Raw genomic sequence first — 121,896 nt, forward strand, 5'->3', positions numbered from 1 at the left:
TTCCCCCACTGGTCCAGATTAATCGAGTGTCCAATATTATTAGCCCATTTAATCATGTGTTCCTTTACCACTTCCTCTTCCAATTCCCATTTCAGTAGTACTTTATAAATCTTCCCAATTTGTTTCCCTTTATCATTCAATAGTATGGTCTGAATTTCCAAACCTCCTTGTATGATCCCAAAGCCTTGAGTTTTCAGGTCTTCTCGAAATCTTTCATATAGTTGTTTATAAGTGAACCAATTAATGTTCCAACCAATCTCATTTAACTCATCTCTAGGTTTTAATTTCGCTTCAAAATCTACTGTTGACAAAATATCTTTATATCTAATCCATTTCCCTTCTCTTACCATTTCTTTCCTGAAAAAGGCTTCCTGTGGGGAGATCCATCCTTCTAATTTCGGCATTATTCTGCCTCTGTACTTGTTCCAAACTTTGATTAGGGATCTTCTAATAGAATGATTTTTAAATGATTTGTTTTGTTTCTCTTTTCCGTATGCTAAGTAAGCATGCCAGCCAAATGTAATGCCGTCTGCTTCTAAATCAATTAATTTCTCATTTTCCAATGTTATCCACTCTTTAATCCATAAGAGGCAACACGCTTCATGATATAGTTTTAAATTTGGTAAGTTCAAACCTCCTCTTTCTTTCGTATCTTGCAGTAATTTAAATTTTATTCTTGCTTTCCTTCCTTTCCAAATAAACTGTGATAGGTCCTTCTCCCAATTTTTGAATATTTTATCAGAGACTATTATTGGCATTGTCTGAAACAAGTACAGAAGCTTAGGCAGCACCATCATTTTTATTGTTGCTATTCTGCCCAGTAAGGATATCTGCATTTTGTTCCATTTAATTAAATCATTTTTGATATTACTCCATATTTTTTTATAATTATTATCGAATAGTTCGCCTGTCTTTTTGGTTATTTGTAATCCAAGATATTTGACTTTTTTCTCGATTTTAATTCCAGTTGCTTTTTCTAATTCTTCTTCTTCTTTTGCGTTCATATTTTTTGTTACAATTCCTGATTTACCCTTATTCACCTTACATCTAGAGATCTCTCCAAACTTGTCTAATAATTCTACAATCTTACCAACACTATTTATTGGATTTTCCACAAAAAGTATAATGTCATCTGCAAAGGCTCTGATTTTCTGATTATGTTTTTTTATTTTGACCCCTTCAATTTCTTTTTCTTTTTTAATCTGTTTTAACAATAATTCCATTATCGTTATAAATAATAAGGGCAAAAGAGGGCAGCCTTGTCTAGTTCCTCTATTAATTTCAAAAAACTCTGTCCGTTCCCCATTTATCCTAATTTGTGTTCTTTGTTGATTGTAAATTTTCCTTATCCAATTAATAAAATTTTCTCCCAACTCAAATTTCCCCAACACTTTTATTAATAAATTCCAGTTAACAGAGTCGAAAGCTTTCTCTAGGTCCAAAAAAAACATGCCTAATTTCTTCTCATTATGGTTATCAAAATATTCCAAAACGTCAATTAATAATCTCGTGTTATCTCTTATATATCTTTGTGGAAGGAATCCTCTTTGCTCTGGTTCAATTATGTCCTCTAAGCATTCTTTAAGTCTATTTGCCAATATCGATGCAAAGATCTTATAATCACAATTTAAGAGGGAGATGGGTCTGTAATTTGACGGATCGTCTGAATCTTTCCCTTCTTTTGGTATTAGTATTAATTCAGCCTCTTTCCAAGAATCAGGGAACTTGCCTGTTAAAGCCTCGTTCATAACTGTTAGTAGTGGTTGAATTAGATCTTCCTTGAAGGTTTTATAAAAGAGGTTTGTTAAGCCATCATTCCCTGGTGACTTACCTGATTTACTGTGTTTAATTACCTCCTCGATCTCTAATTTGGTAATTGGCTGGTTTAACCGTTGTTGCTTTTCCTCTGTTATTGGTTCAATATTACATGAATCCAGATATTTTTCCAAATTTTCATTCTCCACCGGGATCTCTGCATACAAGTTATGGTAGAATTCTCTAAATACTTTTTTAATATCCTCTTGATTGGTTAACACTTCCTCTCCCCTCTTGATTTTACTAATTGACTTCTTTTCCTTTCCTTTCCTTAATTTGTACGCCAGCCATTTCCCAATTTTGTTGGCTTGTTCAAAAAAATTCTGTTTAGCCGCTTTCAATTTTTCCCAATTTCTTCCACTATATCCATATCGAGTTGTTTACGTAAAATTTTAATTTCATTTTGTACCTTCATGTTACAGGGATTCCTCATCAGGTCCTTTTCTTTATCTCTCAGTAAACTATTAATTAAGGTTACTTTTTGTTTCTTTTGTCTCTGTTTCCTAATGTTTTGTTGTGTAAAGAAGCCCCTAAATACTGCTTTGGCTGCGTCCCATACTACTGATATTTGGGTCCCTTTATCTATATTTTCTTCAAAGAAGAGCCCCATCATTTTTTTTGCTTCTTTAACTACTTCTTCGTCTTTTAGCAGTTCTTCATTTAAAAACCAATTGTAATTTCTATTTGTTTCTTTTAATTTTAGTATTATAGGGTTGTGATCAGATAACACTCTATTGAGAATTTCTATTTTTTCTACTACATTAATTAAGGTTTTAGAAGTAAAGAACATATCAATTCTTGATAGCGATTGATGTCTCTCTGAATAGAAAGTGTAATTTAGTTCATTATTATAAAGGTGTCTCCAAATTTCAGTCAAGTTCCAATTATCAGTAAGATTGAAGAAGGATTGGGGCAATTTGCCTTGTGTATCATTAATATTTTTCCCTGAAGTTCTATCAAGTTTTTGTTCTATCACACCGTTGAAGTCTCCCATCATTATAATATCCTCATATTCATACTCCTCTAGTTTCTTTTGAATTTTTTTATAGAATTTACTTTTACCTTCTTGTGGTCCATAAATCCCCAAAACCAAGATTTTTTTTCCCCATCCAATTCACCTCAACTCCTAAATAATGTCCTTCTGGGTCACATAAAATTTGTTTAGATTCTAAATGATCTTTAACATAAATAATAACCCCTCGTTTACTTTTGTCTATCGCACTTATATATTCCTTCCCTAATTTCTTGTTCTTTACCAGCCTTATGTCTTTCCTTCTAATACGTGTCTCTTGTAGACATGTAACATCCATTTGTTGTTTTTCTATAAATAAAAACATCTTTTTTCTCTTTTGAGGGGAGTTTAAGCCTTTCACATTGCATGATAATAACTTCATCTTTGTTCTGAGGCAGTTGGTGGTCGTTTAAAGTCTAAATTATACAATAAGTATCAGAGTAGGATATAAACACTTCCAGACACAAACAATAATTGGGACTGGGCAGACTATAAATGAAGTTTCTTTATTAGAAATTGGTTTCAGATAACCCTTGACATTATCATATGCATAGGATAGGTTAACTCTATTGACACTAAAAGTTTTATTATCTTTATCTAGCTTGAATTCAGTTACTGGACAAATGTAATCAGGTATAAACGATTAACAGACTTGTGAGTTCAAACTTATGAGTTCAAATGATTATAGGTTTCTAAGTCTAAGGTCCTTTTCCCCCTCCCCCATCATCCCCCTCTCTTTCCATTCTAGCAGAATCTTTCTGTATTTCATTAAAGAGTTTGTCTGCTTTCTCCAAAGTGTTCACCCTCATTCTCCTGTCCTTCCAAAAAACATGGATTCCTTCTACTTCATCCCATTTAAACATGATCCCCGGGCTTTTCAGTTTGTCCGTTAAAGCAAAATAATCCCTTCGTTTCTTCAGAATTTTCCCGGGTATGTCTTTCAAGATAATCACTTCCTTGTCATTCACTTTCAACTTCTTCTTATAACTTTGTTGCAGCACTATATCCCTTGTCTGTTTGCGGACAAAATAAATAACCACGTCCCTGGGCAAGCTTCTCATTTTGGCAACTCTAGTTTATTCTATAAATCCGGTCCAGTTCCCAAGGGAATTGGGTTTCAGACTCTTCTATAAAGTTTGCCAAAATCGGGGTCAGTTCTGCATATAGGTTCTCATTCATCTTTTCAGGGATACCGCGAATTTTTAAACAGTTTTCCCTCTGTTTCAATTGAACTCTCAGCAGTTGTTCTTGTGTCTCTTGTTGTTCTTTGTTTCTTTCTTCCACTTGTTTTCCCAGAATATCCGTTTTCTTTTCAAGATTCTTCACTTTGTCTTTAAACATGTTTAGGTCCACATCAAGTTTTTCCAGTCTTGTTGTCACCTCTGCAATCTCTTTCTTTAGATCTTCCCTAGAATTCCATATTTCTTGATTTGTTTCTGCTTGGAGTCTTTTCATTTCCTCCAGGAGGAAGCCATTGCTCTCTGTCATCTTGTTAGGTGTTTCGGTGGAGAATCTTCTCTGTCCTGCATTTGCAGCCTGCATTGTTGCTTTCCTCGTTCCGACTGGCATCTTTTCGTATTAATAGAGAGAAGAGATGTTTAAAATGTCTTAAGTAACCAAGTGTAAGCTATTATCAATTACAAGATTCCCTAATTTAAGTGACTGAATTAATACTACACAATATAAACTTTATGATTTCCCAACCTTGAATTGGTTCACTTATATCCAAATTATTGAGTCAAGCTGAAAATCAATTACTTGCTTAATTACAGCTATTTATTTTCTTTTTATTATTATTGTCTTCTTTAAAATTCAGAGTCTCTCAGAATTTAAGATGTTGTAATGTATACAAAGGAGAATTAATTATAGTTGATTATAAAATGGACTATTAGTAACTTATATGAATCTTGACTCTTTGAGTTTTAAACACAATTTGTAAGTATACTCACTTTGTGTCAATTTACATTAACCTACTGAGGGGTGAGGAAGTCAAAGAAAAGTCCTAAATCTAAAGAAGAAATTATTACTTATTTACTAAAGAGAAGAACACAGTTTGAAGGTAACAAGCACCAATTAACACTTTATACAAGTAGTATTTCTTGTATCTTCCCCAACTTAGAAATTTGCTACAATCCTTACTAGACCCAATAGTATAAGTATGTTGCTATAATCAGTTAGAATCCAAAAATAGAATGATACAACTTATCTTTATCTCAAACTGGTTACTAAACACTCTATGGCTCTGTCTCTTATATTCTTCTTGTGTTCTTTCCCCTTTAAATAATATATACTATACTATCCCCTCCTTCTCTTTTTGCAGTCCTCCAAACTTACTTCTACCTTGTATTTATGTCCTCCAAACTTAACCCAACATCAAATGTTCTCTCTTTAATTCTGAGTTCTCCTTAATTTTCCTCCCTTCTAAATAAAAGAAATTCCCCCAGAATCAATTCAGCACACTTGATTAATATATTAACCAATTAATATAAATAATTACAAATAGTTATAGTGTTTCAGCTAGAGTCCTCCCAGTCGTTTTCTAATACACTTCCCTGCGTCCTCTTCCAGGCTACACAGCTTCCCCATCTATACAAACAAATACTCCCGAAGTTATCTCTTTTTATTTTACCAGTCCGATTTGAAAGACCAATTCCTTCAACTTCTCCACACCTCCTTTGATTGTGAATCTAATCTTCCCCCTTGGAAAGTTACTCAGTCAAAAGTGTAGACTCAAAGCGCCATGTATGGGAATCTCGATGTTTGTCCGGGAAAGCAGCCAAAGGGCTGATAAGGCAGCTAGTTCTCAAACAAACAAACCCCCTCCCAGCACAGCAAAGTCAGTGTAAGCTACACAGTCCTGGAGATTCACAGTAGTTCTAGCAAAAGGGATTACCAAGAGAATTGTCAGACGGTCCGAGGTTCAGGGCAACAGATAGGCAGGTCCAAGGTCAAGGTTTCCGGGTAGTCAAGACAAGAAGCCAAAGGAGCCAGAGACAGAGTCTTTCCTCTAAAAGAGTCAGATATCCACTGGCAAAGAACCACACATGCTCCAGGTGCTTAAGAAGGCAAGGAGCCGGCCTTCAGCTGTGTCTGATTACGAAGACGCTTCTGATAAAGCCTCCGAGATCTTCGAAGGCCCTCTCTTTCTGCTCGACGCTCATTGAAGGTAGGCACACTGCCCAGATCCTCCTCCATGTCCACAGCCTCGGCACCAGGCAAACTTGGCAGCTGAACCTCTGGAGGGGCCATAGACTCTGCTCCAGCAGAACTAGGGCCAGCCTCTGGCTCCTCCATTACAAGTTCAGGTCCCAGGGGCTCTAGCTCATCCTCTGAGTCCTCCAAGCCATCCTCCAGGCTGGGCATGACAATGTTGAATCTATTTAGTTCTTAGGCTCTGCCGGGTCTACAAAGTCAAACGTGTCTGCAAATCAAAATCCAAGGCTCTGAATCCAGTTTATCCTCAGTCCTATTGAATAATCCAAAAAGGGTGCAGAAGTATATAAACAAGAAAGAAAGAAAGAAAAAGAAACAAGAAGCAAAGGGGGAACACTTCTTCAAGAGCTTATTAAAAGTCCAAGTTCATCAGTGCAGGATTTGAAGAACTGGGGTCCCGGGGATGGGGTCAGCGGGTGCTCACTCCTCTTCCATCTAGATCCCTTCTTCTTCACTCACAGCACTCCACAGTAAAAAGAAAAACCACAAGTTCTCTTTAATGTCCTCCAGGCTCAACTTGCACACTCTCCTCCTCCACGTTTCTTCCTCTCCTCTTTACTCCTTTTACTTCCCTTCGCTCGTTTCCCAAACAACCGTGTTGGAATGGATCCTCTTGCAGAAAGGGTTATAAACTGGTGCAATTTTAAGCTCTAGCTAAAGTAAAAATCTAAACAGTAAAAAAAAGTAAAAGTGGCGGGGGAGCCCTTGTTGCGGAGCCGCGGCTCGCAACTGCTGAGGCGGGCGTGGTAGCTCAAGTCCTCTCCCAGCTCGTCAGCGTCTTTCTTCCCTTTACCTTGCTTGGTGTTAATTATTAATTGACTGAGCCTGGGGGGAATCCACGATGAGCCCCTCTGCCTCCTTCTTAATAGAAGGATTCTTCCAGCTGCTGGTACCTTACCCCAGCAGCTCCCTTCCCGCAACTAGCAAGGCACCCTCTGGAGACCTTTCCTAGAGGGTGTCTGTTTGCTCCTCCATGCCACCGGAAGTCCAGCCTATTACTTTTTTTAAAGAAACCACTGTTTCATTTTTGCTTTTCCCCTTTGGAGGACACACTTTCCCACCCATTTTGCCCTTTGAGTCTTGGATTCATTACAGCATTACATCCCAAATGAAATTCAGAAAGGTTAAAGGGATTGATTAAAGAGATGATTATGCATTTAGGCTGGGGGAGAGGGGAGTCAGACTGCACAATCCTGAGGGTACATTAACCTTTGAGGTCTTCAAACTATTGTATGGCTGGCAATACAGAATCCTCTCATGAAAATGTCAGCAAAACACATGGCCTCACTTGGCTGTTCATTTGCTTGATAGAAATGTGGTAATGAACAAAGGCTGGCCATAAAATAGAAAGAGCCTGAAATCAATCTCTCTCAGTTTAGATTAAGGTCCTGTCAGTGAATCCTCCAGTGCAAGCAGATGGCCAAAAGGCACAATTGGCTGAAAAATGAAAGGAGACATGGATTAACCCTCAGCTATCTGACTGCCAAACATTAAGCCAATTAATGCTGAGAAAGCTGGATTGCTGGATGAATGCTGAGTGGGGTCATGGGCCGTGTAGGAGAAGGGTGGAAGAGCATCAAGGGCCAAGTGAGCAACCAAGTAGAGGTGTTCCAAAGTTCTCCATCTCTCTCTCTCTCTCTCTTTCTCTCCATTGATACTGAATTTGGAAATGTTGCTTTAAAAAAACCCCTGTAACTCCCAGATTTTTGTGAGTTGAAGTCCAATATTTCCAGGTTCTGCTGGAGCACCTCATCATCTTCAGTGTACATATCAACAGGCATATCTTATGATTCTACAAAAATATTTTTGAAAAACAGTCTATGGAGATTATTGCATGGGGTATGCACTTTGAAGGCCTCATATCACTATTCTTGTGCCAATTGCAGGGGATACCAGTTTGTTTCCAACCTCAGTTCAAGTTGCTGTAGCCACCAAAGTCCAAATGGAAGGAACTGCCATGTCTTCTGGGCAAGCACCCAAGAGACGCTTTCTTGCTTACCCAGCAGCCATGTTGGGTGTACCACTTCACTACTGATACCACTGGTCAACAGTGGGATCTGGCAGCTAAAAAGCCAATATGATCCTAGGCTACATCAATAGGAGTGTTGAGTTGATTGAGGGAATTGATAGTACCTCTTTATTCTGTTTTGGTAAGACCTCACCTGGAATACTGTGTCCAGTTCTGGGCACCACCATTCAAGGATATTGACAAGCTGGAACATGTCCAGATGAGGGTGACCAAAATGATGAAAGCTCTGGAAACCATACCCTGTAAGGTGTGACTTAGGGAGCACTGTATGTTTAGCCTGGGCAAGGGAAGGTTAAGAGGTGACATGATAGCCATGTTTAAATATTGGAACAGATGTCATAATGAAGATGGAGCAAGCTCATTTTCTGCTACTCCAGAGACCAGGGAGATTATCGTATTTACTTTAAAGCAACTTATCCATGATGGAATAAAGTCACAATTAATTTTAAAAGTGGGTGTTATCGCACTCAGCCACAGTAAGCTCCCATTTTTTAAAAGCCACTGGATGAGTACAGCTGGACAGTGGCATACGGATTGCACTCACCCGGCCATAGCAATAACACCCACTTTTAAAATTAAAGGCAACTTTATCCCTTAGGTGATAAGTCACTTTAAAGTGAATGTAATAATTTCCTAGGACACAGAACAGTGGATTCAAACTACAGAAAATGAGATTCCACCTAAACATGAAGAAGAACTTTCTGGCAGTCAGAGCTGTTTAACAGTGGAATATATTGTCTCAGAGAGTGATGGAATCTCCTTCTTTGGAGGTTTTTAAAGAGAGGCTGAATGGCCATCTGTTGGGAGTGCTTTGATTGTGTATTTCTGCATAGCAGGAGGTTGGATTGGATGGCCCTTATGATCCCTTCCAATTCTATGGTTCTATATTTCTTGACTGAATTTATGAGATTTGCATGTTGCCAGTATCTGGAACGTTTTCAGGGATCGGGAGAGTTTCATTGAAAGGAACTAAGCAACAGCTTTCTTCAAAAGCAGCCCATCACATACTAAAAATGAAATATGAAGAGTGAAAAGATCCCAGTCAAGCCATTCATTCCTTGCTTCATTTCTTCACAAGACTTTCCTTTTCTCAGTGGCAATTGGCCAAGCCTTTCATTTGTTTTGACCTACATTCTGCTGACATCTGAGCTCAAGAACTGCCCACAAAGGATTGCATGGTACTTTGAAAACTAGCTGTGGTAGATATGAGACAATCCAGTGTCAGCACTATATATAAAGTTGTGTAGAGCACGCCAAGGACTACACCAGACATCAGTCTTGGGTTTGTGTGTTGCCAATGGCAATTTGGCATTTGAATCACATTACTGTGAATGAAACCAGGCTTTCATTTACTGTTTCGTATATAAAATGCATGCTGTCCTTTTTCTTACAAAAAAGAAGTCACTGAAAGCACCTTACAAAATATAAAAGGCATAAAAGCAGTAGTAAATAAAATGCAGCCTAAAAGCAGTAGCAAAGATAGAAACACAAAAAAAACCCTAAACTATCAGTCAGAAAATTAAAGCAACAACAATAACAAGAGACAAATGATTGTTAAAAGGAATGTTTTCAGTTGCTAGCAGAGCAGAAATAAAGAGGAGAAAGAGAGACCAAACATCTTCCTGTTGTTTACACAAATCTGTGCATTCTAAGTTTTCAACTTACTTTCAAATGAGGTTTATGTACAGGAGAAACTTCAGCAAAAATATTCCCAATCTTTCTAGTATCACAAATAAGCTGATAGAAGTAATTGCTTATGCTTTATAGTAAAACTTCAAATAGAAAAATAAAACTTTCCACTTACAATTACTTCTTCACCTCCTTCTTCTTATTTTATTAATTTGTATCCCACCTTTCTCCCAATAAAGGGACTCAAGGTAGCTAACAACATATTTAAAAACAATACAGATTAAAAATTACACAAAAATGTCCTTAAAAGTATACATATAACAGTTTTTAAAGGAATGAATTTATAAAGCAAAAACATTATACATTAAAAACATTAAAATCCATTAAAAGACTATACAAACCATAAAACAGCACAACATATCATTAAAAGCCATTCAGTTTCTAAAATGACTATACAAACCGTAAAATAGTGGAACATATCATTAAAAGTCCATTCCATTCAATTTCTAAAAAGACTATACAAACCATAAAACAGCACAACATATCATTAAAAGCCCACCCCTTTCAGCTTTTAAAAGCCTGGTGGCACAAGAAAGTTTTCTGTTACCAACAGAAGGAAAGCAAGGAAGGAGCCATCCTGGTCTCCTTAGAGAGGGAGTTTGAAAGACTGGGAGCAGCCACCAAGAAGGCCCTTCCTATTCCCATTAAACCAGCCTGGAAAAGTGGTGGGACAGAGAGGAGGGCTTCTCCAGAGGATCTTAGCACTCTAATTGGTTCATAAAGGTTATCTGTTTGTTGGGCAGTATGTGTGCACATACATACATTTGTGTGTGTTTCGCTTTTTCCTTAGGAATCTTTTTATATATCTAAGTTATAACCACTTGGACAGATTCCAGCCTGGAAATCTTGACCTCTTGTAGATATTTGCAACACACACACACACACACACACACACACACAGAGTCAGCTCTCCAGATCCATGGATTCTGCATCCACAGATTCAACAGGCCACAGCTTGAAAATATTCTCTAGTTCATGGATCCAAAAAGCAAACCTTGATTTTGCCGTTTTATATAAGGAATTTTAGTACACCATTGTATAATAATGAGTCATGAGCATCCACAGATGTTGGTATACATGGCAGGTCTTGGATCCAAACGTCAACAGATACCAAGGACCCACTATATGTGTTATGTGTGTGGGACATTTGTGTGAATGTTTTGCTCCTGTTTTGTGGTTTAGTTGCTTGCTGTTAGCTCTGAGGAATTATTTTCCCTTCTATTCTCTGGAGTGGTGTCAGTTGACTGGATGACAGGGAGTCTAAATGAGGGCATAGTCAGCTAGCAAACACAGCTGCTGGAGGGGATGGTTAAATTACTGTGCCCAGATGCTGGATGCCTCAGCAAGCTATGCCAACAGAATGTTTTGATTATAATCATGATACTAACTCCAGCTAGAATGATTTTCCATTTGACAAATGGATAGTCTTCACCAACAAAATTCAGATGTTCCAAATGGTTGGAACAAATTCAAATACTACAATGCATCCTGTGATACTTGCTCCCTTGGCATATTCCTCAGCTGAGTCTGCATCTAAACTTCAGGTCAGGAGTATTTTTCATCAATTCTGTCAGGTGAGACAGTTGCAACATTTCTTTTTTTTACAACTGGTCTGCCATGAGGGTTGTCCTGAGATATTTTGCTGTCTGAAAGAAAGGACAAAATGGCACCTTAATCTGTTCCATGTACAAATGCCAACCTGATTGACAGCTGAATCTTACTTTGACACTGGCATCAGGATTGCCCATTATACCTGAGGGCAGCAAAAAAGCTTAGCAAGCAAAATGTAAGCTACATGGCACATACCAGTCTATCCTCTAATACTTTGACTACTGCTCGCCGCAACTCAGCATCTGATGACCAGTTCAGTCTTTCTAGCATTGAACCAGGGCAGTTAAACTAGTCATAAACTGGGTTATTTCTGCAGTGTGCTTTGGATCTTTGTGGTCTTTATGAATGTACTGTAACTTCAAGACATGGCTAATGAACCCTTGAAGACTACTCATAACCAGTCTACATGTTTGAGGAGAAAAGGTATGATAAAATCCTTTGAGAAAGAAGGTGAAGTAGCCCATATTTGAATGGAGGCATAAACATGTGAGTTTCCTTTCTCTTAATACACTTCAACAGAAGTCCATGGGAGATCATCAAAGTTGTTGTTGCTATTTATTTATTTATTTATTTATTTATTTATTTATTTTCCACAATTTCCCCAGTTGAAGACTCAAGGTGGTTTATAACAGTCAAAACAAACATAGCATAAATTCACAGCATACCAAAATTAAAAAAGAATTACATTATTAAAATGACCTCATCTATAAGTGGAGGGCAAGTTTTGGGGCCAAAGTTAGGAATTTTGATATGACCTGTGGATAAGTCAAGGGTAAAACTTTGAGGCTCCTCAGGTCTTCAACGTTTTCCCAGCAGAGGAAACAGAGGCTGTTTCTCTGCTGCAGGGAGGAAGCACCAAAGAGCCCCGATTACAACCATTATTTTCCTTGGAGTGGGGTTAAACAGTCATAGGCGCCCTCTGTCCCTTAAGTCCCTCCAAGAAACCTACTTTTACAGTAGTCTCTCCCCGAAATGGAAGCTCTTTACCACTGGCCTGCCCACAGTTGTCTATAATGGTCAGCTTCTCTTCTCACAGAGGTGGTGAAGACACAGGTATGAAGAGTCAGGGGCTATGCAGACTGGCCAGACTGGGGCCTCAGAAACCTCACACTGTGGCCCCGATCCAGCCTCTGGAGAGTGCAAAAAGGGGCTCCTTTTTGTGACTTCCAAGGGGTGCCATAGCCATGGTGGCACGGCTTTATGACGCCTCTCCAGTGCTGCATCATGTGAATGCCTTGTAGACTGGCGCATGCCAAAATGGAACCCTAGGAGCGGGGTTAGGGTGTCCAGCTAATTCCTCCCACAGGCCAGCGCTTTATGCTGGTCTGTAGAGGCTGTCAGTTGGGGGAGCGCCAAATGTGAAAAGAGCTAAGGTGTTGGGGGGGAGATAAAGCATGTGCATCTGTGTGTGTGAGACACTGCACAGTTGGAACAGAACCCCAACCCAAAAAGTGATTGCTGATGGCTGGACTCATGCAATTGTAACTCACTAACAGGTTGCCAGACTTAAACAAAAAGATTATTATTAATAATAATAATTTATTTATACCCCGCTCTTCAGCCAAGGCTATCCGAGCAGCTTACCTTAATTAAAGGTAAAGGCAGGACCATTTCCAGTGTATAAATTTTGGTTTGGCAGTCCTCTTGAGAAAAGTCTCTTTTAATAAGTGTATTATTTTAATATGTGTGATCTTGAAATACGTAGCTGTTATTAAGCTCTACCTTGAATAACTTAACCAACATACAGTGAACTACCAAAAGAATATGGGAGCTATTCTGTATGTTTGGGTATATTACTCATATGTGGACAAATGTGTCCCAAGGAATTTAACTTAGAACGTTCTTAGCTGAGTTAGTGTATGTCTGTTTCTTCCATAGATCCTGAAGATTAATGTAGCTGGAGAGCAAAGTTAAATCAAAACGCAGCAACACAGTATGAGCTGCACTGGTAGAAGGGGGGGGGGGGGGAGAGAAGGAACTACCCTGAGTGCAATTTCCAGGAATTGATTCCAATGTAACAGTAAACCTGTGACTTGTTAAAGCCAAAGTGTTCCCCAGAAAGCAAAAAGAGTTGTTCATACCTACTTTTTGCTCTCCATGTGCAATCTACAAGCAGGCGCAGAGGCAAAAATTTCAAATCAGAGCAGACTGGCAACAGTATGGCACACAGTTCTGAAAGCACAGCTAACAAAAGGTAATTTACTAAAAATTACATAGTATTAAAAATTCAGTAGGCATTTGTCAGGGCTTTGTTGTAACTGATGGTTATAACTCTCATCTACAGAATTGCTCCTGCTGTTGAAGAACTTTATTGCAATTGACAGATCCATCCCCACTATTCATCACTGCAAGGCAGTAGCTAGTGAACAATACAAGACACACACCAGGGATGATGCTGATATGTGCACATTGCACATGAATGGGGCACCAAATGTTGAGAGTTTAGTAGGAGCCAAGAGCAACAGAACATGTCAAAACACACACACCCTCCCTCTCCACGTTGGAATTTACCAGGAAGAGAGGGTCAAGTAAGCTTGGACCTGGAGGAAAGGAGAAAGAGGAAAAAGAAGAGAGAAGACAGAACACACAACTTTGCATATACACAGAGAGATGCCAACTTTCTCCAGTATTACTGTGGCTTCACATTTTATGAAGAAATATCATAGCAAGTACAGGCCAGTCAGATCAATAGCCAGTCTATCCTTCCTCTGGGAGGGGAAGTCATAAGGACATTTGTAGTGGTGAAGGATCTATGGTGGTCAGGGCCTCAGTTGGTACAGATTTTTGACCCACCCACCCATAATTAGTTATCCACAAAAATAACTTTCATAGATCTCCCAATTCATTAGTTAATCTGTGTGCAATGCAGCCTTGTAGCACCTTTGAGACTATGGGATTATGGGTTCTTCTCATTGTTCAATCTTGAAAAATTGTATCTGAAGGCTATCTAAAATTTCCTTGAAAAGCAATTTCTAAATGGTAGCTTAGATATTTCTCAAGTGGTGACATTTCATGGGTAGTTGAAAACAGCCAACAAATATTTTGTCATCTAAAATGTCTATCTGTTTTTGTTTGCTTGCTTGCTTGTATGTTTTTGAGACAAAAAAACAATTAGCCATAGAAAATGTTATTTATAGTCCTTGTCCTTCTTTGGCCAGGGAGGTAGGAAAAGTCCAAGTTGAAAAGTTGTAAGGGACAGGTGTTACTTTTAAGGAATGAGGGTCATGTTGAGAGTCCAAAATGAGAAGAAAACTCCATTATTTTCTTCAGTATCAATATCATCTTGGAGGGTTCCATCCAGGTAATAAACATCATTCTGTTAAAGAAATCCTATTGTGCGGATGTGTTTCTGTTAAATCCTATTGACTATTTTTTTGCAAATATACGTATATGGTTAAAAACTAGTTGGAGTGGGTGGGTGGGAATCAACTTTATTTATTTATTTATTTATTTATTTATTTATTTATTTATTTCCATACAAACACACATGTTTGATTATGTGCCATCTTCACAAATTCTTTCCTGTCATACAGATAGATTTTGAAAAATTGCATCAAGTGACTTGTAGCCCTGGGAAATTCCAATGCGTTTCATGGGATAAAAATGTCCTGTGTCCACAGGAGTGTTCGTGGATATAGAATGAAGTGTACTTCTCAAAAACCAGAGTCAGAAATTACATTCAAACAAGATAGAACATTTGTTCTGAGCAACTGGCAGACCTCTTTTTCTGCAAATAAATGAATAAATATGAAACCAATGTACTTTTTGTTGGCAAGAAAGTTGAAGCAGTTTCTGCGTTCTAAAATAGTACCAATGTTATTTCCCAGAGAGAAATTTTTGGATCCCCCCCAAAAACTGGAAACAGTCATAAACCTCTAAGGAACACAGCCATTTTCATTTCTTACATTCACTTTTCTAATCCTTGGAAGCATAATGGAATAGCAATGCACTCCTTTGCATCATTAGTATATTTGCATTTAATAGAATTAGTTCCCATTTTTATTTTATCATACTTGAAATACAAGAATACAGTGGGCTCTTGGCATCTGCTGGGGTTTGGTTACTGGAACTCATGTGGGTACCAAAATCCATGGATGCTGAAATCCCATTATATGCAGGTGTGTAGTAAAATGGTGTCCCTTATATAAAATGGTTAAATAAAGATTTGCTTTTTGGAATTTTTAAAAATAATATTTTCAAACTATGTATGAAAGGCCAACTGTAACATTTATGCTACTTGGTTTGCTCTGCTTCCTGCTCCATTTTTTTAAAGGAAGCCATAATTTTCAATTGTGCAATTGTATAATGTTGCTATTATGGAACTACCATCACTTCCCATCCACCATTTTCATATTACTTATTTATTTATTTATGGTATTTATACCCCGCCCTTCAGCCCTAAAGGCTATCAGAGTGGCTGTGATTTCCCCCATGAATCAACACTTGTTTGATTCAGCTATAGGATATTGTATCCACAGGGGTTCCAGTCCAGACTCCATCCCAACCAGAGATGGCAAATTCTGTGGGGCATCAAGTCCCATTCTCCTCAATGGTGATGTGATGTGCACATGACTGTGTTGGTGCGCCAAGTGCACGTACTGCCATAGAGGATAATGGGGTTCAGTCATCCACTGATGCTCCAATCTGCAGGTGGCAAGCCTGCGGAAAGGAAGCTGACTATAGTCTTTAAACTTTGGGGCATTTACTCTAAACTTTTCCTGAACTCCATGGTTTCTGTGGACATTAATCCGTAATAGGAAATGCACTATTGTACTACTGGCCATATTTTTTTTAAAAAAAATAAATTTTAAAAATTCCAGACAATGTAGAACAAACATACATTCTCTTGGGAATCCCAGTGTCCTCCCCGCCCAGCCACCAAAAGTAGCTTGTAGGAAATTCTCCATGAAAATACCAAAAAATCAATTTTTCAGTGATGAGCAATGAAATCATACCCAAACAACAGTCACTATGCTACCAATATCACATATCACAATACAATGTCACAATATCACCACAAAGCAGATTGAAACGATTAGGCTCAAAGTGGTTACTAAACCATAGCAGGATAGAAGGTCATTAACAGATTGTTTCAGATGGGAAAGAATCACTTTACAAATCGTACAGCAGCAGTACAACATGGCACAGCATGAGGAGAGCCACAGTATTAGGAAATAAGTTCCAAAGACAGAACTAATGTGGTTCACTTGCAGCATAACAGTATCATGTGATAAGCCCCTTTGATTTTGCTAGAGTTCCTATCATTCAATGCTCTGAATATAGGTCTGTTATTCCATTTATTTCATAAATTATGAAATAAAGAATGTTTTTTGTGAGAAGCAGTTCAAAGGTTTCCAACACTGTTGCTTTGTTTGCATCATTCTTTGGCCTTGAATTCTTCCAATAAATGATGTCTCTGACTGCTTTGGACAGAACTGTCTGTAGATGTTTACACTGAGTCCTTTCATCCTTGTTTCTCATGATGCTGGAAACTCCGCACTTGCTGCTCTTCCACCTTTGAGCAGCAGAAGAGGTTGTTTCATATCCAAGCACTCACATCCACTCTTCTCTCAGCCACAAAACTGCAGGGGATCTTTTGTTGTTGTTGTTGTTCAATACATTACATTGTAGAAAAAAAGGACCCTAATGGCAAAATGCAATAGATTTCCTATGAGAGATTATGCTCCAATTTTTTTCCTCTCCAAAATTCTACATGGCAGGTGGCTGAAACTCAAGGACATTGTTGAGCATTCCTGAGGTGATAATGTCATCAAATGCCTAGTTTCTAAGTCTAGTTCAGTGAGAATTCTGCAACGAACTGTGATTTTAGACAAGTAAAATGACTCATCCATCAGAAGGAGGGTGAAAAAATATTTTAGATTTATAACAATCTTACCGTTGCTTTTGATTCCACGGTAATCGAAGAGACCTGACAAATATAGAACTGTATCTCTTATGTCATTAGCTGTAAAAATTATCATTGCACATTCCAGATTACACAGACTTAAGCCAAACCCACTGCCTAATGAAAATATTAGTTTTAATTCTCATGTATAGCTGTGAAAATTGAAGATGAGGGGTCTTAAAGAATCCCTTGGCAGCAGTGAGAAAACTCACATCTTTCCACTTTGTAATTCTGTGATTTAATGGAAATCCCCCATTTTGTAATTTCAAAATAGCTACTATATTGCAGAAATGCTGGTTACTCTGACTGCAAAGAACCTTAGCATTTCAAGCAAAATTTCACAGTGGCATTTTCTCCTGCTACAGGAGACACTGATGTTAACAATGCATGAGGGGAAAGTAAATATTAAGTCTGAAATTTTTTATAGTGAATGTGACAAGCAGAGTCCAATATTTCTGTCAACAAACTCAAACTTCTTAGAATGATAATTCTCTCCAATTTTTTAGTATTTGTTTGTTTGTTTGTTTGTTTTTTATTTTGGTCCTACTTCTTAAGAAGTAAACTCATTAGTGTTTATCACTAATCTACTTCACTATAACAGTGAAATAATGAGTTAAAGTGTTTTCAGTGAAGAATGGAGATATTTGAAATGTTTAAAAAAATCCAAACATGCAAGTCACAGTGGGAGAATGATGTCACAAATGACATCTCTTTTCACGTCAGTGTGACTTCTGTATCTAATTTTTTCTCATGAGATATTCCGTAGGATGCAGCTGAAAATAAGAAGCTGTCAAACAGTACGTAGAGTATACATTATTTTCTGCTAATACTGAAAAACTTTGGCAGGATAGATTAAGTCATCAGCATTATTTCTCTGATTAAAAATAAACTTTGGAAGCAAGGAAAGGCTTGAATACTGGATTCCATCTCATTGGTTACATTGTAGGTTAGTCATAGCTAGAATGTGTATTGTCTCGTCTTTTAGAAATACATGCTTGTTTATTCTACCAGTGGCACTCTGGACATTGTTCTGTAGTAGAGTGGTTGGAATACTGGTGTTTATTTTAAATTAGATTTCTTTAACACAGTGAATAAACACCAACCATTATCACTAACACATCCTCACTGCCCAAACATTACTCTTCCCCATTGTTATCAGTAAACCTCAGAGTGTAAAACCAAGTGGAATTAACAGTATACTGTATAATCCAGTTATAATAATAATAATAATAATAATAATAATAATAAATTTTATTTATACCCCGCCCTTCCAAGAAATGATCAGGGCGGCTATACATGCAGATGTACAAAAACAAAGAAATCGGCTGCACAAGAGATGAAGGACAGGGTAGAAGGGAGTGAAAAAAGAAAGGAAAGAATGGTAACCTGGATAATGACTTTTATTTTAAGTTTGTTTTTTTTAAAAAAAGCAACAGTTTATATCATCACATCTATATATAAATTATACAAAGAACAAACCCTATAACTCCTTTCGTCAATCTGATTTCATAAGACTCCATATGCTCTATATACTTGCCTTTGGATTAATCAAAGATGATCTGTTTCTCAAATAGTCTCTTAATAGTTATACACATGGCTGATCTTCCCGTGTGTGTGTGTGTGTGTGTGTGTGTGTGTGTGTGTGTGTGTGTTTTATATCCCACATTTTCATTGTTATTTTTTCCATCTATTTTTGCAAAATTCCAGAACCAGAGACAGCTTTCATTTAAGTTTTATCCAAGTGATTAAAAAAAACTACATTCAGTGAATTCTGGTTTATCTTCTGTTGCCATGAAAATACCAGTGTGATTGGAGCTGGGGTTAGATTAATGGACAGGTTAACATTTTAATCTTCTTTTTGTTAAATCCACTGAGAATGAACCCCAGTACCCACTTCAAGGGTGCCAATTTGGTGACAACCAGAATATGTCACTTCTGTTTCTTGGTGTCATGGCTCACCAAACAACAACAACAACAGTATGGATATTTCTTTTCATACAACATAGTTCTGGCCGAGACAAGACAAACAAACAAAAATAGCCTAGAGGCAAAAATTGTTTGAGAGATTTGTTGGGACATTAAAAACAACAACAAATGACTGAAACTCAGCAGATATTGTTCTAGAATACCTACATTATAAGTCTCATAACTTCATATTCTGTCTTCTTATATTTAGGATTCTCTTATTCCAGCTCCTCCAATCCAGGCATATAATTTGCATATCATTTATTTTTTTCTACCACTATGTTTCAGTTTTACTACTATTTTTATAGGATCTACTCTTCTGAGAGAATTAATATAAGTTGTATATTAATGTTGCATGTTGCAAAAGCTGACTAGGACTCTGCAAGGCCAGTGTTGAATCCTCACTCAGCCATCAAAACCCACTTTCTGAGGAGTTTGTCACACCCGAGGGCTCCTGTCATGCTCCTGTCACATAAACATCACCAAACTGCGATGGGAGCCTCCTGGTGGGATTGCGGATGGCGCTATTAAGGTGGAATGCTTCCATTTTCGTCATGGAAGCATTCTCGTAATTGTTTTAAAAAGGGCCCTTTTTAATAACGATTTAATCCATTTTTAAAAAAGGACCCTTTTAAAAACAATTAAGAGAACGTTTCCATATCAAAAACGGAAGCATTCCCCTTTAAAAGCGCCATCTGCAATCCCACCAGGATGCTCCTGTCACAGATAGGTGACACTGGGGCGATGGGAGCAGAGCAGAAGGTAAGTAATGTGATAAACTCCTTATGCTGAAAGAAAAGCAATGGCAAATTCTATTTGAATAAATATTGCCAAGAAAATGCCATGATAGCTTCTCCCCAGGATTACCATAAATCAGACCTGAAGGCACACATCTTGGAGAAATTCCAGTTCAAATCCCTGTTTGATCATGGAATTTACCATGAGATCCTGGGATATTACTACCTGTCAGTAAATCTATCTTATAAAGTTGTGTAAATTAATAGCAAGACATATACTATGCATGTGAAATGACTGCATATATTTCTGGTGTGGTATGTCATCATCGCAACCACCACCACTACTGATCACTGTTGTATTTTTAATGAGGGTTTTTTTTTTTTTAAATAACAAACAAACATACAAACTGATGGCAAAATGGTGCAAATCCATGAAAATGTCACTGGAAGTCACAGAGTGATTGCCATCTGATTCACAAGGGAAAATCTGAGGGAAGTAAAGAAAAATGTACAAATTGTACCTCCATCTCTTGCATATTGCCACATCTTGTACTTACTTATCTTCCTGCTTGCATTCATTCATTATACCTTCTCATACTTTCTTTCCTCATGTCTTCTCTCTTGTCTCAACCACATGTCTTCACAAGGCTTCCTTCCATTACTGCACAGTCTCACTCCTTTCCTTTCCTGTTCCTGCACTTTTGCCATGTTCTCCCTCTTCTTGAACTCCACCTCTTGCATCTCTAACCTTCTTTTTCCTCTTTGTGATACAGGGACGTAGCTAGGATTTTAGGAAGGGGGGGGGGGTCCAGACTAAGTGCCACCATTGTAATGGGGCTTGGGTGCAGCGGCGCAGCAGCACACACCATTCATTTTTCTAATGGAAGGGGGGGGGGGTCCAGACCCCAAGAACCCCCCCCCCCCTTGGCTACTTCCCTGTGTGATACCAGATGAAGATTTTGTTTTGGGTTTGTTGTTTGTTTGTTTTTTGTTTTTGTTTTGTTTTGAAAGGAACTGATTACTTGCACTGAAATGGCATTTAATAATGAGCTGTATTGTTTCTATGTGTTGCTGTTTCATGGGTATGCTTTTAAATAGCTTTCAAGTCTTTTGACAGTTTAATTATATTTTAACTTTGAAGGGTTTTGTTGACATGAAATGCTGTCTATATCTGTTTTAATTTTTGTATATGGTCTTGAATCCCAGGGGTGGGAGAGGGGGAGTGGGAGTGGGGATATAAATAAATAAAACAAGTCCAGTTTTGCTTGAATTTTGCAATAAAGCATGCAATTGAAGGACTAATATGTTTTGTCCAACTGGATAAGATTTTTTTAAAAAACAAAAGTATGGTGATTAAGCAAGCAAGCAAAATGATGTTTTATGTTCCATGGACCTGTCAGAAGACGCTCATTGGCCTTCCTTGGCTTGATCATGGGTTGACCTGACAATGCCTCAAGCACCACAGGCAGATGGTGAGATCTACATTCCCTGAACTCAGCCCATCATCTTTGGCTATGACCCCCTGTTAAGCTTCAAACAAACAAGGTACCTTGATCATTTGCAAATGCTACTGCACTGTGAAAATTTTTCAAATGTTTTGCCATCTCCTTCACATTTATTTTCAAAGAGCACACTCCTCAGTTTACAGATGAAAAACAAAATGGCTTGCCAAAATCCCCACTAAAAGAGACCATGGCTGAAATTAGAGTCCATGTTTAGTATTCCAGGACCTCTTATTGTCTGGATAGCGCTGGCTGTCCAGATCCTTGATAAAATGTCCCTGGCACCCTTTCTGATCTCATTTTCTCAAAATACAGTTGCACATACCTTAAGGCAAATATGTATCTTAAGAAAGTAAGCAGCGCGGTGGAGAGATAAAATACAAACACATGCTCAGTAACAATATTGTGAATCAAGAGTCAATTTATAACCTTCAGTCTGGGCCAGAGCTTGGAAGTAACTAATTAGAAAATAAAGTAGAATTCTGTTGGAGACATATGCTGGCATAAAACCCAGTAATGCCAGGATTTTTTTTATTTGGGACATTGCACAAAAAAGTTTCTTTTATCTCCAGGCACATCACCCCAGGTGCACAGGAGTAGCCAGAGGGCTAGGTGCACCATGTCATTCCTTCTCCACTGACTGCACATTTTGGCTTCCCCTCTGTATCTGATGGGAAAAAAACCACAGCCTTAAAATGGAGACAGAGGCTTCTCTTTCTCCCCCACATTAGGGCATCCATATTGCCTAAGTGCATTCTGGGTACACTCTAATGGGAGGCAGAGCTGTACCTGTGATCCTCTACTCCAGCTACTGTTGTGTACCTAGGGAAGAAGTGTGGAAGAGGGAACATCTCTTCTGTTTGAACAAGAGCGTGAGCATATAGAATACAATACAATGTACAATAGCACACCTCATGCTCTGTGGTTTGTTATTGCTGTCAACTGCCCTTGAGGTGACCTCAATTCATGGAGACTCTGTGGATAAGTCAGCTGCAAGAACCCCACTGCTCTGCTTAGTTCCTGCAAATTCAGGCTCATGACTTCTCTGATTGTGCCTATTCATCTGGCATGCAGTCATCCTCTCTTTGTACTACTCTCTATATTACCTAGCATTATTATCTGTTTCTAATGAGTCATGCCTTCTCATGATGGGGACAAAATATAACAGCCCCAATTTGGTCATCTTGGCTTTCAGGGAGATTTCAAGTTTGATCTGTTCAGGGACCCATTTCCTCAGCACTCCTCTCCAGCACGATATCTAAAATGAGTTGATTTTCTTCTTATCCACTTTCTTCACTATCCAGTTTCACATCAATACATGATGAGGAGGAATATAATGGCTTGGACAATTCTAACTTTACTGCTCGTTGTATATCTTTACACTTCAGTATCTTGTCTAGTTCACAATGTGGACAGGAAGAGAGTGTGTTTTGTACCATAGGGCCATTGTAGCATTCTGATGTATTTTTTGAGAGTAACTAGTGGCTTCTGAAAAATTAGAAAGTAAAGAGTTTGGGGGTTTTTGAGGTAGTTATGATAGTAACAAACTACTGGTGGGTGCAATACTACAACAGAAACTAATTAGTTTAAAAAGTAACTTTCCAGCATCTAGTCTTGCTCCAATATCATTTTGCGATGTAAGAACCATAGAATTTCATATAAAACTCTCCAGACTTGTCATTTTGTTAATTCCAACGCACATGATTAATCTGAGCAGTTTTTGACTTTTTATTCTTAGTAACTTTGGTTTCTGTCTGGTGCCTATTTTTGCACGTAAAACCATTTCTTCAAATAGCATTTCAAATGTATTTTCCTATATGCTTTTACATTAATATTTTTATTCCTACTGACAGTTGAGTTTGTGCTTGAACTGATGGTAATGTACTATGTATTATTTGGGTTAGAAGTCTAGGGGTCAAGACAGAAACATTGCCTATACTTCCAACAAAGAGGAAGCAGAGTAAGGGGTGAAACAGACCGCACCTTTGTGCCACCATCCGAGTGGCTTCAGAGCACGGCATTTTGATGCTGCATGCTGTGAAGCTGCCTGGAAGCCGACTTCCAGCTGTCCAGCTGCCCACACATGGGCAGGCTTCTGGACATCTTGGGGGCATGGTGGTTACACACCACAAGCCCACAGCATGCCAGGAAGCCACCACAGGCCTACAATGGTAGCTTTTCCATGGCTGAAAAAGGAGCGGTTGAAAACCGCTCCTTTTTTGGCTGGTACCACAGCAGGTTGGGAGCATCGTGTGCAGTTGCCATGGCCCCAATCCAGCTTTGTGAGAGGCAGCTTGTTTTGCTTTATTTATTATAATGGCGACAAAGAAAAGACATTCCACAAATCACAACAATGTTATAGATACAGATTTTTGTTTAACAAGTAACCACACAAATTCTTTGCATGCTTTGGGACTGACTGACTTCTTTATAAAATTTACAGCCCCTTATATTTTCCTAGGAAACAATTTTCTGCCTTGGCAATTTCAATGAAAATTTACATTTCCGGAAAAAAAGAGGTACTTCTAACACTTGTGCTTGGTACTTTTCTCTTCAACAGTGTCACATGCTGAATTCTGAATTATGGAAACCTCTCTTCCATTAATAGATTTGTGACACCTGAGCAATATGACTCACCTACATGAACTATGTAAGCTTCTTTTTGGTTTATTAGAATTTGCAAAAATGTAGTTAGAGAGAAATGTTCTCCAGTTTGCAATATCATTTACTGTATGTAGTGCAACAGCAAAGTAATCAAGCATTTTTAAAAACAAAAACAAAACATTACATGCAAAATCACACATATCTTGATTTAAAAATACTACACACACACACAAGCATCTAACCAATATATTTCTTTATGTGCATAAAGTAACATCAAGGGGATAGGGCAGCTTATTACAACATTATTTTAAAGCTACATAAAAAATTTCCATGCAAGACTTATCAGTAATGCTTTGTAATCTCATGTTGATGCTATGGCGTCATACAGAGTGATGCTGTTTGCTGATTGATGACAGCTGTCACACCTTTAATTTAATCTGGAAGCTTAATGATGATTCACTACTGAAACCAGACTGAACTTGCAAAACCTGCATACTTGTACACAATTACTAATGTTTGTGTAAGTAACAGGCAGGACAGCAACCAAGCATTCCATGGACAATATTTCAGGATGTCAGGGATAGGGAAAGACTTCCTTCCAAATCAAATGGTAAGACATGCACTGCGTCCTGCTTCCATTTACATGGTCCCTACCACTTTCACTGCTTTTCTTCTACCCTATCCAAATATCTAGCTTTGGGAAGGAGGGAAATCCTTCCTCATGCAAAAGGATAACCTTGAAGACTTTTTGGATTCTACAAATCTGGTAATCCCCACAGCCATTCTGAATAAAATGGCCCCACCAGGCTCTGCAGAACCAGTTACAGGACATTTTGATGCTGGTTCATGCAGCTTTACAGGACTTGCCAATGCGTGTTCTAGAGAGTCAGATCAGCTGCTTCTCACTGCAGCATTTGACACTGCTAGAGAGCTCAAGACTCTTATCAGCAGTAGCAGAGCTGTATGTTAACCTACAGATAGAGAAAACAAGTAAAACAATCCTCTAGACTCCTTTTTAAAAAGGAACTATTTGTTTCTGGACAAATTTTCAAATTTGGCTCAAATTTAGGCAAAATCAAAACAGGAATGGAGTTATGTCACTTCCAATTTTGATTAATCTATGGCTGATTTAGGGAGTTATGGCATGTTTCTAGGAGGGTATGTGGAGTGAGTTGGGGGAGCAGAGCCATTGCCTTTTGCAGCAGTTTTGAGTTCTTGGAGTGGGGAAAGTTATGTAAGAAATTGTCCAACATGGTTTTAATTTTTAAGGGGATCTAGGGAGCTTTGTAGGTTCAAGGGGCCACATTTTGCCCACCCCTAGTCTGGACTGATTTGCAGCAGCCCTCCTGGGTCTTAGACTTCCAGATTTCCTTAGACATGCCAGATTTTGAGCCTGGGGCCTTCTTCATAAAATGTGTTGTTGTTAATTTAATAATAATTTTTTTATTTATATACCGCTATTCCAAAGATCATAGCAGTGGACAGCAAGTAAGCTAATTAGCAAGTAAGCTAATTTGCCCCCAACAGTCTGGGTACTCATTTTAGCGACCTCGGAAGGATGCAAGCCTGAGTCGAGCTTGGGCCCTTTTGCTGGTCTTGAACTCGCAACCTTGTGGTTTTGAGTGAATGGCTGCAGTACAGGCATTTAACCACAGCTCCATGCTGAATCTGAAACAAACACAGAGTAATCCTATTTATACTTGGTTACTTAGAAGTAAGTACTTCTGTGTTCTATGGTATGTACTCTCAGATATGTATAAACAGGATTGTAACTTAGAATTGCTTAAATATATCTTTCATTGATCACTGGATTTCATTTTTAACATGGCAGAGAAGAATGTAAGGATTTAGTCACAATGTAATAATAATAATAATAATAATAATAATAATAATAAATTTTATTTATGTTTCCCCACCTCTCCCATAGAATCGAAGCGGGGTTACAGACTAATTAAAAAACCATTACAAACAATCTCATAGATAAAATTCAATAGTACAAAAACTCTAAAAACAATCATACAGCATACATATCCAGGGTAGGCAGAGAATCGGTGGCATCAGAAATACAAGCTTCATTCTTCAGGGGGGAAGGCTTGACAAAAGAGAAAGGTTTTAAGGCTCTTTTTAAATGATTCCAGGGGGGTCATAAGACGGAGCTCATCGGGAAGACTATTCCAGATCCTCGGGGCTGCTGATGAAAAGGCCATCTGGGATGTGGCAACATACTTGGAAGATGGAATTTCCAACAGATTCTTCCCGGATGGTCTAAGTGTACAATTGGCCCTCCATATCCACAGATTCTGCATTCAAGGATTCAAACATCAATGGCTTGAAAATATATATTTTAAAAATAATTCCAAAAAGCAAATCATAGTATTGTCATTTTATATAAGGGGCACCATTTTCCTATGCTATTGAATATAATTGGTCTTTAACATCTACAGATTTTGATGTCCATGAGGGTCCTGGAACCAAATCCCAATGAATACCGAGGGCCCACTGTACCAGCAATACTCACTGACCTGCTACAACCAATGTATGGCTGAAGAGTCTATTCCTTATTTTGTATCATAGAACAGCAGAGTTAGGTCTCTAGAAAGATGAATTAAAAGGAGAAATCTCTACCTCTCTCTCTCTCTTGTAAAGATGACAACTTTGCTCTCTCCTTTGGTAAATAAGAATAATACAAAGAAAAAGGCTTGATTTTTGTTTCTTTAAATGAACCAGAATGAAAGAGAGTGAAATCAAATTAAGCTAAAATAACTCAGGGAAACATCTTTCAATACGTATATACTCTTTCCGTGTTGTTGTTGTTTTAAAAAAATTAATTCACTTCCCTGTTGTTTCATTCCCATTTGGTGATAAATCAAGGTGACGCCAGGGGTTTTATTGATACAATTCTTAGCTTTAAGAAAAACAACAATTCAGATCAAACAAACCCGAACACAGCATGGATCACCCTTATTCTGTCTGAAAAACTTATCAAAATTGTGTGAGTTTGTTTGTTCCCGATGTTTAATGGCAATTAAAGTGTGCCTTCTTACCTCTCATGATGGAAGAGAAATTCAAAAGCACAGGATGAAGAATGCCTTAAAGCTCACACTCTCTGCTGAAGTTCTTTTCTTTCAGGCACTGCAATGTAATGGAGTTGAGTTGCTTTAATTAACTGTATATTCCCGGGGCCTGAAGTGCCTGTGGAGAATTCACAAACTCTTTGTGCCAATATTAAGTACAGATCAACTCAGTCCAAACAGATGGAACTGATGTGGTTTTTTCCCCTGACCTATCCTGAAGGCTTGGAACAAACAAAAGAAAGGAATTCCTCCAAGGCCATTCTTTTCAAAAGCCTACCATACTTCTCCCTAGTGTCAGTTTTGTTCACATTCCCCCTTCCATCCTTTCAGCTGATACAACTGTAGTACCATTGCTGCCCAAGGCCTAAGAACTGCCAGAAATGTGCTGGCCTTCCCTGATATGGATTAATACAATTTAACACAAGTTGTCCTGCTTTTCAGGATGGCCATTTGCCAAAAGGAACTTGTCAAGGGTGAGTAAAACAGGTGCCTTCTAGAGTACCACACAATGATGAAACAAACAAAATGTCTTTGTTTCCATAGTGATGCCTGCTGGATGTGTACTGTGTACTGTGTACAAAACACAATTGGATTTTGTCTTATGTGTGATATTTTTTTAGACTGAGATAAATGGACTTTGCATTTGGCATGCACCTCTGAAAGATTATTTAACAATGCAGTCGTGGGTACATCTACTCAGATGTATATGTCTTCTTGACTTTAATAGGATTCATTTCCAGTAGATGTTTGTGTAGGGTTCAGGCCTTTAAATTATTTCCAAATTGTTCTTCCTGTGACAAATACTGATAGAAAAAGTGGAAAATGGTTGAAGAACAGGTTTCTTGAGTGTCAGGAATCCCCAACAAAATTTTAGATGGGTGAGAATCTTGGCAGTTAGGGTTTAAGAAGCAAGCTTATTTTCTGTTGTTCAAGAGACAAGGGAGTTGTTGAAGACTTTCATGGCTAGCATCCATAGTTTTTTGTGGGTTTTTTGGGCTATGTGGCCATGTTCTAGAAGAGTTTATTCCTGACGTTTCATCTGCATCTGTGGCTGGCATCTTCAGATTCTCTTCAGATTCTTCTCCCATCATTCAGATTCTCTGAAGATGCCAGCCACAGATGCAGGCAAAACATCAGAAATAAACTCTTCTAGAACATGGCCACGTAGCCCGAAAAACCCACAAAAGACTAGGGAGTTTATTGCATTTCCTTTGCTCCCGCGATAGATGTGGAATATACCTTTAAGAAGGCGGATCTTATCATATTTCCTTGTCGCTGGGCATACTTCTGCCAAGGATGAAGCCAAGGGGGGGGTCTGTGGGGTCTGGACCCCCCCCCCTTACGTTAGATACAATGAATGGGGTACGCTGCTGCACAACTGCGCCCACGCCCCATTATAATGGTGGCACTTAGTCTGGGAACCCCCCACCCTTTCCCAAAATCCTGGCTATGTCCCTGCTTCTGCAACCTGTGCTTCTGCTGCAGCTTTTCAAGAATGGGAAAATACAGTTCTTGAAAAGATGTGGGAGAAGCCTGGAGAAGCCCAGGTTGCATACGGACTGCTTACTCCCCAGTGACGGAGAAATGCAATAAGATCCACCTTCTTAAAGTTGCATCACTCATCTGTCACTGTAGCAAAGGCAATGCGATAAACTCCAAAGACATGAAGCAATAGATTCAAGCTACAGGAAATGAGATTCCTCCTGAACATTAGGAAATATGTCCTGATGATAAGAGCTGTTCAACAGTGGAACACACTCCCTCAGAGTGTGGTGGAGTCTTCTTCTTGGAAGTCTTTAAACAGAGGTTGGATGGCCATCTGTTGGGGATGCTTTAGAGCAGTGGTTCCCAACCTGTGGGTCGGGACCTCTTTGGAGGTCGAATGACCCTTTCATGGGGGTCGCCTAAGACCATTGGAAAACACCTATTTAATTACAGTTATGAAGTAGCAACAAAAATAATTTCATGGGTTTGGGTCACCACAACATGAGGAACTGTATTAAAGGGTTGTGGCATTAGGAAGGTTGGGAACCAGTGCTTTAGAGATTATCACATGGAGGAGGCAAGCATCCTTCTCCTGTCATAAAATCATATTAATCATGCAACCGGGGGAAGATTATCACACACCCTTGCACTTATCCTGTTCTTGTCCCATCTATAAACGGTAATGGATGTGTCATTTTGTTTTAATGGGAATTATACAGAGGGGACAAGAATGGGATAAGCGTGGGGGGGGGGTGTTAATCTTCCCTCCGATCATACGATTAACATGATTTAATGACGATTTAATGATGGGAGGAGGATGTTTGCCTCCTGTGTGATAAAGTCCTTTGATTGTGTGTTCCTGCATGGCATGGATTGGACTGAATGGTCCTTGTGGTCTCTTCCAGCTCTATGATTCTCTAAGTTTTACAATTTCATTCTTCATTTCCTTTTAGTGGCTCTCAAAAAAGAGAAGCCACTCTCGCTATTGACCATGGTTCAAAACACACCGTAGAAATAATCCAGTTTGCAACTGCTTTATTTGCCCTGGCTCAATGCTAGGGAATTCTGAGAACTGTAGTTTTGTGAGACATTTGGCCTTCTCTGACAGAGAGCTCTAGTGTCATAATAAACTACAATTCTTAGGATTCCTTAGCACTGAGCCAGGGCAGTTAAAGCAGTCTCAACCTAGATTATTTCTGCAGTGTGTTTTGGACCCATGTCTGTCTGTTTGTCTTTCCATTGCATAACTCTTGAACCATTTGTCATAGCTTTACAAAAATTGATATGGAGAATACCAATGATCTCTAGAGGAAACCTATTTTTATGGTCATTATGAGACTGTCTGTCTTTTGTCTTCATAACTGCCATTCAAATAACTTTTGAATTACATGAAAAACGTATATATTCCAATAAATGTTGAACAATTTGAGATATTGCAATGAAACTTTGTACAAATGAAAGGAGTGCTAGTGTACTGGATTGCAGCCTTAAACTGATTTAACATTTAACAGTGTATTTTGGAGATGAAAGGCTATGAATTTCTAACAGAAAATATTAGTACCTCACTTAGTTGAGAGATAACCAAGGATTAATGAGAAGACATGACAGCTATTGTTGTTATTGTTTTGTCTCTCTGCACCTAGTGACTTTTGAGGTTTTTTTAAAAAACAACTTTAGAACATTTTCATACTTTTTAAACATTCTAAAAAGGAGAACAAGACTGAATATGAAAAATAACAGCTGATACATTACATTAAAAAATGCAGCACTAATAGTGACAGGTTTTCTGCTCCCTATTTGTCTTGTAATGAATATGAATTATTTTTAAAAGCTCAATGTCAAAACTCTGGTTGAAAACCAATCTAAATTCATAATGAACAGAGAAAAATGCTCATGAGTTTGGAGAAACATTCAGAAAAGTAGGAATACTTAAGGGAATTTGTTCTTCATGAATTCCAATGCAAATGGACTTGATTTGCACACCTCAGATTACTGAATGAATTGGAAATTAACCATGCACGGGATTTCTCAGCTCCCCATAAATTGAAATGCAGTTCTTAGCAGTTTAGTTGTATCAAAATATAGTTTTAAACTTGTATTTTTTAAAGGAAAAAGGCCAAGTTTTAAAAAATGCTAAAGAACACATATTCATGTAGAGTTAGCATTGGGGAATGGCAGTTAACATAGTTAACCCTGGTAACTATAAAATGGAAGTGTTCCAAAAGGTAGTTGTTGCACTGGGATTTTAGCCAGGGTTGTACTCATCCTGCAAACTTACCTAGGGTGTACTCTTGTATCTACTTCTAAACTCAGATGTACAAGTTTTTGGGCCTGCCTTTGATGATGTGTGCATTACCTTCTTGTTGTTGTTGTGGGCCTTCAAGTCATTTCCTACTTATGGCAACCCTAAGGCAAACCTATCACGGGATTTTCTTGGCAAGTTTCTTCAGAAGGGGAGGGGTTTGCCATTGCCATCCTCTGAGGCTGAGAGAGTGTGACTTGTCCAAGGTCACCCAGTGGGTTTTCACGGGCGAGCCCTGGTCTCCAGAGCCATAGTCCAGTGCTCAAACCACTATACCATGCTGACTTTCATGTATTACCTACATTCTGTTTATATTATTGCAGTGTATTCTACATCATGCTGTTCAAAGTAGTTTCTTTCTTCTGCTTACAGGATCAACAAGTAATCAAACTGTCCATTGTGAAGCCATGTTAAATCTCTTTGGCGACACTGGGATAAACTATGATGGAGTAGCTCATCTTCTTTAAAGCTTATCCAAAGAGAAAACCTCTCAGCCTTTGGAAGTTCACCCATCACTGATAGCACTCAATTATTTGCAGGCTAGTAGTTCATTATTCACATCACAGTGACTCCAGTTGAATTTGCACTGAGTTAAAGTGAAAATGTGCTGTCACATTTGTCACAGTATAAATATCTGACCTTTCCATATGGAAAGAAAAAACACCAGCTGCATGCGACAGTCTGATACTGTTTGGCACAAGCTCACCAGGAGTGATCTGGCCCAATTGCAACACTTTTCTTCTATGTTAAATTCTGAAAGGGAACAGAGAGTTAATGGACATATGCTGTCAGATTTCAGTGCCATTATTACAAGAAAAAGTCAGTCTCTGCACTCTCATGTGCTACTAAAATGTTTGTAGTAGGACACACAAAATGTTCCAAAATTTTTCCTAAAGTGTAGCAAAACATAACACAATGGGCAGTCTATCCACTGAAGTCCTTCCCCCACTAGCTGCTAATGCTCAAATGATAGTGCACTTACAGATATCAAGTTCTGGACTTAATGGAAGGGGCAAGCTATAGTTTAATATTAGCGCATAGTGAGCCCTGTGGCCACTTCTCATAAAGATTTGAAGGACATGGAAATTCACAATCTAACAGAATCTGAAGCATTTGTTATAAGGAAAAGAACTGTTTTTAGGATTCCTAAAAGCATGTTCTAATCAAATATGAAGCTAGACCTTTAATATCCACACATATTCACCCTGCCCCTGGAACCAGGGAAGTATTTTTCACCTTTTCAAATAGCCCTCCCATGACCCCTAGGTAGCCAGATGTAAGTCAGCATTCAAGTTCCATTTTAATTCCTTTTTTAAAAAAGAAAGTGGGGAAGGGGCTCTAAAATGATCAAATAATCCATATAGCTTCCTCCATATACCCTTGTTTTTGTAAAAAAAGGTTTGGGAGGAAAATTTTTTAAAAATTGCCCATATATCACATTTTCTCCACCCTTGGTTTAGGTTGAGCAGATAATGGTGCCCTCTTCCTGATGGAGACAAGTCAAATCACATACAACAAGTGCAATATATTGCACAATATATTGGCTCTATAAATTTCAAGCTATTGTATTCAGAAAAAGCCTTAATAAGCATAGCAATATATATCATAATATTACAGGTTTCTTTCGATCTCCTCTGCCATTATATACTAGGAGGGGAAAATTGGTTTTGCCCACATTTTAAAGCAAACCAACCTAGTTCACACTTCCTGAACAGATATGTCAGAACACAGCTATTCATTAGATGCTGCATTTCTCTGGATTTACTAATGTAGTACTTGGCTCATAAATTGTTTACAAAAAGGAGAAAAAGGTGCATATAAAACAGCATATATTAGAGATGGTTGTGTATAAAATGCATATATTTTTAGAAATTGTATAAAAATAAAATATTTTTCTGATATTTCATTTATTTTTTTCAGTTTCCAGACTGAACATATGTGAGTAATGCGTACAAAAATGACACTGTCTGGAAATAAATTTATTTATTCCAAATCATCACATCATTTAAGATATCCTATGCCTGGTGTTACTCATAACAGCAGGTGAAAGAAATTAATCTTTGTGACTGTTCTACAACTGTGAAATTCCTTTACTCTAGTAATTCATCAAAGCAAGATCACAGCCTGATTATTGTCCAGCACTGTAGGAACTCATATAGACTTGCTTTTCACAATCTGTAGTGTGAAGAATTGGATTATTAGATAAATGTATCATCATGCTGATTTTACCATGTTGTATACAGTGGTACCCCGGGTTACGAAATTAATTCGTTCCGCCGCCGCTTTCGTAACCCGGAAAACTTTCGCTAGCCGAAAAGCCCATAGGCTTTAATAGCGAAAGCCGCGATTTCGTGTGAAATCGCGCCGAAAAGCACCAAAAATTTTTTCGTAACCCGGAATAACCTTCGTAACCCGGAAACAATTAATTAACTGGATTTTTTTCGTAACCCGGAAATTTCGTAAGGCGGCGCATTCGTATCCCGGGGTACCACTGTATTACTCAGAACCCACAAATATGATGAGTTATAGATTAAGTAAGGAAACTTTAGCTTCATGTCACCTTCACAAATATCTAACAGGTTTTTTGTTGTTGTTGTTGAGCGTCACCACACTCTACATGATGGCTGCTCAAGGGGATGTAACTATCACTGCCAAACTTTATGTGTGCATGAAAAATAGCCATTGTATTCATTAATATTTTCTAATGCTTCTTAAAGAGCCTCATTTCTGAACATGATACTGTTCTAGTGCAATTTGATGGTGATTAATAGTTAAGGAATAGTTAAGGAATTAATAGTAAAGGATTTTTTGTCCTCGCAAAGAACAAGCATAAGAACATGGCTTTGGGCTATCATGGTACTAAATACACAACATGTCTAACAGCAAGCCAACTACAGTGAAGTCTTGCCTTACATGGGGATCCGTTCCAGACCCCCACACGTAAGGCAAATATCGCGTAAACCTGAGCCCCATTCAACAGAATGTGGCTCGTGCTCATGGCGGCACAGCGCGTGTGCACCATTCAGTCTATTGCAGCACAGCTTCCACATGTGCCCATGTATGGAGCAGGCGCACTGTATTTATGAATAAACTTTGGTTCAAGTACCTATCTTTATCTATCAGTAAAAAGTATCAGAATTCGGGGCCCCAAATTCTACAGTCTTGTTTTCAAGACATAGGAGTTTATCGCACAGGACCCTGGAACAGGCCTGGTGCATTATGAAAGGGGGCGGGAATGGGAACGGAAGGCGGCATAGAATGCATTTTACCGCACAGGAGAACACCGCCGCCACCTCCACCGGAAGTTCCCATTCCGTTCTGAATGCCTCCCCCGGAGGCAATTTTCCGGAACTGTTTAGAAACATTCTTGAAAATCACCTCTTGGGGGACGCATTCGGAATGGAATGGGAATGTCCAGCGGCAGTGGCGGCATTCTGTGCAGTAAAATGTGTTCGATGCCGCCTTCTATGCCCATCCCTCCTCCTTTCATAATGTGCCAGGCCCGTTCCAGGAGCCTGTGCGATAAACTAACTAGACAGTTATGAAATCCATATACTTTGACCATACAATGTTCAGTATTTGTCAGATTTTTAGTTAAATTGGCAATAGCTAAAGCTAGGTTTCTTGTCTAACATGACCTGAAATTATTTATAATCTGACCCTAAGCAATTTTCTAGCAAAGGTAATTCTTATATTGTTCCAGAATTTAAAAAGCTATTTCCGTTTTCTGAAAGAAAGCCAAGCAACATGCTGTATTTTTTTTCTAGAAGGGAAAAGTAATTCATGTCCTCCTCCTCCTTGTTCATAATAATAAAAGCATTCTACCACATTCTGTAGTGCTGTCAAAAAGGCCAATTTAGACATCATTTGCAGGATAGTAATATTTTATCTTCCTTGTCAACAGACATGTCCTTACTATGGTATAGACAAATATGGAAGGTCACATACAACGACCACCCCCAGTTATTTTATTGACCTCCTATTGGAATAGATATGAGGTATAAACATCCCAAACACATAACTGAAAGGGCTTACCCTCCCTTAACCGCCCCCCCCCTCAAAAAAAAAACCAGCACAGCTTAATAGTTTGAACATTGAACAAGCAGTCCGTGGAACTATTGTTCAAATCCTCTCTCAGCCATGGAGACCCACTGGGTGACATTAGCCAAGTCACAGTCTCTTGGGCTTCAATCACACTTTTTTAAAGTGTTCCTTTGACACCACTTTTGACACCACTTTAACTGTCATGGCTTAATGCTATGCAATTCTGGGGATTTTAGGTGTTTTTTTGCACCCAAGCTCTCTGATAGAGAAGGCTAAATATCTCATAAAATTACAATAACCAGAATTCCATAGCACTGAACCATAGCAGTTAAAGTGGTGTCAGACTGGATTAATTCTGCAGCGTGGATGCAGTCATAGTCTTGTATGGAGACAAAGGCAATCCCCTTCTGAATAATTCTTGTCAAGAAAACCCCACAGTAGGCTTTCTTTAGGGTTGCTATAAGTCAGAAATGACAACTGTATACTGGTGAATGGGTTATGTAATGAGGAGTAAGGAAAGGTTGTTTACCTTAAAAAAGGTTGTACATGGCCAACTGATGCCTAGGCTACAGTCAAAACTTCTCTCAAATTCATTAGCCTGATGCAATCCCCCCAGAACATATGCTTTGCAATAGTGACTTGGCCACCTTGATAAACTAAATCAGTGTGAACAAGCTCAGGACTCCCATTTTGTTCAGATTCTGGTCTGGTTGAGTGTGGGTGTCGGCGGGGGGGGCGGGGGGAGGTTGGGGTGGAGGAGAGCAATGTATTTATTTCCCTAAATAAGGTTGTATCCTTGATTCACCAGGCCTAGTCTTCTATTTTCTCCTAGAGTTATGAAAGAAGAAAAGCCCATTTCACTTGGTGGCCCATAAGGGGAAGGGCAACAGTCCAACTCAAGGGAGGACATATCAAGTGAATGAATATATCACTTCAGCCAGGCACCATCCTAGAAGCAAGATGTCCTATTTTTAAAAACTTCACTATTGGGTGCTTTTTCCTCCCCCATGTTTTCTCTGATGGCTGGTGGAATGCCTTTCCAACCCACTGTTACTGAGCTTACATTTTTCTAAAACCTCAAACTGACCTGCCAGGTGAATCCACCATTATTCTTTAAGTGAGAGACCATGTAGGCAACTCAGTTTGATGAAATCATCTTCACAGGACCCCTTGAGAGAACAATATCCTTAGGTGATTTGAGAGTAGCTAATGGGACAACCATCACCTCCATAATTAGGAAAATGTGTGATATTTGTTTAGAGGTCTCACATTCGATTGTTGACAGACAAGATTGTTTCATTCAAACAGTTCAACACCTTTATTGAGACATCACCCAAGCAATCAAGAATCTTTGTCCAAGCATTAAGTACCTTTTGCTAGGGGCTAGATTACACCTTTTAAAAAACCCAGATTTTCCCTCTCAGTGTGCTAGTCCAGATGCAGGGGGACTTTATGTCACTCTGATCTCTGGTCTAGCTCCAGCCCAGTCATTCACTCCATGATTGAGTCTCATGCCATTCCCATCATACTTCAATTGGACTCTGGAAGCAAGCCTACTCTAGAGTAAGTATTTCTGTTAGTGCTGCCTCGAATCTATCCCAAGCTAACCCCTGATTTTCCTGAACCTCAAATGAATGTGTGTGTACTAGTGTGTGTGTGATTGTGTGTGATTTTTCCCTTTTTAATAAATATAATACTATATTTATATTTATATTTAATAAATATAATAAATATAATAAATATAAGACTTTATTTGGAGAAGCCTGTCTCTGCTTCATTTCTTAGAATTCCCCAGTCTGTCGATATACAAATGGCAAGCGGTTTCGTAGGGGCCTTATAGCCAGTCCCCTCTCGACTTTGAGCTAATTAAAATGTCCTCTAATGACACTGTGTCAGCACCCACACATCTTTAAAAGGAAGCGACATTGTAAGGGCTGCAACACAGCTCTTATGACGTCACAAAAAGGAGCCACTCTAGGCGGCTCCTTTTCTGCTGCGCAGTGGTTGGTGCTGCGGCAACACTGTGCAACCAAAAGGACCGGCCGGTCTATATTGCACCCTAAATAGTTTTATAGTATTTTATTTTATCTGTTGATTTTATGTGTTTTCTTTTTAATTGTGGTTTGTATTTCAACGCGCTGTATCTCACCTCAAGCATTGAGGAAAGATGGGAGAGAAATAAAATTTGTTTTTGTGGTGGTGGTGGTTGCTTCCTGTATGTTGCAGGCTCCATGAAACAGTAAGGGTGAGGATTTTAGCTGCAGCCTTTCTTTTCCTGCCTAAGTGGCAGGTTCTGTGACACAGGTCTAGGCTAATAATTGGAGTCTTTCCTGTCATGCCTGTCTGTCAGTCTCGGTGAAGCAAGTATAGGCTAATAAAAGTTTGGTCATTGTTGGGTTCCTTTTGCTCTTTGGAAAGATCTATGTTTTAGTTCTAGGGATATCTGGTTTGGTTACTTTTTGTTTGTCAGTCTGTCTATCCCTTCAGATCATCACTTTAGATCTGAAAGTGTCACCTGTATCTGGGATCATAGCTTTCAGTGTTGTGCAGACAATGTGATATCGCTGTCCTGTGGTTGCTAGTCAAAGCGGCAGTTTCTGAGAAGTGGAGGAAAAAGGGAAGAACTGGTTAAAGCTGTCTTTCCTGTCCTATCATGGTGACAGGCTCTATGGAAGCAAGAAACTTTTAGAAGACAAAAGAGAGTGATAAAAGTTACCTTTTTGCAGTGTGTATGTGTGTGTGTGCATGTGTGGTCGTGTACACAAGTAGGTCTGTGGTTTGTGTGATTACACAAACACAAAAATATATGCCTTTCTGTGTCTATCTGTTTAATGGATTTTAATATTTTTAATGTTTAATATTTTAATTTTATAAATTGTCTAATCATTTTTTAAAATCTTATATTTATTTTTTATTAATGCTTTTGTATTGTTTTTAATTTGTATTGTTTAAAATATGTTGTCAGATGACTTGAGTCTCATTATGGGTAAAAAGACAGGACATAAATGAATGAAATACCATATATACTTAACTATAAGTCATAAGTCAAGGGCAAGTTTTGGTGCAAAAATTATGGATTTTGACATGACCCATGGATAGGTTGAGTGTAAAACTTGGAGGCTCTTTCAGCATGTGTATGTGAACGGCAAGAGGGAAGCAGCAATAAATACAAGGCTTCAGTGTTTCAACCTTCACTCCTGAGACAGCGAAGCACCCCAGCGGGAAAGGACCTGTTAAACACACAGCAATCAATCAGTTACCAAGGACGTTATCTGCTTGGCTCAGGACAGAAAGAAACTGCATGGGGAAATCTGAAAGAGCTGCTATCACATTGCCATACTGACCCGTAAATAAGTCAGCCTGGGATTTTGGGCTCAGTTTTTGGGCATAAATTTTTAGATGTATAGACGACTATATACAGTAATAATGATTATTGCAAACATATAAACTTTAAAATAAATAGACTTTAGGACTCCTAAAAAAGCCATCTACTTATTTCCTAGCAAACACAAGCCTGCACTATAATACTAAAAAGAGCTCACTGCAGTTGCTGAAATGATCGCCTTATACTTTCAAGGAACCTGGCTGTGTCCTTGCCCTGGATGTGCCAGCTAACTGCATAAGATCTGATGACAAAGAAGCTAGTAAAAGCAACAGAAAAGAACCACCTTTCCGGGATTTGTAATTTTGTGAGGCACCAGTATTCTTTGGCAAAGAAGGCTAAAGACCTTGTAAAACTGCAGATCCCAGGATTCCCTAGGATGGAGCTACAGCACTTAAAATGCACCATGAGATTCAGTGTACATTTTTGACCATGTTATCAGATATTTTAAAGCTCAGATCCCAGGCCTTTAGAATTGGCCACACAAGTTAAATTCCAAGATATCCGGAGAACCGAAGACCAAGAATTACTGGTGTTAGAAAATATAGGAAGAGAATACTGAGGGAGAGTCTGCCAGTTTTTTCAATTAAACTCCAACCCTGAATCAATAGAGGGGAATCAAGAGAGACACACTTTATACACAGTTATCTATGTTTATTACATCTTAATAGTGGATGGCGTCACTAGCTGAATACTCAGATTATGATCTAAGGATAATATAATAGGTAATATACCTGAAGAAAGTGATTACTCTCATAGTTTATTACAATTTTAATTGTCAATTTTGTAAGTTTTTAATTGTACTACGTAAGCCGCTTTGGGTCCCTACCTTGGGAGATAGGGACCCAAATAAATAAATATTAATAAATAAATAAATATTATAACAACAAAAACAACAACAATATGGAGCTTCGCAGCCTTAAGGATCAGGTTCAAGGCACTGCCAATCACACATGGAATCGGAGGAAGCTACAAAAGACTAGCACCAAGACTAGTACCTGGTGAACATTTGCTAGATGCCTTTTCCTTTGTATGACTGCCAAAGACCTTTTTATTACAGCTGTCTTTTCATCCAACTTGCCTGTACTGCTATTTTTAATTTTACAGTTTTAAAATAGATAACTGCTGGAGCTTTGTATACTGCTATCTTTTTTATCTTTTAATTATTGTATGTTTTACTGTTTTAAATAATAGCTTTTTTTTAAAAAAACTGTTTTTATGTTTGCTGTACTTTCACTTTCAAAGCAGTTATCTGCATTAGAATAGAAAACTTGGACACAAGCAGTACAATAAACTAAACTGGTGGGTATATCTCCTATAGCATGGGGCTTTTAAACTACATTGCTGCAAACTTGTCTCTGCTACACCTTCCTTTTCCTGCTTTCAGTTTATACTAAATGTCCCTTACTCTGTAAGGCTAAGTGTGCACATAGAGACCTTCTAATGTTGCCACTGTTTTGCATTTTACTGAGGTATGAAGTCATGTTGAACATAAGAGGTCATACCTCTAAGGCTGAGATCCTACATTGTTCAGCATAGTGTAAGTATAAGATGGTGGAGCTATGCTACACTGGCAATTTGCAATCCCTGTACCAAATACTACCACACCATAATGTATGAGAAAAGGTGATTGTGTATCACTGTCATCTCATTTCACAATGCACAATACACAGAGATAACATACAATGCATGTTGATACACTATTCTAGGTGTATTATTGCACACCTACAATGGCTCTACATGTGAAACTCTATTCCTGCTACCATCAACTGGATGCATCAATTACATGTAGAAGTTTATCGCACTTACCTTAGAACAGCCCCTGAGCGTTCTTAAAGGGGCCGTTCTGGGAATGGGAGGCGGCGGGGAACGCTGTATATTGCACAGCGAGAACGCTGCCGCCACCGAGCATTCCCCTTCCATTCTGGGAGCATTTCCCAGGGCCAATTTTCGAGAACGCTTTCTCAAGCATTCTCGAAAATCAGTCCTCTAGAATGGAACGGAATACTCCCCATTTCTAGTGCAACTTCTAGCTGTGTGTGTCACTAACAGGGTTCTGACCATTATCTTATTAGAATGTGGCATTTGGTACAGAATGGAATATTTCCTCCCATACTTTAATATTTAAAGTAATCTACACAGGAGCTACTCTGAATAGAACTTCAGGATATCTGAAGGATGGATTTGGCAAAGCCCTCTCAACCTGCCCCAGGATTTGAAATTCTCAATGAAAATCAGAGGAAGGAATGTGTGGCCCATGGTCTGCATGTAGCACGGGGCGGTTGTGCCCCTTGTGGCCCTTTGGTCTCCCCAGCTCTCTTCCACATGCTGTTTCTGTAAAAAGAAAAAAGAAAAAAAAATCTGAGAATGATTTTTTTTAACCTAAAATAGCCCTTGAAGTCATATTTGGGCCCATTCTAAGTAGCAGAAAGCATATACAAACATGACCAGAACTGTCTTCTAGGCACCAAAGGTCACTTCTGATAATGACCAACCTTGCTGATGTGGCCTACTAAGAGTCAGGATGTGCTGAAAATAGCTCTCTGGCCCTTAGTGTACTGGCTCTCAAACAGTGGGGCGTCACTCAAGGGCAGCACAAGACTTGGAGGTCCTGATCCCCACCCTCTTCCTCATTCTCCTCCCAAAACTTTTTATTTGTAAAATTAACACATGTGTTGACTTAACTATTGAATTTACTTAAATTTAACTATTTTAATTTGAATGATGTTATTTCCTTATAAAATGTTAAAATATGAATATACATGAATATGTGAATGAAAATATGCACTCTAAATAAACAAAATATTTTTATTAATATACTACATCGAGGGTATGTGTGCAGTGTCCACATGTAGATGTGAAATGGGGTCACAAAAGATAAAAAGTACCACTTTAGAGCACTCCAATTTCTATTCCCATCCTTCTCCCACAGATCTCAACTTCCATTCAGTGTCAGCTTTTTAATTCTCTTATTTGTTAGAAGATCTGTTATTGTAAGGTTACATATTTCATTATTAGTTGCATAATTAATTTGTTTGTCTGTTTATTCTGTACAAATCCATATGGTTTGACCTCAGAGTCACAGAGTTATTACTTCTGTCCAGTCAGACCAAACTAATGTCCACAGATAGATTTTGAATCTGACTCTGAATTTCAGTTTCTCCTGGACAACACTTACCTTGTTAACATGGTGCCGGTAGCCAGAACTGCATTCACACCATTCAAACTGGTGTGCCAACTGTGAAGATTACCGCACATAATTTAGCCCATTTTATCCCCATTGGGCTTAACCTGTGACATTTCTAGAATGGAAAAAATCCCATTCTTGAAAAGCCATGGGCAAGCATGAGTTACATATGGGCTGCATACGGGCTGTATACACCTGGCCACAGAAGAATGTGCATTGACAGTTAAATACATGTCTATCTGGTCAGGTATAAGACAGGATAAATTGCATGCGATAATCACCTATGTCTGTTCTTGATGAAGTTAGATCTGGTAAACTGATATATGTCCTAGTTACAAAAATATAATAAATAATAGCGGGTTGACTTTTTATATAGATCCTCCGGTGGCCACAAGCTTTTGCTACAGAATGCTATTACAGCCACATTTGGGTTTTGTTTGCAGTGGATTTAAAAAATCTCACGCCAATTAGAATGCTGTCTGGAATCAGCCATGCAAATAAAGGTTTAATTGGCAAGAGGAAATGAACTGGAAATTATCTAGATTCTAGAAGCAGGTTAAACCTCCTTTAAGAAACGTGTTTGTCCTTGTGAGGAGGATTCTGTAGAGTCTCTAACTCATGTTCTATTTTTTGGTACCTTTTACAAGGTTTACAAGATTTACCAGCCTGCCAACTGGTACCTGGTATGTTTAGTAGGGGATTCTGAGAAGATTCTTCTCTGATGTTAATATGTATAACACTATTATATATGCACTTGTGCAACAATTACCTTTGGCCAATGGCTTTTAACATCCTGGCTGTTTTTATAGATGCTAATTAATATTTTATATCTCATACTATGCATCACTTTGGCTCATGTGTTAATAACAAAGGTGGTATTACACACACACACACACACTTATACAATACAGTGTGTGTGTGTGTGTGTGTGTGTGTGTATAAAATATATACTCATACAAATATTTGTAGTTGTTTTTATTATCATGCTTCTTTTTAACAGTGAATATATTTATAAATTGTATTATATGTTTTAAATCATTTGTTTTATAGAAATATTTTAATATGTTTATGTACTTAATGTATTGCCTTATACTCTGTGGATTGTAATAAAAAGTCTATTTTTTTTTTAATGAAACAACCCACCCCTCTCGTTCAAGGAATTCCTTCTTCCCCATCCTCCCCAACTATTTGGTGGAATCTCCCCATATTTGTTTCCCGTCAACATTCAGGAGGGATTTCCAAGGGGTGAAACAGATGGACCAAATAAAGTGTTTTTCACCTGCTTTGAAGGCAGGGCATATATCCAATGGATATAAGTACAACATACACAAATCAAACAATCCAAGACAGGGCAAGGGGTGAAGGACGTCAAAGAGGGGCATGATTGTGCTTTGCCAATGTTTTACTGGGCACACTGATGCTCCGATGCCTTGTACTGGTGGAGGATTGCAGGTGCAACTGTGTGGCTGATCAAAGGAGCGGCCATCCAAGGGGATGGCATCTAGGCAGCAGCCAGCCAGCCGCAGTTTGTGCAATGGTGCACATGCATGGTGGAAAGTTGAAAAAAATTATCTAGCAGTGTGGCTTGATGCTGTGCCATGTGGTCGGGACATGAGCATTTGGGCTGTCTTGGAAGCATCAAGTGCAGACAGCTGGGGTTTGACCCACATCTGGAAAATGCAGGTTCCAACTCCTTTTTCCTGCCCATCTGTACTGGGCTCACATCATCCTAGTCGTTCCCAAACGTAAGAAAGTTCCAGTTCCCAACATTTTTTAATTCCTTCTGACTTGTAAATAAGTCCATAAAATACAGAACACGTGATCTTTGTAAAGTACCAAAAATGGCAGACTGTCATAAAACATACCTTTTCCTTAAACAAAAAGTTAACTTTTTTCCCAGTTAGATTAACACAATAAAAATATGCTCATTTCCTACTCTGAATTTTCATCAACTTTTAATTTAATAGAGGAAGCAACCAGAAATACCTAACATCTTCAGGTACTTTTCAGAAAACAACTCTAGGGAGTGATATCTATTGTAACTGTAAATCCCTTTTCAAAGACTACTATTAAACTCTCAGAATGTGAAAATCTCAATGGATACAGGAGGATTTGAGGTCTGTCAAGCATAAATATTATACTCAAAAATAAATGCTTTGAATATTAAAACTCAATAATGGCATTAAAATTTAGTCTCTTTCTTGTGATACCTTGGTGTTCTTTGGTAATGTAATTCTTTGAAGTTATACTTATTTGTTTTCTCCTGACCTGGCTTGTTGAAAGAATAAGGACTTTATTGCACCATCTTGATAAATTTCAAATGCAGCAGGCTAACATCATATTTTGTTGGAAGTTATCACACAGTGTTGTGTCTATCCTGCTGTTGCATGGTAATTCAGGAAAAACTGGTCAATTGCTTCAATATTGCTGCTGTTGGACTATTGTTTTCTGGTGTGATTATCCCTTCTGCTGCATTTGTGATATTCTATGTTTTACATCAGCCAGGAATACATAATAATATCATAGATAACGAAGCCCTGAATATTAGTTGACTGGTCCTAACAACCAGACAGCAATAAAGGTAGTTCCTCTTATTAAATATTATTAAATTATTATTAAATAGAATTCAATAAGGCAGTTACAAATGCATAATCTAGAGTTAACATATTTGTGATTCCTTTGCATTCATGATTCCTACATAGCTTACATAGCCTACATAATTAAGGGGATACATAGGGACTGTGAAAGTCCCCTAATCTTCACTTACTTTTTGGAAGCTACTGCAAACAACAGACATCTTGATTGGGAAGCAGCTGACTGATGTTCCTATCCAACCCCATGTGAGTGATCTCAGTGAGAGGGGGAATTGTGATAGGGACCCTGTTTCTGCGTGTTACACAGGAGATCACCCACAGAAGAGGGTGGGGATGTCAGTCATCTGCTTCCCAATTGACAGGGGAACAGATCCCCATCAATCATAGCAGCTGCTGCCTGGTAAGTGAAAAATTGGGGTGGCCTGGGGGGGAACAAACCAGAAGACATTAATTACACATTCATAACTGTTTCAGTGAATTGCAGCCACCATGTTTATTCCCCCGTTCCAGATTACACATCTTCACAAGGAAGTTTACATATACAATAACAAACTGCAACAAAAATAAAAGAGTTCAAATCTTTAATGTAACATAAAAGTAGCATATAAAACATAGGTATTATCATAACATTACAAATAATAGGAGATGATAGATATTTGCAAAAGCAGAGCTCCATGGTGCTGCTTTTGTGAAACAATGTGTGTTGTTATATTATCCTGTGGTATTATTTAGAGCTGCTAGGCAATATTCCAGACCCTAAAATTTTAGATCCAGAATTTGATGCCCTACAGACAACCTCTTGTGATGCCACAGTGAGTGGGTCCTGGTGATGTTACAAGGGTGATATTGCAAGGGGAAGGCCCTGCAGATGTCATTAAGCATGATAACAAAGAGTGTAACAAAGAGGAAAACCTACTCATATACATTTCAAGACAGTTCTCTCACCCTAAGATTCTTCCTCTTTCCCCGGTATGCTTTACCCTGCAGAGATAATAGTGACTTAGGCAGAAGAGAGAGCATTCCAATGAATCTTACCACACATTTCCATGTGATATACTCTACACTCTTTATTAGCTCTCGACAGCTATTATGAATTAAAGTGTTATCTCAGGACCCCTTCTTTTCATTTGGAATGAACTCAAACTGCGAAATCTTAACAATACGGAGCATTACAAAGCCCACATTGACGGATGTGTTCACATAACTAATATAGTTATCTGGCTTTGACTACAAATATTTCATACACTTTAGTGTGCAGTAGCCTTGAACATAATAAAGTAGTACAGTGAGGACACTAACAAAACCGTCAAGCCAACTGAACTCTAAAAAAGAGATAAGGGCAGGAATTGATGGCACTAAATTATCAGATTATGATTCAAGCAGAGGTTTTAGGAAATAAATGCTCACTAAAATTTATCCAGAATAAACTCCCTCATTTCCTTTGAAGCTGTTTGCTATATAATTATGAATCTGACAGATGTGTGTTCAAAATATCACAGTGGTAGAGCAACTAACTGCCTTGTCAAAGATTGACATAAACTTTGAGCTCAAGAATGGCTTAATATTAATAGTACATTCAAAGCCCATGTCATTGCTTTTCAGCTAAAATGGAGTCTTCTCACTTAGCAATAGCAATAGCAAGTACATTTCTATACTGCTTATCGGTGTATTCAAGCACTCTCTAAGCGGTTTACAGTGTGTAAACTAATTGCCCCCAACAAGCTGGGTACTCATTTTAGCGACCTCAGGATGCCAGGCTGAGTCAACCCTGAGCCCCTGCTGGTATTCAACTCACAACCTTGCGATTTGTGAATGAGTGGCTGCAGTAGAGGCATTTAACCACTACACCACATGGGGTCCTTACAAATTTACAAATATTATACAAAATTAACCAGGGAAGTTTAAATGAAGCCCCAATACTTTTGTAGATAATGTGTCCCGACCCAATTTTGCTCAGAATTCATTTCTTTGAAAGGTTCCAAAGGGCCACATAGAGAAAATCCAGAACTCCAGATATGACCATTACAGAAAGCCACATATAGGTGTGTCATTATATAGAATATGGACACTTGCAGAGAGGCTTGAATTCATTATAATTTTTCATCTGATATTTTCAAAGTCCACATTGACAGCTCAGTTATTAAAGATTAATGAACATTTGTGGCCATTTGGCTGTCAAGGATGAATGTTACAAAGGAGCTTATTGCCTTAACAAATAAGCCAGTTTACCTCTTCCAGCTTCAGTTCTGGATCTGGGATGCCCCGGGATGTTATCATACCTAAATCACCACCAATCTAGCTGTGATGCCGCCGCCCGGATGCATCCCAGGTCAAAGCCTCACTCAGTCAGCCAATATTTGAAGTCAGAAGCTCCCTGACTTTGAAAAGGCACTGGCTGAGCAAGGCTTTGACCCGGGATGCATCTGGGCGACAACATCCCGGCTAGATTGGTGGCAATGTAGGTATGATAACATTCAAGAACATCCCAGATCTTGAATTCAAGCTGGAAGAAGTAAGCTGTCTTATTTGTTAATGTGATAAGCTCCACAGTATCTAATCAGTAAAAATTATCAAGGAAAACACAATAGCCCAAATCCAAAGTCATACTGATGCTGGGTTTGGATTGCAAAGCCTGTTGATTCTTTCATAATCCCCCAAACATGGCAGATAATGAATTAATCTTACATTATACTGATGACTCCCTAACTCCTAAATTCCCAACATAGTCCCCAAAGTATAGTAAAAATCTCTTGCATCAACTATGTCTACCCCATCCTATCCACCATGTTAACTAGTGCCATCGCCTATTGCAGGTAGAGAGAGCTTGATCTCACAATGACCAGAAATCCCAGATGAGATAGGGAAGGCCAACAACTCAGAAGAAGCAGGTACTTGAGACCATGATCTATTTGGTCTGTGTAATTACGCTGAAATAGGTGGCAGCAGGGATAAAATGGTCACAGTCATTGTGATGATGGGTGGGGATAGGGGCCATTTCTGTCAGGAGAGAAAGGTGCCGTGTAGGATCCAGGAACAGCTTAGGTATCAGCATGGTGGCTTTCTCTGCCATCCCTCTGCCACCATTATGCACCGCTTGAAAAAGTGCCTTACACTAGCATAATGGATCATAATGGACAGTGTTCTAGGTTACAGCCTATCACTGTCTTGAGTTAGATCTATTGAAGCAATGGGATTTACACAAATGTTGATTTATTATTCAATATGTCCAATTTAGTTGAGTGTACCAATAGGTTTCAACTCTAGGATATTACAACATTGCCGAAATAATTTTTAACCACAAACTGGTGTCTCTTGCCTCTTTCTTCTCAGATGCCACTGCTTTGCAGTCCTAGCGAATGCACATTATGAAATGGCAGCTGCCACATTCTCAAATGTAACATAGCTGCCATGCGCCAGAGTTTCATGTGAACCTTGTTGCTATGAGACAGGATAGAGAACAGCATTTCCATCTCATCCTCTAGTTAATGGAAAGTAATTGTAAATCTCTCTGGGGGCCTTCTGGGAGAGTCATAGCATATTTACAACCTGATATTACCCATGACCAGTAGTTGGCAAACCCCTAGCAATTACTTGCTGATAAATACTAATGACTTCCTGGTTTTTCCAAACAACTTCAAGTATAATTGCCACCTTGCTTGAAAGCTGAAAGTGGTCTCAAAACGTTAGGGAATGAATCATTCAATTACTGAGTCAGCTGCATGTGTCTTGAACACAATTAAAATTTTGTCTATGTCTGTAAATAACATATTACACTAGCGTAATGGTCTCTTCCTCTCTAAATTGATTGTTTAGGAAGTTTCTATGCAATTACAGGATAATTTATTATGAAAATGACTTCTCCTAAACTAGTGATTCCAACATGCTCTGTTGCAATCTAGACTCTCTGCATAGTTAATTAGAATGTGTTTTTCCCCCACCCCCGCACCTCCTAGTTATTAGAAATTTGGGATTTGTTGGGCAGTATAATATACTGGTATGCTTATCAATGGCCTGGTACAGACCGCCGGAAAATGGCGGTCTTCAGGTGCCTATTTTACCTCCGGAGGGATGCCGCAGCCACCAAACAGCACATCATCCCTCCATGGTAAAAACAACCCAGTTCTTCTGGGTTCTTTTTGTGCCTCCTGGGTTACTTCATGAGTGCGCCAATCGCAGATGCTGCACGTCGCTTACACCAAGATGGCAGAGCCATGTGGATGGGAGGACTCCATTAGGCTGCCATCTGCACGTCGTAGGGTTCCAGACTGTGCATTTGCTGCGCAGTCCGGAACCTTACTATCGCCGCCGCCACGCCACATTTGGGTTGTCTGCCTCAGCCCTAACTTTCCACAAATCAGAAACAAGCTTGATGTTATTACTGAAGTGTTGCTGTTGACTATTGCTGCTGCTTTGCTTTTCAAACAAATTGTTAGGGCAGCGTACAAAAAAAAATCAGAAATGTAATTGTTCAAAATTGAAAAAGAATACAATAAAAATACAGCTTTAGCAAAACTATTTTTCCGGGGGAGGGACCAAACAATATACTAAAACAGCAGTAAAGAGAGCAGCAGAAAAACAGCAGTAGAAATGGAACATCTGGAATTAAAACTCAGATCATAAAACGTATAAATTTTTATAGTATAAAACAACAATTACTTTTCCTGGAATCTTAATAACTGCAGAGCTATTTCATGCCAGGCAAGCCTCTCTGAGTAGGACATTTCATATTCAGGAGTTGATCACACTAGGCAGATCCTGAAGAAACACGGGATTTAAAAGAGATTTAAAACAAAAAAACACCCCACCCCCACAATGCAGGACGTTTATCAGATGACATCACAGTGAAAGTGAAATAAAGCGAAGTTAAACCAGAGGTAAAGCAGAGAAGAACAGCAGCTTTTTACTTTCAGAACTTCCCAAAAGTAAAAAGCTGCCATTTTTCTCTGCTTTACCTCTGGCTTAATTTCACATTATTTCACTTTGGGGGTCATTATGTGTGATAAACCTCCAGAATTTGCAGTTTTTCTAAAAACATTGAATCTAGTGTGATATGCTTTTCAGTGTGTGAGAGAACAATCATTATTTTTGCACCTTAAAATCTGCAAGGTAGACAAACTGCAAGATATCCATTGTCCATATTAATTACAGGCAGCTGTCAAATCTTGTGGGAGAGCTCAGTTTTGGGCTACACTTCTTAGATTAAGCTATGCTGCTGAAGAATTATGCAAACTGTAGTCCAAAATCAATCAATTAATCTATTAATTTTTTTTTTAATTTTTATTTCAACTCGTCATATAAAAAAGCAAAAACAGAAATGAGTCTACAAATATCAACATATAATAACGACTTTCACAAAACATAATAAAGGCGACCTCTGCCTTGAGCCGGCTTGTGTTTGTCCAATTACCGAATAGTTAATCTTTTTGAGTTGACATCTATTTCTATATATTCTATTTACAATTTGTTCTTATTAATTTTAAACCATATATCTTCTCTTTCACTTCTCTACTGTTAACATATCCATAAGTCCTCTTTAATATCAAAAGATTTTTCACAATATCTTATTACCGGATTCCATTCTTGTTTCCAATCCTCCTCTGGTCTACTATTTAATATTCTTGTAAGCCTGTCCATTTCTTTCATTTCTTGTATTTTAAATCTCCAATTTTCTTTACTCAGAGGTTTATTACTCTTCCAATTTCGTGCGATAATTAATCTCTGCCGTTATCAAGTATAGAAGCACTCTCCAGTACTTCTTTTCTGTTTCTTTATCAATATCGGTCAACATATTCAACAAATATAATTCCAGTGAAAAATCAATCTTACAACTAAAAATCGTTTGCATTTCTAAATGGATTTTGTGCCAGAATTCACTAATCTTTTTACAGGCCCACCACATATGAAATAACGACCCCTCTTTTTTTTTACATCTCCAACATTTCAGTTCGCTTAATTTATAAATTCTTTTGATCTTTACCGGAGTAAGGTACCACCTATTTAAAATTTTGAAGTAGTTTTCTTTTAGAGCTTGCGAGGCGGTAAACCTGTTCGTTTTTACCCAGGATTTTTGCCAAGCTTCGTATGCAATTGGGCGTCCAAAATCTTGCGCCCAACGCACCATATTGCTTTTTATGACTTCTTCCTCCAAGGCTCTTTTCAAAAGTACATTATAAAATTTATTTATCTTCTTTTTTTTCATTTTTCCACCATATTACATCTAATTCATTTATTACCGTATCAATCCCGTATTCCTTGTCATCTTTCTTATATTTTGCTTTTATTTGTGCGTATTCGAACCAATCTATTTTAGCACCTTCTTCCACCAATTCCTTCCTCTCCTTTAATCTTATCTTCCCCTACTCTCTAATTAATCTATTAATTTTTGAGGGTTGGCTGCTGCCAGTGTGGTATAGTGGTTTGAGTATTGGACTATGACTCTGGAGACCAGGGTTCAGTTCCCGGCTTGGCCATGAAACCCACTGGGTGACCTTGGGCAAGTCACATGCTCTCAACCTTAGAGGAAGGCAATGGCAAACCTCCTCTGAATAAATCTTGCCAAGAAAACTCCATGATAGTTTTATCTTAGTGTCATCATAAGTTGGCAATGATTTGAAGGCACACAACAACAACAAACTCATATATTATTAAGACTAGTTTGTTCAATGTTTAATAAAATCATAATCTAGAGTTGTGAAAATCCAGACTTATGGTTGCTTATGTGCAGAAAGATAAAGATCATCTTCTATTCCTGGCATATTTGTTCTGCAACCTAGCCCATGACCAAGGTCATTCTTCAGACTTGGCAAAGGCTTCAATCATCTCCATTTCTCAGTTCAGAGTACAAGGGGGTTTTTTTGCAAATAATTTTCATTTATTTTCATTCATTACATAGAAAGTTTATCTTATCTTTTATGTATATATCTTCATTCTTGGCTTCCAGATTACTCTTTTTTATTATTATTCAGAATACAAGTTGAGTCTCCCTTATCTGAAATCCCTGGGACCAGAAGTGTTTTGGATTTCGGGTTTTTTATTTTGGAATGTTTGCATATAGACATCTTGGAGATGGGACCCAAGTCTAGACAAGAAATTTGATTATGTTTCATTTACACCATAAAGCATAGCCTGAAGATAATTTTATACACAACAATTTTAATAATTTTGTGCATGAAATAAAATGTCTGTACATCAAACCATCAGGAAGCAAAGGTATCACTATCTCAGTCTCCCATGTAGACAAATTTGGATTTTGGAGTATTTAAGATTTTAGAAATCCACATAAAGTGATGCAGGAATGATATGTTGTTTGTAGGGAGGCAAAAGAATATAAAATGAGCAAAGTGTTATCATGATCCTAAGGAAATCTAAAAAAAAAAAAAAATCCATAATCCCCCAAACAGGGTGGGCAGGTTATTAGGAGGGGCACTGAGTCTCCTCTGAAATGATTTAGCAAAACTGGGCCATCAATACTTCTACTTAGTTGAACCTCCTCAGGAATTTTCAAGCAGAATTATACTAAAGAATAAGGCTCTAGAAAATATAAAGACCATGGTTGTCAGTGAGCCCACCCTGACATAATAAAGGCTGCTTGAAATTTATCCTATGTACATTTACTTGGGAGTAAGGTATACTGAATATATGAAGGAATCTCTAAGTATTCATTGTGTTTGTTAGAGTCTCTGTATTTGAGGATTCTTCAGTGATAATGGATGGGGAATAATTTGCCCTCCCCCTGCAAGTTCCTGAAAACAGGCAAAATTAATAACAGGCTATGTAACTATGTTGAGCCCTACCTTTAAAAACTGTTCCAGACACCATGCTAAAATTGATAATAGGGTGAAGACCCCCCAGGATTTTGTAGTATGGCTTAGTCCTGTCTGCCTTTCAAAGACAATGGAAAGTTACTTCTATGGAGGATAACTCATGGAGAGAGAATGCAAACTGATCAAACAATTACTTGGAAGGAATTCATCATCCATTCTCCAGGTTACTCTTTCAAGTAACTTTGTTGCTGTGTTCCTTCAAATTGTTTTTGGCTTATGGAGACTTGAAGGTTAACCTATCATGGGGTTTTCTTCGCAAGATTTGTTCAGATGGTTGCCTTTGCCCCTGTCTGAGGCTGAGAGAGTGTTACTTGCCCAAGGTCACTCAGTGGGTTTCCATGGCTGAGCAGGGATTTGAACCCTGGTCTCCAGAGTAATAATCCAATGCCAAACAACTATACCATACTTGACCCCTTCAAGTAACTGGTTAAACATAAACCTAAGTGATGGCTCAAGGTCAGATTGAAATGTGTAGAAATACAGCAAATGTTTGGCATCTGTAGATGCCTGGCAGATTATGATCTGTCCCATCTACTCCCTGGGTCAATAAGGTCAAATGAGTACAACTTCAAGATACCTATCACAGTAAAATACAATGATGGGTATCTAATAAAAACAATTGTGTTTGTTTTAGGACTTGCAAGCTGGGAAATTGTCAGAAAATAGCTTGAGTGGTCAGTAGAGATACTAGTAGTCTAAAATCTATTGCTAGTCCCATCCAAATCAGCCTCATTGAATTAAAGGAACTTTTATAAATGCTGATTTAGCATCCAATAATTGATTGGGGGGTGTTGTTCCAGCTGGGATTAGCAATTTGATTTAAGTCATCATTATCTTTTATGATACCTAATTTTCAGAGTGTGATGGTAATAAAACAATATTATGCATTATATACTTTCTGCAAGCTTTCGAAGCTCCACGGGCTTCTTTATCAGGCAAGGTATTACACACCAAACAGGAGGGTGGGGGGGGAGAGAAACAATTGGAGATGTTAGTCAGATGCCTGCATGTTATTTCAGTCCTCAGTAAAGATGTTATGATGGGAAGGATATCTTTTGCAGGTAGGCACTTCCTCCTTCTGGCCATGTGCAAATAGGTAGCTTTTCAAAGTCCAGGAAATTTAAAGGCCATCTACATCTCACCTGGGACCAATAAAGGATTTTTGTTTGTATTTTTTAAATGGGCAACACAGCTACCCCTGAATGAATACTATGCATTGTATTTCTGGATTCTGAATAATGACCTTAGTAAATTCATTGGTGAAAGATGATGAGAATTGCAGACCAAGTATTTGGAGAGCGACAAACTGCCCACTCTTGACCTATGCACTTCAGATGTCACACACCCAGGTGAAAATCTTCAGACAGTTAATGTATCTGTTTCTTTTTCTACTAAAGTCTTTCCTAACTTTCAGGCTATGAATCCATCCTACTAAATCACTGTCAAATAAAATATGAAATAACATCCAGACAGAAGGGATAGCTTAAGAAACCAATTTCCCTTGCAAATCTGGACTGCCAAGGCATTTGTATAGTGTAAAAGAGCAATTTTGCTAGGTTTCCTTCTCTAGGCATACCTTTTATTACAAAGGAGCTTGCTATGATGCTTTCAAAATGAACTTGCAAAAAGACTAAACGATGTCATAGGAGTGCACTTAATCTTGTTCAGATGCATACAATATTGAAGAGGTACCAATGGGAATTTTGATTTGTCTGCATTTTACTTTTCAAAGAACATGCAACAATTTGTGTTTTTAAATGGTAAGACAAAGCCACTTGATGTATGATTGAAATACATACATTGCCTGCATACCTGTATAACATTGTAATATCTTTGTCCCATCTTTGTTGTATGCTATGATTGATAGTTGTTATACAGGTACATATTGTAAAAAAATATATTAAAATAGACTTCACATTACTCCTTTTCAAAGAGCTAAATATTTATGATTGGAATACTGAGATTTGGTACTAGGCCATACTTTCTGACTTTTGTGTAAAGGATGTCTCCCATATGATTCTGTAGGATTTTATGATCTTCAGGCCAGGCTCTCTTTTCAGTCCTGCCACTACCAGAAGCTTGTCTGATGGGGGACATAGTCACATGAGAGGGCCTTCTCATTCTGATAGCAAAGAAAGACCATTTTATTCAGGCAGGACTTTGGAATTTAGGCTGGTCTACTGCTGAATGGAACCTAAATGGTTGGGTTCTGGCTGTGTCTTTCATTGATGTGCTTTTCATTGTGTTATGAATGTTTTATTATGGTTTCAAAGCACATTTTGTTTTTAATCTGTTTTATTGCCAGTAGAGACCCTTTTTTGATGGCAATATCAGATATATATTGAATCAACAAATAAAATATGTTGATCCAGAGAGTTCATAGAAATTGTGTTTGAAATTAATGGCTCAAGTAGCTGTGTTCAGATTAACACATTTGAACAAAATCATTATTATCCAATGGGTTGTACACTTGTTTCTCACACTCAGTCACTGAGGAATCATTCAAGAGCACAGAGCAAGCCCAAAACATCTTGCAGCCCAGGATGAAGGACAAGATGGTGCTCCCTCCTTTCCATAAACAGAAGCCAGCTGAACTGGCAGCACAAATTTACTTCAGCTCCAGGTTATCTGAAGGACAATTTCTCCCTATATGAGCCTGCAAGTATGTTGAGATCTTTTGAGCGGACCCTTCCCTTGTCATACCAAATTCACTGGGAATGTGGCACAGGGCCTTCTTGGTGGTTGCTCCCCAGCTTTGGAGCTCTCTTCTTAACTTAGACTGCTTAACTAGATTACACTGGTATTGTCCTTGCTAAGCTTTTAAAGGCAGGTGAACAACTTTGAGACATGACACATGATGGATGGGCATTTCATATGCTGTGTTGTTTATATTTGCTATTCTTTTTAATGCTTAGGCTTTGATTGTTATGTTTTTAATCTTATTGATAAATTAATTATATTTTTAATGTTTGTGCTATATAAAATTTTAGTACTGTCTGTGTTAACTTTTGTAAGCCATCTTAAGTCCCAGACTGGGGGAAAAGCAACATATAAATAAATATAACTGCAGCAGAAAAAAACAGCAACAATATTATTGCTGGTATCCTTCACTGCAGTAGAAGACAACAATGTACTTTATGAGGTTTGGTGCCCACTGTATGGCATACACACCTCTGTTCTCCAACACCTTGTCATTGCTCCATCATATCTGCCACCTGAGCCAGCTGCCTTAGCCTGCCTCATGGTAGGACTGACCTTGCAAAGACATAAGAAATCCCTGATAAATTGAGCCAAAGATCCACCTAATCCATGAGAGCCCACAAATGTTTGAAATAATAATTAATAATAATGATTTGTTTTATTTATATACCGCTATTCCAAAGATCATAGCGGTGAACAGCAAGTAAGCTAATTAGCAAGTAAGCTAATTTGCCCCCAACAGTCTGGGTACTCATTTTAGCGACCTCGGAAGGATGCAAGCCTGAGTCGAGCTTGGGCCCTTTTGCTGGTCTTGAACTCGCAACCTTGTGGTTTTGAGTAAATGGCTGCAGTACAGGCATTTAACCACTGCGCCAATTATTTTAGCCCAGGGCCTGAAGGCAATAGCCCTTACTGCTGTTGCTTCCATTAGGTGGAAATCAGAGGTGCATACATTATGTCTGAATCTGGAGATACCATATACCTTCCTTGATTTTATTTTTCATTGAAACTTTATTATTAAAACCAACGATTGATACACAGCAACACAGAAAAGAGGGGGGGAAATCATCAAATTACATCTTATACCTTATTGTTGTTACTGTTGTGTGCCTTCAAGTCATTTCTGACTTATGACAACCCTAAGGCAACCCATTTATGGGTTTTTTTGGCAAGGTTTTCTGGTGAGGGTTTGCCTTCCCTTGAAGCTAAGGGCATGCGACTTCCCCAAGGTCACCCATTGAGTTTCCATGGCTGAGTTGGGAATCGAAACTTGGTTTCCAGTTCAATACTCAAACCACTATGCCACACAGACTCTCTGACATTAATACATACTAACATACATACAATAACCATACTAACAGTAAGCACTATAATCACAATAAAAGACTTCCAACTTTGATTTTATAATAATTTTATCATAATAAACTATAATAAGCATAATACACTTCCAACTATGACTTTATTAATACCTTAGGTCAATTCAGAAACCAACCAGGACTTTGAATAATGGTAATTCCTGGTGGCTAGGAATAAACGTACAGCGTTGGAATACAGCTCTCTTTAGCATACTGGCGAAAAATGCCTTGACATCTGTATCTAGCTTTTTACATCACATAACACTCAGCTAATTACAACATACAACATTTGTGCATAAAAGATTACTCAAATATGCAGAAAAAGCATCTGGTCTAGACCTTTCTGGTAAAGGTTTAAGCTTGACTTGCTTTGGATTCTTTATTAATGTTTTTTTTTCTTATCCAAAACTCAGTTTTCTCCAAGGGAGATGGCAGAAGAGAAGAAGAAAACAGCTTGAAGTATGTACTGCAGTTTTGCATGAGAGGTAAGGCAGTGCTAGTTTCAGTGCATAAATGCCACTTGGCTGATGCAAGCAAACATCTGATGTGCTAACTGAAATCAAACCGTATGACCAATGAAGTACCTGTTGAAAACAGCCTTGCAACCTGGAATTAAAAAACAAGAAACTGGGCCTCTAGCACTGAGGTCCCTGGAACATTTACTCCAATTGCACCGTTGATAATGCAAGCCCTAGCCACAGCCAGGATGATCACAGGTAGGGATGACAAGAGGTGAAGACCAATAACATCTGGGGGTCCAGATATTCCCCATCTCTTTAGTATGTCATGCTGGTAGAAATGCCTGTAAACAACAAATATGCAAATGTCAACTCAATATGTGTCAAATTTCTCAATATTTTTAGAGCTTCTTCCCACCATCCACCAGGAAAATTCTCTCTTGTTGCATATCTTTTTGCTGGTTGCATTCTTTTTACTTTGTGATGAATATGCCTTGTTATTGTTGTTGCTGTTCTGCCTTCAACTATAATCTCTGACTTATGGTGACCCTAAATCAAACCTATCATAGGTTTTTCTTGGAAATATGAGTTCAGAGAGGGGTTGCCATTGCCTTTCTCTGAAGCTGAGAGTGTGTGACTTGCCCAAGGTCAACCAGTGGATTTCCATGCCCCAAAGAGGATTTGATCACAGGTCTTCTACGGATATACTAATTTTTTAGATGCTTGTATTAAGATGGCCAGGTGCATCTCAGATGGCATGTTTTTGGCTAAAAAAAGGGAAAAAACCTTCACCGCTTCTTTTTTTCTTCCAAACAAACAATTCAGGCTGTGATCCTATACCTATTTACCTGTGAGTACTCCCCCTCCCCACCTCCCATTGGAACCTGCTTCTCTGAGTAGACATGTACAGGATAGCTCACACTGTCTGTTCTAGAAAGAGTTTTCTCTCTATGTATTGAAAGCAAGACGCAATTCTTCACATTCTCTGCTAAGACTTCTGAACTCTGAGAAGTCCATTTGCTGACTGTTTTAGCAGAAAAGCTAACATTATCATTTCTGAAAGGATTTTGTTTACTTTGAGTGCAATGTCAATGGATACCCAGAGGAGTGCATATGAGGCAAAGACAAGGAGAAGAGTGCCATCTCATGGTTATATTGAGAAATTTACCCTAGGAAATTGGTTGGGGAAGCCAGAGGATTTATAAGATATCCCTTATCTTCATTTCCCATGACTTACATGTTTAATGCATATAGGGTTGCCATGTCCCGGGGGGTGGGGGGGGCGGGACATTCCAGCTTTTTGACCATTCTGCATGGTCCCGGTCTGGTTTTGGGTCTGTCCCGGCGCCCCCCCCCCCCCCGGGTTTTGTTAGGGTGCTGCCACAGCAGCGCCTTTAGCCGCTCTTACTTGAGGCCGCTCTTCCTTGCCGCTGTCGCCACCACACTAATGTGGCTGTTCCATCCCTGCGGTCCCTCTTGCAGCGGCCGCCACCACCGCAGCGTTCGCCGCAAGCCCGCAAGACCAAAGACTTCTGTGCGGGTGTGCGCAGGGCTTTGTGGGAGCCTGGAGCTCCTCTGGTTGGCTGGCTGGGCTGGTCAATAGGGGAACAGCCTGCCCCCTGCTTCAGGAGTCTGTGACTCCTGGAAAAGTGTGTCCTACATTTTAAAATGTTGTCCTACATTTGTCCCATTTTGGAGGTCCGGACTTATGGCAACCCTAAATGCATACAATAACATTTACCCAGAGCCACATGTTTTAATTAACATAGAAATCAACTACCCACCCGAGGCAGTGATGCTGATTCTGTTTCTTTCTGTTTCTGGTTAAATGCAGACTTTATAAGCCTTTTTTATGTCTGCCCTTTTATGTTATGCCCTTTCCTTCATAACAAAATTCCAGCATTTCTCAAAGCATGTCTCTACTCACGGTGTTGTGCCACAATATCGTGCCATTTTTATTCTGCTTTCTCTTTTTTTCCTTTTGTCTTCCCACGCATGGTCTCTAACACAAGACATGCTTCTCAGTGCCACATCTTCATGGGCATCCATACTCTGGGAGCATCCAGGAATATTCCCCCCTCCATTACCTGGGCACTCCAGAGAGACATAAGGTAACTGTTCATATGCATGTCCCACTGTGCTATCCACCACTGCCACATTTCCTCCAAAGCAAAATCAAGCATTGATGACATGGTTGGGCACCTTGTTGTGATCTCAGAAGAAGCGACTTGCACCAGCAGTGGTGGGCAGCACAATGGGACTCATTGCAAACTACTGTCCAGGGTCACTCTGGAAGGCTCCAGATTTTTTGGGAAGATCCAGAGCAAAATGTGAGTTTTTAAAATCCATTGTAAGGGCAGTATACTGTGAGTTCAGTACTGAACTGGCCCTGTGTGGTCTGGACTGATCACCATGAAGACAGGGGGAGGATGTGTTATTTGGCCCATGCAGACATGGTCTCAGTCTCATAGTTAACAGGACGCAAAATCAAGCATTGATCCCACATAGCAGGTCAATGAAGTGTTTGTTGAGGAACATGTAAATGGGATGAATACTACCAAGCAATGGTAATTAATCCCCAACGTTAGTTAATAAGGTCTGGATGCAATTGCTATGATGTGTGGAGTTGTAAGTATTGTCTACTTGGCAATCCCTTTTCCCCACTAAATAAATGATCAATAGAAGGGGTCAGAGGGCTACAAGGTAGTAAGGTAAGGGCTACCTTATTGAGATGCCTACCTTACTCAGATGGATACTTTATCCTTTATTGCACCCACAAGAGACATAAAGAAGTTTCACAGGTACAGTTGTGAGTACACACAGCTTCTCCAATAAAGATATATCGAAGGGGCAACTCAAGATTTTTTGCTGCCTGTGACAGAACAACATTTGGCACAAATGGGCCCTAAGTCAAAATGTCAGCCACTTTTTTTCTTTTTTTTGGCACACAAAGGTAAGCATTTTTAAATAGTAGCTGTCCATTCCATTTTCCAAGACTATACATTACAGTTCACACAAATGTAATGGTAATTACTATTAGAGGTAGCAACCTTAGCACACCTACATTCAGTAGTTCCTAGTATGAATGCCTTTATAAGAAATTAGACATCACATTTGTTCATGTCAAGAGAACCAGTGTGGTGTAGTGGTGTGAGTGTTGGACTATCGCTCTGGAGATCAGGGTTCAAATTCCTGCTCAGCCATGGAAACTTTCTGAGCAAGTCAGATACTCTCAGCCTCAGAGGAAGGCAAAGGCAACCCCCCTCTGAACAATCACTGCCAAGAAAATCCTGTGATAGGTGTGCCTTAGGGTCACCATAAGTCAGAAACAATGTGAAGGCACAAAACAACAATGTATTCGTATTATTTCCTGTTTGGTCTTAGCTACCGTTTTTTAAAATATGAGCAGGTGGTCTCTCTAGTATGTAATGCGCTTGGGCAGAAGTGAGAACAAGAACCACCTTATCTCCCTTACATGTATGTCTAGCAGACAAATGACTCAAACTCCATCTTCTTTTAAAAAGTATAAAAGAGTTTTACACTTGTGCATAATCAATACACAGGTTCAATTTCTTGAAGGAGATAAAAGGAAAGGCAGATTATCTACATGGTTTCAAGAAGATTGGAGCTTCTCATGCAGAGCAAGAGAGAGCTCAAACCACATGCTTCATGGTAAACAGCCAGAGAGAAAATAAGAAAGAACATGTAGATGAGATCAAATGGAATAGCTACAATACTCAGAATGTGAGAAGGCATGAACAAACAAACAGGTTTGATAAAGCCTAAAGTCCTAGAGTGACATGCAATGTAATTATCAGTGAGTTCAAGTATGTGAGTTTGCTGTCTCCAGCAGCTACACTCTCTCTTTTTCTGCATCAATTAGTCTAAGTTTATTCAGCCTTCATTTTATAGTCTGCAGTTCTTGCTCACTGGTCCATGTTTGAAGGCCCCTTCGCTATGAGATGTTATGAAACCATTAGTATTTGTAAATAAACCTACTTCATATGTTTTTACAAGGAAGACTAAGGCTGTTTTTACAAGGAAGACTAATGTGTGTGGTGGAGAGGGACTCATTATCATTCACCTTCTGCTTGTGACTGTTAACTACTCTGCTTGTGAAATGGACAACTATCTGTCACATTTCCCAACAATTATGGACACTTTGAAGTAGACACCAGGCACGAAAAGTCATTACCAGGTATACCTAAATACCCTTCATCGGGATGGTGAGCACAGCTCTCCTACCTGTGCAATGAAGTGTTAGAGAGCAGTTGCGGCCATTATAGTACAACACATAGACCATGAATGTGCAATGTAGAACCAGCATACCTTTGTCTTTTAGGTTGTGAACACACTCTGACCTCTTCCAAAAGGGAGCACATAAACGGCATGAATTGAACCTTTTCACATATAGCTTTATGTATATGGCCCTTGTATCACAAATGTCTCTCTGATACTATGGTGAACTTGTAGTCCTCAAGAAGGTGAAGACTGTTTCTATCATCCTTCACCATTGAACAAACTGGTTAGGCCTGATGGGAACTGCTTTCCAGAATGCTGTGCTGCCTGTGACTCAACATGTGTAGACAATGCACAAAAAATTCCCTGAGTTGATTAAAACTATACAACCTTTCCAACGGTAAAACTTTAAAGTTGGCTTTTCATGAAAGCTGCTCCAGTGTCTGAAGATCTGTTGCTGACAATATCCATCAAAAAAGAAAATACAATAGAAGTTTCTATATTGGCCTTGTTTGCTTTGTAGGAATTAGGAGGATTAAGTTTTCATTGACTATTTTGTTTGAAATACTTGCTTTATTGTTGTAATAAATACTTCTCAGAGCTAAGAGCGAACGTTTGGTAATCCGTTACCCTTTTCTTTTCACATTATGTGATTTCAGCTACAGATAATTCCTGTGCCATTTTCTTAAATGTTCACTGAGTTCTTCATCTACGTGCCAGAACGAATACATCAAATTCTCACAGTCCTAGCTTCTCTGAGTACCAGCTAGAACTCTCACCAGTAAAAGCTCAGGTCTGCTTCTGTCAAAATCAATAGCAAAACATCAACTGAATTCTTTTTCAAAGGGTATGAAGTCAAGTTGAATATCCCATCATGGTAAAGGGTAAAATCAGTTCATTTTACCTTATCAGTAAATTTCCAAATTCTTCATCATGGACAGATAGCCATTCAATTTAAGTTTGAACACAAAACAATAGGACAGGACGGAGTCTGCTAAATCTGATAATCTCTTGGGCTCTCAAGGCTTTCTGTTGCTACACAACTGGGGTGGCTCAAGTAAAAATTAGAGAGGGCTCTTGCACCTTTATAGGATGCAACTAGATAATAGGTAATGTCTGCTGAAATTCCATCTTGTACACAACTTTTAAAGGTACAGGAGCTCTCTAGTTTTCAGTTTGGCAACCTACATACAGCCCTAGGATGAAATATAAGTTTAGGCCACATCTTGCCCCTATGACCTCAAAGCTGGTGCTGAACAAAGTCTTTCTCGAGGTTTTTAGCTACAGCCCTGTCCTCCACCTTATTCACTAGTTGATGCTTTTAATGCACAAACTCATCCTATGTTTTCTTTGGTCTCTTTCCCCTCACCAATCTTCCACTGTCACCCAGAATGCCATATTCACACATGCAAAATGTCTCCCTTAGAATTTCCTTTGGCAGCTCCTTAGTGACAAAAAAGAATATGTTCCATGGAAGCTGTAAAGAAGGTTACACTTTACATCCATCCATACCAGTTCATCCATTCACATTAGTGATACAAACCTTTGAATGCTTCATCTTTGCATAGAAAAACATACAATTACTGCAGTTTTCTCTCTGCTGCAGACACAATCATTTTTTCCTCTGTAATGTCCTTCACATATTTAATTGTTCCAATGTGTTGTGGAGAAATTATTGTTATTAAGGTTGCGAGATTTCAGGGCCTCGGGGCTCAGTTTTCATCTGGCTGGCAAAAATCCTCATGATTTTGCATGAATTGTACCTGTACTGATTGTAGCTATGTGGGTGTTTTAATCCAAACAATGTATCTCCTGTCCTGACATACATCCTTAGAATTTTCCAGAGAGTAGCAGGAAAATTGGAGCCCAGGCTCAGGAAAGGATATCTCTTTAAATCCTCAAATAATCTGAAACAGAGGTTCATGATCATCTGTATGTCTGGGCAGTTATTCTGATATTTTGAATGGAAGTTTGACCTTTGGCTTGGAAAATCCTGAAAGTCAGCACAGTGTAGTGGTTTGAGTGTTGGACTCCTACTCGGGAGGTCAGGTTTCTATTCCCCACTCAGGCAGAAAAACTCACTGGGTGACCTCTCTCTCAGCCTCAGAGGATGGCAATGGCAAACCCCTTATGAAAAAAACATGCCAAGAAAATCCTATGTTAGGTTTGTCTTAGGGTCACCATAGGTCAAAATGACTTGGAAGCACACAACAACAACAACAACAACAACAACAACAACAACAACATGAAGAATCTTCTCTGACTTTCCGACTCTCAGTCATGTCTTGGGTGGGGAAAAAACCTCGTCCACACTACAATTCGGGGAGGAAGGCACATAAACAAAGCCCCTACATCCAGACATGCACTAGACTGCCATACAGAGGCATGCTAGCCAAACATGAGTAGTCCACTAAGGGTGCATCTACATAGAATCGTAGAGTTGGAAGAAACCACAAGGGCCATCCAGTCCAACCCCCTGCCATGCAGGAACCCTCCACCAAAGCATCCCGGACTGAAATAATGCAGTTTGACCAACTGTAGCTCCGTCCTGTTGTCTTGTGGTTTATAGTTTTACAAGGTCTTTAGCCTTCTCTGCTGAAGAGTGCTGCTGCCTCACAAAACTACATATTATCCTAAGATTCTGTAGAATGGAGCCACAGTAGTTAAATTATTTCTACAGTGTAGATACACCTTCATCCCAAATCTGGATGCATTTATAATCTGTTGTTTTAAAGGCTCCTGAAGAAGGAATTTTAAAATAGCACAATGTGCAAGCTTCAACAGCATAACAGGAATTTTGAAATTCCTATTTCTTTGTGTGTGTTTTCTTTAGTAGAAAAATGAGAACCCTGATGGAACTGAGCTGGACAGAATCAAACATCTTTCTCTCTGAGCCTCTTCTTTCCCTTTCCCCCAAAACACTCTCCCCATGCAGTTATCCTATATGCCTCGCCTCACACCAACCCCTTTAAATTTTGTTGAAAAGTAAAATACTGCGTGTAATCCCAACTTTTTGTCAGAGAACCCCAAGGATCATTTTCAATAAATAAATAAGATGCCACATGCAGAATAGTGAATTCATTCTTCTCAAATTGTCAAGATTTTTTAATATAGACAATCCTTATAATTTCAACAATACATTACTCATGCATCTAGAACAGCAATGTTCAATGTGTTTTAGCAAATGTGGCCTAAGTCAAGTCCAGAAGAAGTGCAACTCAAAACTATGCTGTTCTATATATTCAGCTCCCACGTATCTTAAAGTGGTTTTTTTTTCTAGCTGCGAAGGATGGCTTTTATTGCCAAGCTCATTGCTGCTTTTGGCCCCAGGAGGGACAAAATACTGTCTGCTGTTGTTACTACTTATGGTACCCTTGGGGTAAATTGACCACCCATATGGAAACCAAATAAAAATCTAATTTATTTTCTGAAGAAACAACTTTCTTGAAAATAAAGGGAATGCCTCGGTCTTTTCTGCTTCAGAACAGAATACTGAAGCATTCACAAAAACTTTAATGCTCCCTCAGCACAGCATTGCTACCATTTGCACATTTTGTTGGCTTTTCTCATATATTTATGGAGACTTTACTTTTTAACTTTATTTATTTATTTATGCCACCACAAATGGAAAATGGAAATTATGAAGCAATTGTCTGAACATGCTGAACTATCTTCCAATTTAGTATTGCAAATGTTTCATTTGCTGGATTTCCAGTGAGGCATTTAATTCTGGAGCTGAGCCCACTGTGGAGTGCTCAGGCTTAGTTTTCCATCTAAATAGTTATTATTGGCACAAAGAAATCCAGTCAGATTGTGCCAGTAAGCCTTGACCACTGATAAAAAGTAAACCTTGAAATGTTCAGAAAACCTTTTCCTGTTCTTATTTGTGTGGTAGATTTCTAACAACATGGTAGTTCTTGTGACTTCAAACACTTTCCTTTAACGTCTTTTAATGCTACTGGAAGAAGATCCAGTTGATACCATGTATAATTGCTGCTTAGTGAAGTAAACACCTTTTATCACTTTCCATCATGATTGCTCAATAACATGCTACACCACACTGGGCAACATCAATTACAACATGCTTTCACATCATTTCACTTGCCACCCTGTGCTAGATTGATGCATATAGTGTAGCACCAACCTGAAAATACAAGCATTGTCAGAGTGTCTTGGATAAAAAGTATGTGACAAAATATGTACCAGAATTCATCAAGTCACCTGGCATCCCGATGACCAGTGGCCTTGATCCAGCCAGTTTTAATCATGTACAAGCCCCATTAAAAGCAGTGAGATGAGCTCAAATGTTCACTTAGAGGTAAATTCAATTATGTTCCATAGGGTTTAATATTGTCATCTCAAAATAGTCCCCCTTGGACTTTTTGGTTTGTATTACTGTTCCCATCAGCCCCTGTCAGCATATAAAATGACCAGGAATTCTGGATGCTGTAGTCCAAACAACATCAAGTTTCTGACACCCGAGATATTCATTACTCTCCTTCAGTTTCAAAATAGTGTTATCATAACTGACTAGTAGTTGGTTTAGACTAGTTGGGGAAAATGCAGCCTGTGAGCTGTATGTAGTCCCAGGATCCCTTTTCTGGACCCTGAAGCCCCCACCAGCCCCCACCCAATTTTTTTAAAAAGAAAATGGTATCATTTTCAATCTATTTTTGCTTGGAAGCACACACAAAGACCTTCAAATGCATTAAAATACACAAAAATACCCCCACAAGCACCCTCGAAACCCATATGCTCTGTTAACATCTTCAGTCTCTCTCAAAATAGTGAAAAAAGCCAATTCCCATTGCTATTTTGAGAGGAACCGAAGAGGGATAGCAGGTGATGGCCCATGGTAGGGCCTGGTGGGTATTGTCTCAATACTACAGTCTCCCACCCTTGCATTAGAGGCTTTATGTTGGGTTATGAATTGTGTGCTCCTCCCTTGCCTAGGGCTGCTGGGAGTTGCAGTTAAAGTACATCTGTACCAAATTAGTAATGAAGAGCTACAGAATAACTGGATTGTTTGATGTAGTGCTTGCTAGTAAATGAAACCTGTTGCTGAACTTAACTAAAGATAATCAATGACAGGAACTGACAAATCAGGCAGGTATGACTCTTGCATTAATATATATATATGGCCCAAAGAAAACTCCCTTTTCTACCCAACCCTCCTTTCAAATGAGCAAGTCTGCAGCTCATACATATACTATTTAAGTGGGCTGGGGAAGGTTGGGACAGTGGTTTCCAAGTGGTGTCTAGACACAGGGATGTAATTTTTTTTTTACCAATTTTGTCCCTGAAGGGAGCAACCAGTAATTTTAGCAATTGTCTTGCCACTGTGACAGTCTTGAAACGCTGTGCAGTTTTCAGTCTATTTCACAGTTTGGGCTTCATTCAGTACAAAATTCATAACTACATTCTTGCATTTCCTGCACAGGTAAACAGGATTTTTGGCACAGAAATATTATTTTATGTGCAGAAAATGCTGCCTCCTGTCCAGAAAATGCTGATTTCTGTGCAAAAAAGTGCAAATTCAGGGGGCAGGGGGAGAGTTCCAAACTGCAAAGATTCTCATTACTCCGGGGTTCTCTTTATCACAGTTACCAAGAAACACAGTTCTCAGTCTTTTATTTTTTAAAAAAATATTACTGAATATTCCTTCTATCCCTACTTAAGGATGTCATTTCCCAGCTGCTGAACTTTCCAGGCACTGAGCTCAGGTGAAAGGAATAGCATGCATGTAATTCCTTTTCACATATAAAGTTTATATGTGTTATTCCATTTCTTTTCCAAGATGCAACAGTACAACCTGCTGTCCAATACTAGAGGAAAAAGGCCTTCTCCCCCACTTACTTCTGCACCCCTCCATGTAACAAGAGCCTGCTCCAGTAGCTCTATCCCTCACTCTCCTAAGATCTTTAGGATGCATGGGCAGAGAAGAGACTGTAAGAATCATGATTCTGGCTTCACCATCATTCTTGAAGAAGTAAAAAACACTTTAGGATAATGGAGAATAAGAAAACTGGACTTTCTTATCTTTCAACACATTATAAAAAATAGCCTGCTGAGATGAAGCAATAACAAAAAACTGAATTGTGAGTTGTGTAGAAGTGAATGGAAATGTCTGGGGAAAAACACATCCTTTATAATTGGAGAGACATGAGCCCCACCTACTGGTCATCATTAAAAGTTTAGGGCTTTAAAAAGTACTAATTGCTCATTATTTGGTACAATCTACAAAATATGACTTGTGAGTCATACTTTGGACATATCATTCAAAGACAGGACTCCCTAGAAAAGATAATAATTCTTGGTAAAGTAGAAGGCAGTAGAAAAAGAGGAAGGCCACCTTCCAGACCGAATTAAGGAAGCCACAGCCTTGAGTCTGCAAAACCTGAGCGGGATTGTGGATAACAGAAGTCTCTTATTTACAGAGTTTCCAACAGTCAAAAGTGACTTTACAGTAGTTAACAACAGCAGCAATTTTTTAGCCAGTGTACAACACACCCTCAAGTACGTGATTGCTCATAATTGACCAGAAGAGGGACAGACTGGCTGCAAGTCAATTGGCTATTGCCATACTTGTAACCTATAAAAACATCTGGTTGAATGTCCATTTTTCCACTAGAGTTACTATATAAAGCCAACTATTTTACTATGTTCAAACCATTAAAAACTCTCCCCCCACCTTGACATACTAAGGATGTAAATATTTGAGTATTTTGTTCTGGCATGGGAGAAAATGGTAGTTTTCACCTAGTATTTGGATATTCCAACGTATTTCAGGAAATGATACTTTGCAGAAATACATGTAGGAGGTTTTTTGCACAACAATCTTGTTTTTGTATTAAAACTTTTTTTTGTGTGTGTGCAAAACAACCTCCCATTCCCAAATAGGCACACTGTTGTGTGTGTATATTGCAGAGGTTTTGTTGTTGTTTTTTTCCAGCAAAATTCACACCCCTGCATTATTTTTCCTGACTAGGTTTTCCCAAGCAACAAGAAACCCATTTTTCAGTGAGGAAGTGGATAAAGGTGAATATTCCTTCCCTTTGTACACTCTCTCAATATAATCTGAGAACTTTTAATAAGAAAATAAAAATATAGCATGGCCATGTTGTCTGTGTAGTGGCCCCTATTTTACAGGAAATTCTACCAACCAGCAAGGCACCACAAAGGGTTTATCAGGGATGGGTGAGGTTTATTTCCAATACCACAAACTGGATGTTATCATGCTACTGAAAAGCAGCTGTGTGGATTTGACCTAGTCCCACATCAGGGTTGGGGAATATCTGGTCCTTTAAATGTTGTGGACTTCAGTTCCCATAATCCCTTACCAGTGACTGTGCTGGCTGAGACTAAATGGGAGTTGAAGTCCAACACATCTGGAAGGCTAAAAGTGCCCAAACTCTGCCTTGCCTGGTCTCTGTATATTTGTTTCTAAAGATTCTATCATTACGAGACACAGAGAAAAACAAACACAGAGAGGGAATTGTATCAATTTTCTCAGTGAAAATTAGTGTGAAAGGACCAGCAAACTCAACATCTGCTTCAAAGACCCTAACAACCAAGCAGCCTGGACCTAGGGTGGATTCAGATTGTATAATGAATTCAGTTTGACACCAATTTAAGTGCTATAGCTCCAGCCAACTGAATCCTGCAAGCTGTAGTTTTATAAAGTCTTTAGCCTTCCATATCAAAGAATGCTGGTGTCTCACAAAACTACAAATCCCAGGATTCTCTAGGATGGAGCCATGGAAGTTTGTGGTGTTAAAATGTATTATTTCTACAGTGAAGATGCACCCCTAAAGAATAATACCATCATCCCCTGAAGAATGCTGGAAACAGTTTTCTAAACTGCCACTTAGTGCAACTCAGTTTCATCTTTAGCAACTGAAGAACGTGGAAGCCAAAACAAAAAGGACCTTGAACACGCACTGGTAATCTCTCATTTAGATTTCTGTAATGCGCTCTACTTAGGACTACCCTTGTACCAAGTTTGGAAGCTTCAACCGATTCAAAATGCAGCAGCCATATTGGTCACCAGTACACCTAGGTTTGACCACATAACACCAGACTTAAAATCTCTCCACTAGCTACCAATCAGCTTCCAGGCACAATACAAGGTGTTGGTTATTACCTTTAAAGCCCTACATGGCTCGGGCCCGAGTTATGTACAGGAACGCCTCTCTACATCATCCGCCCTGCACTCAGAACATCGGGGAAGAATTTGTTGGCATATTGTAACACTTGATTAACCACAACTTCACATAGAGCATTTACTGCCGCAACCCGTAAATTGTGGAATAGTCTACTGGAAGAGATATATCTTATTACCATCTTAGACACCTTTAAGAAGGCACTTAAAATGGATCTCTTCTGGCAGACTTATCCACCGGATTTTTTATAGAGACAATGGATAAGGCTCCACCCTGACTATGATGGTATAATGATTGGATGATTGGATATTTTAAGGAACTTAATAGGGATATATAATTCAGTATAAGTATTTTATATATGTTTGCCTTGTATGTATTACTTTACTTATGTAATCCCGCTTTGATCCTTGGGAAAGGCGGGATATATAAATAAAATTATTATTATTATTATTATTATTATTATTATTATTATTATTTTGCTCATTTTATACATATATTAGTTTTGTCTGTTAGTCAAATATACAGTTCAATGCAACCAGACTTGTTGAAAACCCAGCTTTGGTGTTTGTACTATGTTGTTGCTGTTGTGTGCGTGCCTTCAAGTCGTTTCCAATTTAGGGCAAGCCTAAGGTGAACTTATCATAGGGTTTTCTTGGTTAGTTTCTTCAGAGGGGATTTGCCATTGCCATTCTCAAAGGTTGAAAGAGTGTGACTTGTTCAAGGTCACCCAGTGGGTTTCCAAGGCCAAGCCAGGATTCAAACCCTGGTCTAGTTCAAACCATTACACTGAGTTATATACTGTACAAATAAACATGGATAAGAAACAAAACTTTAATAAGCCACTAGAAAACAGAAAATTTTTAAAGATACAAGAGAAACCGTTTCAGCTCATCTGGTAACAGAAGTTCATTTGCTCTTTGTTGTCTTTTGGATCCCAAGTATCTCCATATACACAGGCGGCATAACTGCATCAAGGAAAAGGGCCCTGAAAAAGGGAGAGGGGATGTCAAAGAAACAAGCAAGATATTATTGACTTAATATTGGGTTTCCATAATCAGTTTGATCTGCATAACAAGGCCAGCTTTTATTCTTATAACCCTGAGTAGCTACATGGCTACAAAACAATTTTAAATGCTCAGGTCTCCCAAGATATTTCATAGAATCATAGAGTTGGAAGAGACCGCAAGGGCCATCCAGTCCAACCCCCTGCCATGCAGGAAATCCAAATCAAAGCATCCCTAACAGAGGTCCTCCACGCTTAGAATGGCTTTTCCTTAACCATCCCGACCTAAAAATGAAAAGGTCAAAATCAAATCATCATGTTACAAAAACAGGAGGCTACAAGAAAAACAATGCAATTAAGTGAGTTATAAAAAAAGATTACTAAATGGAAATCTACCCTGAAAGAATAACAAAGATGCAATTGTCTTGATGTTTTGCCACCAAAATATTCTTCATTTCTTTGTATTGAACACAGCACTTCCTCCTTTTTGATGTAAAGCAGAAGTTGAGCTAGTAAATGGCCATTTAACCCGTTATCAACAGTAAGGGAGATACTATTCAACACATCTCAGCCATGGATAGATACAACAGTGGATAGATCAAGGACACTATCATCACAATGGAAACTGGATAAAATCTGAAGTAAACAAGTTACATGCTAAAACCCAATATGAACAAAGAAAATTAACATCCCAACCTCAAATATGACATAAGATTTGAATGTGAGCAGAGTGTATGTTTTGGGTCATCCTAAATACTTCTTTTTTTCAACATTATAGTTTTTAAAAAACATTCTAGGTATTCAGACTGCTTAGTATATAGGGACTTTACCACATGATGATAGACAGTGAGATTTTAACAGCATAAAAGCATCTTGGATCAGTAATTATCACACAATATTGTGTCCATCCTACTGTTGCCCTGCATTCCATTTAGTACTGTAGTGCACCTTTTCATTAACAGGCCAAACCTGTCAATTCCTTTTCATGTCACTTCTGTAGTGCAGCTGCACAGGTGAAAAGGTCTCTTCACTTCAGCTTTTGCATTACAACAATTACGTGGCAGGCCAGAGCCTGATTTTCCTCCTCTGTCCCCCTCCCACTCACTATTGCAAAGCAATGTTGTGCCTCCGTGCCTGCTGGATTTTTAATTTTATTTTTATATTTGCTGTATCTGCATAACGCTAAAATGAATATAATTTTAATCATTTTTACGAGTTATGCAAACACAGCAAAATTAAAAATAAATAAACCAAGAAACACAGTGTTAGTGTGCTTTGGAATAGCAAGTGGGAAAGGGAGAGGAGAACTGGGCCCCCTCATGGCACTACTGGTTGTAATACTGGAATTGCAGCAAAAAGGCTTATCACACCTGGGAGGGTTTCAAGGCAGTGCAGTCATGCAAAAGAAGAGAGTTGTGATAAGAAACATTTTCAAAGTGGTATGTTCCTATTTCCTTTCATAAATCAAATGCTGCAAGACATGACGCTGGTGTGATAATGTCCATTATCTCAGTAATTATATCTGCAATTGCACATAATCCAATATCCTATTCTGACAGATCCTGATTTCCAAAAAGGAAGATAACCCATTGCTGGGTAAATGTAAATTAACCATAGTTGCTGTTTATTTGTATGAGTTGACTTTATTGGACAGCATGAGAGTGTCAAAACAGGAAATCAGAACTCCCATTGCAAAGTACAGCATGTCATTTTATTACTACACTGAGTGTGGTCATTCAGCATCACCACTGAACTCTAATTTAGCAGTTATATTGTTTTTCAGCAACTGTGAGATGAATTTAGAAAATTGTACAAAGCCTGATAATCAAAGATGGCTAATGGAACTTTAAAAATTCTTTTGCTGGTGAAACTTGTGCTGGCTTTCAAAGTATTTTTCAAGAATTTAATGCAATATACAGATAGCAAGTGGTAAATTATACACAGTGATTTATTTATGCCTTGGAGAGTATTTGATACCTCATGCACAATCCTGACTAAAATAATCTACGATTAAGCATATCAAGCCTACACAGGTACACCTTAGTTAACAAAATAGGTGTGTTCCTGGGCATTACTTCTTTAACAGAAAATGTGGCACCTGAAATAGAAATAATCTGGAAATAATAAAGTTACTATAGTCCCCCCAAAAAAGAACAATTTTACATGTTACAGCAAATTCTTTATTCAAAACTAATAATATGCATGCACGAAATGAAAAACACAGGTCAAGGAAGGATTGCACAAGTAAACAAAAGCACTTTATCTTCTAGTGACTGCTTGTAAACTTCTTTCAAAATCCATCCAGGGATGATTTTTTTCTTTCATGAGCCTTTGCTAATCTGATTTCCATTTTTGGTGGTCAAATATATGTATGCTTATCTGTCTTTGTCTCCCTGTTCATGCATGTTCAGTAAGGGATTCTGCCCAAAGCTGTAGTTATTACTTTCCTTGCTGTCATCAGATATGCAGCTATGGTGAAATCAGCTGGAGCAAAATCCCATTTTTCCCAGATCAAGTTTATTGCATTGTCTACTGCAGAAAGTACTGCCAAAGCCCAGTGCTGAAAGTCTCTGCCTCTCCAGCTCTCCCTCACCATCCTCCCAGTGCTGATGCTGCTAAAAAAAAACTAGAGCTAGACATACATCAGGGAGGAACGTGGACTGGGCAGGCACAAAAAGACTTTGCCAAGAGGAGTTTCTTTGTAAGAGGCATTGTTAACTTAGATACACATGTATAACAAATCTTCAAATTGTTTCATATGTGACTCATTCGCTAAGTTTGTTTTAATTAAAAAACAAACAAACGTCACTATCCCCATTTACACTGTATACAGTGAGTACACAATGCATGGAAATCATGCAAGTCTGTTTTGATGGGCATACAATGTATTTGCTGAGCATAAGTGTATGCCAGGTGGAATCCTGCTACCATGAACAATTTTGCAACAGGTATCTTTTAGTAAGACATTCATATATGTTCTCCAGATATGAGGGTATGTACTTAGTGGAGGTATATGAAGATTTTCTTCTGCCTAGCATTTACCTATTGTAACATTTCAGTGTCATGTTACAAACCAGGCATGGATTATAATTATATTACCAATCAAGGCTTGGCTCTTAGAAAAAAACACCTTGTTCCATTTTCTTTTCAGATCCAGATCCCAGAGATGTAGGTGGATGTGTATCAATCTCCACGTATACTCCCATTGTTTAACGTAACATCAAAAACAAACTTGCAACATCAGCGGTCCTAACTAAATGGTGAGATTTGCAGGGGATTTTCTTTGAGCACATAATGGCAAACATTATCACTGCCAGAGTTAACAAGAGTCTTTTCAAAAGCTGCTTCAACTTCTTACATACTTTGATTTTGAACAAGACAAAGATTAATGGGCACCTTCTCTCTGCAGAAATATCTGTGCAAGTGGGCTGCTTGGTGAAACCAGCTCTGTTGGTTTTTTGCCCTCAGCATTCCTGGCCCTTGTGTTTGCTCCAAAGTCAAGAAGCAAATGCACCATATCAGCATTGGAAGTTTGAGCAGCCATATGGAGAGGGGACTCTAGACCTTTCCCAGTGTTTGCACTTGCTCCTGCAACAAAGAATTCAAAATAATTACAAATAAATAATTGCTAGAAAGTTCCCCAAAGATCATTTAAGGACCACAATCTTCTAAATATGTTTAGATTACAACTGAAAGTGGATGCCAGTCTCCTTTTGTACTGAGCATTATAACCAAAATATCATGGGTGCAGAAAGTAGCAAAGACCCATCAGTATCTTGACACAGTATAGTTCCCAGATATCTTAGTAAAAAAAAAAAAAATACTGTTAAATGCCCTTTTGACTACACAAGGATCCAGGTTCAAAAGAATGAGTTTCCTAGTACAGGATAAGTCTCCCTTATCCAGAATTCTGAAATATTCTGGAAACCAAAACTTTGTTCATGGGTGGCTGAGACAGTGAGACTTTGCTTTCTGGTGGTTCAATATACACCAACTTTGTTTCATGAACAAAATTACTTAAAATCTTGCTTAAAATTACCTTCAGCCTTTGTGTATAAAGTGTATATGATACATAAATGAATTCTGTGTTTAGACTTGGGTGCCATCTCCAAGAGATCTCATTATTTATGTATATGCAAATACAGATATTCCAAAATCCCCCAAAAATTCAAAATCCAAAACACTTCTGAACCATTTCGGATAATAAAGACTCAACCTGTAGTATATAGGATATAACTTGTTAAAGAATTACCTGACTCAAGTAATTTTTTGGCACAGTCCACTTGCTGGTTCTCACAAGCAATATAAAGTGGAGTACCAAGGTGTTTTATGTTGTGATCAATATTGACTCCATGAGATACAAGGGCCTCTACACATTTAGTGTGACCTGTTAAAGGATTACATAGTTAAAATTCAAATTATTTGCACTGGATAATTAAACACTGTAGCCCAGAATCACAGCAGTTGAAAATTTGTAGACTCACAATCTTTTCAAATTAGTCCAGTATTTCCTAGCCTTCCCTACACAACTGGGACCATTCTCTTAAAAAGCCGGGAGGTTGCATGGAGATATACCACTAAAATATGGTTTGGTGTTATGAAAAACAAGTCTAGTGTTTCTCCACATGATTGCTCTCTCCTCCTTCTTTGCAGCATCCTTATAAGAATAATTAAGTGACAGTTGTAAAGTATTGTAGTGATGCTTAGTTATTGGGGAAAGAAATTAATTGCAAGTGTCTATTTATTACTAGTTACTCCCCAGCAATGCTTCCACATGTTATCCAAACAATAAATTCTGGTTAATTTAAATTTAATAAGGTACCTTCATGAACTAAGGTTTGAAGTTGGTTTGCTTCTAGAAACTACTGTTAAAATTAAAGACAGTTTGTATAGTTTCAGATGGCACGCAAGCTACATATATCAAAAATGGAAGAAACCCATTACATGAGTTATACAACCTGGGGCCCAAACAGACAGGCCAAATGAAGTGGCTTCTGGCTGGTTTGGAGGCATGCTGTTTAAATGACGCATGCCTCCAAAGTGGCCAGAAGCCGCACCAGAGCAAAAAAGGAGCCAGGACAGCCTGATTCCTGGCGGTGTTGGTCAGCCCCTGCGTCAACAGCCTGCCTTGGGAGCAGGTCGTGCAGACAGTGGGCTTCTGGCTGGAGGAGATTCAGGTTGCACTTTCATGCCCATCTGTTCCACGGCAAATACTCTGAACCTGATACAGCTTAAAAGGAGAATGGGTGGGACAAAGCTCCTAAGAATGACTTGCCTTGCAAGGCCCAGGAGCAAAATAAATATGCCTCTCACCCAACCAGAGTGAAACCTACATCCAGGTCACTTTGGCCAGGTACACCAGCCATTAAGTTCAAACCTAGGTTTAAACTCATGAGCTGACAGTTTCTGCTTTTCCCAGGGGTCACATGAAGTTGTGCAGGCTGCTGGGAAGGGGTCTCTGCCATGATGGACATCCCCAATGCTTGCTTTGCCCAACCTAACCATCTTTCTTGTTTCAGCAGCATGCTGCATGTTATCATGTAACTGACATCTCTTGACAGGCTTACCTCTCTTAGCAGCTTCATGGATAGGTGATGCCAGGTCACATACTGGATGTGGGCTGGCTCCATGTTCCAGTAGCAGATTTACACAATCTGTACTGCCACTGACACAAGCATTGAACAAAGGTGTGTTCCAGTCAACAGTAGCTGCATTTACCTTAAAGAAGGAATGTTGTTTTAAAAAAACAAATGAACAAACAATGGACTTAAGACTGGGATATAGTCATGCAACATGTTTATTAGGCACCACAGCTTAGTACCATAAACATTGCAGAGCTTTGGCAAATGAAAAATAATCAAGAAAAAACAACTATAACAAGTTTTAAATTTAAAGCAAGCCAGAACTTTTGTCCCCTCTTCCATGTTAAGATTCAGCCCCAAGAACATAATTAACAGAGTGAGCATTATCAGCGTGTGTTTTGCTTATGGCAAAATCATCACGCCCCGTTCCCTTAAATCTAGTATCAGAGGGAATTATTTCATCAGGTAACTCTTTTATTTGAAATTAACTGTTCCTACTAATTAGCTACAATACCACAGATAGAATACGAAATTCCACAGTATTAATTCTAATTCAGGTTTTAAGATTGGGCAGATTGGGCATCAAGCAAGATCCTCTGACACACACACACACCATCAGGAAATGGCAAAATGGAATGAGATGGAAGTTTTGGATTGACTCACTTTTATGAGCTATAAACGGGCTCTGAATAAAGTTCCTTCTTTTTTCCACATGTACCAAAACCTAAGTTAAATTTCATTACTTACATGGGCCCCATGTTTCAACAAAATGCTGGCACAAGCAGAATATCCACCTAGGCAAGCTTCATGGAGAGGAGACACACAATCTGCAGTCATGAGATTCACACTGGTTCCCTGGCATAATAGAGGAAGTAGTAATTAGGGGCTCATACCGATAGTTCTTTGAAAACCTGGAATATTTTATGTTGTCAGATCAACACATCCATCACTGACTGGTATTAGGCAACCTCATTGCTCTAGTGAACGGTAATTTTGACAGCTGTTTACTTTTTGGTTCACTTAAAGGTCATTCTAGAACTAAAACTGCTGATGTTAACATATTATTTTTTTTGCAATGTTATCTCTACAGGATGCACCTGTTTGTTGATAACATTGTGCCTTAGGAACTGCAGGAACCAGATGCTATGCAAGTGTAGTGAAAAGATTTTTTTAATGGATTGTCTCTAACTATATTTGTTCTTTTTGGTAAGCTTTTTATAAGAAAAGAGACAACGAGAAAGCAATCCTGAGGACATTTATTAGGGAACAAACCCACAGAACGTAATGAGATTTACTTCTGTGCAAACATGCCTACGATTGCTCTGTATTGTATATTTACATATGTAAAGAAATAGAAGAGAAGAAAGGGCTTCGGACTGATAGAACTGGACATATTTACACGTTTTCTAAAAAGGTCAGTGGAACAGCAGAAAGGCTTTTTGACTGGGGAAATGGAAAGCCTTTCATCTTTATGTATTCTGTGCACTTTTAAAGGCTTGAAATACTACAAGTGTCATTAGAAAAACCGTATGCGAGCTATTTTGAGACAAAACGTGGAAACCATTTGTTAATGTTTGTTTATGCAAATGTGGAAATTCCATTGTGGCTCATCCAAGACAATCATTGATGTAAATGGGTATCCAATCTTCTTTCTAAAACCAATAAAGTGGTTAAGAATTATCCTAGGTAGGAATATGGCATTGCTCCACAATGTTAACTGCTGTTATATTTATTTAAAAAACAAGGAGAGAAAAGAATGTTTTCTTAAAGACATCTTCAAAGACATCAAGCTTAACTTTTAACAGTTAAGATGACTGGACTTTTTAACACCAGCAATGGGACAATATCTTCCCTTTTATCTGAGGACAACAGTCTAGTTTAGGGGGTGGAAGCAGGCTGCCTGGAACACATACCTTTGTACTCCAACAAAGAAGAAAAGCCTCTCTGTTCCCATTACCACCTTCACCCCACCCAACATATGCTACTAGCTTCAATCTGCCTAATGGTAACACTGGCTCTGAAAGGGGAGAGGCATACAAACTCCATTCTAGAGAGAGCAGGAAGGCTATTTCATGTTCCAAGGCAGATTTTTTAATAAAATCCCAACGTGTTGTTTTTAAAAAGTTCCCTTGTAAGACTATCTTTCTTTGGAGATGCTGTGTTATATCTCTTCTCAAGGTCAAAGCACACGTCAGCCCTTGCTACCTTACCTGCACAAAATAGAGTGTGCTTTCAAGAGAAGGCTTAATGAGCAAGGCAAACTGAATGTTTATCTCCCTAATAGCACAATACCTGATTGATGAGTTTCTTCAGAGCAAGCAGTCGCCCATGTAGGGAGGCATCATGTATAGGAGACCACTCGGAAACAAAATCTGCCCAGAGATGGAAAAAAAGAAGGTTTGGAAAGAAGAATGTAATTCAATCAGGTTATATTCATTTGCATGGTAAATCTCACTCCGGCTAATAGAATTCTTACAGGTTATGGATATCTGTGTGTTTGTTCCATTTTTATTAAGCAGACACAACACTGCTTTGTTTTCTAGTCTGCCAGCCTTATCACTCAGGCCTATGTCATTCAGGAAAAGGCCAAAATATCCCAGGTAAAGAAAGAGATAAAAGTTTCAAAGTTAGTCAAACCACTGTCTACTCACTTTTACGTGCCTTCTGCCAGCTGCCACGCTGCTCCCAACAACTAGGGACTTTATCATACATAGGGAAAATCGGAGGTTTAACGGGCATTATCCAGCAATATTTGTGCAATCACAGTGAAGATTTTCACATGCATCACGATTAAAAATGGCTTATCCCAGGAATAACCAGCAAATAACCAGCAACAATTCATTCATGGGGAAATCCCATGAATGATTTGTTGCTGGTTGTTCCCTGGTTATTCCCGGGACAAGTCATCTTTAATCATGATGGTGTGTGAAAATCTTTACCGTGATCACATGAATATCACTGGATAATACCTATTCAAACCCCTGATTTTCTCTGTGTGATAAAGTCCTAGGACACTGTTGTTAGCTGGGCTTCCCACTATACCCTCTGTATGACAATATAAGGAAAAGGCAAAAGCCAACCAGACTCCCTGAGAAGGATTAAGGGTATGGTTAATTCACACACTGAAAACTAATGAGATATGAAAGTACAGTGGGCCCCTTATATACGCAGGGGATCCATTCCGGAACCATTGCGTATGCCAAAAAACGAGAGACCTCAAGTCCTGTTTGTTTCAATGGCTGTGTGTGCCATTGTAACATCTGGGGCTTGCCGTCCACATAAGCTTAAAGCCGAGGATGGAAAGTCCGCGGATGGGGCGCGCAAGCTGTACTTAATTTTGGCGAGTTTTTATCAAAGATCTTGATGCTGCTAAATCACAACCCCCAACATTTCTCACAACTGTTCACAGTTGCTGCGACTGCTGGGAGTTACAGTACCACCAAATCTGGAGGGCCACATGATGCCCACCCCATACAGTAGCTTGATCTGAGATTCCAAGGCTGGTGATCCAGGAGGAAACCTTTGGTGTCATGAGGACAGACTCTAGTTATGTCAATAAACATCCATCACAGGTAGGGTTGCCATAATTGTCCACTAAAACCCAGGACAAAATGTAGGACAAAATCTAGACCAAACGGAGGCCCGTTACAGACGGGCTCTTCCGGCGCCCCCGTCACGTGCTAGGGGTTGGCCAAGGACCTAGCGTCCACACCGGCCTCACCCCTAGCACGTGACGAGGGCATAAAGATGGCGGCGCCCTATACACACGGGCGCCGCCATCTTTACGTGCTGGATGCATAGCATCCGCACGTCGCGCACCGGATGTGACACTGCAAGTGCACGAGTAGCGCCTCGTGGCGTCTCATCCGGGCCGGAAGAAGAAACACCATTTCGGCGCTTCTTCCTTGCTGCGTCTGGGAACTGCGCAATTTGAATGCTGCGGTTCCCGGACGCAGCAACCAGCAGTGGCGCGAGACTGCCCCTTCTGGGCAGTCTGTAACGCGCCTGTAGGACAACTGCAGGACAAAACTCACCCCAAAATGTAGGACATTTAAGAAAAATGGAGGACCTTAAATGTCCTACATTTTGGGCTGAGTTTTGTCCTGCAGTTGTCCTACAGTTTGGTCTATTTTTTCCTACATTTTGTCCCGGGTTTTAGTGGACAATTATGGCAACGCCAATCACAGGGAAACCTCAGTTTCTTCCTTCCTTCCTAGTAAATATATGGGAAGCTACAAGACGTTTTGTAGTACAGTACTTTAAAGACTAATAAGATTTATTTATTTATTTATTTATTTGATTTATATCCTGCCTTTCTCCCAAAATAAGATTCAAAGTGGCTTACCATAATTTTACAAGGATACAACTAAAACATTAATTACAAAAGTTAAATAAATTAAGTAATACTAGTATTAGTTTTAACTGAGATGTCCTCCAGCATGTTTCATCAGATATACTTGGAATACTGCATGTGGATAGGGAAGATGTAATCTTTCTCCCAGCTGTCCCCCCCCCCCCCACATTCTTTGTAATGAAATAATTTCCTGAATTCTTTATTGTTTTGTCTTTTCTCTGTCCCCCTTTTGTGTCTTTTGCTCAGAAATCGTAGCCAGCAGAGCAGTTATGTCACCAGACTGCTTTGTCAGTAGACCTCTGAAAACATTTCTGCCAGTAGAAGTCTTGTCCCTTATCCTAGCCACCTACGGTTGCCATAAATTGCAGTGTTACTCCAAGGAATTTTATCCAACAGCCTCTTCACTCAGAGCATGTTTGGACTGAAGCATGGCTTTGTCGTGACTTCTGGCCTCTTAGGACACATGCAGCATTTAAATAGCATACCTCCAAAGTGACACGAAGCAGCTTTATTTTGGCCTATCTGTTCAGGCCCTATGGTATCAGAAAAACACCAAATTCTGATGTTAGTTTGTGTAAGCGTGGCTTGTAAATATCTCCAAGGATCAACATCAACTAAGCAAACCCTTTGTCTATATTTAACTGTTGCAGAGATATCTCCTAATCCAGTGGTTCTCAAATGGTGGGGAGGGGCCTCCCCTGGGGGGGGGCACAAGAGTTGATCAAAGGGGTAGAAGACTTGGAGGCCCTAATTCATCCACCTACTCTTCTTTTCAAACTTTTTTATGTGTAAAATTTACAGATGCATTGAGTTAAATATTGCATTTACATTAAAACTATACTAATTTGAATCATGTTATTTCCTTCTAAAATGTTAAAATATGAACATATGTGAATGTGTGAATGAACATGAGCACATTAAATAAACAAAATATTTTATTCCTATACTATGTTGAGTAGGGGGGGATGAGTCCATATGTAGATGTAAAAGGGGGGGGGGGTGCCCAGGAGTAAAATATCTGAGTACACTGTCCTAATCTCAACTGCCAACCCAGAGACAGAGGTGTACATAGAAGGAAAATCAGCAATAAAACTTGCCATCATCTGTCTATTTTTATGGCTAGTGGTGCAATGAAGGCTACTGCTTTCTCTTCTCTCTTCAAAGTGGCTCTCCAGAAAAGCAGATCCATGACCACAAGCCTACAATATTGTCCTTAACTAGGCCATTGCTCCCCTTGACTTACTGGTGAAAGAGTAATGTTTTGCAATGGATCAGAGTACAGAGGACTATAGGCAGAGGCAAACTGAACATGGGACTGTAGGCAGAGTCAAACTGTTCCAAGGTTTCAATAATATTTAAACACAAATATCAAATCAGTCTAATGCCAACAAAACCAGAATGGTAGTAGTAGTAATAATAATAATAATTTACATGAACATCCCTCTCTCTTTTTTTTTTAAAGGAAAGTGAATCCTTAATGCAGACTGCACAACTTGGAAGTAGGTAAGGGCCAAAATTAAAATGGGTTAAAGTTCTTCGTGCTGCAGATAGTTTTTTAGCAGCTCACTTTCCAAGTAAAGGTATAATTAATTATTAAACTATTTTGCAAAAAACACCCCCATATTATCAAAAAGGGACATTTCAATTAATATCGGGCCCAAAACACACCGCAGAAATAATGCAGTTTGACACAGCTTTAACTGCCCTGGCTCAGTGCTAGGGAATCATGGGAATTGTTGTTTCTTGTGGTACTAAAACTCTCTGATAGAGAAGGCTAAATATCTCAGAAAACTACAATTCCCAGAAGTCCCTAGCATTGAACCAGGGCAGTTAAAGCAATGTCAGACTGCATTGTTTCTACAGTGTGCTTTGGTACTTATTAATTTGACACTTATTAATTAAGATTTTACTTATGAAATAACATTAATGTTTAAGAAATTACTTTGCTAAATGATACAAGTTTTAATACACTTTTAAGGTTTTCTTACTGTTTACAACATTTAGTTAATGGGATGTTTTGTCAGCAATCAGTTTATCGTACCCTGGAATCATATTTGAAATGGATGTTTTCATAGGGTTGATCATTACCTAGTTATCAAGGATCTAGAGCAGACACAAGTGGTTGCATAGAATATGGACACTTTATCTGTAACCTGGGAATTTTGATATGAAAAGAGGGGGAAAAGATAGTATTCATATGATTTACCAGGGTGGTTTTTTTGTGGGTTTTTTGTTTTGTTTTTTTAGAATAAGAGCGATTTAAATGCTGCAAATATCACAATAAAAGGAACTAAAATTAGAATGTGCCCACTTCTCCATCACATGGGAGCATGTGATATTTTCCTTTAAAGTGCAGATAGTGGGAAATTAAAGTAGATTACTACAAATGGCTTTTTAAACTGGGGAGTTTTTAAAATGGAAGTCCTCTGACAGTAAAGTTCCTTTTACAAGGGCTTTTTAATGCTTGCCTAGTTCTTTTTCTCCTCCTCATCCTCCATTTAGCAGCATTGGCTTTGGAAGGATGGTGAAGGATTGCTCAGGAGTAAGGCTGCGCTGTGGAGGAGGCTTGTGAACCTTACCTGACTGGGCGTTAGCAGCCAGCCACCACATATCCCACAGGAAGCTGTCCCACTGGAAAATGCTTGGCGGGCCGCATGCTTTTCCCGGGCCATATGTTGTGCGGGCCTGCCTTAATGTTTGAAGTTCTGTTTTAAAACTTTCCTCAATTCAGAGAACATCTTTGTCTTCTGTCATTACTGGCATTGGACTAAGTTGGATGAATTCAGTTTTACTAAGAGTCTGTACAGACCGGCCATTAATATGACGCACACCCTGACTCCGTCCCCAGGCCAGTGTAATGCCATGTGCTACACCACACGGCGCACAGCATCACAGTGCTCCTCTGGCGCTACATCTAGATCATGCAACGCCAAAGGAGCACCAAAAGCTTTTTGCGGCTCTTTTTTGTGCCACGCAAAGGCGAGATCGGGGCCATGGCGTGCAGTTGCCGCGGCCCCCATCTGGCACTAAAAGAGGTGACTGCATGCCCTAAATCCTGGGCAGCTCTTTTGACCTGTCTCTCACCAAATACTCGAAGACAGTAGTTCATTTTTAAAATCCTGAATTATAATCCTATGTTATCCAGGATTTTGCATCAATAGCTCAGAGGATGATAAGTATTGATGCTTCACAGGTAGCTGTACAAAGGCAGGAGAAACATTGCCATTGAGGCTGTGACAACAAGGGGGAGACACAGAATGTCAAAATAGAATATTTGTCAAAACGAAAAGCTGTCCTGCCTAAGTTGCTTCGGAGCTGGGAGTTTTCACTGGTGACAGAGATGGCTTTTTCTACCCCCTGCACTGCTGTTTCTCCCCCCAAAAGGGCCTAGGATTGTGTAACTGAGGATTACACTACTGCAAGTCACTAAGGGTTCCTTTCACACTACATTAAAGCGTTCTGATTCCACTTTAACTGTCATGGCAACATCCTATGGAAACCTAAGACACACACAGAGTTGTTATTTTTGGGGGAAGGTATTTAAAATTCTCAGCAAATCCCAGGATACTATAGGATGGAATTAAAGTGTAGTAAATGTTTCCCTTATTTAAAATGGCAAAATCAAAGTTTGCTTTTTGGAATTTATTTATATAATTTTTAATATTTTCAAGCCGTGTATAGTTGAATCTGTGGATACAGAAGACTGGCTGTATAGCACTATGTTTCTCCTATAATTTCCATGGCTGCATCCTCTGGAATAGTTTGGGGGAGCACTCTGGCTGAGAACGCTAAATGCCCTCCATAAAATGCATAAAATGTTCCAAGTTTCCATAGGATGTTCCCATGGCAATTAAAGTGGCACTACAGTGTACAGATTCGGAGAGGAGGTCTTTTTGTTTGTTTCTAATTTGATGGTACAGACTTAATATGAGTAATATACATGCATTCTAACTTAAATGGATTCATAGGCGGGATACAGACCGCCACTTTGTGATGGTCTCCCGCTGGCGCCATTTGCTCTGCGTGGGAGCTGCAGCAGCTAAACTGCACAGCTCCCGCACAGAGCAAAAAAGAAGCTCCATTTCGGAGCTTCTTTCCGCGGCGCACTGATGACGTAAGCGCCAAGGGCGCATTCGTGACGTCATTAGCGCCGCGACACGTCTGGACGCTATGCGTCCAGTACGTAAAGATGGCGGCGCCCATGTGGAAGGGGCGCCACCATCTTGTACGTATTCTATACGTACTAGGGTTAGGGGGGTGCGGAAGCACCGCCCCTTCCTAACCCTAGTACGTATAGAATACGTACTATATGGCGGTTTGTATCCCGCCATAAATTTGTATCACTCAGACCTAGGGTTGCCATAAGTCAGGACCTCCAAACGAGGACAAATGTAGGACAAATGTAGGACAAAATTTTCAAATGTAGGGCACATTTTTTAAAAATTGATTTTTTTTTAAAAAAAAATTCATATAAATGCATGTTTCTTAGGCATGATCAAAATGGAGGACATTTGGCATTATTCCTAGACAGATGGCAGAAATGTGCTTCCCTTTCTGGTCAAAAACCAGATGAGGAGGAAGAGTGGAAGAAGCAGAGGAGGAGGAAGAGGAGAAGAAGAAAAGGAGGAAGAAGAGGAGGAGGAAGAGGGGAAAAGGAGGAGGAGGAAGAAGAGGAAGTAGAGAGGAAGAAAAAGGGGAGGAAGAGGGGAAGGATGAGGTGGAGAAGAAGAGGTGGAGAAGAAGAGGAGGAGGAAGAAGAAGAAGGGGAGGAAGAGGGGAAGGATGAGGTGGAGAAGAAGAAGTGGAGAAGAAGAGGAGGAGGAAGAAGAAGAAGGGGAGGAAGAGGAGGAGGAGGAGAGGAGGAAGAAGAAGAAGAGGAGGAAGAAGAGGAGGAGGAGAGTAAGAAGAAGAGGAGGAGGAAGAAGAGGAGACAGAAGAAGAAGAGGAAGAGAAAGAAGAGGAAAGGCTCTTTCCCCTGCCTTGCAGCCTCCCTGGCCGGCGGAGGAGGTGGCAAGGCAGGAGAAAAGGGCCTCGCTGAGGCGAGACCCATTCTCCCTGCCTTGCAGCTTCCCTGGCCGGCAGAGGAGGCGGCAAGGCAGGAGAAAAGGGCCTCGCTGAGGCGAGACCCTTTCTCCTGGCCCTGCCAGGCCGCCTCCCTGGCCGGCGGAGGAGGCCAAGCAGGGAACAGGCCTCGCTGAGGCAAGGCTCCTTTCCTTGCCTGGCGTCCATCGGGGGGGGGGGGGTCCCAGGGGCGGGGCCAAACTGGGATGGGACCATGTGGCCATGCCCCAAACCGGGAAAGTCCCACCCCCAGGCGGGATATGGCAACCCTACTCAGACCTATGTTGACAATAACATCAATAAACAGCATGAAGTTTTATTAATAATAGAAAATGGAAGAGAACCACTCATTTGAGTAAGTGTTAGGGTTAGCCCATCCCCTATTCCAGAAAAATCAACACCCTCTTTCAAAATATAGTATTGCAGTTTTATAGACATTTTATATGAAATATAGATCACACGTGGAAATTGTCACTATAATCCGCCCTCTTTATCCACAGATTTTTTTTATCCATGGATTCCGTCATCCACAGCTGGAAATTTAAATAAATAAATAAATTCCAAAAAGCAAACCTTGATTTTGCTATTTTATATAAGGGATATCATTTTGTTATGCCATTGTATTCAATGGGACCTGAGCATCTACATATTTTGGTATCCATGGGGGGAGAGGGGGGCTGGAACCAAACCCCATTGGATACCAAGGGCCTACAGTATTATTTTTGTATACAGGTTGAGACTCCCTTATCCAAAATGGTTGCAACCAAAGGTGTTTTGGATTTTTTTTTAGATTTTTGGCATATTTGCATATACATAATGAGATATCGTGGAGATGGGAGCCAAATCTAAACTTGAAATTCATGCACAGCTTGATGGCAATTGTATACACAATATTTCTAATAATTTTGGGCATTAAACAAAGTTTGTGTATCTTGAGCCATCAGAAAGCAGAGACATCACTACTTCAGCCACCCATGCGGACAATTTTGAATGTTGGAATATTTCCACTTTCAGAATTCTGGATAAGGGAGACTCATGCATTCTCAGTGTACAATGGTACTTTCTTTATTCAGGCAAAAAAGAAGGTCCCTTCCAAATATCTTACAAACTAAAAAGACTATAGAATAATAGTTATTTCCACCAGTGAAATTCCCATCATCCCCAGCCTGCATGGCTATTGGATGTGAAGGCTGAGGATGATGAAAGTAGTGTTCTAACACATCTAAAGCACATTAAGTTGAGGAAAGTTGCTATAGAGTACTGTACAGAGATGAGAAGGTAAGGAAAAAGCCACCACTATTGGTGTGATCACAATCTTACTATAGTAAAATACACTATGCATTGTCAGTATACAACTATTTAATAAAAAAGACACATTCTCAATTAAGATAGCATGTTCAGTTCACAAAATCTGCTAACTATATCTTTAGTCACCTCATTTTTTAAAAATCAGATCATCTATTTGCAAAAAGTCTGTTAAAACAGATCATCTGTTTGGAAAAAGAACATTCTTTATGGCAAACACCAACTGTTGTGTGAAAAATAACTCTCTTTCCTCAAAACAACAACAATACAACTCTGAATCTGGTCATCACAGCTATGTCATCTATTTCAAGTATACAGTATTAGTGGCGTGGAAACTCCACAAAGCAATTCATGAGTCAGACGTTTCTGCTTTTCAGGTTTGTTTGTTTTTTTAACAACCTCTATAGGGATTAGTGTAATTGTGCAGCCTATTCTGTTGTATTAAAAATTTTATAACTCAATCCTTTGCATGTCCATTCAGAAGTTAAGTCTCACTGGAATGACAGTACTCAGTGAGTGGAAGGGTACGTTATCCCAGGTAAAACTACATAGATTACAGCTTTTGCACCTTTTCGTATTCCTGCTGTACAGATATGTATTCAAATTTCATTTTTATATTTCTATACTTTATCAATGTCAATCTGCACTGTAAACTACCCAGATCATATATTATCAAGGGTGTCATGCAATTTTTCTAAATAAATACATGGTGGTTAACTATCCTAGCACATCTTCCATGGTCCTTCCATTTCCACTGTGAAAAGTTTCTTCTGATGCACTGTACATAGAGCAATATTACTCACCACCCATCAATGGATTCGGTCGGTAGGCTACATGAGACTGTCTTTCTGATCCCTGTGGCATGTGAGAACTGGCATTTGCTCCTTCCTCGTCCATTGCAAGACTGCTCACTCTGAATACAGTTATTTCACTTCACTGTTTTGAGATCATGCGAGTTCAAATTCCATCTTGCCTGTTTAAAAAAGAAAAACACATCATGTTCCAATGAGTGATTTACATATTTTTTTTAAAAAAATCTATGAGCAGGTAAAAAGAAAAGTACTTAGCAAAAGACTAGGACTTAAATGCAGATCCAGGTCCAGAGCAACCCAAATACCTTGGCATTGCAGTTTAACAGAACACCTCTTTCATTGACTGAATAAAAAAGTGCAAGAAGATTGCAGACATACAGAACAAAGTGAGGGATGTGGCTGATGTCATATCCTTTCCAAAACCATGTCCAATCAGAAAGTCTGCCTTCTTGTTTTTACAAGAGAGGAACTTTTCCCTTGCCAAAATTAAAAAAACAAGACAGAAAGAGCCAGTTTAACTAGCTCAGCAAACTCTGCCTTCAGGGGATTTATAACAGAAAGAGGGGGAGGGAAAGAGAGAAAGAAAAAAGAGAGGGAGGGAAGGAGGAAGAGTTGACTGCTATCTGTTCTTCCTTTACCACAAATTTAATTTGTTTTTAAGATGTACCACTGCAGGCGTTTGAAAACAGCATGTAGAAATGGCACATTGAATTTTTTTCCACATAGGAAAGCAGTCACCGCCCAGCACAGAGCAAAAATTGAAACCACATGTTGAAAACTCTGTATTTTTCAGCTAGTCCTTTATAATCCACTTGGCAGCATTTCCCAATATAGGCGCCTTCCAGATAGACTGATTGCAAATTTCATTATGTTGCTTGGGGATAATGGGATGTGTAGCCCAACACAACAAAAAGTCACTAAGGAATTTATCACACGGAGGAAATCCTGTGCAAAAACGGGGAGGGGGGGGGTTTGCGGGTTGATTTTCACACGACATCATTGTTAAACTAACGTTAACCCGAATGGAAAGTGGAAGGAAAGTAGACGAAAGCCACTCCTTTTTACTTTTGGAAAATCCCGAAAGTCAAAAGGAGAAACTTCTGTTTACTATCTGTTCGGGTTAACACAAGTTTAATACCAACATTTGTGAAAATCAACCCGCTTTTGTGGTTTTTTTCCTACCTTTTAAATCCCATGTTTGCATGGGATTTCCCCGTGTGATAAACTCCTAGGTAGGGAAGGGCTGCCCTGTAGGATTAAAAACACAATATTGGGCAGGCTTCTTTATTATAATTTTTTGTTTTCTATTTTTAACCAGGTTCAAAATGGAGTTGAAGACCATCCTGTTCAGAGAAGCATTCCCAGACATTGCGTGATTGTCACTTGCTATCTGATGTTCTTTTTGTTGCCTGTTTTATTGAACCATTTCCTGTATTGCTATGTATTTTATTTGTATTATCCTATCATTTCTTAGATTGTATGTCATAGGCAGGTTTACTCTTTTATATTTGTTGTTTTTATGTACAGCGCTGTGCAAATCTACAGCACTATATAAATAATAATAATAATAATAATAATAATAATTTCATACCCTACTCGAGGCAATAAACAGTAATGAGTAGTGTGGTTGAGGTCCCATTAAAACCAACACACTCATTGAAATAATAATAATAATAATAATAATAATAATAATAAATGGTAGCAATAATATTCCCATTCATTCATTTCTCTTCATAGGATTGTTATTTTGTTAAATAGAAACTAGTAGAATGTGTTGGAATAAGGACTGATGCACAATAATTATTATACAGCCAGCTCTCCTTATCCATGGATTATTTATCCAAGGATTCAAGCATCCATGATGTGGAATATATAAATTCCAAAAAGCAAACCTTGATTTTCCCATTTTATATAAGAGACACCATTTCATTGTATCATTGTATTTAATGGGACTTGAGTATCCACAGATTTTGTTGCCCACAGCATGTGGTGGTATCAAACCCCAGCTGATACCAAGGGCCACTGTATTGATCTATAAGAAAATGGATATGGAAATATGGAACTGTGCAAGAATATAGAAAATAAAAATCAATTAATTAAAAAAAAAACAACTATTAAGTCCAAGATGATCCGATGTCTTAACCATAAAGGAGGACAAGGCACTATAAATGTAGGACATTTGAGCAACATTGGAGGTCATGACAAACTAACAGCTAAAAACACCCCTATGGATATAAATTCCTGCTTCTTAGCCATGCTCCAAATTGAGGACATTTTGGAATTCTTCCAAGACAGAAGTTTGAAATGTAGGACATGCCCTGGAAAAGGAGGGCACTTGGTTACCCTGATTCAGTCTATAGCAGGTTTATGAACTTTGCAGCCTTTTGAAGATATCCAGCAACTCCCCACTCAAAAGGGATGGAAACAGAAAGACCTTACTCATAACCTTGGCCCAACCATGGGAAAAGGTGAGGGAGAGCATCCCACAGACCTCTGGAAGGCTGCAGGAGATAAAGCAGGTCAGGGTTAGTTTCACTGAACTATACATATTTGTCATTCATTCTCTGAAGTGCAGACGCAAGATGCCTAGCATTAAACAAACCGCAAGACAACTTTAGAACAATTTAAGAAGGGGGGGGGGGGAACCCCAACAACCCTGAAATACAGTAAAAGAAAAGATAACAGCTGCTTCAGCACTGCAGCAATAATCCCAGTTGACACCGCTTTAACTGCCATGGCTCAATGCTATGGGGGAATTGTAGTTTTCATTTAGCCTTCTTTGTTAAAGTGCTCTTGTGCCACATCAAACCACAATTCCCAGAACTGCATAGCACTGAGCCATGGTATTTAAAGGAATGTCTGTCTGAATTATTTTTGCAGTGCAGATGCAATCTAAAACTTATTTTATCATCTAAACACAGAAGGGCCTATCTTCTGATCTTGGAAGTTAAGCAGGATCAGCCCTGGTTAGTACTTGGATGGGAGACCACCAAGGAATACCAGGTTCTGTAGAATGTAATTCAGAGGCAGGAATGGGGAAAAACTGAGTATTCCTTGCCTAAGAAAACTCTATGAAATTCAGAGGGTTACTATAAGTTGATAGGCAGCTTGAGGGCACACAGACAACCAAACACAAATACAATCCATCATGAGTATAGAAACTGCACACTTGTAAAACTACAGCAAGGGCCCAATGAGATACACATAATATTACGGCTGCAGAATTAATCCAGTTTGACACCATATTAACTGCCATTGCTCAATGCTATGGACTTCTGAGATTTGTAATTTCATGACACATTTAGCCTTCTCTTTCAGAGATCTCTGGTGCCACAACAAAGTACAAATCCGAGGATTTCCATAGGATGGCGCCACGACAATTAAAGCAGTGTCAAACTACATTAATTCCCCAATGTGGCAGCAGTTTAGACATGGAAAGTAGAAGGAAAATAGACAAAAGCCGCTCCTTTTTACTTTTGGAAAATTCCAAAAATAAAAAGGAGCAGCTTCTGTTTACTATCTGTTCAGGTAAACAGGGATTTTGTGTGTGTATCAGTGAGGGAGAGAGGATAATCTCATTCCTGAGGGTGGATTTTATTGTGGTCCAGCAAACATAAATTCAGACACTTTCTACATTCCCAGCAAAAATCCACCTTAACCACAACCTACATGCTTCCAATTAGCCAAGGAAGGCATGTACAAAGCAAACATGCACTATAAAACAGGGTGACCAGATGTCCTCCTTTTCCAGGACATGCCCTACATTCCAGCCTTCTGTCCAGGTGGAGGAATTCCAAAATGTCCTCCATTTTGAGCAAGATGAAGAAGCATGGATTTATATTTATATGAGTGTTTTTTAGCTTTGCTTCAGTCATGTCCTACAGTTTTTTTCTGGAATGCCCTACATTTTGTGGTGGCTTGTCCTCCTTTGCAGTTAAAACATCTGGTCACCTAGATTATTATAGCATAAGATTGCCTGGATACAATACTGAAATCAGAAGAAATATGTCTATAACTGATAGATTGTACGCCATTGGCAAGTTATATGCTGTTTTGATGATGCCTGTAAAGTGCCAATTTATGGTGCTATATAAATAAACATTAATAATAATAATAACCACAAGGAATTCTAAAACAGTGGAAATGAATATGTAACCTGAATATGCCTAAACTTCACATCCCAGCTGCTCACACTTCTATGGATCCTAGTTGCTATTTCCCCCAAGCAAGAATGGTTATGGGTTTGCTCTCAGCTTCATAGGTAGAACACTATATAGTAATATCAACTTCATTCCACTTTGTCAGGACTTCATCCTATGGGATCTGTAGTTTGCTGAGACACTAGAGCTTTCTGGGTGATGATTCTAAATAGCCCTCCCTAAAAACCTAGAAAGCCATGACTATTAAAGTGGATCAGTGCTATAACTCTCTCATGCAACAGGGTCCCTAGGCCTCAGTTACAGCAACTACAGTCCAAAACACACTGCAGAAATAATCCAGTTTGAGACTGGTTTCATTGCATTTAGGCTTGCCATATCCTGGTTTCAGCCGGGACAATCCCACTAGTGTTGAGGCCTCTGCCGCCGTTTGCCATGCTTTTGGTGTGGCAGTGGCGGCGGAGGAAGAAGAGAGGCCTTCTAGGCCTCTCTCCATTGGCGGGGGCCTTCGCCACCGTTTGCTTCGCTTTTGGCGTAGCGGCGGCGGCGGCGGAGGAAGGAGAGAGAGAGGCTGAGAGAGTGTGATTTGCCCAAGGGTGTTTCTTAGAAGATTTGTTCAGACAGGGTTTGCCTTTGCCTTTCCTTGAGGCTGAGAGAGTGTGACTAGCCCAGTTGGTTTTTTAATGCCCAAGGAAGGGATCGAACCCTGGTCTTCCTTCACCGCTGCCTTCTGCTGTGCTGCGCTTCCTCAGATGCATTTAGTCTCAAAGGTAGGCAAAATCTCTGTGTCTTTGAATTCTATTATTATTATTATTATTAACTGAAAGAAAGAAGTTGGCAGCATGAGCTTTCCTAAAGTCTGCTTCCTCAAATGCATGTAGTCTTAGAGGTGCAACAAGATATCTATAATATAAGCATTTATATTAATGGTTTTTTAAACAAAATATTAATGTTTTGGCTTCTAGTTGGTTGCGTCCTCCATTTTTCCTGAATGCCCTACATTTGTCCTAATTTTGTCCTACATTTGTCCTACATTTTGGCCTAATTTTTGTCCTACATTTTGTCCCGGTTTGGTGGTAACAAATTATGGCAACCCTAACTGCATTGGCTAAGTGCTAGGGAATTCTGGCACTTGTAGTTTCTTGTGGCACCAGAGGTCTCTGACAGAGAAGGCTTAATGGCTCACCAAAAACAGTTTCCATAATTTCCCTTGCACTGAGCCACGGCAGTTAAACCAGTCTCAAACTGGATTATTTCTACAGCTGCTTTGGACCTATGTCTATCTTGATTCACAGATTAAATCCATAGTAGTAGTAGAAGAAGAAGATTTTGCCTTCTGCTTTCTGTTTCCTCTTTAACTTACCTCTGTGCTCTCAACCCCTTGTAGGCAATAGCATGCTTAATATAACTGAATAAATGTTGTAACTTCCTCCTCTTTCAACACAGGGAGTTTGGTTTAACCTGCACTCCACAATGCAGGCAATGTATTTAAAATGAGAGTTTGTTGTGCCTCCAAGTCATATTTCGACCTGTCATAGGGTTTTCTTGCCAAGTTTCTTCAGAGGGGGTTTGCCACTGCCATCCTCTGAGGCTGAGAGAGTGTGACTTGCACAGTGTCACCTAGTAGGTTTTTATGCTCAAATGGGGAATCAAATCCAGATCAGTCTTAGTCCAACATTCAAACCACTACGCCACCCTGTGTCTCCCCAAAATGAGAGCAGCACAGTGTTAATTCTGTTAAAGGGCTCTGACAGCCTTTTTGTAGGAAAATCAGATCCCAATAAACAGACCACTTTATTATTTATTTATTTATTTATTTTACTGTATTTACATCACTTTTCTTCCAGGCTGGGACACAAGCCAGCTTCCACAACAACAAATTAAAAAACATTTACAAAAAGTTTAAAACCAATTTTAAAACATCACATTAAAACACTGCAAAACTGATTTAAAAAACATACTCTCTTAATCGTTGTTGCTGCTGTGTGCCTTCAAGTTATGTCCAACCTTAAAACAAACCTATCATAGGGTTTTCTTGGCAAGATTTGTTCAGAGGGAGTTTGCCTTTGGCTTTGGGTTTCCATGGCTGATCAAAGATTTGAACTTCGGTCTGTAACATCCTAATGTAACACTCAATCCAGTACACCATGCTGGTTTCCTTCTTAATTCTGTCTGTGATTAACTATTTTAAGCAAATACTGCTAGAGCTGACGTTAATTCTAAATGCAGTAGCTAACAAGGAGATTTTGAAATATATTTTATATGGACTGGAGCATATAAAATTAATATAGCAACCACGAGATAAATACCTTTATTGGCTGGCTGTGAACTTTTTCATAGAGTTAACTGCCTTGAATTAAGGAAGCATGGCAAATACAATCAAGGCAATAATTTGTTCCTGTGCACTTAGACCAAAAACATTTGGATGATTTTAATCAATGCAGTGCAAAATAAGGACCATAAAAACATAAACATCACAGTGCAAAAGAGAGGCAATAGGACAAAGAGACAGAAAGGGTATAGTTACCAGAGCAAATTGTCACATCCTCTTTTGTATACTACAAGCTTACACCAAAAAAATGGCACATTTTGGCTCTATAATGCCTTTCCAGGGCCACTGATCATCCATAATACAACCTCACATATCTGGTTTGGCATAAGAATAAGTGTTTCCAGGTCTAGGAAACATTAGTTATGTATAGTATTATGTGGAGCCAGTGTGGCATAGTGGTTTTAGCATTGGACTATGACTCTGGAGACCAGGGTCTGAATCCCAGCTAGGCCATGAAACTTACTTGGTGACCTTGGGTAAGGCACATTCTCTCAGCCTCAGGGGAAGGCAATGGCAAACCTCCTCAGAACAAATCTTGCTATGAAAACACCATGATAGGGTGGCCTTAGGGTGGCCTTAGGGTCACCATAAGTCAGAAATGACTTGAAAGCACATAATAACAACAACATATGTGTGTGTGTCTATATACACACATACACAGAGACACACACACATAATATGTGCCTGCATGTATATATAATGTATATATATACACACACATGCACACATACAGAATGGTGGAGTAAGTGTGGTATAATGGTTAGAACAATCAACTACAGCTCTAGAGAACAGGGTTTGAATCACCACTTGATCATGGAAACCCACTGGGTGACCTTGGAGAAGTCACATTTTCTCAGCCTCAGAGAGATGCAAAGGCACCCCCCCCCCTTTGAACAAATCTTGCCCAGTAATAGAGTTGTCATAAATCAGAAACAACGTGAAGGCACACACAACAACAACAAAACAAACAGAATGGTAAAGGGTGTTTTGGATTCACAAGCTCCTCTTTACCCTCTCACTCCCTTGGCTGGAAGATGAGTGTGCCTACTCTTGTTTATTAAGCTCTACCCTGCCACCTCCTTACATCATGCCGATGACCTAGGGAACTCAAAGACTGGGCCAGTACACAATAACCTCTGACAAATTCTACCAAACTTGTAAAGTAAAAGTTGTGTGCTGTAGGCAAAAGAGTAGGACCAGAAGTATTAGCATGTTTTAGCTTCAAGCTCCTCTTTGCCGACAGCTGAGCATCAGGCATTTCACCCTTTTAGAGTATTTTTTTTAAAAAAATAAACAACAACCACACAAATAGTTGAGAAACCATCAGTGGTGATGCTATCATGGGGAAATAGGTGAGGCAATCTGGCAATCCTCAGGGAAGCAGGATTCATACCCTGGGGGCCTGGATTTGACCAGCGTCTGATGTTTTCTGTCACAGTGAGGAGGGACACTTGTGGAGTTTGAATCCTATTGTCTTCCTCTGGCACTGTGAGGTTTATTATTTGTTGCACTTATTTTGCATTGTACTGATTACATCAGCCAGCATGGTGAAGTGGTGGACTATGACTCTGGAAACCAGCATGCAAAGGGATCTTGTAGCACCTTTGGGACTAATTGAAAAAAAGAAGCTAGTCCAGCTTTCCTGGACTTGAGCCTACTTCCTCAGATGTAGCGTGCATCTATTAAACGCCATGCTACCTACCAGCTTCTCCCTTTTAGTTAGTTTCAAAGGTATTACAAGATCCCTTTACATACTGATTTTCCACACTAGCTATGGGTCAGAGAAGACAGGCAGGAAAAAGCTGCTCCATCCTGTGTTATCTGAAGGTGCGTTAAAACCCCACTGTCTGCACTGCCCTCACTGAAGGCAGCCCGAACACCCACAGGCTGTCTGCACTACATGATGTCAAACCATGCTTTGTGATTAATATTTTTTCCACCTGCCCACCATGTATGTGCACCATTGCACAAACACACCACCAGTGACTACCAACGTCTTCCCTCTTCCCACCAAGATGCCATTCCATTAGACACCCACCCACATGATCGGCCACATAGTTGCACATTGAATGCACCACCTATATGGTGCATTGGTGCATCGTGAGCCCAGTGGCAAAGCATAATCATGGAGGGCCCCCATACAATACCCCTTCACCCCCACAAGCCCATGCAGTGTTGAACTGTCTGGTTTGTGTATGTTGTAATTAAATCCATTGCATTATTGGCCATCACATTGTTGCTGCACTAGTGCCAGGCTATTTATATGCCAGTGTGAAGATGCACATTTTCTGCCTTGAGTCAGAGTATCCCATCTTCTTTAACCACCAGTTTTTAGCCCCAGAGCACAGCTTCATTTCACTTTTCACCTGCTTTCACTTCATGTATCATCCAAATGTCCTGCCTTCAAAGTGGCTAGAAGCCACTTTATTTTGCCCGTCTGTTTCACCCCATGTCTTTGAATTCTACCACTCTGGAGACTAGGGTTTGAATCAATGCTCGGTCATAGAAACCCACTGGTTGACCTTGGGCAAGTCACACTCTCTCAGCCTCAGAGAAAGGCAAAGGCAAACTCTGAAGAAATCTTGCCAAGAAAACCATGTGATAAGTTTGTTATAAGTCAGAAGTGACCTGAAGGCACACAACAACAACAACAAACTGATTGCATCTTTGTCATCTCAGTAACAGCCTAGGTAAGTATAGAGAAGCTTATCAGTTATCACCAGAACATTAGCCATCCGATGACAAATTGGCCACAACAACTATGAACAAATTGACTATGTGAAATAATTCAGATCTACATCAATGTAGAGATGATCCATTGTTTGGAAATCACAGGTCTTTTTTCTTCTGCTGTTGATGTTTAATCACAAAACAACACCAAATAGCCCTATCTTAGATCTTTGGGACACTGAAGCTGTAAAACACTTATTTCTAAAGATTTCAAAACAATGTAGAACAATAATAAAATATACAGTATAAACCAATGCATAAAACATTGAATAAAACCATAGTGGCCCAGCCATTAGCAAATAATCAGTGTAATTCATAACCATGGTTTGGAGATGAATTGTTGAGGAATTGACCAGTGCGTTTTAAACCATCTTCATTCGATCATATATAACAACAAGCCACAATTAGGAGGAACTAAAAATATATATTAATGAAGTCATTTCATGGCTGCATAGAAGGGAAAGAAGAAGTGAGGGAGAGTGACAGGAAGAAGAGGAAAAGTGGAGCCTGGGGATTCATTGGTCTCATTCCCACCCATGCACATAACACTAAACTATGGTTTCATTTCAGCTCCTGGTTTCCAGAATGAAACATCATCTTAATTCTACATATTGGTGCTTCTGACAATCTTGTTTCTGGCCTTATTTAATGTAAATAATAGAGAACTAAAATAGAAGAGTGAGTTCTGTATCAGGAGTGAATGATGAAAATTGGCAAAGTAATGTGTGAGGAGCTTCATTTTGTCTTTTGTCATTATGCTCAGGGTTAAGCTGTCCAAGTCCCCTCCCCCTCAGTGATGTACAGTATGTTTTCAGTATCAAAGTAATGGCAATGGAGTCAGGGGAAATTTCACATATGGGGAAATAATTGCAAGTAATGTTTCTTTTTGGGAAACCAGGGGTACAAATTTCTCAGATTTCCCTCTGAGAAATCACGTAACAACTGACAACATCATCACACATTTTAATGTAATGAATAGCGTTAATATGTTAGTTCTAAAATATTGAGTCCATTTAAGGGGATGGGGGGCATTTATATATTTTTAAGTGAATTTTTGTTTTAAAAATAGTAACTAAAAAGAATGTGTTAGTATAGCAAACATGTAGATAACCCCATAGTCTGTGAAAGCTCATACTACCAGCTTCTTTCTTTCAGTTTTTCTCAAAGTTACTATAGCATCCCTTCACATACTGATTTTTCTAGCTATGGCTTTGAATTCTGTTCCAAGCTCTGCTTTATTACCTTCTGCTCTATTCACTATTCTCTTACATGTTTAGGCAGGAATGCGAATGCTTATCTAGCCATAATAGCACCCACCCACACCCACATTATCTAGCTTATTTAGCTTATTTAGCACGTAAGCAGACTGGCGGAGCCTCCGAGTTTGTAGAAGTGGTGGGGAAATGCCCTTAAGAAGCGTCTCTTAGCCCATAAGAGGGAACAGTGAGGCAGCCCAATAAGGACTGGCTATATTCAATGACCACGGGATGCAGTTAACTGATGGAGAATGATATGGAGTGCTAGAAAGTTGCATGGCTGAATGATCAGAACAGTGAACAGGAATGCTGTGTTCAGCCACATTTTGCTCCACCAACATGAGTAACATAGCAATCTTGACCTTATCCCATGTTCACTGGATATATGCAAGAGTAAGGTCTATTCTCACCTAAAATGTGGTTCCATCAATGGATGGAAGTGATCCTATACATGCATAAACTATAGATGAGTATAAATCATTATTACACTCTCTGTTCACATAATTAGGAACTATACTTATTCCAATGTTATTTTTACCCCTGTTCTCCCACTTCTCCCTCTATGTACTTACATAGTACATATAAAGAGAGCTATTGTATGATGGATGAGACTATAGAGGGAGGCTTTAGAGTTCAGCATCTCAAAGGAAGACAGAAATGCAGAAAACCCCATTGAGTGATGGAGGCCACCAAGTATCAGAGTGGTGGTAAGATGGAATAAAGCAAGAAAGTGTAAGTGGGTACATTCTTGAAATAGAGATGGCTTCACCATTGCGTTTTTGGTCCACTCCTACCCTTGTAGCCCAAGTAGCCTCCTTTGGTTCTCCTTTTTAGTTATGTTACTAGAGGGACAGGATGCATCTCAACATGGACAACTCCTACTTTAGTTTTTTTCATGTTAGTGGCAGAGATGAGACGACTTTCACAGGTGAAAGATGTGCAGGATGGTGCAGACACACTGTGGCAGTCTTGTGACTGTTCCTCCTGGATTTCCTGCCTATTCTCCTCCATCAGAGCCCTCTGATGCACAGCTTTTCCTTAAGGCTACCTAATACCACATACAAATGTTGTGGAGAATGAGTCTCAAACTGTGTGAACAGTCTTTGGAAAAATTGAATTTTTTGACGATTTTATCATGGAAAACTTCTAAACTACGTATTCAGTTCAAGAGTGAAATTAGTGAAGAATTACATCTTAGCCCATGCTGAGTTAGAAGAAACACCAAAGCAAAATTATTTACTCAAAGAACTTTAGGAGGACCAAGGCATGATTCCCCCCCCCCAGTTCCCACCATAGTTTAAGATTTAAAGAACAAGTGAAGATAGTAAACCTTCATTTAGTAAGGTGCTTACTTGTTAAATATTTCTAGACCCACATGGAAATAATTTTAATTATTAAAAGGGATGGATGATACGATGTTCCTTGTTTAGTTTAGGTCAGGTTTTTTTTTTGTAGAACAGCTCAACTACTGCAGTCCACTTCAGTATTTTGATTAATTGTCAAGGCTTCATTAAAATTCATCATTCCATCTGAACAAGCTGTCTCAGGTGCAATGTTCATATCTTCCAGCTTTCCAGTTTGGCAGGGACAGTTCTGATTAACTCTCTGTCATCCCACATTTTCAGCTGCTTTTAAAATGTGCCCATTTCTTTCTCCTCCCACTGTTTGTTTTTGTTTTTTACAAAAATTTAGCATTCAACTCAAGAGGGAAAAGAGGGGAAGAATCTTGCCTTTCTCTGAGGAATTAGGCAAAAATAAACTACAATAACTTCCCTTAGCTTTTCTTTCTCATTAATAACTTTTGCCCTCTTGACCACACTCTGCTGTTGCTTGGGCAGGTGTTCCAGTTTTCATTTGCAAAATGTCTTTCCCTGCTTCTCTGCAGCAGCAGGCACTCCATTTCCCTCTATAGAATCCTACAATTTGTTCCACTTACAGGAGTATGTAACCTAAGGGATCACTTGGGCAGCAAGTTATATTTTATTCATAGCGTTCAATAGGCCAGCTACAAATAAAGATGGCTTCCTGACCAATACCATGCTAAGTCTACAGTAGTGGGCAGTCTACTGGCACTCAATTATACTGGATCAGTTGAGCATTCAGGTGCCACAAAGGCTAGTGCATTGACCAGAAGATACGTCTTTTGGCAAAATGAGCAACAGTTTTGTGAAGAAATCAGCAAATCCTTGCTGAGATGATTCATAGCTCCATCAGGAGGTCAAGATTCAAAATGTGAGTCTAAGCTGAGAGCATTCTGCTATTTACAGATAAGTATGTAAGTACATCTAGCTCTTAATGGCAATGGAAATTACATATAGCTTCCATGAGCAGGTAGTTTTTCACAGATAGGAAAATAACTGCATTCAGTTGTTACAGATCAGGTACCATTTATCTTTGTAAAAATTAAAAGGAGCAATTCCCTGTGAATCTCATTTATTTGACTTCAAGCAGTATGCCTGCTGTAATTGCAACATCGACATGTTTGTTTCTTCCTCTTTACAACAGGATCCATCCAGGTGGTTAAACCAGGTATATGCTTCAGTTATAGGAACTGGCCTGATTTGTTCTGCATTTAAATGGACCAAAAAAGGAAAAGAAAAAGAAATGGTGTTGTGCACATCAGCCAATATGAAAACTAGTGTGGTGTAGAGGTCTGAGTGTTGGATTATGACTCTGGAGACCAGGGTTCAAATTCCAATTCATCCATGAAAACTTAGTGGGTGATCTTGGGAAAGGCACATTCTCAGCCTCAGAGAAAGGCAAGGGCAAACCTCCTCTGAACAAATCTTACCAAGAAAAACCTGTGATAGCATAGGGTCATGAAAATGAGGAACACAAGAACAACATCAGAGAGTAAAGCCTGGTCACATGGAACCATGGAATTTTAGATCAACCTACTGGATGACCTTCTGCAAGTCACACTCTCTCAGCTTCAGAGAACAGCAGTGGCAACTCCTCCTTTAAAGAAATGTGCCAAGAAAACCCCATTATGGTGACCTTAGGGTCGCCATAAGTCAGAAACAACTTAAAGGCACATCAACATCAATATTGCTTGATTAAGTAATTGGTGGTGATAGTGGTGATGGTGATTAAGGAGTTACTAAATATCTATGGCGCGGTACAGACCACCCAAAAAGGGTGGCCTCCTGGCGCCTATTTTTCCGCCGGAGGGAAGCTGCAGCTGCCAAACTGCAAAAAGCGGTTTCTTCTTAAGCCACAGTGGTGGCGTTAACATGTGCCACTGGTGCACTCGTTACGTAAGCTCTTTGCGGTGCTGTGCAGATGCTTACGTAACAATGATGGCGCCCATGTAATATAGGGCGCCGCCATTGTTACGCCCTCATCACATGTGAGGATTGTGGGGCATGTGGACCCTCTGCCCCCCCAGGCAACCCTAGCACATGATGAGGGCATCGGAAAGGCCCATTTGTACCGGGCTAATATGAGTTAAAAGGGGTCTGAATAAGTTATAGATCTGTTAAAGATTTCTTGTTATAGGTCTGATGCACACATTGAGCTATTGTAAAATATACAGAAGTTATGAAAAGAATTCTGAAGCTCCTCGTTTTAGATCAAGGAAGATGGGCTGAACCTATGCTGAATAGGGTTAAACACTTTCTAAAATCTGAAGTTTGCAGTTTAGGTCCATTCTTGGATTCAGATCTGAGCCTAGATGCCCAGGTATCAGCTTTGGCCAAGAGTACATCTGCACATGATAACACATGCCTCGTTTACATCCCAATTTGATTACTGCAACACAATTTCCTTTGGACTGCCTATGGAAATTGTTTGGAAACTTCAGCAGGTCCAAATGCTGTGGGTTGGGCTGCTGATTAGATAAAATTTTGTACAAATAAAGAAATGAATTGTGAAAGTACAAACAGGAACTAAATACAGTGGACCCTTGTTATCTGCTGGGGTTTGGTTCCAAGATCCCCCATGTATAACAAAATCCATGTATGCTCAAGTCCCATTAAATATAATGACAAAGCAAAATGGTGTCCCTTATAAAAAAAATGGAAAATCAAGGTTTGATATTTGAAATTTATACTTTTTTTGAATATTTTCAAACTGTGTATGCTTGAATCCATGTATAAAAAAACCCATGTATAAGAAGGGCCAACTGTAATTAACTATTAAGTAATGTTGCTGCACTATAAAATGGATGGTGTAAATACTGGATGAGGTAGTACAGTGCGCCTGCGTTATACGTGGCTTTGAGCATATGTCCAAAGCCGCGCCGGGCACAAGGGGTGGCACATCCCATTCACATGAATGGGGCTTGAGCATCCGTGTATTTTCTCTTATGCGGTGGGGGGGGGGTCCAGAATGGATCCCCCATGTAAGAGAAGGGCAGACTGTAAATGAACAAAATGCATATTTTCCCACACATTTTTCCAGCTCAGTGTTTTAAATGAACAATTTGAAAAGCTCTGTAAAAGAGGCAAAAGACAATACCAGTTAGTGGCTCAAGGTGGAGTATGGTTGTGTTGCAAGAGAGCTAGGCATCTTGTGTTTATGATGTTTTCTAGCACTTTTTAAGCAAGTAGTGCTGCTAGCAAAAGGTATCTTAGGTCCAAAACACACTGCAGAAATAATCCCGTTTGAGACTGCTTTAATTGCCCTGGCTCAACGTACAGAATTCTGGGATTTGTACTTTGATGAGACATTCAGTCTTCTGAGTCAGAGAGCTCTGGTGCCACAATAAACTACAATTCCCAGGATTCCCGAGCACTGAGCACCGAGCACTATTAAAGCACTCTCAAACTGGATTATTTCTGCAGTGTGTTTTGGACCAAAGAGAACTTTATACACTTCTAAGAAAATACATGTCTAATAACCATATGTGGCATTAAAAAGGCTGTAGAGGTTTTAAATTGCTAGATGCTACAGGATAGTGTTACAGTAATATGCCTCAGTCACCACAGATATTAGCATTAATTGCAATTACATTTTCCTGTTTGTAGTATTTAATTTGACATAAACTTTTACCTGAATTATGACTTTGGTTGCTACCCGATAAATATGCATAATCAGTGTAGCCAACTTTTCCCTGTGGGTAGTGTAAGGCATGAAAAATAATATCTATTTTGTTGTAATTACTGAAGGAAGCTGGCTTGGTTCAGGACAAGGTATTAAATGATGGAGATCTTCAGCAGCCCATAGAAAGGGCTTTTGGCATAAAATAATTCACCTGTCACCTTCAGTTTTGCTTATTAATAGCAATAAACACAGGGTAAAGAGTAACTGATGCTTTTGTTTTTTGCTGATTTTCATCTTTAATATTTTAAAAGTAAACAATCTGCCATTTTTCAACTTTCTCTTTTCCTTTTTGGTCAGACTACAAACAATTTAAAACAGTCTAAATACCCTAAAGGTACCCCATCCCATCTGATCTTGTATGCTAAACAGGGTCAGCTCTAGTTACTTCTTGGGTGGGAGATCACCAAGGAATACCAGGTGCTCTAGGCTATATTGTAGAGGAACGAAATGGCAAAACCACCTTTGAGTATTCCTTGCCCAAGCAAACCTTATGACATTCACGGGGTTGCCATACGTTGACAGTTGACTTGAAGACACATACACACACAAACTAAAACAACTATAAAGCTATCGGAACAAAAGAAAATCTTCAAGTCGTTCAGGAAGATGTAACTTGTTGACTACATAAAGACACGATCGTCCCAAGCACTTTCGGATACACAGTCGGCAGAGTTGGACAAGTCTAGGAGGGCCTGCAGCAAAATAAAAAAATTAAGGGGGTGTAGGAATTCAGAATAAAGTATATATTAATGGAGAAAAAATACTGGTGGTTCACCCTGGGATAGTGAATCTAACTTGGGGCCCAAACAGACAGTCCAAAATAAAGCTGCTTCAGGTCAATTTGGAGGTATGCTGTTAAAATGATGCATGCATCCTAAGAGGCCGGAAGTCATGCCAAAGCCACGCTCCAGTCCTAAGGACTGGAGCACAGCTTTGGCACAGCATGTGGCCTCTTAAGATGTGTGTGTCATTTAAACAGCATACTTCCAAAGTGACCCAAAGCAGCTTTATTTTGGTCTGCCTGTTTGGGCCCTTGGTCAAGTGCAAGTCACATACATGACTTGACCTTCCAGATATTTTTGACCTACCTATTCCACCAGCCCTACCAGCATAGTCAAGTATGAGAAATTGTGGGAGGTGTGATCTAAAATCATCTGGAGATTGGCAGTTTACATCTCTCATTTAATTCAGTACAGAAGCTGTTAAACCACTGTAAGCATAGCACATTTTAGGTATGACATGAATCTGATTATTACAATCTAGGCTAGACATTGATGAGGATGAAAATTTGAGCTATAGATCCAGAGTAGAGAAAATATAGCCTTTAATACCCTTCAAATTTACTTTTAGGATCTCAACCTCCACAAAGTTTGGGGGGGGGTTGTTTGTTTGTTTGTTTGTTTGTTTGTTTGTTTGTTTTTTACAAAAATGCTCCCATACCTCTGACAGGATAAGTGGGAGGAATGTCACCATGCACTGCAGAAATAATGCAGTTTGACACCACTTGAAGTATGCATCTACGTTGTAGAAATAATGTGGTTTGATATCACTTTAAGTGCTGTAGCCCCATCCTATGGAATCCTTGGATTTATAGTTTTACAAGGTCTTTACCTTTCTCTGCCAAAGTGTGCTGGTATCTCACAAAACTACAAATCCCAGGAGTCTGTAGGATGGAGCCATAGCAGTTAAAGTAGTGTCAACCAGTGTTGGTGCACCCTTATACTCAGGAGATGCCTGTCTTTAACTAGAAAGTAAACCAGAACTTTTGGGGGCAGTAGGCATAACAAAGAGGTGTAGATAAACACCTTCAAGATCCTGCAGGGCAGGGGCCAAGTCCCCAGCCCCTGGCAGCTGTACACCCCTGACGTAGATGAACCCTACAATGTAAAGATTGCCATTTCCCATTTCGGAGGACTTTATACATCAATACATGCTTCCAGAGATTTAAAACACTACAAGAATAGTTTCCTCGACTTTCAGACATATACTTTCCCTACTTCCTAATCTGTGCAAGCCTGATCTGATTGGGTCAAACCATTTAATGGCTAGTCATGGATATTTATGCATCCAAACAAAACATAATAAATCAGTTAAACAATAAGGCTTAATCATTTGCAAGAAAGAAGATGAAGGGAAACTTTTGAACCTTACCTTCTCGAAGCAACAGTGCTCGTTCAACAGAACTATTTGGTGCAGCAAGATCAAGGGCACATTTATATTCAGAATTTCTGCACTTCAAGTTGGCCCCATAGTCTGTTAACAAGTTGATGATTTCCACACTAGATTTTCTAGCTGCTGCATGAAGTGGGGTATCCAGCCGCTTACCCAGGTCAACACTAGCTCCTGGGGGAGAATGCATTGAGATTAAAACAAACTGGTTAGCTCTACATGGATGCACAATGAAGCAAACTGAAAATTGAATTTCTATCTTCAGTTTGTCCCTTATTGGTGTTGTGAAATAACTATTTACAGGTGGCGTAGTGGTTTGGGTCTTAGGCAAGGACACTGGGAGACGAGTTTGAATCCTCCCTTATCTATGGAAACCCACTGGATGACCTTGGGTGAGTCACACTCTCTCATCCTTGGAGGCAAAGGCAAACCTCTTATATGACTAAGTCTTGCAAAGAAACTCCTCTGATAGGGTTGCTGTAAGTTAGAGTTAACTTGAAGGTACATAATAATAACAACAACAAAATCCAAAACATCTTAGTGTTAAAGCTTTAACTGAGAGAACAGGTGTCAAATGGTAGCAACATGAGAAGTGACATTCAGGGAAAGTTGTCCATTCCAAACCAAATATATACTGTATCAAATACTGTAAACTAAAGGTTTTGATTATAAGAGACTTGTTTTAAACATCTTATAATTGTGAGTATTGAAACTTTTAAGATTATCATATGGGGGATGGGACAATGATTGTCTCATCCTTCCTACATGATTGCAGGAAGGACTTTCATACAACATTGTGCTTATCAGGACACTGTCCCGTCTGAAAAGCACGAGTGACAGTGATCGCGTGAAAGCCTACCAAATTACGTTGCACTAATCCTGTCATTGTCCTGTCATTGAAGTGGCATTGCCCCAGCATTTTTGCATTAATGGGAGTTTGCATTAATGCGGTGCCACATCAATGACAGGATAATGACAGAATTAGCATATGAAAGGCTTTCGCACAATCCCCCCATCGATGGGATAAGGATGGGAGAGCGATCCCGACCTTGTTCCATCTGAGTGTGATAATCTTCATTGTCTCCAGATATGTAAAGGACTTCTGTGTTTTAAATGACTGAAAAATGTTAGATAGGCATGTATGTGTGCAAACAGGCATACAACACACATGCTTCACACAAAAAGAGGAAAAGGAGAACAGTAATTTCCTAATGAGAAAAATAAAACCAAAGAATGAGAACTGTCTTAGGGTGTACATAAGACACATACCTAGTTCCAAAAGTTTCTTGACACAATCTGTCCTCTGATGCACACAGGCCATGTAAAGTGGTGTTCCGTGCTGTGGATGTTCTTGGTCCATATCTACATTATTGTCTAAAAGGATCTCCATACACTCTCTGTGGCCTGTGTAAAGATAGATTGGAGATGAACTTGCTGAACTATAATGCTGCAGGAGACACTCTTTAGTCCTGTATCATCAGACTTTCCTGAGCACATATTTGCACAATGCCAAAAAGAGAGAAGACAGCCCAGTGCCATAGGTGCCTGGTGGCCTATAACCTATAGGTCAAGGGATTATGTAAAATAAAACACAGCTAGGTGTTGCAAACAAGGGTAACATGGCGTAAACTTTAGGAGAAGGCAAGGGGTTGCCTCTGTTATGTAAGAAATCCAAGATTCTGGTTTCTAACTATAATCATTTAAAATCGTGCTGTTACCTCTTTTGATAGATTCATGGATTGGTGAAGTGAAGTGATTCTCCAGCTGTGGCCTGGCACCATATTCAAGCAACATGTTGACACAAGCCGCACTGCCACTGCAGCAAGCATTAAATAGAGGTGTGATCCCATCTATGGTGGCTGCATTCACCTACAACACAGATCTAAGTCAGAACCGGGCAAAGAATGGATGCCGTTAGAGATCTAATCACATTGTATCAACGGAATCTCAAAAACTTGCTTCATTTTCCATACAAGATTATTAATACATTGCAGATCTTCCTCTGTTAAATTGATCAAAATCGCAGTTATAGGAGAATGGTCAGAGATGTGTGCTAGAAAAAGGCTAATCTATGGATTCTGGAGGTGCTAAGAACCACAAAAACATCCTTGGGAAATCATACTTTTCCAAACCCTGTAATAGAGAGAGAGGGTAAAGAGAAATCCATGAGATGCTCTCTTGGGGCTTCCAATGCTAGACATGATAAGATTATTGATCAATACATGGCACGTCCTTATTTTTTTAAAAAAAAAACCCATAGTAGGAGTAAGTAATCTTATGGAGACAAAATTTATTCCTGTGAATTTTTTTTTTTTAAAGTTACATTAACATTTCATCAGACAGAATGGAAAAGTGGTTCATGGAGAGATCAGTTCTACAATTATGATCCAGTGACTGTGGATTGTATGAATATATTAATAAACGCATGCTTCTTCCATCATGGAACAATAAATAGGGCTTCCACAACTCACACAGACCTCCATCTAGGACATCTTTCAGATGCACTTAGCTTTTGCAAGATGGCTGCATCACATGCCCCGCCCAGTACACACCCAGGTCCCAGGCTGTTATTTCTGTGTGATTATTTTCTTCTGCAATCAACCCTCTGTATCCATGGATTCCTGAAACCATCCATAGGTTGAAAATATTCAAAATAATTCCAAAATGCAAACCTTGATTTTGCAATTTTATATAAGGGACACCATTTTACTATGCCATTTTATATAAAGGGACTTTTGAGCATCCACAGATATTGATATCCATGGGTGTGAATGACAAGGGCAGACTTCTTCATCTCAATGGCTGGTCTTGGTCTTAATCAAGGAAGGGGAAATACAGCCCTCAAATGTTGCTGGACTGTAATTTCTCTTTGTTTTAATTAGATGCAGTAATTTGTTTTAATTAGATGCAATATGCCTTTAATACAATGGAATCACTAGGAGGGTGCAAGTTTGTGAATCACACTAGGTGACACCCCAAGGGGGTCTACACCCAGTGGGACTGGCACAGCAACTGGGCAAGCAAGAAAAGGCATTGCGTACTGTTCTTGTTTGCCCAGCAGCCACACAAGACCCCAAATGGCTATCCAGCACTGCACTACCACCACCACCCTACCAGCAGACCAAGCAGCCATGCTGAATCCCAAACCACCACCAGAGGCCACAGTACCACCCCCAAGCAGTAAGACATCACTGCACCCCCCCCCTACACTGCATGACACCAAGCACAGGGACACCAACGCTTTGGTCCTATGCAGGAAGAAAGGTGGGATATAAACTAAATAAATAAAAATAAACTTGTAGCTATAAAATACAAACATTTGGGAAATCAGCATTAGGTTAGGGGTAGTAATAACTGCAATCTTAAAAATATTGAGTGGATTATTTAGGGGTTTTTTGTTCCCCCAAAAAAGTGGCAAAAAGCTACAGTGTTTTTGTTTTGTCTTGTCTTGTCTTGTTTTTTTTTTGCCAGGAAGAGCCCTGCCAGACCACAAGAGGGGTCTATCTCATCAACAATTTGTATCTTGAGACAGCTTCTTGGATACCTGCAAGCAAGAGGGCACAAAATCAATTTTCTCTAGCAGTTGGTATTGAAAATTACACCGGCTTTAATTCCAGTTAGCTATCACAGCTAATAGACATTGATGGACTGTCTTTCGTGAATTCCTCTAGGCTCCTTTTGTAGCCATGTCTGCTAAGGGCCATTGCCTCTTGATGTGACAGTGATTCCATTTTTATTATATTCACAGGTTGGACTTTTTCAGATTGCTCTCTCCCAGGTAGGAAAAAAACACGTGTTTCTCTTCAGTTTTGCCACATGTTATAAATCTCTATCTGGCTCACCTCCTATTTGATTACCTTTATTTCTAAGCTACAATGACAGAAATGTTTTAGCCTTTATTTATAGGAAAGGTACTTCATCATGGGAAGTACATACTTCTTCTTCAATATTTTGAGCCTCATGATATCCTTTCAAGATGGGGGTGACTAGAACTGAAAACTGCAGTCAGAATTCTGTATCATTTACATTAAGTATGCTTAGCTGTGCAACCTCTCCTGGCCTGACCTGACACAAATGTCATTCACCCATGTACCATTTGCTGGCAGAATGGGCCTCTTTCTCCCCATACAGTTGATGCCCAGTAAAGTAGGTTGGAAGGAGTTACAATTGTGGCACTAGTGTCACAATCATGACTAAGTAGCTATCATGAATATGAAACTGTAATGGATGAGTAAATCTTGGTCACTTGTTTCATATTCATGATCACTATTTATTGTGATACTATTGCCATCATCATAACTCCCTGCCAAACCTACTTTACAGGGCATCAGCTGCATGTGGAAAAAGAGGTCCATTCTGCAAGCAATCAGACTACAAGCGAATGATGCTTCCGTTCTTCCATCATAGACATAGCTAAATAGCTGTTACCAAATTCCAGCCTATACTCTAGCGAAATGTGCTGCATCATAACAGATTATTACACTGGCAAAAAAGATGGGAGCATAGGAGTAACTCCCATCAATATCACATAATAACTTGATGATTATGACATGACATCGCAATTATCCCATGAATAAAGAGGAATTCTAGCACCGCTTCTTATTCATGGAAAATCCCTGCTATGCTCCTGTCTTTTTTGCCATCTCCATAGTTTTCATGCTTCCTGTTATCCATATAAATGTAAAGTTCAGATATTGAATACTTCACCTTTGATGATGACACTCCCATTAGTGTATAATGAATCCCCCTGCTCAGTCCCCTTTGAAAAAGAATACCTCATCATAATGAAAGGTGATGCATACTGTAGTACTCACATGAGCTCCATGTTCCAGTAACACTTTTGCACAAGCAACATGGCCACCCAGGCATGCCTCATGTAGGGCAGAAACACGGTCTATTGTAACAATGTTCACATTGAATCCCTAGAATTCAGAATAAAGTCATGTAAGTTTTCCAAATAACAACAAAAAGCATTATTCCAACTGCTCTATATTGTGATCATAGGGAGCCAGCTTAGTACAGTGGTTTCAGCAGTGCTGGGCTAGGACACTGGGAAACCAAGGTTCAAATCCCTGTGGGACCATACAAACCCACCGTGTGACCTTGGGCAAGTCACATTCTCTCAGCTTTAGAGGAAGACAAGGTCAAATCCGCTTTGAAGAAATTCTGCCAAGAATACCCCAGATAGGGTTGTCATAAGTCAGAAATGACTTTAAGGCATGCTACTACAACAATTATCATTTTTATAGTTCAGTAAAACTTCTCATTAAAACATAATTACAATGGTTACTTAATTTTTTTGATGATGATGATGATAAATTTAATCCAAGAGGTTTAACACATGGGCCAGCCACTGTCTCTCTGTTTTACCTGCCCCATAGAATTTCTATGAGGATAAAATCTGGGGACATGGTAATGAACAACATTTTGAGCTCTTTGGAGGAAGAACAGGGGAAGATGGAGCAAAGAAGAGAAATTTTAACACCTCAAATTACTCTACATTGAAATCTGCTCACTAGTGTGAACCTATTTATAGTTATGCTTGCTATGACAGAAGGTTTAAATGACTGGACATCTGGTGAATAGGTGAAACAATGTGGATATTTTGTGTTAGTTAGCGGGCTTAGCTTTTCCCAGGGGGGTGGTTGGTATGGTGGTGAACCTGTGTAAGGAGCGGCAAATACAAATTAGCAAAGCTGTCCATGAGTGCAGATATGTGTGCGGAGTGTGAGCAAAGATCGTGGAGAATTGAAAAATCATATGCAGGTTGTTTAGTATCAGACTGCATGATTTAGTTACTTGATTTGGAACTTTCTAGTAAATACAACTTTATCTTCAATTTTTACTTAATCTCAAGAATTTAAACAAGATGGAGAGTACATGAAGTGTTTGTGGGGTAGCAAGCACTGCTCAGTTTACCTTGTATTAGTACATTTCACATTTTATTCATTTGTGTAGTTTGTAATATGATGTTGGAATATTTGTAAAAAAAATATGCTTCATTAAGCATCAGAGGTCTTACCTGTGCTATCAAGGTTTTCAAAGACAGTAGGCGCCCTTGAAATGCAGCTTCATGAAGTGGAGATCTATCTGCCCATGAGCCTATGGAATAAGGTTGTTTAAAATAATTGTAACAAACAGAAATGTAGAGAAGCAAATATATTGTCAGATTTTCTTTATGAGATGACATTGTTTTGGCAATTCTGGAAGGCAAATAGCACCCTCAAGTCTTATCCTTCCTCTGAATAATATGTAGGTCCTTACCTCAACTTGGCAGTTTCTGATTATGGTGTGTGTGTGTGTGTGTGTGTGTGTGTGTGTGTGTGTGTGTGTGTGTAAGAGAGAAAGAGTGCAGATATACTGCCTTGACATATAAATGATCTTATATTTTATTGCAGTAGAGAGGAATTTGACACAAAACTATCATTTTCATGTGTTTTCCATCTAATTCCATTTTTGCACTCCATTCACAGTCTCATACGTCTTCCATTTACTCACCCACATCTTTCTCCTTTAACCTGGGAATAGTAACATACTACATTGCAAGATAGCTCTTTAAAATATAAATTGCTTTAAAAGGATGACTGAAGCACTGTATAAAAATACTTATACCTGTAATAAAGAACACTAACACTAGAACATTATAGTAATATAACACTACAGGAATATAAAGTTTAGTTCAAGGGAAGTAATAGTGCCACTCTGTTCTGCTTTGGTGGAATATTGTGTCTATTTTTCAGCACCACAATTCAAGATCAAGAAGGATATGAAAGGATGAGATGTGTCTAGAGGAGAGCAACCAAAATTGTATTTTTAATGGTATTTCTGGAAACCATGTCCTGAAGGGTGGCTTAGGAAGCTGGATAGGTTTAGCCTGGAGAAGAGAAGGTTAAGAGGTGACATGACAGTCATGTTTAAATATTTGAAAAGGTGTCATGCTGAAAATGGAGCAAGCTTGTTTTCTGCTGCTCCGGAGAATAGGGCATGGAGTAATGGATTGAAACTATTATTATTATTATTATTATTATTATTATTATTATTACTATTACTATTAACCTTTATTTATAAAGCGCTGTAAATTTACACAGCGCTGTACATACAATCTTTTTAATTGGACGGTTCCCTGCCCTCAGGCTTACAATCTAAAAAGACACAACACAGAAGGAGAAGGGAGTGGTGGTGGGGAAGGGACCTGTCTAGTAAGATAATACATATAAAATACATAGCAATACAGGAAATGATTCAATAAAACAGACAACAAAAGAACATCAAATAGCAAGTGACAATTATGCAATGCCTACAGGAAAAGAGATACCACCTCAACATTAGGAGGAACGTCCTGACAGTAAGAGCTGTTTGATAGTGGAACATACTCCCTCGGAGTGTGATGGAGTCTCCTCCTTTCGAGGTCTTTAAACAAAGGCAGGACAGCTATCTTTTTGGAAGTGTTTTGATTATGTCTTCCTGCATAGCAGGGGATTGGACTGGATGGCTCTTGAGTTCTCTTCCAGCTCAATGATTCTCTGATTCTAAGAACCCACCAAATACATAAATAATATTAAGAATATAAACTAATCTAGGTATGGCCAATCTTTGACTCCTAATGTCAAAGGAACTCCTTGTATCACTCCCTCTCTTTCCCTAATGATATCCATGCCTCAGGAAACACCTTCTAGCCTGTTTCTCCTCCTAGGTTTTGACAAGGGGGAACCTGACTTCCTCCTACTGTTTGTGCCTGAACTTTGAAGGCTAAAAGAAGGAAATTTAAAAATAACCAGAATGTATTGTGGTCAGAAGATAACTATAAGGCCTAAAGGAAAATAGTTCACTTAGGGCCTAAGCAGAAGAACACAATACCCTGCTTCTGAACCAGGTTAGTCTACAGGCCAGTGTGACAGTGGGCAAGTGTTTACGCTGCTACCGTGTCATGGACCTACTGCCACTGCCTTTTACCTGCTGCTGCTGCATCTTTTCTGAAGACACCCTGCACAACCCATAAGGTAGAAACAAGGCACCTGACTACACCCACATGGCCAGGTAACTCCTTCTGACATCAGAGACTGCTGCGAGGACATTCAGAAAAGATGTGATAGCAGATGTAGGTATGGGGCATGCAGGGCCATCTACTCTGCCAGCTGAGTTTCTAGAAACTCAGTGTCAAACAGCCAGTAATTTTGGAGCCAATTAAGGCCCCTTTGGGCTGGGATTGGTCCTGGATAACTGATCCCAGTCCAGGGCTAATTGCCTTTATCGTCCACATGGGACAACACTAGGCCAAGGATAATATAGGCCATTTGGCCCATGAAAACAGGCCCTTAAACATAGAAAATGTTGTAGGCTTCTAGTGATTTGAAGTTAAGTTAAACAAGTACAAACCTTCTGAGCCATATTCCCAAACATCTTGACTTGTTCTATTGGTATAACAGCTAGAAGACATGAACAAGATGCTAAGAATAATTGTAATGTACATAGTTTGGAAACAATGTTTGCTCCGTATCTTGTATATATGTCATTGACTGTTGTTGTCCAATTGCTGCCACTTCTTGGGTTTTTTTAAGCATTATATACAATGTTGTTTTCATTCTTTGTTTGGTGTGGAACCCTGGGCTTTCAAGACAGAATCTACCCAGCATTGGGACAGTGCAGACCGAAACGGCCGGCTGGAGTCACCCGTTTTAACTTCGGAAGGACACTGCAGCTGCCATACTGCAGCAACATGCAGAAGCAGTGTGGCGTCGACGTCATCATGGTGGCTCCCATGTGGACAGGATGCCACCATAATGACGCCACCCATATGGACTAGGGTTCCGGAGCATGCGGTTGCCATGCACTCTGGAACCCTAGTATCTGCGTCAGCATGCCACTTTTGGCAGATGTGTTTCAGACCACAGTGTCATTAAATAAACTGTTGACATCAGTCTACTATCAGATTCCATTCAGTTAAATAAAATTCACTTTTAATTATTTAGCTCTACTAGCCAAAACCAAAAAAACAAACCAGAATCTTACTGTAACAACAAAGAAGGAGCTCCATGGGAACAAGAGGGAGAAATGTGTTTATTAATTTTAATGAATGAGAATTAAGCCCACCAGGAATTTGAAATTATGTACAGTTTAATTAGGTAATCATAATGCTTGATGTTTAGTTTGATAATGACTGTCAATGGACTGGATATGTAGTTACTAAATAAAGGTTTTCTGCATTTTAACTACTGAAACCCAAGTTTCTGAACATGGTATCCTGCTGAATTTGTCAGGGGACTTCCATAGAAATCTGCTCTGGCTTTTATTCCAGGTTTGACAGAAGCTATACAAGGGATTGAAGCTATATGGGAGATAGAGTGTGTTCACTTAGATAGTTCATTTGAAGGCTGGAATAAAAATCAAAGCGGATTTGCCATAAATCTTACATGGAAGCCAACTACTGCCCCAGAGGAGGGACTGAAAATTTTTATGGTTTCAACAGAGTAATTTAAATGATAGGATTTCAAACCTTCCATAATATCACAAGAAAAGCATGCGTAGCTTAAAGAATTTTCACACTTAATAAATTTATTTGGCATTTTGATGGCATAAAGTAGACACAGAATATTGCACACATTGTAAAATGTAAAGGATAACAGTGAGTACAACTGAGAAAATCTCAATTGGTAAAATGCATACATGAAGTAAAATGTGTAAGTAAGATGTGTATATTAGTTTAAATTCATAAATAAATGCTTATATTAGGACAATACATTAAAATATGCTTCTGCTGAAACATGAAGGCTGATATCCTTTGAATGCAGTAAGAATCAACCCTACTGTGGTTTACTTCTGAGTAAACATGCCTAGGATTGCCCTGTAAATGGATGCCTTCTTTTTGTGGTAACACTGGTCAGTCGGAGCCAAATCTAGGTCACATTAAGCAAAAATCCACGTTCGGTTTAGCCATTAATTGATGCAGCTTCAGCTTGAAGTAACTGGATTCTGAATCTCTCTGTTCAAATATCTTTATGTTCTTAAGCCAGTAAACTCAAAAAAGCAAATATTACCTTACTTGTGACACTGTAAATAAGTAGTGTGCTAAACTACACATTAGTGCAACATGTGATAGTTTAAATATAACAGTGAAAACAAGAACATTCCCAACCTATAAATAACTATGCATGCCGTATTGCTGTAAGTACAACCTTCATACATATGGCCACCTAATTTCTTTTCATAAAACATTTCTATGAAAACATACCTCCCTGAAACATATGACAAATGTAATTCCCATAAACTGCATCTCTTACTTCTTCAGGTACTGAAGGCATTCCAGGAGGGGGGAAAGCTTTTTAAAAGGTCCTGAAGGTAAGTCTAGCACGTCTAGCTCTTCTTTTAAATGGTGTTGCTTTAAAGCTTAACAGTAATCGTGAACCTGTAATCTAATTGGGGCAGAAGTAAAGTAATCAGGAGGACTCTGTCTTGAAAGATGATACTGTATAGACAGAGATGTAAGAAGGAACATAGCAGACAAAAAGATGGCAGAGAGCTGACATCTTTGTATGTGTGCATGCTTAATGTGAAGATTTAAAAATTATATGAATGAAAAACTTGTGTGTATGTGTGTGTGTTTATTTATTTATTTGTGTAAAAATAAAAAGGCCTTCAGTGAGACAAACTGGTGTGTTATAAAATATATACTGTATAAAAACATTCAGTGACTGGTAGGACTGCAGTCTATCCTATGTACAGAATGATTTAGCATCACTAGAAAATCTAGATAGAGTTGTTGCCTGAGTTGATTATGTGATTTGTGAGTTCAACCATAAGTCTAACTGGCACCACTTACAGTCTTACAGTCTTTAAAATTTGTTTCACATATGCAAGGTGAAGCAAACATAGCCATTTTCTGGGGAAAGACAAAGTTGGCTGAGTCCTGAATGTAGAAGAAAATGTTCAGGATCTAAATAGGCCCAAATTAATTTATAAATATACATTCTACAGGTGGAAAATGACCTCCCTCCAAAATTCAGAGTTTGTTTGGGAGTTACCCAAAGTAGCTTATGATTTGGTTCCAAGACCTTAGTACAGTTTTCCATTCAGTCCCATTAGTCAACACATCCAGTTGGACTATCTGCACTCAGATGTGAATTTTTCAAATAGCATAACAGACAGAGAAAAACATTTTATTTCAGTAATGAAGAGAATATAATACTCTCTCAACTGCATGTGGACCAAATCCTTAATCCCCCCAAAACCTCCTTTAAAAGTCTTCAGCCCCCATTTAAAAAAAAACAGAAAAATTGTCTGAAATCCACCACAAGAACATACATTATTTCTACCGTACGATCAGCTCAGTCTTTCAGATGGCCAAAAACAGCCTCTACACACACACACACAGAGTCAGTCTTTCAGTCAACCACTGATGGATTGAAAGTATTAAAAAAATATAAATTCCAAAAGGCAAACTTTGATTTTGCTATTTTATATAAGAGACACCATTTTACTACGTCACTGTATTGAACTGAACTTGAGCATCCATAGATTTTAGTATCCACAGGTGATCATGGAATCAACCCTTGCAGCTACCAAGGGCATTTTTATATATAAAAATGAAATGAAATAAGCAAAATTGAAAGTCATTTCTAGTTTTACATCAGCATTATTTTCAGCATCAGTGAAATCCACTGTGGAACAGCGAGCAAACATTGAAGTTTATCGCACCGGAGTTAAAACGTTCCCCGGTGCGTTCTAACGTGCACGCACGGGGCCGCACACAGAACGTGATGGGAATGCGATGGGGCCCAGAACCTCATTTTACCGCACAGCAGAACACCGCCTTTGCCAGTGGGCGTTCCCATCGCGTTCCCATTGAGTTCCAGAGGGCACCATTTCTGGGAATACTTTGAAACAGTTCCCAGAAATGGCGTGCTCTGGAACTCAATGGGAACACAATGGGAACGCCTGCCAGCAAAGGCGGCATTCCACTGTGTGGTAAAATGGGGTTCTGGGACCCATCGCATTCCCATCACGTTCCATGCGCAGCCCTGTGCGTGCACGTTAGAACGCACCGGGTAACGTTTTAACCCCGGTGCGATAAACTTCATTGTCTCCTGCCCCAGCACAGTTGCACTCCTTGCTTAAAATTGTGGTATACAGTCATAACCTGATTTCCTCTGACACAGATTTATTGACTTCATTGGACACATCATTTATACTTACGATGATGTTGTAGAAAAGTGAGTCCTCATTAAGAAAGCTACTTTGAGTCTCATATTTATATTTTACTATGTGATCCACTGTTTATATTTGTAAGGCTAAAACAAACTCTTAGGGAAGAAGCAAGCAATAAAAAAAAATTCTGATTAAGCAAATTTATATTAAAATGAAATGTCATTTATGTGTTACCTTAATATGTTTATAGTCATAGGCAGCTATAAACTACTGGACCCAACTAGACTAGACTCAATGAATGAAGTGCTGAATAATAAGTTAACACTGAAAGCAAATCCCATTAATTCAAATAGCTCTGATTGAGGGTGTATTTACGGCCTGGTACATACCGGCTCTTTAAGACACCCTCATCATATGCTAGGGTTGCCTCGGGGTGGGGCTTCCACATGCCCCTCAACCATAGCATGTGACGAGGGCGTCAAAATGGTGGCACCCTCTACACACAGGCGCCGCCATTGTTACGCAAGCGCCGCGCAGCATCTACATGATGCTGCGTAGCACTTGCTTAATGAGTGCGCCAGTGGTGCACTGTGGCACACTTATTACGCCACCACCACGCCACCATTTTTGTGGGTTCTTTTTCCACCTGTGGGAAGCTTCGCCATTTGGTGGCCGAGACTTCCCTCCGGCGGAAAACCAGGTGCCGGCAGGCTGCCCTTTTTGGGCGGTCTGTATCCCGCCTATATTGCAGAATTAAAGCAGTTTGACACCACTTTAACTGCCATGACTCTGTTATACAAAATCCTGAGTTTTGCAGTTTGGTAAGCCAGTGTGATGTAGTGGCTTCAGTCTTGGACTATGACTCTGGAGACCAGGGTTCAAATTCTGGCTCAGCCATGAAAACCCACTGGGTGACTCTGGGAAAGTCACATTCTCTCACCCTTAGAAGATGGCAATGGCAAACTCTCTCTGAACAAAACTGCATGATAGGGTTGCCTCAGGGCAGGTCTGAACAACCTGGTAGCAGGCAAGGGACAAAATTTAATAAGGCTAAACTTCTTTGGGCTGCAGCTAGACTTTTAGTGTAGTGGTTCAAAATTCAATTTTGGCGATTTAAGTACAGTGGCATAATTTTCCTGTTATAATAAAAAGCCATAGAAAGATGGAGTCACTTTGGTTTAAAGAAAAGCTTTTAAAATGAGGCTTGGAAACTAGAGGAAACTAGAGAATAAAGTAATAATAAATGCATCGTGATCTGTAAGGAGCTGGCACCAGCAGAAGTAGACATAACACACAACTTAGATAAAAATGCAACTGTTGAAGGTTAAAGGGAAGGTTACTGAAAGCTACTAAATTCCTGAGGGAGGAGTAAGGAGTGTTGATGCAGTTATTAATATATGCATAATTCTCTGCCTTGATTGTAAGAATTCTGTATGCTTAAATTGTAATTAGCCAATGAGATGTGATGGAGAGTTTCTTTGTGTAATTGACTATAAAATTAGGCCATCTTGTCTTGTTCTGGGCCTCAATTTTGGAACTTTGAAATCCATTGAGGACATTATTCTTTGCTGGTTTTAAGAATAAAACTGGAATTTTCAACTTTCTGGGTCATTTGCAAATTCCTGGTTTTGTCCGTGGACCTGTGGCTTTGTGATAGAAGGCCCCAGGTTCCTAAGGTTCCCATGGTTTTTATTATTAAATTGAGAGTTATCTATAACATTAGAAGTTCACTTTCCAAGTTTTCACTTGAGGGGTGAGCGTTCGCCTGGCCTCTATCACCACTGCCCAGCTCTTTTCCTTTACAGAGGCTCCTTTGTAAAGTGCTATATAAAGCCTATATAATAATAATAATAATAATAATAATAATAATAATAATAATTTTCCGGGAGAAAGCTGGGCAGCAAAGGAGCCTGGGGGGGGGGGGGGGAGGGGGCAAGCATTGGGTTCTAAAGTATAGATGCAAACTGAAAGAAAGAAGCTGGTAGCATGAGCTTTTTTGAGCCTGCTTCCTCAGATGCATGAACTTTCAGTTAGTCTCAAAGGTGCTACAAGATGGGTAGAGGTGCCTTCGGCAGCCGCAGCCCTCAGAATCCCACGTAGCTGTTACCTGGTGGGACTCCAAAGACACTGCCATCCCCCAACCCAGGCCTTTAGAGTGAAAGAGAGGGAAAATTAACAAAGGGGGGTTTCCCCACTCCAACTTTATGCTATGTTCTTGTGGGATAAGCCGGCATGGCAAAGTGATTTAAGCATTGGGCTATATCTGGAAACCAGGGATCGATTTCCTGCTCCACCATGAAACCCGCTAGGTCACCTTGGGCAAATCACACGCTCTCAGCCTCAGCGGATGGCTCCTCTGAACAAATCTGGCAAAGAAAAATGCGTGATAGGTTTGCCTGAGGGTCACCGTAAATCAGAAACTACTTGAAGGCACACAACAATGACAACAACAATGCTTCAAGAAAGAGCCAATGTGGTGCAGTGTTTTGAGCATAGGACTATGACCCTGAAGATCAAGGTTTGAATCCCTGCTTGGCCACGGAAACCCACTGAGTGATCTTAGGCGAGTCACATTCTCTTGGCTTCAGTAGGAGGCACTGGCAAAAACCACTTCTGAACAAATCTTGCCAAGAAACCCCTGTGATAGATTCACCTCAGTGTTGTCAAACGTCAGAAACTACTTGGAGGCATACAACGACAACAAGAAAGCCCCAATAGGAAAGCCAGAGTGTTGTAAAAGTTTAAAAATTGGAGACCAAGGTTTGAATCCCCTCTCAGCCCACTCGGTGACCTTTGATAACTCACACTCTCTCAGCCTCAGAAGAAAGAAAAAGCCATCTCTGAACAATTCTTGCCAAGAAAAATGTGATTAGGTAAATTGGCTTGAAGGCACACACCAATGCCCCATTAACCTTAATGGGCTGCACCACCACACCCCACATTAGAAGAGGCTGCTAGGGGGGCTGTGCCTTCTGAGTCCTGTGGGGCAGAAGCCAGAAAACAACTGGGAGGCACGCAACAGAGCTCTCTGACAGATGAGGCTACAAATCCCAGGATTCTGTAGGATAGAGTCATGGCAGTTGAAGCACTGTCAAACTGCTTTAATTCTGCAATGTGGATGCACCCTTAGTTGGAATTAGTAATTGGATTTAGGGCTTTAAATAGATGACTCATAAAAGGTTGGGGTGGAAAGTCCACTAGAAGGCCATCATATCCACCCCTCTGGCGCCAGGCCCAAGTCCACCCACTTGTAGGAAAATTGTAAACAGACTGTCTGACCCAGAGAGCAGGGACAATCAGAAGAAATTGCACCAAGCCAAGCTACAATTGACAATTGGTTAAGCAGGCACTGAACTTTTCTCAAGTGTCTTCTTTCATACTCTAAATCTTTTGCATCGCTGCACTCTGGTTATGTAATACAAGACTGTGTTAAACAAATAAGGATATTTTGTTTAAGTTGCATTGCTAGAGAATTGTTATTAAAAACAAGCATTCATAACAGTATTTCCAACCCAAATATAATAAAGTCCTTATTAAAGTGCATACAGTATTTCCCCCTTTTTATAAATTTACTTAAACTTTATCTCAGTTTTAGTTGCAAAAGCATGTGCATGTAAATAGGATTTTCAGCCTCAAATATGATAACAGAATCATTAGACAACATTTCTGTATGCAAAGCATACTGTATCTGAGTTACTAAATATAATCTATGTGTGTGTAAGCATTTTACCTGGGGCTATTCCATAGATTTCTTCAGCTATCCTGGCAGCCTCTTTCCTGTTCCCTTTCACAATATAGAAATGGGTTAGTAATGCCAAAGAGATTTTGATTAAGAGTTTGAAACAAAACAAAGCAAAAATGGCAAAATAAATGTTATTGAAAGCATAGAGTATCGTACTGCCCTCCATTTTGGTTTGCCCTTTGTGTAAGTTCACACATCTGCTAAGTTACAGTTCACTATTATTGGTATCATATGACATCTATTTTGAACCTTCAAGCAGTTTATGTTCCTCAGTTGCCAAAAATACACCCTGTTTTTTTTTTAAATCACAGGCAAGCTATTGATATCAAATAACAATGCTTAGGATTAAAAACACTGAATGTTTTTCTGTGCCTGAATTAAATAACCCAGCCTGTGCAAAAGTAACATAAAAGATGGCAGGGAACACATAAGGGAAATCTACCAGAAAATCATAAAAAACAAATTAACTGCAAGTTTTTTAAAAATGGCACAAGAAGTTTAGGTACTCAGTTTAGGTATGTGATATATCTCAACTTGGCTGAAATCTCCGTATCTTTTTAATAGCCACATTGACTTTTGCAACCCAAACTATACAGGTCAAGTCTCCCTTATCCAAAATGCTTGAGACCAGAAGTGTTGTGGATTTTGGACTTTTTTTAAAAAAATTTAGAATACCTGTAATAGCATAGACACACATAATGAGATATCTTGGAGATGGGACCCTGAGTCTAAACCCAACATTTGTTTATGTTTCATATACACCTTATACACATAGCCTGAAGGTAATTTTATATATTATTTTTGATAATTCTGTGCGTGAAACAAAGTTTGTGCACACTGATCCATTAGAAAGCAAAGGTATCACTATCTAAGCCACCCATGAAAAACGTTTTTGTCTTTGGAGTATTTTGGATTTTAGAATTCGAAATCAGTATTTTGATCTTAAATCTTTAGAAATACAATTCATTGGCCATGGGGTATAGCATCATCTATGTAAAAGCTTAATCATATGCTCCTTAATATATGCTGAGACAGAATGCAGGAAACTCATTCCATATTTGTTTTGACATTTGCTAACTTTACATTCATCTCTCAAACTATTTTAGTACCTCTATGACAACTGTGAGTGGAATTGATCAGCAAGTCATAAATTTTAGATGTTACTCCTTTAACACTATTTATTTAATAGTAAGATCCTCAAAGGAGTTTATTGCTTTTGTACCACATACCCCAACAGATGTATTAGAGATGAAATGGGTCACCCAGAAAGTCAGAAGCCACTGAACTGAAACCACTGAACTGATATACCTTCTAATTTGTTG

At 39.3% G+C, this 121,896-nt stretch overlaps 2 protein-coding genes across 5 annotated transcripts; both read right to left on the reverse strand.

Annotated features, from left to right (window-relative positions):
- Window positions 1-69,710: 69,710 nt before the first annotated feature.
- On the reverse strand, window positions 69,711-92,751 carry ASB9 (ankyrin repeat and SOCS box containing 9). Of its 3 annotated transcripts, none has more exons than XM_089511657.1 (8): window positions 92,525-92,751; window positions 86,996-87,165; window positions 77,765-77,844; window positions 76,220-76,327; window positions 75,458-75,608; window positions 74,143-74,277; window positions 73,287-73,478; window positions 69,711-69,872 (listed from the first exon to the last, which is right to left on the reverse strand). In XM_089511657.1, the coding sequence occupies exons 2-8, from the start codon at window positions 87,087-87,089 to the stop codon at window positions 69,748-69,750; spliced, it is 885 nt and encodes a 294-aa protein (XP_089367783.1). In that variant the 5' UTR covers window positions 87,090-87,165; window positions 92,525-92,751; the 3' UTR covers window positions 69,711-69,747. The 3 variants fall into 3 exon arrangements, with proteins under 3 accessions (XP_089367783.1, XP_089367782.1, XP_089367780.1); XM_089511656.1 differs by lacking the exon at window positions 92,525-92,751 and adding an exon at window positions 91,161-91,946; XM_089511654.1 differs by lacking the exon at window positions 92,525-92,751 and adding an exon at window positions 87,310-87,946.
- A 10,038-nt stretch (window positions 92,752-102,789) lies between these two features.
- On the reverse strand, window positions 102,790-120,740 carry ASB11 (ankyrin repeat and SOCS box containing 11). 2 transcript variants are annotated; one of them, XM_089511652.1, is made up of 7 exons: window positions 120,563-120,740; window positions 110,714-110,793; window positions 109,506-109,613; window positions 106,410-106,560; window positions 105,961-106,095; window positions 104,674-104,865; window positions 102,790-103,214 (listed from the first exon to the last, which is right to left on the reverse strand). In XM_089511652.1, the coding sequence occupies exons 1-7, from the start codon at window positions 120,738-120,740 to the stop codon at window positions 103,090-103,092; spliced, it is 969 nt and encodes a 322-aa protein (XP_089367778.1). In that variant the 3' UTR covers window positions 102,790-103,089. The 2 variants fall into 2 exon arrangements, with proteins under 2 accessions (XP_089367778.1, XP_089367779.1); XM_089511653.1 differs by lacking the exon at window positions 120,563-120,740 and adding an exon at window positions 114,920-114,969.
- Between the last annotated feature and the right edge of the window lie 1,156 nt (window positions 120,741-121,896).

This window comes from Sceloporus occidentalis, unplaced genomic scaffold (assembly GCF_023333645.1).
Source record: "Sceloporus occidentalis isolate IW3139 unplaced genomic scaffold, rSceOcc1.0.p SCAF_2, whole genome shotgun sequence".
NCBI lineage: Eukaryota > Metazoa > Chordata > Lepidosauria > Squamata > Phrynosomatidae > Sceloporus > Sceloporus occidentalis.

Bases quoted from the DNA above. Each gene is read 5' to 3' on its own strand.
- ASB9 (XM_089511657.1), bottom strand. From the start codon at position 87,089: ATGGACGAGGAAGGAGCAAATGCCAGTTCTCACATGCCACAGGGATCA. The intron at 74,278-75,457 runs GTAAGCCTGTCA...ATCCTTTAACAG, and splicing joins CCATGAAGCTGCTAAGAGAG to GTCACACTAAATGTGTAGAG. The intron at 69,873-73,286 runs GTGCCCATTAAT...TCCCTTTTTCAG, and splicing joins GATATTTCTGCAGAGAGAAG to GGCCCTTTTCCTTGATGCAG.
- ASB11 (XM_089511652.1), bottom strand. From the start codon at position 120,740: ATGGAGGGCAGTACGATACTCTATGCTTTCAATAACATTTATTTTGCC. The intron at 109,614-110,713 runs GTAAGACCTCTG...TCTGAATTCTAG, and splicing joins TGAAAACCTTGATAGCACAG to GGATTCAATGTGAACATTGT. The intron at 106,561-109,505 runs GTGAGTACTACA...TCTGTGTTGTAG, and splicing joins TACTGGAACATGGAGCTCAT to GTGAATGCAGCCACCATAGA.